The sequence below is a fragment of the Amblyomma maculatum genome, chromosome 9 (assembly GCF_055883805.1).
Source record: "Amblyomma maculatum isolate TAMU_Amacu chromosome 9, ASM5588380v1, whole genome shotgun sequence".
Taxonomy (NCBI): Eukaryota; Metazoa; Arthropoda; class Arachnida; order Ixodida; family Ixodidae; genus Amblyomma; species Amblyomma maculatum.
Genome location: NC_139352.1, coordinates 34826234 through 34970412, shown reverse-complemented (window position 1 = coordinate 34970412; position 144179 = coordinate 34826234). Strand labels below are relative to the sequence as shown.

The 144179-nt window shown below is 46.3% G+C and overlaps 4 protein-coding genes and 1 long non-coding RNA gene across 7 annotated transcripts; 1 reads left to right on the top strand and 4 right to left on the bottom strand.

The window, feature by feature from the left end:
* Nucleotides 1–1159: 1159 nt before the first annotated feature.
* Nucleotides 1160–4109, bottom strand: LOC146178819 (uncharacterized). Its single transcript, XR_014700658.1, has 2 exons — nt 3775–4109; nt 1160–1293 (listed from the first exon to the last, which is right to left on the bottom strand). It is a non-coding gene; the product is annotated as an uncharacterized LOC146178819 (long non-coding RNA).
* Nucleotides 4110–4477: 368 nt separating this feature from the next.
* On the top strand, nt 4478–8040 carry LOC146178818 (cholinesterase 1-like). The gene is made up of 2 exons (XM_084579802.1): nt 4478–5823; nt 7796–8040. The coding sequence occupies exons 1-2, from the start codon at nt 4622–4624 to the stop codon at nt 7968–7970; spliced, it is 1377 nt and encodes a 458-aa protein (XP_084435928.1). The 5' UTR covers nt 4478–4621; the 3' UTR covers nt 7971–8040.
* A 15460-nt stretch (nt 8041–23500) lies between these two features.
* On the bottom strand, nt 23501–53795 carry LOC146178817 (uncharacterized). Of its 3 annotated transcripts, none has more exons than XM_084578565.1 (7): nt 52927–53795; nt 50124–50280; nt 47847–48040; nt 44512–44955; nt 42318–42474; nt 33332–33528; nt 23501–25243 (listed from the first exon to the last, which is right to left on the bottom strand). In XM_084578565.1, the coding sequence occupies exons 1-7, from the start codon at nt 53578–53580 to the stop codon at nt 24989–24991; spliced, it is 2058 nt and encodes a 685-aa protein (XP_084434691.1). In that variant the 5' UTR covers nt 53581–53795; the 3' UTR covers nt 23501–24988. The 3 variants fall into 3 exon arrangements, with proteins under 3 accessions (XP_084434691.1, XP_084434693.1, XP_084434692.1); XM_084578567.1 differs by having other exon boundaries at nt 50124–50285; nt 52927–53067; XM_084578566.1 differs by lacking the exon at nt 33332–33528 and having other exon boundaries at nt 25100–25243.
* Nucleotides 53796–55249: 1454 nt separating this feature from the next.
* LOC146178816 (inhibitor of nuclear factor kappa-B kinase subunit epsilon-like) lies at nt 55250–106998 on the bottom strand. The gene is made up of 21 exons (XM_084578564.1): nt 106692–106998; nt 96980–97090; nt 95965–96105; nt 95358–95487; nt 94115–94205; nt 92341–92431; nt 90987–91144; nt 89604–89714; nt 87967–88146; nt 86454–86634; nt 85672–85853; nt 84376–84477; nt 82475–82583; nt 80521–80645; nt 77842–77918; nt 74759–74798; nt 73848–73949; nt 70222–70318; nt 66866–67062; nt 65504–65575; nt 55250–58809 (listed from the first exon to the last, which is right to left on the bottom strand). The coding sequence occupies exons 2-21, from the start codon at nt 97073–97075 to the stop codon at nt 58755–58757; spliced, it is 2337 nt and encodes a 778-aa protein (XP_084434690.1). The 5' UTR covers nt 97076–97090; nt 106692–106998; the 3' UTR covers nt 55250–58754.
* An 18509-nt stretch (nt 106999–125507) lies between these two features.
* LOC146178815 (uncharacterized) lies at nt 125508–129598 on the bottom strand. The gene is made up of 3 exons (XM_084579801.1): nt 129457–129598; nt 127288–127583; nt 125508–125780 (listed from the first exon to the last, which is right to left on the bottom strand). Exons 1-3 carry the CDS (start codon nt 129542–129544, stop codon nt 125544–125546), a joined length of 621 nt encoding a protein of 206 aa, XP_084435927.1. The 5' UTR covers nt 129545–129598; the 3' UTR covers nt 125508–125543.
* Nucleotides 129599–144179: the final 14581 nt, after the last annotated feature.

Here is a 144179-nt window from a genome sequence, read left to right as displayed (position 1 = left end):
AAATCTCATTTAATCGCATAGAGTCTCATACGGTGCACATCATTATCATACAATATCGCACATAATTTATGACAATGTACAAGAAACTGTGTGAGAAAATGTGAGGTTATTGCCCCTTACAGTTTTTTCAGTAGGGTAGAGATGATGGACGAGCTCCCAGAGCCGCTCGAGCTCGTAAAAGATGAGCTCGCGTCAAAAGGGCTCGGATCAGTGTATCGCGCGAACTTGACAAACGAGGCAGCCGTCAACGAATGGCTGGAAGCCTACAGCGTCGAAACCAACAAGTCTTGGATTGTGCAAAAGGTTCAAAAGGATGGAGAAAGATACGTACTTTGCCGATCAGCCAGTATTGCTCATAGCAGTATATTTTTAATCATTGTCAAATAATTTATACTCGGCTAGTGCTATATGTGGGTTGAATTTCAGTCAATTTAGCAAAACGTGGAGCTATATTTCTCACTTATACTGGAGTCGAAAGTACACGAGCGCAATATATTAGGCGATAGTTTCCATGCAGACCAATGCAGTTAGCTGGCAAGCGCGAGAGAAGAGACTTTTGAAGGAAGTCATCACCTCGAAGCTAAATGACTAATTGTAGAAATGATGACACAAAGTGCTAGTCACATGCCGTCAATCTGATAATTTTCCCTTGTAAACGTTCGTAAAATCAGTTTACAGAAAAAAAAAATCTTAGCCAAAGAACTTATACTGAGTGAACATCTAGTGAATATCTGCCGCAAATGCTAATAATATATCATTATAGTATACATTATAATGTCCACGTTGAAGAGAGTAGAAAGTGGACATGTACCGAATACCCACATATGCCCACACATCTCTTGATGAGATATTAAATGATATTCTGTAGATATGTAGCCAACATCTTTTTAGGGATCAGAGCAATTGCTGAAAAGTGCCAAAGAAGATAATTGTTTATCCAAGGTAAAAATTTCCTACTGGTTTCTTGCGGGGATCCTACTAGTTCCAGTAGTACTGGTTTATAAACACATTCCCCATAGCCACTGGAATCGGTAGCGGCTGGGTCTCCCTGCAGAAGGTCGGTTGGGTGCATTGGTTCTGGTGGGCCTGTTGACCTATGAAAATCTTGGTGCAGCAGCTGCCTAGGGCCGCACTATCAAAATGAAGACAAGGGCAAAGGTTTCATAAGTATGAATCATACTTTATTATTTTCCATGTCTACAAAAGTTCTGCAATCTGCGTGGACACTTTTGTCTTGCTGTGTGGTACTGCTGCAGGTGTTCCAGCTTCAATCAGATGTTGCAATGAAGTTAGCTGCACAGCAAGACTTTTTTCAGAAAAACATACAGCACCACACTACTTTAATCTAAATATCAACAATTTGGAAAGCAGCCATTCAAGAACAATGCATTTGGATTGTTTGTGTACTTGCATCACCAAGGGCTTAGATTACTTCCAACCAAAGCCATCATCTCAGCTTTTAGACATTAGTTGATGGCATGGTACCCTGCCAATTTAACAGTCAAACCATTCCATATGTGACACACCACAAATTGTTAGTGCTGTGCTTCGCATGCTATACAGCTGCTTACAGTGCGATCAATATTGTTTCTGTCTAGTTTGAGCTTTTTCAGAATCAGTGCGTGGCGAGCCTGTGTATGCATTTGGACCAGAATATGAGAGTGAAAGTGTGTGCAATGACAACTGGTGCATGTGGAGAATATGCACTTCATGTGTTATATGTCGACTATGCGAGACAAGTGCAATCTACTGTGTGCGTGGTCTTCTCTATAACTTGAACCAATTCACTGCACTACAACATTGTCATCAACCATTTGTATACTCATTCTCCTTTTATTTCCCTTTTCTCCCTTCTCTAGTGTGGAGCAGCACGCTAGGGTCATATTGCTGCTGGCTGAACTCTCCATCTTTCTTTTTGTTGAATTATTTTCATCGCTATCTTGCTTATTCACTGTGCTTTGGGCCTCCTTGCAAACACAAATGTGGCTATTTGCAATTCAAAGTAGGTTCTTTGATGGCTGCATGGCTGCCCAGTGTCATTTGTAGAACTGAAGTCACATCTGCCACTTTTTCCTGCCAAAAAGTTGAAGGCATTTGCCAGTAAAACAAACTGCTTCTGCATAAATGGTTTACAATGTATTGCTTGCCATGCATTTACTAAACAGCAAAGGCATTGTTTCACCTAAATTTAGAAGCAGCGTATTTCAGTTTTGTTTAGTATAGTGTCCCAAATTGACTTAGGCTTTGCAGGATTCTGTAGTGTAGGTCTCCGGCTCATTTTTGACCAATGATTTTTTTTTAACATGCACTGACATCACACAGTAAATGGGTGCCTTACATTTTTCTCTATCAAAACATGGTCACTATGGCTGGGATCGAACTCAGGTTCCTCAAATTTAAATGCCTAAAACTGGTTGTTTCATACTATTTCCTAGACGACTTTCATCGGGGTAGCCTTGTAGTACCTAATTTACTATAGCCACAAGTCCTTGTAGTACCTAATTTACTATAAACACACTTGTGGCACATGATGATGACATTAACAAGCGTTTCTTTGAAATGTTGGATTGCTAGCTGACCAGTGTGCAAACCATAAGGGAGTGACGTCAAAATACTCTGGTTCTCCCCTCTTCAAGTGTTGCTATAATTTGTGAGCTTAATCCTTTAATTTTGTAGCAATGATTCCTTCTTCAAAAAGATTGATAGGCATAATGGTGCATGTACAACATGTCACCTAATTCAGAAGCTTTTGAAGTGGCTGTAAGATAGTTTGGAATTCAAGTTAGCCAAGGTCACTTTGAGATGTATACAAGGAATAAACAGTTGTTGTGAAAACCAGCACTTATTTATTTGACTCAATATTGAACTGCACCATTCTGCGTAAGCATGTTATGGGGTGCCCACAACTTCAAAAATAAACACTGTTGTTTCTTCCTGCCATGACACTTGAGCAGAATACCAATCACATACACAAAGAGTTACAAAAAACAAATTACACAGCATGCTATGCCACTGCCTCTGCTTAACAGGTGCAGTTAAGTTAGCTATTGCGCTCAACAAATGCCTATTCAACACAGTGCTCTCAAACAAGCGTGAGTACTTTAAGAGGGTGGAAATTCTGGCTGGTTGGTGCATGATCTGTGGCTAAAAACAGCGCTAACACGAGACGAAGCAGACGAAACAGCGTCGTGTAACCTCTGCTTTGTCTTGTGTCAGCGCTGTTTTTAGCCACAGAAGCGTGAATACTTGGTTATCGAGTTCACCTAATATCCCACTACTTTCAGAATCAATAGTTTGACGTCGCCAGATTATGGGCTTCAGAAAAGGCCGGTTGCCGCTATGACCAGGGCGCCGTAATCATGCGTGCGTTCACAAAACGAGAGCATGTTTTCATTTCAAGGATTATTACCGCTAATTTCAGAAAACTGGCTTCGCTGTTCCAGCATGTTGCCATATAGAAACATTTCCGTATTTAAATGCCGGAAACTGGAAAAAAAAAAAATCCTGAGTGAAAACAGCTGCTCACAAGGTAGCATAAAATGAGAGACGGCCTTTGAGGTGTAATTTAGCATCTGTAGTAGTCTACATTTGCCCTTGGGTAGGCCAGCAGCTTTAGCATCCTTAGCGAAGACCCCCGAGCAGCGATGCAGCATCACAGCAAATGTTGCACAAATACACCACGTAACCACGTTTTTTTTTTTTCCTCTCTTTTTTCCCCCCTTTTTACCCCCCATATTCCAGCGGTGCTTATCTAAATATTGCAGTGCTACTAACCAAGGCACTTTCAACGATTAGTGGCTCCAAGGCGAGCGCCAACGGCGCTGCGCAGCTTTCTTGGAATCGACACACTTGCACATCCAGCACCAGCACAGTCGGCATCCAGCATGTTTAGGCAGCAAAAGTTCAGCAGTCGTGGCTTCACAAAATCGCTTGCTGTCAGAGTCAAACACCAGACTTCGAGATGACGGCCAAGACACTTGTTTCGAACTGCAAACATCACAGTATCCAGCATCCAAATGGCACGGCTTGGGCCACTGCATTTATAAAGCCTCAAAACTGCGGCCGCAGCACCCCTTAAGCCACAGGCACTACCACTAAGCCATGGTAGACGTTTGTGGTTAACCAACGCCCCAACGCCAGCGTCGGCGAAGCAACGGCGCGTGCTTGTGCGCCACCATCTTCCTTTTGCATAAAAAAAATAGAAACAAGCAAAAAACAACTTAAAGGAAGTGACGTCGTGTCACGATCTTGCGCGTCAGAGCATCGTCTGCTCGAGTGCTCCTACGGGATATGGTTTGTCAATACGCGACCCGGGAGGACCAAGTGATCCCGCGGTTTCTACCTGGAGCAGTAGAGGTATTGCTACAATACAAGAATTCCTACGTACAAAGTATGCAACCGGTCAAAGTACAAAACTACGCTTTTATAAATACATATTTAATTTTTCTCAAACCCGCATTTATTTTACTCGTGCAATTAGAAAATCATTTTCTCTTTCTTGAGGTGGACGATAAGGGTTGGGTATCGTTCTTAGGTGCCTTCAGAGCGCACTCTTGAGTTTCGTTCAACACCTGCAGCAGTCAACATCAATCTCCCTCCTCTGTTGGCTTTTTCCAGGGCCATGGTGGTGGTGCTCCACGGTGGAGGATTCCGATCAGGCTCGAACAGGCACTCGCTGTACGACGGACGATGGCTAGCGAGCGTTGCGGACGTGGTCGTGGCCGTTCCCAACTACAGACTCGGACCCCTTGGTTTCCTGCGCTCCGGAGACAAACCGGACGCACCGGGCAACCAGGGACTTTGGGATCAGCTGCTCGCGCTGCAGTGGGTGCGAAGCAACGCGGCTTCCTTCGGCGCCCGCCAAGACGTCACGTTACTGGGCGTGGACAGCGGTGCGGTTGCCGTCGGCCTCCACCTATTGTCGCCGCTGAGCCGGCAGTTCTTCGAGCGCGCCGTACTGTCGGGAGGCAGCCCGTTCATAATGAGTCGCTACAGCGCGTTCGCTGAAAGCGACGAGCTGCGTCAGCTGGCCACCACTGCGTGCGACGAACCGCAGCTGAACGTCGCAGTGGACAAAGACGAGCAGCCTCTCCGGCCGTCGGCGCTGTCTTGTCTCCGGTTCGCCACGGCCGAACACATTGTAAATAGTCTGGGCGAGTTCAATGGCGTCCACGCGCGTCCTTTCGGGCCGCTGTACGGGCCCAACGAGACTGAAGACGACTTCTTCCTGCCCACATCCGGCGAATCCATGCTGCCCGACGAGGAAGGAGTCGGTGGCGCTTTCTCGGGGAAGGCGTTGATAATCGGCTACGCTGTCAACGAGGGCGAGTACTTCCTTCGCCAGTTCGTCCAAGACTGGGACCTAGAGACTGCGGACTCGCTGCCAAAGCCTATGGTGCGAATACTCCTAGACCGACTGGTATTGCATTTTTTCGGCGCCGAGCAGCTGGCCGACATCCGGGGGCCTTACTTCGGCGACTTGGTCACAGACAACGCCTCGTGGTTCTCCTCTGCAACCGATGCCTACGTGCGAGCCGCAGCTTTCCTGGGCGACGTGCTCGTCAAGTGTCCGGCAAGGATGATGGCGGACCTCGTTTCGGAAGGCGGGGCCAGCGTGCACTTTTACGAGTTCGATTACAACCTGAACGAGCTCGCCTTGGACGAGGCCACCGACTTGCATGGCCGCTGGTCCGGTGCGACTCACTATACTGACGCGTTGTTCATGCTTGGTGTCTTTATGGGTAGACAGCTGCCAGACAACAGCCACGCGCTTGCCACGAGTCGCCGCATGATGGGCAAGCTGGGCGCCTTCGCCAGAACTGGGTATGCACATTTGTAAGCGGCCAACGTGCATGGCACTGCGCGTCTACTCGGTACATTGAGGCATGTATTATATGCGTACAGTTTTTTTTTCCAAAGTATGTGCACTTAAAACGAAGCCTAACGAAGCGCAAAAGTACCGTTTTCCGCCTGAAAGTGAGATCGCATATATGGCTTCCAGTTACACTTTCCATCGGACGATCAGCTTGCAGTGGCCTCAGGTAGAGCATACGCCTCCGCGTCGGGAAGAGGTGGGTTCGACTCCCACTGCCAGACCAATGTCAGTCGATTCCTTCAAAAATCTACAATTTTGTACACCAGTGTGGTGCTCGCTTTTCGGTGTGGACCGCTTGGAAAGGCAGCCTACGCTTTTAGGGTGGTGTGAGACTTAAAATGGTTTTCGAAGATTTCTTACAGAATAGCAGAAGCCCTTAAGTATGAAATTTGCTAATCTTCTAAAAGCATGCAGCTTGCACTGAAGCTCAAGCGCTGAATGAAATTTCGCCTAGTATTTTTCATATCAGTTTTCATCTGACGTCTTTTCTTTTCCTAAAAATTTACTATATGTAGAATTCTGAATTTTATGGGAGTATAAACAGTTACGTTGCACTAATGCCAATAGAATCATGCTTTTCCGCACCTCGGTGAGATAAAAACGGCACACGAATGTTTTTTTAGTCATAAATATACGAAATAACTTACGGTATTGTTCTAGTCTAGTCACGTCAAAAGTACTTACAAATATTTGTGAAAAATTCTGTTTCCCAAAAATATAGTTTCTAGAGAAATTTCGATAGAATGTCAGAGAACTCTCACATTTCCGTTTGAGTTGACTCCAAAGAGATTTTTAAAAAGTATTTTTGAACTCACTAATTTCCTATTGCAATATATTTTCTGAAAGCTAAAGAACGGTCTGGCAGAATGTTGCAAATTTTAACAATCGGTTATTTTATTTTCACAAAAAAGACCTCTCACCCCGCCTTCAATCCTATCCCTGAAGGTTTGCGCAGGCGCTTAAGAAGAAAGGTCAGTTGATATTTTCGCCACACAAGTGGATTTAATAATAGTAATAATTGGTTCAAAGGAAGGGAAATATGTCACACTTGTTTCTGTGTACACCTGAACCGCACCGTACGGGAAGGGAGGAAGGTGGGAGTGAAAGTGGGAAGAGATAAAGAGGGCCGTAGTGGAGGGCTCCGGAGTAATTTCGACCACCTGAGGATCCTTAACGGACTCTGACATCGCACAGCACACGGACGCCTCTTCGTTTCACCTCCATCGAAACGCAGCCGCCGAGGTCGGGATCGAACCCGAGTACTCAGGCACAGTAAAAGTGGGTGCCGGGCGTTCGATCCAGGCGTGAGGGGGCACTTTGGGCCACTATAGTGCGATGAGGCGAAAGCATCTGTTGCACGGTGGTCCGAAGCCCTCCACTACCAGCACTTCTTTCTCTCTTTTTTCACTTCCACCTTCCTCTTTTTTTGCCTACGGCTCGGTTAAGGTTTCCGCGAAGAATTGTGACGGATACTGCGCCTTTTCTTTCCTGTAGACCTATTTGAAACGCCGCTGATGGGCCCCGCCGGGGTGGTGCAGTGGCAAGACGCCCGACTGCGGTGCCGGAGCACCCGGGTTCGAACCCGACCTCGGCGGCTGCGTTTCGATGGAGGCGAAACGAAGAGGCGTCCGTGTGCGGTGCTATGTCAGCGCACGTTAAAGATCCCCAGGTGGTCGAAATTACTCCGGAGCCCTCCACTACGGCTCCTCTTTCTCTCTATCCACCCTCACTCCCACCTTCCTCCCTTCCCCTACGGCGCGGTTCAGGTGTCCACAGAAACACGTGCGACAGATACAGCGCCTTTCCCTTCCTGTGAACCAATATTATTATTAACGCCGCTGATAGCTGTTGTACTGCGACTGCTTCTATAAAGATGCACAAAGCACGGCGTACTCATAGTTACCCATACAATTCATACAGAATGCCGGACCGGACGCGAGATGTGCCTTGGCCCTTGTACAGACGGCCGAGGCGGGAGATGGCCGCCATCTCCCTGAACCGACTTCGCATCGAACGCCTCCCTGATGACGATCGGTGCAGGCGCCTGGCGAGGCACTCCCGCTGGAACAGGATGCGCGCCGCCTCATTCCCCTGACCCGCTTCACCAGTCGCTGGATGGTTGTGCAGCGGGAGTCACAATATGCTGCGTTTATTATAGAGATGAAACTAGATTTTTTTTTTTAAATAATCAAGTAAAACTCGAGATAAGCTCAAAATATTTTTTATTCTTTCCATTAATACATTTATTTTAAGACTTATTCTATGTCCAAAATGTTCAATTGCCAAAAATAAACATCACTTGCTCATTCGCCCAATAACTCGACATTTGTCATATCTTTAAATTTACCCGCACTTTCCCCTCCATTAATAATATAGGCATATTGCGAGCAAGTTTTACGAGAAACTACAGGCATAAACTATTTCTTCGTGGAAACACTTTTGTCACTGGTAACGTAAACATAATTCTGCTGAAAGAAATAAATTCCGATCACACAAAGACGTAGCATAATGCAAACATCAGCGCTTACTGACATGCGATAATGATTACGCACCTAAATCCCCGGCTGTTGCGCAATGCCCATGCGGAATTCCCTGCCTACCTCCCTTTAGCTCTGCCCTCGGTCGGCTGTATACACTGCGCTCCTTGGTTTCTTTGCCGGGAAATACGCTTTGTTCGGCGCAAACATTCCATACATTATATTTTAGGACGCTAGCATTGAGACAACTGTAAACTGTCACCCTTGTGTCAAACTCCTTTGCAGCGCAGAAAATTCCTCTCGTGACCCCTATATCATAATCAGCCGAACTATACCAACTGTGCAGCAAATGCGTTCCATATCCCATATCCTTCCAATTAGTATAGTCCTGTGCAAGCTGCACCCACATGAACCCGCAAACATTCGAATCTCATCCGCTCACGTAACTTTCTGTCTTCCCTTGGAATCCAATTCATTATCTTTAGCGACCATCAGTTATCCTCTTTTATATATTCTTTATTTCGACTGTAACATCATTAACTGTTCCCTGGCTCACTCTGCCATCATTTTCCATTTCATAGATCTGTATTTGTGCTCAATTTAAGGGCGACCTTTTGCATTAGCCGACACGTTTCTTCCCCATAGGTGAGTACCGGGCACATACAGCTGTATATATATATATATATATATATATGTGTGTGTGTGTGTGTGTGTGTGTGTGTGTGTGTGTGTGTGTGTGTGTGTGTGTGTGTGTGTGTGTGTGTGTGTGTGTGTGTGTGTGTGTGTGTGTGTGTGTGTGTGTGTGTGAAGGAAAGAAGCCAACAGTCGGCGTGGCCAAGGAAAGCATTGGGGATGGTACTTGATGTCTTTTCTTTTTTTTTTTACGTTTACATGGATAATCACAGAGATTAGTAATGTAGTCTGTTTATGGGAAAGATAATTAAACACAAAGTAGAAGAAAAAACAACGTGCCGATGGTGGGAACCGAACCCACGACCTCCGAATAACGCGTCCGGTGCTCTTCCAACTGAGCTACATCGGCCGCTGTCCCCCCTGCTACTTTCTTGGGTATTTACGTTGTCTGTATACGAACCTTGAGAGTGTTCACAAGCGCCACCCTCAGCCAAGGCGGTGGACGTGGAACGTCCTTTGTTACCGCCAGCGTCACGTAGAACCGGACGCGTTATTCGGAGGTCGTGGGTTCGGTTCCCACCATCGGCACGTTGTTTTTTCTTTTACTTTGTGTTTAATTATCTTTCCCATAAACAGACTACATTACTAATCTCTGTGATTATCCATGTAAACGTAAAAAAAAAAAAGACATCAAGTACCATCCCCAATGCTTTCCTTGGCCACGCCGACTGTTGGCTTCTTTCCTTCATCTATTATAACGAGTACCCTCATTTCCCCTTAATTGATCTGCTTGTAGCTTACGGGGGTCTCGGTTCTGACAGTCTTGAAGCCATAGGTAGCGTAAGAGGGTTCTAGCACAGCTTTCGCCCTCACTCTTGATCACGTTCTACGTGACGCTGGCGGTAACAAAGGACGTTCCACGTCCACCGCCTTGGCTGAGGGTGGCGCTTGTGAACACTCTCAAGGTTCGTATACAGACAACGTAAGTACCCAAGAAAGTAGCAGGGGGGACAGCGGCCGATGTAGCTCAGTTGGAAGAGCACCGGACGCGTTATTCGGAGGTCGTGGGTTCGGTTCCCACCATCGGCACGTTGTTTTTTCTTCTACTTTGCGTTTAATTATCTTTCCCATAAACAGACTACATTACTAATCTCTGTGATTATCCATGTAAACGTAAAAAAAAAAAAGACATCAAGTACCATCCCCAATGCTTTCCTTGGCCACGCCGACTGTTGGCTTCTTTCCTTCATCTATTATAACGAGTACCCTCATTTCCCCTTAATTGATCTGCTTGTAGCTTACGGGGGTCTCGGTTCTGACAGTCTTGAAGCCATAGGTAGCGTAAGAGGGTTCTAGCACAGCTTTCGCCCTCACTCTTGATCACGTTCTACGTGACGCTGGCGGTAACAAAGGACGTTCCACGTCCACCGCCTTGGCTGAGGGTGGCGCTTGTGAACACTCTCAAGGTTCGTATACAGACAACGTAAGTACCCAAGAAAGTAGCAGGGGGGACAGCGGCCGATGTAGCTCAGTTGGAAGAGCACCGGACGCGTTATTCGGAGGTCGTGGGTTCGGTTCCCACCATCGGCACGTTGTTTTTTCTTCTACTTTGTGTTTAATTATCTTTCCCATAAACAGACTACATTACTAATCTCTGTGATTATCCATGTAAACGTAAAAAAAAAAAGACATCAAGTACCATCCCCAATGCTTTCCTTGGCCACGCCGACTGTTGGCTTCTTTCCTTCATCTATTATAACGAGTACCCTCATTTCCCCTTAATTGATCTGCTTGTAGCTTACGGGGGTCTCGGTTCTGACAGTCTTGAAGCCATAGGTAGCGTAAGAGGGTTCTAGCACAGCTTTCGCCCTCACTCTTGATCACGTTCTACGTGACGCTGGCGGTAACAAAGGACGTTCCACGTCCACCGCCTTGGCTGAGGGTGGCGCTTGTGAACACTCTCAAGGTTCGTATACAGACAACGTAAGTACCCAAGAAAGTAGCAGGGGGGACAGCGGCCGATGTAGCTCAGTTGGAAGAGCACCGGACGCGTTATTCGGAGGTCGTGGGTTCGGTTCCCACCATCGGCACGTTGTTTTTTCTTCTACTTTGTGTTTAATTATCTTTCCCATAAACAGACTACATTACTAATCTCTGTGATTATCCATGTAAACGTAAAAAAAAAAGAAAGAAAAGACATCAAGTACCATCCCCAATGCTTTCCTTGGCCACGCCGACTGTTGGCTTCTTTCCTCCTTCATCTATTATAACGAGTACCCTCATTTCCCCTAATTGATCTGCTTATATATATATATATATATATATATATATATATATATATATATATATATATATATATATATATATATACTATATATATATATATATATATATATATATATATATATATATATATATATATATATATCCTCCGTGTGCCGTCCATCTCGTACTTAACAGGAATGAACTGTGTTCTGCGTTCTGGTTCATCACGTACGCCTGTCTGTCCGTGGGGAGGGGAAGCGTTTTGTACCAGGCGTTCTCGCCACACCCTGTTTCCAAGAGGTGTACCAGGATCGCCTCATGCGTCACATTGAAGGCCCCCTTCAGATCCAGGGCCAGCGTCATCTTACCCCCGCTCGGATGTTCTATCGGGTTTAATACCCCCCTGCTAAGCTGCAGACATACGTCCTGAGCCGATTTATTTGGCCTCAAGCCATACATCGAGTCGGCGATGACTCGCTTGTTTTCTAGATACTCGGATAAACTGTCTCCGTCCGTGGTTTTCATCAATTTGCCCGCGCACGACGTGAGAAATGGGTCTGAAGTTGTCCGTATCTAGGGATATGTGCCCGCCTTAGGGATAAAAGCTATCAGCGCCATCTTTCACTCCGTGGAAAGAGGAATTTCACCCATCCCGATCGAATTAAAGTGTTCCAGAAGGGATTGGTACATCAAGGCTAGAAGTTTTACCGTGATCCCGTCCCTTCTTCCTGGCGCGGTCCCGCGTTTCATACTCAGTAGGACCGCCTTGAGCTCATAGTCTGAAAGGTTCGTGCAGTCTAGCTCAGAGAGGGTAAGGAAAAGGGGGGGGGGGGGGAGAGATAAAGGGAGGTGAATGAGCACAAGTAATTTTAGTGGTCGCCATCCTGGCTGTGACGTCACAACGAGAGCCGCTATCTTATATTTGGGAAACAAGCTATGGCGTTATTTTGTCCTCTCATGTCATAATCACGTGGTTCCACTTCTATCTTCCATATTGGACCGAGACATTATTTGCACCCGCATTTGGCTGCCGTTCGTCGATTTGAGATTCGAAACTATGCCGCCATCTTTGATTATGACAGCATAATTACGTGGTTTCACTTCTATCTGCCATATTGGGCCATGATGTCATCATTGACCCCAAATTTGACCGCCATCTTTTATTTTAAATTACAAAGCTATGCTGCCATCTTTGATTGTGATTATGGTTTCACTCCTATCCACCATATTAGATTATGGCGTCATTATTGGCACCCAGATTTGACCACCATCTTTTATTATAACGTCATTGTCACGTGGCAGCCTAGGTCGGCCAAAATATTGGGTTCGTTAATATCGTCATCAATTACTTCCAATTATTGGCCGACATCTTGGATTTATAGTAATATCACCAATCAACCACCAGTTCGGTTGCTATTGAATTACTATTGGGTCGCCATCTTGTTTTATCGGTGACGTCATCAATTAGAGGCCATCTTGGATTTATCAGTGACATCACCAGTCAATCACCACTTGGGCTGCTATATCGATTTACTGTTGTGACCACCATGTAGAATTCCTCGGACATAGAAAATTTCACACCAAAGAGGTGGCAGCAGACCCCAAGAAATCGAGAAACGTGATGAATGAGACCGCTCTGATAAATAAGCTCAGAGCAGGTTACCAGCCGCACCACACAATTGACCCCAAACTCCTCCACATGTGGGAAGAGCATAGAAATCTACGCAAATGTACAGCCCAACTCGAGCGCCATAATTAATAGGGCCAAATCTGTGATAATATGAACGGGCAGCTTGGAAACAAAAATACGTGGTTCTTCCTCCGACACTTGCTAGATCCCACACGGATAAAATGCACACAGCGAGACCGCGGCTCACGAAATTAATTCACCAATACCAGTGTACGGACGCTGAGCTACTCGCCGAACTGCGAACACACTACCTGAAAACGTCCCAAACAGGCCCCCTACCCGCGTATGAGGGTCTCCCCAACGACACCCTGGATGCCGACATAGCAAATGCCGAGGTCTGGTGGTCGAAATTGCTCCGCAGCCCTTCACAGCGGCTCTTCTTCCTTTCTTTCAACTTTCACTTCCACCTTTCTACCTCCCCTTACGGCGCGGCTCAGGTGGCCACAGAAACAAGTGTGGCAGATACAGCGCCTTTCATTTCCTGTGAATCGATTATTATTATTATTATTATTATTATTATTATTATTATTATTATTATTATTATTATTATTATTATTATTATTATTATTATTATTATTATTATTATTATTATTATTATTATTGCAAAATTATAAATGTACATACGGAATGAAAAAGCGGACTTAAAGCTTCGCGTCAAGTATAAAGGGAAAGTTTGAGCGTCACCCTAATTTCTATCGCAAGGTTAAGATGCCACGAAAGTTTAGCCTAAAAGCCCTGTGCCGCTTTTGGAAATCTCAAAATTCGCGAAATTTAGCTGGTCTATGTTTGAAAGCATATGTGCTGCAATATAAATTGCCCAATGTTTCTTATATATCAAACTGTGTTGTGTGCGATCGCGTCTTGGGCGCTATTGATTGTTCTCCGGTTTTCAAATCATCTGTTTTCTAGGAGCGTAAGCTGTGGGGCGGTGCGGCGCTGGCACACGCGCTTTTAAGTTGTACAGGGGAGCAGACTTGAGATGCCTGTCTTATTTTATTAGACCCCCTCCCCACCCCCCCTTTTACTGTTTTCCCCTCTCTGGGGAATCATGTATTTCAGTTTATTATTTGGGTATAGTGTTTCGTATAGCGCTACTGATCTGCGAGTAATGTGCGTGTATGTATGTATGTATGTATGTATGTATGTATGTATGTATGTATGTATGTATGTATGTATGTATGTATGTATGTATGTATGTATGTATGTATGTATGTATGTATGTATGTATGTATGTATGTATGTATGTATGTATGTATGTATGTATGTATGTATGTATGTATGTATGTATGTATGTATGTATGTATGTATGTATGTATGTATGTATGTATGTATGTATGTATGTATGTATGTATGTACACAATAAATTCTCTTTATAGGCTCTACCAACAGCCGGCCGACTTGCGTCGTGGGGCATAGCCCCCTCCGCCGCATTCCCGCACTGCGGTCAAAAAGAGACTGAATCCTGTTTTGCATGACTGTTGTGTAGCACGCACGTTCCGGCGCCTAGTGACGCGCATGTTTCATGCCAGAATGTAGTGGAAAGGTCGCCACAGGGACAGTTCCATAGAGCTAATTATGTGCATAGGCATGTATGTACTTTGGAAGAGGTTTGGTTTGGTTTGGTTTGTGGGGTTTAACGTCCCCAAAGCGACTCAAGCTATGAGAGACGCCGTAGTGGAGGACTCCGGTAATTTCGACCACCTGGGGTTCTTTAACGTGCAGTGACATCGCACAGCAGGGCCTGACTGTTTTGCGGGGACGCCCGCAAGTAGTCATGTTTATCATGCTGTATAAGATAGGAACAATGCTCTACACACTTTTAAATGAAGAACTGGCAACACAGGTGAAGGAAGACGTCCTCTGACGATTTTCTACAAGATTTATCCTTGTAAACGGCAAAGTAACCCCATCTATCCTTCCATACTAGGAAGGGAGTCGAGTGTTTTTGACTGGCATGATGTCCGAATCCATGGAGTAAGAAGGCTACATAAGTGTTATTGTTGCAAAGAACCTGTATGCATGTATGAGATATATATTCAGTGTATGTACATCACTGAGTGCTTATTAGACCAATGTGTCCCGGAAAAATGTACTTAGGTTTTGTAGAAAAATATGGAAAATAAAATTATCTTAGTGTATGTACATCACTGAGTGCTTGTTAGACCAACAAGTGTCCCAGAAAAATGTACTTAAGTTTTGTAGAATAATATGGAAAATAAAATTCTCTTAAAAATCCATCGTAAGCCTTCATGTGGTTTTTAAGTTTTATTGCGATAGCAATACTGCGCCAGGTTTCGAGCGGTCGCGTGGTCCCGGCTGAGGCCAAACGAGGAGGAGAAGACTGGTAACTTATGCTCTCGCGTCATACTCTTAAAGGATGGGCTTAAGTGTCCCCCAATAATGTATCACGTTAGACTGAGCGTGATAGGGGAATAATGTAGCAGGCAAAAGAAGCTTCCGCCGTTGCTATCGCAATTCAGCTAGAGTTAACCAGAGTTAAACCACAACTATTTTTTTGGTGAACATTCAATACACTGTAATCCAATGGTTGAATAGCACATCATCTGCAGCTACCTTTCGGGCCAGCGCAGTGTTATGTCATCGTTCTGAAACCATTACTGCCTCACCCGTAATCTGGAGTAGCTATAAGCATGAAGTGGTTACGGGCGCCATGGCGGCCTTGTCGCCTTCGCGACGGGCCCCAAATAATCATAATCTTGACGGCAAGGACAAGCAGTCTTCTGCTATGGTGTATAATTCGCAAATTTGGAATCGCCTCTCTCAAGACGCATCACGCTCCTTGCTCGACTTAGGCAGCTGTGACTGTGATGCATTGACAAATGCAGAACGATGCAGAAGCCTACGCGGCCATGACGCGAAGCAATCCTAGCAAGAAGGTAGGAGCAGCGCGTCCGAGTGCTCCCCGAGAATATATGTCCGCCTGCCAAAATGGGAACAACCATGAGCGGAGCAGTTTGAATTTCTACCTCAATCCCGGGCGTCATGACGAACTTCTACGCGACTCAGTGCATCGGACTGTAGCACCCCCCATTGGGTCGGCGCGGAAGCCGTTGTTCCGCACAGCGCCCCTCTTACCATGGAGCGGCTTACTTTAAAAAAAACTCGCGGGTAGCCAACGGATGATGATGAAGTGTATGGTGCGACGTAGCTGCGGAGTGGCTGCTCCTGGCCCTTCAGGACTAGGAACCCAGAGGCCATCACCCTTTGCGGCGGATGCTCCTTTCCATGTATCTGTTGGCAATGCCGTCATTGAACTCGCTGCTGCTTCGGTGGTAGACTCTGGCTTATATGACGCGCGTCTCTCTCTCTTTTTAATTCTCTGTCCGCAGCGGAGGTGGCTCAGCTAGAACCAGTTGGCAGGTTCGTGCATCTTCTTTTCCTCCTTCCCACAGTCGCAGCAACAGTCTGCACGGCGTTACTAAAAATGACAAAATTCGGCGCATTTCAAATGTACAGCTTTAGCGACATCTTAACGGACTTGAGAACTCGGAAAAAATAATTTTTATATTTCGTGACAGCATGCCGGTACCATACAGTAGGTCGTGACCGGTACTGTATGAGTACAGAGATCACAAGTTACATTTCACGCCTCTACAGCAGTGGTCCTTAGCCTTGGATGTGTCGGGGACCCCTTATGGCCCAGTGGAAGTGGTGGGTACGGTGGTGGGGGAGCCCTGGAGACTTGGGGGAATAGGGAAGGAGAGAGGGGTGATTTTGTGCGGCAATCGTGCACACACTGCTGTCGAAGTTCCGAGACTGGGTCCCGATATTGGGATCAGTTAAGGCTAAATTGGCCTCTAAAAACCGCGCACTTGATAAGCCAGCGCTCCGCGGCCGCAAAGGATACTTTGAGAAGCTGAAGTATGCTTTGAACCTCCGTGATTTTAATTCCCTGCAAAACCGTGTCTTGATGGGCGAGAGCTATAGCGCCTTTTTTCAGTGGGCACAGGTTTCAGGAACACCGAAAATCGCTTAGTGGACCACCTGGGGTCCGCGGACTCTCATTTGATTGATTGATTGATTTATAGAAAGGGAAAGGCGTGATAACTGTCTCACTTGTTTTCTGTGGACACCTCAACCGCGCCGTAAGGGAAGGGATGAAGGTGGGATTGAAAGTGGAAAGAGAGAAAGAGGAGCCGTAGTGGAGGGCTACGGAGTAATTTCGACCACCTGGGGATCTTTAACGTGCGCTGACATCGCACAGCACACGGACGCCTCTTCGTTTCGCCTCCATCGAAACGCAGCCGCCGAGGTCGGGTTCGAACCCGGGTACTCCGGCACAGTGGTCGGGCGTCTTACCATTGCACCACCCCGGCGGGGCCCACTACACCAGAGCAAAAAAAAAAACGAATTTATAGTATGAGGGTTTAGAGAGCAGAGAACTCGCGTCTCGGATGACCCTGTTCCGGCCAGTTTCGGCTTCCAAATGAGAGGAAATCGGTGTCTGGATGTTAGCTGTCGGGTTTGGCTCTGTGTCAACCTAATATCACCGACAACAGAAGCAAAAAGTACTTCAAAGTTTGAAATAATTGACTACAGTGACGCTAAGCAGCGTTCGAAAAGGTGCGATGGTCGATGCATGCGCCTGATTCAAGCCGCGGTATGACGTGAAGTTAAGCAAGCCAAACTATGCCACTGAGCTGTGCTTTTAAAGCGAAGGACTCACATCGTCGTGCCTGCTACAACACGCACGAGTAACTGTACCACTGTTCCATTAAATTTAAATTCGGGAGGACTATATCAGTGATCCCTGGCTACGCATGCAGGTCGTACCTTGGAGCCTCTCCCTCCTGAATGACACCACGTTTTTCTACATGCATTGGCTACAGCGTTCAACACAACACCAGCCCAAACCTCACACCTGGCAATCATATCCACGACATCCGATCTGTGAACGTAACCCACTTTCTTGTAGTGTCCATTACATCATTTCTACAGAGATCAATACCTGTTCCATTACCCTGCCAAAACGATGAGGGGCTCTGGTGGTGGATTGGGACAAGTACCAGCAGATTCGGAGCCTAGCCTCAGACACCACCACTTACCTCTCTGAATGGACAGACACATTCACTCGCAATTTTGCCCACGCTACCTTCACCATTCGCGATCCTGACGACACGTAGGTTGATGAGAACCACCTCCTTCAGATGTCAATCTGCAACGGCGCTGGCTGTCAAAAGCACAATCGGGCACTCAAACTCATCTCATCACTCATTTCTTATGCGAGTTTAAACCGCCCACTTACCACTCACCACTCCAACCTTTCCACTAAAAATAGCATGTTCTAGCTCCTCAGAAGACATCTTCCACCCCAGCAACACGAAGCGCAAGCGAGCAGTGCTTGCCCTACCTGGAAAAGGCATTCGACAGTGCACACCATTCGGCCATCTTAGACGCTCTCTCGTCCCTACACGTAGGTACAGAATATTCTAGGCACTATAACGTAGGTCTTTTTATCCATCAGTACATCTCAGCCTTCGTTCTGAAACCTCATTTGGCTCCCTAGCTCCCCTGTCTTCACTTTCGTCAGCCAAGGTACCCCTTTATTATGAAACTCTTAAGACAAAAAATAAATGAATGAATCTGTGAGAAAGCCAGCGCCGCACCACACGGATCTGTACTCTTTCCGCTTCTGTTTAATATTACTCTGATCTCCGTAACATTCTCTCCGTAGCGAATGTTCTGTCAGCCATTCCCGCCCTCTCACTTATTTGTGTTGGCGACATCATCTTGTGACACGGTGCTGTCCTGGGACCTCCCCAAGTAAGGCAATGCGGGAACCATTGAGGAGACACTGCAAGCGAGCGCAGATGTGGCGACCGCTCATGTCCATCGGATCAGCCCTGCATATGGTCTCTCACCAGATCTGAACTTTGGTTTCCCCCTCCCCCTCGTGGAAGAAAAGACAAAGCTCCCCCTAGCATCGAGGTCACCACTGATGTCATTCATACCCCGGAGGCGGACAAAGTGTGCATCCTGGGGATGATTCTCCAGAACAACGGCAAGAACACTGTCACGATCCCCAAGTTCACTGTTCACATCAGCCCACCACATCAGACAAATCGCTAATATACACCGTGGCAGCGGGAACACAGCCTCCGTCGCCTGATCTAAGCTCTCGCCCTCAGCCGAGTAATATATTCTCTACCCTATCACTTCTCTCCGAGTACAGAATAACAAGGTCAGCTGCCTTATCCGACTCAAGTGTACCAGACGGCCCTCATCCCCGGCACACTCGGAATGAACGCATCTTAAGAACACTCGCCAAACTCACCGAGGTCTATCGATATGCCCAACTTGACCGGCTCTAGCCGGCCATTACATTCTTGTCGCTATGAATATTATTTCCACACTTTCTCCATCCCACCTCTCACACGTACGAGATCACGCCGTTCACCCCCTCCTCAAGAACATGCACCGCGGGCATCACGCGGCTGTTGCAGCTCAGGCTGCAGTCCTGCACAAACGCTATGGCACAAAGGAGACCGTCAACGTAGACGCGACGACGCAGCTAGTTTCTACACCTCGTCTTCCACCTTTGCCCTCGCGGTAGTGTACAATTCATCCACCCCTCTTATGGCAGATTGATTGATTTATAGGAATGGAAAGATGCGGTAACTGTCTCACTTCTTTTCTGTGGACACCTCAACCGCGCCGTAAGGGAAGGGGGGAAGGTGGGAGTGGAGGCAGTGTCATCGCCTTAAAAACTGATTTTTTTTTAAACTGATTTATTTATAGGAAGGGAAAAGCGCGGTAACTGTCTCACTTGATTTCTGTGGACACCGCAACCGCGCCGTAAGGGAAGGGAGGAAGGTGGGAGTGAAAGTGGAAAGAGAGAAAGAGGAGCCGTAGTGTAGGGCTACGGAGTAATTTCGACCACCTGGGGATCTTTAACGTGCGCTGACATCGCACAGCACACGACGCCTCTTCGTTCCGCCTCCATCGAAACGCAGCCGCCGAGGTCGGGTTCGAACCCGGGTGCTCCGGCACAGTAGTCGGGCGTCTTACCACTGCACCACCCCGGCGGGGCTGTCATCGGCTTCACTTCCCTGAAGACGAAATGAGAGGGGGGAGGAGCCGCCACTCTTATGCACGTTGTCTGAATGTTGCCTAATGTTGAGCTGCCATTAAAAAAATTTAGTAGAAGATTAAAAAATATATATATACTAATGCTGACGCTTGAGTGTTACATACTGTAATGTTAATGTTGTATTATGAACATTTTAATGTTGGAAAGAAATGTTTTAATATGTTCTAAACACTGAAATATTGTTTCATTCACAACTATAACAAGTGTCAAATATATTTCACGTAATGAGTCCCAGTACTCGAACTTTTTCTTCCATTAAACGCTGTTTTAAATAGCACTTCTCTGAGACTATCTTTGAAATAATGCCTGCCACAGAGTACATGCACGGACCCACAATTTTCTTAGGAAGCTTTGCTTAATGTTCGTCCGCCACTATCACTCATGGCAATGGATATAAAAGCTTGACTCCGCTATTTGTTCAGAGGTGAGTGTAGCAGTTGTGCTGTACTGTGGTCTTTGCAAAGCGTGCAAGCAGTTACAAGTGGCAGGCCTACATGCTAGTGCAAGGTTGCTTTATCATTTTCAAGAATGTTACATTGCATACATGCCAATTTATGCAGTAATGTTTACTGAAGCATTATACTAACATTTATATGTAACATCGCTAAAACATTAGAAAAAAAGAACATTAACATCAAAATATTGTCTGGCTGAAACAAAATGTAGCATTGCTGTAATGTTCCGGTGCTACTTGGGCCTGCACCTGGGTGCGACCTGGGCCTGTTGAAAAAAACTTCCGTAGTAGAATGCCACGAAAAACTTCCAAGAGCAGTGCAAAATCTCCACTGGAAAAATGTGAAAGCCTAAGTGTTGCTGCTGCACTCTGTGCATCGCGCAAGACCAGGGCTCGCACCATACAGTGGAAATTTCCTTTCCTCTACATGCGTTCGTTGCGGTGCTCCTGCAAGTGTGGGATTGCCGATACGGCATTGCTCCTGTCGCGTGGCGTTCTCATAGCCACCTGACATTCCCATGCAACTTGACTGTCACGCGACAAGGTCTTAGAACATGACATTTTCATGCAACTTCACTGTCATGACTGTCACGTGATATCCTTATAGTAACATTTTCACAAACTTAATTGTCGCTTGACTCATGACTTGAGATCATTATTGTCATTAATGACACAACTGATCATGACTTATGACTAATGACCATGACTATTAATCACTGCTGTTATATAATTCCCCACACTACTCTTCGGATCATGACTGGTGACATCACGAACTGATGACGTCACATCTGCGACATATTTAGCGGACAATTCATGCCGACATGGCCTAGTAAGACTTTTGCATTAAAAAGCACTTCCGCAATTTTAACAGAAGGGACAGCATCACTGAATTCACAGACCTCAACTTGCGATTATCTCCACTCAATGGTGGAGTACGTCATATGCAAGGTCATGGCCCTGCCTTGGCAGGTATTTTTTGCCTTTTGCCCCACAAGCATTTTTAGGAAGTGGCAAAAGGGGGACTCCCAGGCAACCTTTTGTTTACAAGTTGAGAAGGGAGTTTTTGGCAGCACGTTCGTTTGCCTCCTTATCGAGCTCCCCGAGCTCAATGGGTGGCTGAAGTGCAGACATGAGGTTCTTGCCACCATTTCGTAAAACAGGCTGGTGCACGTCTCTCTCTGTGTACTTCTGTGCATTTGTGTCTTTTCTGTGCTCGCAGTTGCATGAGCATTAAACGCCACAGCACACGGAATACTCTGAAGCATACATTGACTAGGACAAGGCAAGAAACTAAGGGCTTTTCCTTGGTGCGGTCGTAAGCGTGTGTGGAATTAAAGGTGCAACAGAAAAATCACACGCAAGTCGAATAGATGACAATGCGCTCCACCTGTGAAGTCAGCTAGACGGGCAATAAATGCCATACCTTTTAGTAAGTCATACCCAAGGTTCGACAAGCCAGCATATGGAATGAAGGTTGGCTCTCCAAAAGGAAGCATTTCGATTTCCAGTTTTGCTGCTTTCTGGCACTCACATCGCTGCAGCATTTTGCTAACACTATCTACGATACCTAACCAAAGCACTAGGCTTCTTTGTTTTGTGGGGTTCCGCAGCCCATATTAGCGTTTCAAACCGGGCGCGCTTTTTCCTATTTGTATCGATGTTTGCCAGGCAGCACAGGTGCACGTTAGTGAGCTGCCAATCATGGGGCGGTATGTGATCGGCGAGGCTAGCGAGGGGCGGCCAGTGGATGAGCACGGACGACAGCCTGCCAGACGGAGATGGAAGTAGTGCCTGCATGAACGGCTTAGGCATATTTGCGTGAGTTGCTGCTATGCAAGGAGCAATGTTTCTTGTACCATCGCTAGCACTTGCCGCGGTAAAGCCCTGACCCTCGTTCTGTCTTATTCTTGGTGGTCCATTGTCACGCGTCTCGACAGAATGTTTCCAGCGCAGTAGTGCCCGATGTTTTCTTTTTATTGAATGCTATTCCGTTTATACGAAATAAACAGATGTTTTTGAGAGAGACTGGATTTGTCACTCGTCGGGCGAGACCATAGCTCGCGGACCCGTTTTCTGGAAGGCGAGGCCTTCAGTTTAAAATGTAATGCATTGGTAGGTGTTCCTTAAGGATCCTTTTATGCCGCTTTGCAGTGCAATGATGACTCTCCCGACTGTCCCTGTTTCTAGGAATGCCTCCATTTCAAACACGTTTGAGAAACATAATTTTCTATATTTCCATACCTTGTTTTATCCCAATAGTTAAGACAAAATGCCTTAAGGACATTGTTGAACGACAATAAACAGACTTTCTGAAACCAACTTACTTCATCAGAAACAAGAAAGTAGTGCACAGGGCATTTTTCAAGGATTCAGTGGTGGATCTGGCAACTGGCTTCTTGCAGCAGCTTTTGTAGTAGAAGAAATCGCAGTTTGTACCAAAAATTTCAAGCTTTTTAGCAGGAAAATTGCCATTTTGTATTGTAGCAGAAAAAAAAAAATATTTTGTAGCAAAATTTAAATCTCGAGACGCTTAAATAAAGAAGGCTTGTTTTATTTCTGGAACACAATTGCTCAGGTGTTTATAACGACCATAGCCATGTGAAAACAAGCTTCAAGCTCAAATGCAGTCTAAAGTGCTGTTCTTTCCTTAAAAAGCCTCAAATTAAGCAAACAGGGGGTTTTGCTAAAAACAAAGCAGTTTTTATTCAGAGGGAAGGCACAACAAGATATCCAGCCACACAGTAAACACTGTAGCCATGGAAAGAAAGTAGCAAGATGTCTTAATATAAAAACTCTCTGTAGAAATTCAGAACTGTCGCTTCTTAAACCTGCAACTTTGGGGCATTATTTCTTCTCTTGCCTTGATGACTCCAGCTTGAACAGTGCCGCTGCAAGCCTTTCCTGTCCATTTTTCAGAAGGGCTTATCCACCCTCAACGTCTGCAAAATTTTTAGACGTGACACTTTTTGAGAAAAGCAGCTCAGCATTGGTGCTCTTATTCCTGGCCAGCCTGGTCTCTTCATGTACCATTTCCTGATTCTCATCTCTTTTCTGGATGTCCTTATCCGGTACATCAGGGTAACGTCTAGGCGCCTTTTTCCATTAAGACGCATGCTGATTGGAGGGAAAGGGGCAAGAATACTTTTGCAGGTCCTGGGTGGGTTTGCTCTCCCCAAAAGAGGTGCGCTGCTGCTGCTGCTCAGTCCAAAGGTGCAATGCGCGGGGATGTAGAGTGAACGCAGATTCTGTGCGTTTGCAATCTTTGCTTTCGTTCTTCTTCCGGTGGTTTGGCGGGGTGGCTGGTTAATCAAAGCGAAGCAGGGAATCGGAGTCGTGAGTCTGCTTCTTCGCAGCGCACTGCAGGGAATGTGCGTATGATTTCCTTATTGTAATGAAAGCATCCAAGGATACTTACTGACCATATGTGGAGCTGAAAATATATTGAGTACCTGTGCATGAGTTATTTGCACATGCGCGCACCTACACACATGCAGTTTTGCAGTGGCAGAAAAGAAATAACTCAAGACTGAGATAATCTTCTAAAGGGCGCATAAATGTTGACGTTTGGAATTAAGCTGTGAAATTATACAAGATGTTCCACATAAGCGGTTGAACTTAAGGTACAAAAGCGGTCAACAGAGTCCAGTGAACGCGCACAGAAGCAGTGAAATCCATAGCGCTCCCTCCACTGCTACTCAGCCGCCATCGCAGCCCATACCTCACTGGTACGAAAATAAAAGGAAGCAAGCGTGCATACGGCATCAGCTGTGCTCTGCCGAGGGCAGTTCCAAACCGTCACTCGTTTGAAACCGCACCGTCTGCGTTCGCCAGCCTGCTGGCACATCCTTTGCTCACACACATGCACACAAATTATGCGAGTGCCCAGGGCAGCTCGATGCCGTCACATGTTTGAACCTGCTTCAACCCTTTGATGGCCAGCTTGCCAGCCCCTCCTTTCATACTTCCCGCGCATTAGACTTTAGAGATATCTTGCAGCCCCCTCTCACTCCCTCCCAGTAGATAGAAAAAAAAAGAAGAAACACCATCGGCAGGAGATGCAGAAGTGACGTAGACAAACGCCAATTCTGTGTCACGCGATTGTCCACACAGGACCTGCAAAAATATTGTTCCGCCTTGCACAGTGTTGCCAGTAGATGTCAGTTTTGGTTTTGCGACCGTTCGGTTCCGCTGTCGGCAGAGATATTCAGCGACCTTTGGTGCAGGCGTGGCGCAGAAGTAGGCAAAAAATTGATTTTGTAGCAGCATACAGCAGGATTTCCGATTTGGCGCAGTTTGCTGCAATTGGCGCAGCAGTTCCACCACCGATGATTGCACCTGCAAAGAGTTAGTCTCACAGATGGCACAGACTTTATCGCTTGTCACGCACAGTGGTGGTGATAAGCAACAACGCACTTCAGTTCGTCACAGCTGACCGACAGCTATCAAAAGCAACTGCACACAAGCCCTCAGTCTGTGTCAGTAACTAAGGCAGAATGTGACCAGTAGGACTTGATTGGCTTCCTGATTCTTCGGCCTCTTGCATGCAGTCCACACACTCCTTCTTTACTTCTCTCGAGAGCCTTTCAGCCACCAGCATGTCCACCGGTTGAGTCGACTGCTGACTAGAAGCATCTCGCAAAGAACATCCGATGTCTAGTGGTTTCGGGGCTTCCAGTTCCAAGCTGCTCGCAGTTCCTGGGCTACCTCTCCCCAGCACATCAATGGCACTAATCTGTTTCTGAAATAAACATAAAACAAAGCATTTGAGCTGTCACTCATATCAGTCTCTTCCCTTTATGGCTAAACTTCTCTCACAGGGAAACACCTATAACCTTTCCTAACCATTAACTTATCAGTGAAAGTTTCCCTCGCGAATGATGCATCATCTGGCACAATGACCAACTTTGGCAAAGACATTTCCTCATGCGAACATAGCATGTTCACTCAAGATGCTTCTCCAAGCAGGTGTTTATGGCTGGCTAAAAGGAGACGCTAAGAATGAACTGTTCACAGTATGAGATGATTCTCTGGCTTTTGCTGGGTGTGCTCATATTAGTCTAGCAGCAAAGAATGCCTCTGCAGACGAGACAATTGAATATTCCAGCAATCAACTAAAACCTAAGATGCCAACACCAAGGAGTGGCTAGCACCGTTTTGAAGTGAATGGTGATGTAGCATAGCCTTTGCGGTGTGCCACAAAATCTGCTATCGACACATAATTTGCTAGCAAAACCAGCCAGTGACGACAATTCATTTTTTTTTCTCTTTTCTGGTATTTAGGTTTTGTTTTTGGTGAGAGCGGTCTATCTCGGAGAATCGTGACAGATACTGTGCCTTTTCCTTTCTGTAAACCAATTTGAAATGCCGCTGATGCCTGCTGCACTGCATCTGCTTCTGCATGCTGTGTGGTGCGGAGTTCGAGGAAGCGCCAAATGAAAGGCGCCACACAGGTGCCTGAATCAGAGGGCCGGCGGGGTCAGCTTCGTATATGCGTGAATCACCTGGTAACATCATGACCAGTCATAACGTCATGGTCGTATGTGACATCATCGTGATGTCAGTTCCGGTTATTAGACATGGCTGGAGACGACTTCTGGTGGATGTGACGGCACACCGTTCCCGTGACTATATCGACGTCCGCGCTATTTCGACGCAATTTTGACATTTTTACTATAATTAATTCAGTATTCTACAGTGGAGAGAATCAGGTAACTGTAGATTTGTTGAAGGACAGGAGGGATATCGTGCTAGGAAAACTAGCCACCCTGTATACGCAGTGCCTGGTGTCATCGACGGTTCGAGTCATGAAAGAACGCAAACATTATTTCTTAAGAAAGGGGATGCTAAGGACCTGAAAAATTAGACCAATCAGCTTACTGTCCGTAACGTATAAAGTAATTATTAAAGTAATCGCTAATAGAATCAGGACAACATTAGACTGCAATCAAGCAAAAGATCAAGAAGGTTTTCAGAAAGGGTACTCTAATAACGTTCACATCCATACCATAAACCAGGTGATAGAAAAAGCTTGGATTATACTCAGCCCTTATACATAGCATTCATTGATTACGAAAAAGAATTTGACTCAGTAGAAACCAAGGCAATCATGCAGGCATTGCAAAATCAGAGTGTAGATGAGCCGTACGTGAAAGTACTGGAACATATATATAGTGGCTGCACAGCAACCATAGTTCTGTACAGTAAAAGCTCGTTAATTCGAACTCGGTTAATTCGAACTGACTCTCGAGTCCCGGCACAACCCTATGCATTTCAACAGGAGCAAACACCCGATAATTCGAACATGCCAGTATCCACAACGGTTAATTCGAACTAGGAGTCTGTGGCATACACAGCTCCTCGCAGACAGAAGTCGTCCCATACCGTGTACAATGCGCAGAAAGATTACTAAAGACGCAAAACAACAAAAGCTTTCATATCTGCCCGCGCGCGAGACGAGGTGCGCACTCGACTGGCACAAGCACAGCGAGCATTCCGATGCATGCCGTAGCAGATTTTCGCTGCCGGGTGCCGCCAGGCTCCAGCACACCAATGGTCTGGCGCAAGCCGTTGCAGGTTTTGGCTGCACCACGGTTGCTGGGTGTGCCTTTGACAAGCTTTTTTCTTTTTTTGTCCTTCGGTCACGTGTGCAGAACGCAGCTGTCCAACTCGTGCATTTGTTCGTGCCGCGGCGGTCCATCAGGTTTTACTGTTTTCGTTGCCTCACCGCTTCGCCAGCGACGACTCATCGATCGTGACAGCCATGGCAAACCGCGGTAAATACCCAGCAAAGGACCTCAAGACGAAAACGAAGATTTTGAATGAGGTGGCACGTGGTGTCCTATCCAAGACGGATATAGCCAAAAAGTATGACATCAAGAAGAGCACGCTGTCAACGTATCTCAGGAACAAGGAATCGATCAATGCTGCCTTTCGTAAAGATGTTGTGGAGCCCTCTCACGAAAGGCTACGGACGTCAGCCCATCCCGAGGTGGAGAGTGCCGTAATGGCATGGATAAAGAAAGTTCGCAGCCGGAACATTCCGTCAAGCGAGCCCATAATTGCTGCGAAGGCTGCAGTCTTTGCCAGCCAAATGGGCATCAGCGAATTCGGCGCATCGGAAGGCTGGCTGTCGCAATTCAAGGCGTGTCACAGGCTGACATTTAGAAATGTATGTGGGGAGTCAGCTGAAGTCAACAAGGAAACGTGTGAACAGTGGGTCTCCAGCGAACTGAAAGAACTGCTCGCTGATTATGCGCTCAGCGATGTATTTAATGCTGACGAGATGGCGCTGTACTTCAAGTTGTCCCCAACAAGACAGTCACTTACAAAGGCGACACTTGTGCTGGCACAAAGAGCAGAAAAGAGAGAATCACAGTCATGATGTGCGCAAATGCGACAGGCACGGAACGGTGCCGCTTGCTGGTGATCGGCAAAGCAGAGGCCTCACTGTTTTCAAGGCATCAAGACGCTTCCTGTTGATTACACTGCAAACAAAAAGTCGTAGATGACATGAAAAATTTTCACCGACTGGCAGCGTAAGCTAGACAGGAAATTCTCTGCACAGAACAGGAATGTTCTCATGTTCGTGGACAACTGTTCAGCTCGTTGTGATGTGAGTGGACTGAAAGCAATCCGCTTGGCATTTTTGCCAAAAAACACGACATTTGTACTCCATTCTATGGATCTTGGAGTTATTCAGAACTTGGAAACGCTTTACAGGCACCACCTCCTAGAGAGACATCTTCTTTGTTTGGACAGTGGCAAGTCGTACGACATCGATTTGCTTGGAGCTGTCCACATGCTGGCATCATCGTGGAATACCGTCAAGCCGGAAACTACTAAAACTGTTTCTGCAAGTGTGGCTTCAGTGACGGCCTAGAAGCATGCAGCGCGGAGGTAGTGGAGATTTCATCTGATGACTCCGTCGTGCTCGACCGTGGCTACGCGGCTTTGTCGGAGGGTGTCCCCTATGAAGCCTACGTTGACGTTGACAACAGTGTGGAGACACCTGGGCCCTTGAGTGATGAGGATATAATCGCGGCTGCATATGCTCCACAGGGCTCACGGGTCGTGAACACGGCTGAAAGCGATGAAGAGTACTGACCAAGGCGACGATCCGGCGACATTCCCTAGTGCATGTGAAGTAGCGTCGATGCTCGATCTCGCAGCACGATACTTTTTCGCCGATGAGAATTCGGATCCTGCGCTGGAACTCTTGGGCAAGCTGCAGTCGATGCTTGTGGAGTCGCGGCAGAAAAAACGAAAGCAAACGCACATTACCGATTATTTTTCCGTGTAAATAAACATGTTTTGAAGCTCGCTGCTCACACGAATGCATTCCGGTTCTTGTTTGCGACGCATGGCCGACCGATTCGTCCCGTTCGTTTGCCGTTGCTGCTCTATTGAAAAAATTATCGGAATCGCCCTCCGTAAACGCGCAGTAGCGCCTAGCCCCCTTTACTCGTGGTAATGAGTCAACATGTGGGCTCGGCCAGCACGGTGGGCCAAGATGGCGCTCATTCCAGTGCCCGAATGTTAATTCGCACTCCGCTTAATTTGAACAATTTTCTTGGCCCCTTCGAGTTTGAATTAACGAGCTTTTACTGTATAAAGAAAGTAACAGAATTCCTATAAAGAAAAGTGTTAGGCAAGGAGACACCATCTCTCCAGTACTGTTCACAGCTTGCTTAGAGGAAGTATTGAGAGACTTGGAAGGGAGTAGTTAAGGATATGGGTAGTCGGAGAATACCTCAGTAATCTGAGATTTGCTGATGACATTGCCTTGCTAAGTAACTCGAGATGAACTGCAAAGGATGATTGATGACCTAGACAGGAAAAGTAGAAATGTAGGCTTGAAAATCATTACGCAAAAGACTAAGGTAGTGTTCAACAGCCTCGGGAAGGAACAGCAGTTTACATTAGGTAGCAAAGCACTGGAAGTAGTCGGCTAATATGTCTACTTAGGACAGGTAGTAACCGCAGATCCGGACTATGAAAGGGAAATAACAAGAAGAATAAGATTGGGATGGAGCGCATTTGGCAAGCACTCGCAGATTATGACTAGCAGCTTATCGGTATCGCTCAAGAGGGAAGTATACAACAGTTGCATCTTACCTGTACTCACCTATGGGGATAAAACGGAGGCTAACGAAGAGGGTTTTACTTAAGTTAAGGACCATGCAGAGGGCTATGGAACGAAAAATGGTAGGGGAAATGCTAAGGAATAGGAAGAGTGCACAGTGGGTCAAAGAAATAACTCAAATTACTGACATTCTAGTGGAAATCAAGAAAAAGAAATGGGCATAGGCAGGACATGTAGTGCGAAGAGAGGATAATCGATGGGTAACAAACTGGATTCCAAGGAAAGGATAGCGCAGCAGGGGGCGGCAGAAAGATGGGTGGGCAGATGAGGTTAAGAAGTTCACAGGGGTCAAGTGGATGCAGCTAGCACAGGACCGGGTTAATTGGAGGAATATGAGAGAGGCCTTCGCCCTGCACTGGGAATAGTCAGGCTGGTGATGACAATGATTATTCTACAGTCATCAAACTTGGCTTCAAAGTTCATTTCTTCCTCCTCTATCTGAAGCAACCATTCTTTTTCTCATATCCTTATTAGTTCCCACTTAACAAAAGTATTACAGAGAGACGAACACGATCGTAGCCGCGAGCATGAGCCATTAAAGGCTTTCGCCTTAATATATTTCTCATGTCTGGCTTTCCCATGACTGCAGCCAAAAATGCTACGTGCTTTGAATGCGTAGCATTAAGTGCCCTTTCACTTTTCCGGTGTGTTTTTGAAGTGTTAGACTCAGTTAATGCTTAATTATACATACTCTTTATGTGGTTTAGCGTTTGACTTTAGACCCTACCCGTCACAACCTTTTCAGCAATTTGGCTTGATGTCATACCATAATGTTCAAGTGTTAATCCCCCAATTAACAGTCAATAACTTAGACTGGCAATTGTACTCGAAATAAGCTATTCGACAAGAAATGACATGACGCTATAGCATAAAGCTCCATTTTTAATAACAACTAATTAAAAATAATTAGGACAAGTCCACAACAATTATACTTGACATAAGATATCAAATGCTATGATTTATATCTAGCATAAAGTTCAATTTTTAATCCCCATTACGTAATGGTAATTATTTCAGACATGCAATCAGTCAAGTGCAGTTACACTTGGCGTAGACTATACAACACACGACGACATTGCAGAGCAAAGTTAAATTTTTAACCACAATTAACTATAATTAAAGCTACAATTACTTCAGTGCAATTATACTCAACTTAAGCTATCCAATAATGTATAACTTCCATGTATTTTCTCTCATGTAAATACCCTATTCGAGGCCTTCAATAAGTAAATACATGATGCAGCATAAACGACAATCAAAATGACTAAATATAGCAATTAACTGAGCCCTATTATTTACATAAGCTATCGAACAATATAACACCTGTGGCTATTACACTCAACATAAGCTACACAGCCACGCAGACACACACTGGCGTCTCTCATAGCCTGAGTCACTTTGCGACGTTAAACCCCACAAACCAAACCAAACATTCAGTATGCACATTTCATACAAAATCCATCCACGCATTCCATACATGGCATGCATAAGCCAAGTAATGCTATGCAATAAAAACTCTGCGCCTGTGCTTGACAGTTCTTTTTCTATGATTTCTCCCCACACCACTCAGTGCATTGGGCTTCTAAGTCTTCAAAAAATGTGTGCAATATTTTTCAGAGTACCAGTCACAGTCCTTTTTTTTTCTGAATTTTTCTTTGCCGTACCTTATGCAACAATATAACTTATATACCGCAGAAAGTGAGGCATCAACATGCATGGCATCATTTGCCATGCCCGATAATAGCACAAAACTGAGGAACGAGCCAACTCAGGCCGATCGCGGGAAGGTGGTGTGCTTTCCAGAGGTCGAATACCATCTGCGCACAGCAGCTACCACAAGCATTTATTTTCCCCACACTCTGATCAAGGGACCTTCACTACGTTATGGCAGTTACAAGATGGACAGGTACGTCTTATACACCAATACGACTTAATGCGAAATTTATTTCAAAAAAACTGGTGTTTGTAGTAAAAGGAGGAATTAACTTTTAATTGTTCTGAGCAAACAATCATGATCTGCCAAGTGAAAATTGTAGAGGAAGTTTTAAATATTAAATATCACTCAAAATGTTTAGGTTGTACTTACGAGCTCCCGAAAGAAAACAGTTTGCAGTTTCTAAATACAGTAAAACATCGATAATTCGAAGTTGCGTAATTTGGAATCTCAGGATTTTTCTAGGTCCCAATGACATCAAATTAATGTGATGTTGCTGTCTGAAAAAAGGAATTGCCTCTCAATTAGATGCAGTAAAAAAAAATAATTTAAGTAACAAAACCATGCTAAAGCCAGTTCTAAAAAATATGTGGTTCAAGTGAACCCCCCCAACCCCTCCCCCTCACCTGGCCCCTCCAAACGCAACACATAAATCCGCCCATAGAATTAGTCACCTGTAGGTTTCTGCAAACAAAGAAAAAAATGCACAATATTTTTGCAACACGCAAGGCAAACTTGAATCAACTTTCCAAAGCAATCTAAGTAAGTTGTAGACTTAATTCAAAGCGTCTAATAAGGCTAGATTTCGCTTTACTTCCAGAACTCTTAATAAGGCACAGTAGCAACTGTACAAACAGGCAAGCAGCAATAGGGGGCTTTAATCACCTAACGCATATCTTCCGCCACTGTCCTCGAAGCAGCCAGACCGACACACACATCCTTCCATACAAGGTTTATGTTAGAACCACAGCTCAGTAAATAAGGTGCCCCGCCAAAGTGGCTCAGTGGTTAAAGCGCTCCAACTGCTGTACCTGAGAATGCAGCATCGAATCCGGCCGTCGGTGGCCGCTTTTCGATGGAAGCAAAAAAACAGCAAGGCACCCGTCTAATGTGTAATGTCAGTGCCAACTAAAGAATGCCAGGTGCTCAAAATTTCTGAAGACTTCCACTATGGCATCCTTAATAGCGTGAGTTGCTTTGGAACATTAAACCCCATAAAACAACCAGCAAACAAACCATGTGGCAGGTGGGTTACATTTTTCTCCCAATTATACACCGTATCCACTAGAAGTGGACCAGGGGTACCCCCTTCTGCACTTTCCACCTGTTAGCCAAGGCAGGGGCGTCACAACATGACATAAGACAACACCAGCTTGTTCGCCTGATGGGGACTACTAATGGCTATGCATTAAAAACGACCATATACTCTATATTGGGATCCGAACCCATGATACTTATGTTTAGTGTGATGGCCTACAACTGACCTACAGAAGCAGCTGTCTTAATTGCAATGGTGCCCTTGAAAGCACTGCCAGGAGATGCGTTGTGATTCCACCGATATCATGCAGTTGCCACACCATTTACTCAACATTAATTTATTTTTGACCGTATCTTTGACCTAATAAAATAATTACCTGATTTTCCACTGAAATCAGCACCACAAAAAAATAGAAATGCGTGAAAAATGTCTCCCCATAGTTTTGTTTAGTTTTATCATATGTACATCACAACTAGCCCTAATTACCTGCGCTATCTACATCTAGTACTTCTCACCGAGTCTCAGATATTTCACTCATGACATATGCTAAAACCGCTGTCAGCAAGCTCCATGCCATTTTCTGTCTCTGCATTTATCCCTCAAATTCTGTGCCTGATCTGCTTCAGTTCTCTAGTCACCTTCTAAACTGACTTTAACAGAATATGTAAGGTTTGTTTGTTATGTGTAACATCCAAACCGGGGCAGCACTTGCCTGATCTTCCAGCTTCACAAGAGTGGCAGCACTTTCTTCACTTTGATGCCCATCATCCAAGAACAGAAGCCGCTTGTAGTGAACCCAGGAAGACTCTGGGACAACTCCCGGACTTGCTTCCGAGAGAGCTGCAAGCTTTCGTTTCTCTGTCACGAACATGCTACGCAGAAGGTAGAACTTCCTCCGCACCTGCTCCACTGTAAATATTTTCAAAGGGATACTGTTCGCAAAAAGCAGGTTTTCAAAATAGCAAAGTCCATTTTATACGGTAAAATGCTATGAATGCGAGGCATCTAAGTGGTGCATTCATAGGGTCCCAAACGCTCCTACATAATGGACAGACAACTATGAGCTTTGATGCTGGATGAGGTCTAGGCATCTTGATCAGTGTACAGTGAAAGCTTGTTAATTCGAACCTCGATAATTCAAATTTTCGGATAATTCGAACTACACTACTTGGTCCGGCCAAGCTCCACAGAGATTTGTGTACAAAAAAGCCCGCTATTGAAACGCGAGTTGGTCCTGCAACAGATAATTCGAACTACACACCGCAGCGTATGGACGACTTGGCACACAGCACGTGGCAACAAACAAACAAAAAACGCCCTCAGCGAAAGAGCGGCATAGTTAGAGGCTACACGCGTCTAAAACGAAAGACAGAAGATGAAGCCAGATAGAATCATGGAAGAGTGGGTAAAACCTAAATGGCAGCAGTGCCGGAGAGTAGGGGTTAGTGGCCACGGCTACCTGCTCTCTCTTCCACGCAACCTCTGAAACTCGCAAATAAATACTCGTTAATTCGAGCCATTAATTTGGAAATACAGATAAGCACTGTTGGCGTGGTCCCAGCAAATGCCCATGAGAGGCTATGGCTTCGGATGACTGAAAGGCTATGACAGGTTGCGCGGGGATTTTTTTTTTTTGCGACAGTCGTCCACCCTTCCATCCATCGGCCGTCAACGAGAGCACGTGGTCGACCACAGTCGTGACACTGGCTTTTAGCATTGTTCGCTTCAAAAGGCACTTTTGCTGCTATCGCGCGTGGCAGTAGACGGCACCCGCTCCAATTGCCTACGGCATGATAAAGTGAACATACCGAAAACGAGGCTTGCAAAACCAGACAAGCACTGTGATAATGGCCGACGGCTTTTTTTTTTTTTTTTTTTTTCAAATTCTTAGGTTAAAACCGCGGATGGGTGGGTTCCTTATGTGAGTGGGTCCTTTACACAAGTAAATATGGTAAATTTACTGTAATGCAGATGGTCCTTGTCAGTTTTTTTTTGAAGCCATTCGATAATTCGAACATCGAATAATTCAAACTTTTTCCTGGTCCCATGCAGTTCGAATTAACGAGCTTTTACTGTAATATATGCACACTGATCAACTAAGATGACTCACAGTTTTAAGAAGTGATCTTCCCATAATTCAAGTCATTGATGCGTGTGAGCACAATAAATGGGCCTGTGTAGCGCGACAACAGCTTCTGCGACAAACCACACTTGCGGAGATGTCCAGAGCCATACTAAGTTGCCAGGAAGGTAGCAAACATTCTGATGCCGACGATCGTAGCACTGCTTAGAGCGATCCTGCAAGGCCAGAGTGCGTAACCGGGCTAGCCCACGAGCCTCTTCAACGCGGCAGAGTGTGCTCGAAACAGAAGGTTCGGTGTTGAAAGAGAACGGCAAAATGGTGTCGAGGGAACGTCGAGGCGGACGGGCATAGAAAAGGAAAAATGGACTATAAGCAGTTGTCTCATGCTTCGAGGTATTAGAGGCGTATGTAATGAAGGAAAGCATGCCATCCCTGTCCTTGTGTTGAGAGTCAGCATGCATACATTGCAAGCATGTTCGTCAGCATCCGGTTTGTACGTTCAACGAGGCCATTTGTCTGGGGGTGGTACGGTGTAGAGTGACACAACTGGCAAGTACAAAAGCACAGAAGCTGTTCCACATCTGCCGTAAACTGACGGCCACGCCCACTAATAATTACACGAGGAGGCAAATGACGGAGGATGACAGCATGAAGAAGAGAAGTCAGCGGCGGTGGCGGAAGGGATAGCGGCAGTTTCACAATAGCGCGTGAGATGGTCAAAGCATACGATGACCCAGCGATTGCCTTTGGACGAGCAGGGAAACGGGCCTATAAGGTCAACACCCACTAGCTCGTATGGTGTGGTCAGTGGTGTCACTGAATGTAAGCGGCCTGGCAGAGAAGTCCTGGGAACCTTGAACTGCTGGGTAAGGGTCCAAGCATACACCAAGTGCCTAGCTGAAACGTCATTGTGCATTGCATGTAGAACAGAGGAGTAGAGGCTAGCGAGAACGACGAGCAGAAAGCGTGCACCGCAAGATGAGTAAAATTTTCAGTAGAGCAAACCATGGCGAATGCAGAAAGGGTTAGCAGATACCGGATCACGAGCTTTTTCAAAAAGTGGTACCAAGTCTTGATCTTTTCGTTGTTCTCACTGGAATATGGCAAGATCCGGAAATTGTACGGAAACGACACCAAGATAGTCGTCAAAGTTGTCGTCATCGCAAAGAGTAGTCGCAAGAGGCAGTCAGCGTAGGTGTGTTGACGGCCACTTTCGTACGAAACCATAAAGTTGAACTCCTGAAGGCATAATGCCCAGCGAGCCAACTGACCGCAGATGATGATCAGTGATGACTGTAATGGCACGTCCATAAAGGTACGAGCGAAACCGCTGTACGCCAAAAACGACGGCAAGGCACTCTTACTCCGTCACGGTATACAGTAAAAGCTCGTTAATTCGGATTTCTAGGGACCGTAAAAGTATGTCCAAATTAACCGAATGTCCAAATTATCGAGAGAACAAAAAAAAAAAAAAAAACAAATTAACGATTGTCATCAACATACCTTTATTACATAATCACGAATGCTTGTCTGCTTTCCCGCAGAAACCCGCGTGGATACTATTTTTCTAAGTCCTTCCAGATGCTCAGCAGCTCCCATGCTGTCTGCAGTGCCCCAACAAAATTCCTCTAGCACAATGAGGGCCTCTGCTGCTTCCTTCACAGTACGAGGGCGCCGAGGCTGCTCCTATTGCGGCCCCTCTTCCTCTTCCGAATCTTCGCCGTGCAGTACGTTCCTGACAATTTCTTCATCAGTTAGAAAGCCGGCTGTAGCAACGCTGTCATCAATGCTGATGTAATCGGTGAGTGTCACCGCTTCCAGCAGAACACCTCCGAAATCCGAGCAGTCATCTCCATTGTCGTCTGGCGACACTTCGGCCACTGTGTCTTTGCAGGGCTCAGGCACAATGAAGCCATTGTGTCTAAAACAATTAGCAATGACGTGTGCAGGCGTGGTCTTCCAAACGCATGCAAGAATGTTGACAGCGCTCAAAAGATTCACGTCATACTGCTTGCCGACTTCATTGCACAGTAGCATACGTTCCAGCACGCACCTGCGGTATTTAGTCTTTCCATACTGAATTATTCCTTGGTCCATCGGTTGGAGGGCCGATGCAGTGTTGGGTGGCAAAAAAACAACTTCAATGTTGTTCAGTCCGGTGGCACTGTTATGTGCACTGCAGTTGTCTAGCACGAATAATACCTTGCGGTTTTTCGCGGAGAACTGTCTAACTTTTGCATCCAGCCGTGAAAAATTGACGACGTCATCCAGGCCTTTTTATTAGCCCAGTACTCCACCGGAAGAGCAGGCACATTCTTAAATCACCGTGGCTTTTGTGCCTTTCCAATGATGACAAGCGGCAAGCGCTCTTTCCCTGTCATGTTTGCGGCTTGCTCCTTTTCCCTCCGATGCATGGATTTCCTTTCATAGTCACAGTCTTGTCTGGCAATGCCTTAAAAAGAAGTGCTGCTTCATCAGCGTTAAAAATATCATTTGGATCATATGCAGAGATATGTTCCAGTAGCTGAGCGTTCTTCCAGTTGTTGGCAACATATTTGTCGACAGCACCTCTTTCGCCGCACAAAGTCTTGGAAACGAGACCATGTCTATCTTCGGACGCTTTAAATCCATCGATGTGCATCATCAGTTCAGACCTTTCGGCCTGAGCCATGATGAGGGATCCACTAAATGGCAGGTTTGCATCACGCGAGTTGATCAGCTACCGAAGCAAGGCTTCTTCCAACTCCGGATGAGCTGCTGCTTGCAGACACTTTTGTGACACTCAGAACTTCTCGCTTTCGAACGCCTGAAGAATCTGTTCATTTTTTACATACGTGCTTAGGGTACTCCTTTTAACGTTGTATTTCAGGAGAGTCCATCCTTAAGGGCCTGCAAAATTTCCACTTAAGTAGCCAAGTCCTTGGCCTCATAACTTTTCGGCCGTTTCACCGGTATTGCCATCAGTAGCAAGTGCGGTGACAACAGCGCACAACAGAGAAGCAATGAGCCATACTAAAGCCAACAGTCTTCGATACAACAGCGTGCAAAGATGTAGCGCACCAACAGCAGCAAAACGACAAAATGGCACCACCGATAACGTCGACAAGTGAACAAACAAGGGAAAGCGCTCATCCAGCCACAAGTCGAGCGAAGTTGATTAATTGATACCTATGGCGATGCTGCTTTAGGGGATCGCTATTGCGCCGCGTTCGCCTTATTTTTGTTTTCGAGCCTTGGTAGGTGCCTGAAGTTGTCCGAATTATCCGTTGTGCAGTCAAATCCATCCGAATTAATGAGTTTCGTCCCATTGACTCCTATACATAATTGTGGGGACCAGGCGCGAAGGTCGAGTTATTCGATTTTCCAAATTAACGAGCTGTCACTCTAATTGCGCTCAGACTTGCTGAGGGTGCAACTTGTGTAAGCGACAACGTGCTGATTCCTCTCGTCGTTGTATAAGCACAGTGCCCAAGCTGATGCCGCTTGCGTCAAAGTAGAGTTCAGTGGAAGCTGTCAGTCTGAAATGACGCATTATGGGCCGTGAGATAAGAAGAAACTTTGAGCTTGCAAAATGCAGAATCCCATTCAGGAGTCCATTAGAAAGGAATATCTTTCTCCAAGAGGCACGTGAGCGGGTAAGCTACGTCAGCAAACTTGAGAATGAAGCGCCGAAAGCAAGAGCAAAGTCCCAGGAAACTTCTGAGTTCTTTCACAGACTTGAGCTCCTTGACACAGCTGACAGCTTCAATCTTCTGTGGGTCAGGCCTAACAATGTCCTTGTCAACCAGATGCCCAAGCACAACAATCTGGCGTCCTCCAAAGCAGCACTTCTTAGAATTCAGCACGAGACCGGCTTTCTCCAAGCAGTTAAGGACAACAGCTAAACGGCTGTTATGCCCGGGGAAGGTCCTTCCGAAAATCACGTCATCTAGGCAACACATGCAAATTTGCTACTCAAGTCCACGTAAAAGAGTGTTCATAAATCTTTCAAAGGTAGCAGGAGCATTGCATAGGCCGAAAGGCATCACATTAAATACATATAACCCATTTGCAGTCACAAATGCAGTCTTCTTTTTGTCTTTTGGATGCATCGGGACCTGCCAGTAACCGGACCGTAAATCAACAGAGGAAAAGTAGGAAGCTGAATGGAGGCAGTCAATGGCATCATCAATGCGCGGAAGCGGGTAAATATCCTTCTTTGTGACAGTGTTGAGGTGGCGATAGTAGACACAAAATCGCTACATGTCACCTTTCTTTTTCACAAGAATCACAGGAGCGGCCCAGGGGCTAGATGACTCCTGAATAATTCCTCGTTGCATCATATCATGGACCTGTTCGTCAATTATCTTACGTTCTGAAGGTGAGATATGGTATGGTGTCTGTCTAATCAGTTGTTGGTTGGTTGGTTTGTGGGGTTTAACGTCCCAAAGCGACTTGGGCTATGAGAGACGCCGTAGTGGAGGACTCCAGAAATTTCGACCACCTGGGTTACCGTATTTACTCGCATAATCCTCGCACTTTTTTTCGCAGAAAATCGGTGCGAAGTTAGGGGGTGCGATAATTACGCGGGGAAAATTTTTGAGCAATGCTTTGGAGTGTTGAAAGCAAATGTAAATAGGCTGTGAACCGGGGTTCTCAAGCCAGCTATTGTAAATTTAACCAAAACTTCAATTGCAAGCAGGACTTACGTTTGTAATAAAACCACAGAGACGACAAACACTAGCTGCAGAAACACTTTATTTGCGAAGGCTGGCCGCCCGCAACATCACCATCACTCAGAGTCCGCGGAGTCCACGTCGACACTGCCATCGCTATCGCTGGTCGCTGCTTCGTCGGCTTCCTCGGCTTCACCCTCTTCATCTTCGTCCCACACCAAGTGGTCTTCTGTCGCGTCCAGGGCGTTGGAAATGCCAGTTTTCTTGAAACTCTTCACGACCACGTCAGCGCCAATCATGCTCCATGCATCTGCTACCCAGTTGCACAGCAGCTCCACAGATGGCCTCTTTATCTTGCCACCCGGCGTAAGAGCGTGTTGGCCTTCGGCCATCCATTCTGCATACAGCCTCCGAACGTTATCTTTGAACGGCTTGTTCAAAGACACGTCCAGAGGCTGCAGCATCGATGTGAGGTGACCTGGTATTACTGCGATGTCCGTACGCAATTCCGTCAACTTCGCGCGAACAGAGTCCATGAGGTGACCGCGGAAGCTATCAAGAACAAGAAGCGACGGACAAAGAAGTGCTCCCGGTCGCCGTGCCCACACCGTCTTCAACCAGTCGATCATCAATTCTGCCGTCATCCAACCTTTCTCTTGCACCCGCACGTGTATTCCGGAGGGCAGCTTTCCTTTTGGCAGGGTTTTCCGCTTAAAAATCACATATGGTGGCAGCTTCCGCCCGTCCGCAGTCACGCCTAGCATGACCGTGCATCGTTGTTTTTCGGCACCAGTCGTCCTTATGTGCACAGACCGCGCACCTGTCTGCTCCACTGTAGTGCTGCTCGGCATATCAAAATTGAGGGGCGTTTGGTCCGCGTTTCCGATCTGGGAGAGCAAGAAGTTTCTTTCCTGCCGAATTCGTATCATGAAGCGATGGAAGTCCACAATCTTGTCTTCATAGGCTGCAGGTAGCCGCTGGCAAAGCGTCGTCCGCCTCCTGAGCGAAAGTCCATTGCGCCGCATGAACCGCGTGGCCCACCCGTTACTTGCCTGGAAATCTTGCGCCGAGATGCCTTCTTTCCTTGCAATTACACGCGCCTGGTTCCGCATCAGCTCTACTGACACGGCGCAACCATCCGCCCGTAGAGCCTTAATGTAGTTCAGGAGTGCAGTTTCAACCCCAGGAAACTTTCCCGTCTTCGGACCACGGAAGGCACGCCGAGTCTTGCTGGTTGCCTTGAGCTTGTCGTGCTGCCGTCTCCAGTAGCGGACACAAAACTCGTTGACTCCGAAGTGTCTGCTGGCAGCGCGGTTGCCGTGCTCCAAAGCGTACTCGACAGCTTTTAGCTTAAAGGCAGCGGTGTAGCTTGCGTATCGCCCCATGGCGAAGCGGCACAGAGAGCACGGTGACAAAAGTAGCACGCACTGAGCGAGGCCTACGAAAGTCTTCGCAAAATGGCAGAACTATGCGCGGAACTCGGGAGAACGTGCGGCGGTACCAGCGGAACAAAACTGACGAAACACCTTGACGTTTCCTTCTCGAGGCGCTCGGAGTGGTCGGAGCTGGTGATGAGGTTGGGTCGGGTAGCGCCTCCTGGTAGCGCACGCACCTAACGGGGCCAGCTAGTTTCAGTAGCACTAGAAAGATGGCGCTCGCTACGCGTAGTCGACTGCCGCGGTGCAACATGTCGACTCTCGCGGCAGTGATGTTGGGGGTGCGATGATTATGCGAGGAAAAAAAAAATTCCAATTTTCGATAGGCAATGTGGGGGGTGCGAGCATTATGCGAGTAAATACGGTATTTAACGTGCACTGACATCGCACAGCACACGGGCGCCTTGCTTTTCGCCGCCATCGAAAAGCTGCCGCCGAGGCCGTGATTCGATCCCGCGTCCTTGGGAACAGTAGTCGAGCGCCGTAACCACTGCGCCACCCCGGCGGGGTGTCTAATCAGTTGTGCAGACCCAGTGTTGATCATGTAATGGGTGCGGGAAGATGGAATCATTGGTGGCTGATCTCGAGCAAAGCCGAACATGCCCACATTTTTCATAAGAACTTCCATCAATATTCGGCGGTTGTTGGTGGGTAGCGATTCCTATATCATAGACTGGAACTTGGAATCGGTAAGATCAGAACACCTAGTTGAACGAGCAATGTCGTTCTTCTTCAAAGTCGGCGAGTTTCAAACCACACGGCAATATGCAGGTTCATTGGAATGGCTGACAGTCCAAAGCGTGGCGTGGCCCTCGTTCACTCGAACAATGCTACGTGGCTCCAACACACTCTTTTTCACGCCGGAAAGGGAAGCGGGTTCCACTATGTTTTAGATTTTCTATGTTTTCAATGTAAAACTATTTCAGAACTAAGGATTTAAAAATAGCGTATATTTCAGAACAGCATATACTATATTTTATTTTTTCTTCTATAATCTAGGAACATCAGTATTATGAAGTCGGCTAAAATTAACAGCGCTGGAGCTCGCAACTCTCGCGTGAAACAGAAGCCGCTGTTTTTGAGTGTATGGTCCGTGGGCTGTAGCTATCATCAGCAGCATATCTAGTGCCAGCTCCTAGCACTACCACAAAGATTATGCAGTAGCTAGCAGGCATATCTGCCTGCCTTTTCTTTTCCTATCCTGTGTGTCGTTCGCCGATCAGTCATTCATGCCATTCGCACGTGCGGGACAGTATCTTTTTTATTTTCTGTTATGGATTGTCTTATTGTGAAGTTTGTGCGAGATCTGGCGATGATTGCAGCCAGCGAGGTGTCAAGAAGATAGAAGCGCAGCTTCCACTGCAAGAAATGAATGCAGGGAAAAAGCAAATCGGCATCTTCACACAGCTAGCATTACCCAGTCGACCGACGTGATCATTTTGAAAGACCGAGACGAGATTTCCAAACTTCAGGCAGCACTGAAGATGAGGTCACGCAACTCCCACCTTCCTCCATAGTACGCACCCATAAACTTCCCTTGAAATGCTGAGGCCACCTGTCCGTATGCGACTGCCTTCTGCTCCTTGTTGAAGTGATGCACGTGGTTCTTCTCCCATAGGAGAGGCCGTTCCTTGATCAGGCTGATGAGGTAGGCTTCTTCCTCTGTGGTGAATGCACCTCTCTGCATGAGGGCAAACAGAGAGAGATGCAAGTAAAGACAAAAGCCCCATTTATGGTGAGGTGGCGTCCCACCCATCTGTTAAGACAGAGTTCACACTGCTGTAAGGTCTAGACTATCAAAAAGTCAGTTCTATCACAATATGGATGCCAGCGGTCACTTCTTAGCCATTAAAGCGGAAGTGATGTGAGCACCCAGTGTGCAGTCTAAATCGGACACTATGCAACAGGGTGCAAGTTCTCAGGTGCAGAATCCTTTCATTAATCAGACATTAATGCCAAGTATGGACACACATTCAACAGGAGAAAGAAGAAACAGAGTGAAGTTTAGACAGAACGAGTTACATCGCCTATGCTCCACTGCTTTGCGTATCTGAACGCTCATCAATAATATGTGCCTTAGTTCCTAAAACAGCTTATGGATAAATTTCTTTCAAGGAACTCATCGTGCGCTTGACGCATTAACTTATGAAATGAGAGGTGTGCTATCTAATGTTACGCGATGACGAAGACGAAGTGTTTTCTTCTCTTGCCTCGCGAAATGGACAAGGTGATGACGAAGAAGTGGGACTGGTTTCGTGCTGCTGCTTGCTGCTATGCCAGTTGAGGCTGTTGTAAATATAGTGTAAATACATCGAGTTTCCACATAACATCTTGGTGGAGGTGCGGTTGTTGATTCCGGATTCAGCCTCCGCACGACGGAACTCCGCAGCGGTCGCCTGCTTTCCTGCCCAACGATGCCTCAAGATACCGTCCTCACACCAACGGGGGCCTTGCCATCGGTCATCCTCACCCACCCGCGCGATCCTGGCAGTTTCACTGGTACCAGCACTACAGACGTAGACAAACGGATACGCAAGTACGAACGTGTGAGCACCCATAATCGCTGGGACCCGACCCTCATGCTAGTGAATGCTGTTTTTTACCTCGAGGGCACTGCGCTAGCCTGGTATAAGGCTCATGAAGACCAGCTGACCAAAATAACAGCTTGAGGGGCAAGTTGGCGCTGCATAGTACCCAGAAATGTGGCGCAACAAACACAATCACATGCAAAGAAACACAACACAGGCGCACACTACTAACTGTAATATGGATCTGAACACACACTTCCTCTTCACCACTCCTCCTCTTCTACACCCAAGTACATCTTCTCGTCATCCTCTTCTTTGCCAAGGAGATAGTAGCACTTTCTTCCCCGCAGAACATAAACATCGTCCACGCATGACAGTCACCAATTCTACACTCACGTACATCTCCACACACCTCTTCTTTGCCCAGCAGCTAATACCACAATCGTCCCAGTGTACTGCAACCATCATGCAAGCTGGACAGTCACGAAGTCCACCACATAGTCACACACTAGCAAACAACTACTACACATGTGCAGTCTGTTCAACTGCGTAACATTATAAACAAAATCAGAATTTGTAAATGGCGTTAAAGTTGCTTTTCCCCTTCATTTGCTGAATGAATGTCTCCTGTACCATTACCTATTCTGCAACCTATACAAGAAATGGCAGCCACTCCATACTCTGCGACAATTTTGTCTAGCAATGGAGCAAAATCTACAAAGCTAAAGCACAACCTTCTGTCGCATAGAAAGAAATGTAGTCCCTGCTCACAGCTACCAGTTCCCTTTTAAAACATGATATAATGTAATTATTTGTCATTTACGGTGGCCTATGTTAGTGTAAATTCCAAAATTCAACGTTGAAAGTCAAGAAAAAACACAAGTTTTCCGGATTACAAAAACTATGGTTGAAATGACTCGCTATAAGAAACACCAGCAGATGTCACTAGCTGCTCGAGCAAAGGAACAAGGCTAGTGTAAGTACGCAATGTGCCACACATCCAAAAGCACAGTCATGCACGACTGTTAGGCAGAATGACACACTAATAGATGATCTGCCTCTGAAGCCTTCTTTTCATTGCCAAGAAAAGCGGTTACCGAACGTTGCGCCCATTGTTCAGTGAAGATCTGTGTCCTGTCACAGCACCTAAACACGAGCCTCTGTGAGGCTAAATAGTAGCACATACTCACCATCACTATCTTCTGGCTGTCGTCTGTCGGTCCCCCATCGATCCCAGACTCGCCCGAAGATGACGCACCTCCAACACTGACGACGGAGGCTTTCGGGTAGATCGAAGGCACGGCCCCTGGTTTCAGGCTTTTCTTGTAGGCCGGAATGCCGCAGCGTTCCGTCATTTTCATTGAACTAAAACAGCGTGACACAAAGTGCAGAGAGCACACGTAGTTGGGCTTGCAGTTCGACGGCGTCCAGTCACACAAGTCCCGGTAAGGGCTGCGCCGCACGAAGTCTATCCATGCCTGACGTTCAGGCTGCCCAGAGGCGGGCAGTGGGTGTAGCACCGCATTTGCCGCCCATCCGAGGCCGCACACGGCACAGTGCGGCCGCCACGGGTGAACCGGTTCTTGACCGATGACTGGAGCTTGACACACCGGCACAGCTGCGTTGATGCAGCCCTGTGGGTCCATTATTCCAAAGCGTTCAAATCTTTGACCCTCTACACAATAACAGCCACAGTTTATATGTCTCACCACATCAAGTGTATAGGGTCTCAAACTCTTAAGGTGAACATGCAAGTGCGTGGCTATTGCGTCCAATCCAGCCAGGAAGTGCCAGGCCATGTGAGGCATTACATTTACATCCCTCAGTGGTTATGCCACTTTGCTTTGATGTGCGGACACGTCAGGTGCAATGGCACTTCGAAGAGGGTGACCCCTGGCTCGCATTTCCAGCCCAAGAGTGGACGACCCTGTAACTTTTCAGCTGGTAACCAAGCATCTATCACAAGCCATGCACAGCTGCACCTTCATACCTGCATCCCTTACACACTGTCACACTACAGTCTTAGAGTGCTACTCCACTTGTTCAAAACAGATATTCAGACAGAGCAAACAATGAAGCCAAACATAGTTCATGATGAGCATTCATAATTCAACTATAAAGGCTATTGAAAACATTGCCAATATTAACTTATACTAAGAAATACAGTACTTCTATAACCTTTACCTCTTAAGTGCCAGCTGCCGGCAATGGTGCTAGGTGCAAAACACTTGCAGCTCTGATCTGGAGATGTGAAGCGTGCAGGTGCTAATATATGGCTAAGTTAGTCTGTCGGTTGGTTGGTTAGTGAGCGGTTAGACATGCTAACACTTCAAAAACCTGAAGCCATATGAGTGGTCCCTCCCCAACCGCACCAAGATTCTTTTAGAGAGGCATTGACTATAATGACTATTGAATCAATTGACTATATTCACCAAAAGGTTATGGCTCATATCAGATTCATGAAAAGCACTTGAATTCTAAGACGCATCAATTTAAAAACCAGTGCAGCTGAGCTAAATAGAGACACTTTGGTTCTTGGTAAAAAATTTCCATATGGCAAGTAGTCTATAATAATCAACCATAAATGAAAATGTTAGAAATGTGGGGCACCTTTAGGCTCTGCCCTTGAGAACATGATGTGACAGCATTTATGGTCCATGCCTGTGGCTCCCATTGCCGTTACTAGTTCGCATATGTACAGTCAGGGTCAAAGGTTTGCGGAACGCAGATTTGTGGACAAACGTTTATTTCTTCGTTACCTTGTTAACTTGTCGTCTGATATTTTTTTTCTGTGAATGTGGTGAGCATGTCCCCTCATGATTCAGCACATTTCATTCTCCATACTAGTCCGACCACACAGAAATAAATATTTTTCCACAAACTCTCGTCCCGCAAACTTTTGTCGCTGGCTGTACATGCATTTTTGTACTTGCTTAACCAATAATCCCTCAACCTGTGCCTCTATTATCTCATGCATATCATTAGCATACCTTCATAATCACCACGATAAGTGAAGGACCAACTGATATAGACACAGAGCTCCGCTTTAAGCCATACGTATGTGCCTGCACGGGCCCAGGGGCAGCATGTCTGACTAGCGATCCAGGATTTCCCCAAGGGTTTGAATCCCACCTCACCCTCCCACCTCGAAGGGCCTACCCAAGCTGGCAGCTCTTACCAACCCGGCCATTGCGACATTGCACAACCCACCAACCAATAAGTGTCCGGCCATGTTATCTGCCTGAGGGATGCTAACAATGTTAATGCCAGATTTTATGGTTTATGACCTTTAACACTTTCATGTTAAAAGCATTATAGGTACATTATATTCAGTTCAGTTCAGTCGTGTCCGACTCTTCGTGACCCTATGAACCATATCACGCCACGCTTTCCGGTCTCTCACTATCTTCCTAACATCACATAACTTCATTTGCAGCGCCTCGAGGATGCCATCTAACCATCGCGTTCGCTGCCTACCCCTTCTCCGGTACCCTCAACCTTTCCCAACATCAAATCTTTCTCCAGCGACTCCTCTCTTCTCATCAGATGACCAAAGTAGCTGAGCTTTAACTTTAGAATTTGACCCTCCAATGAGCAGTCAGGGTTTATGGTCGGCAATCTGCATTATATGAGAAGCCTCCATGTGGTTCAGATAAATTACCCAGGAAATAAAAAATTAACCAAGCTGTTTATGCTTTGGTAGTCATTTTTTTTTTCACAAATTCAAGCGAAATTGCTGTTTTGAAAAAGAATTATTTCCATATTGCTTGAATGTTTAGTTCATCAGTAGCAGCATTTATATCTTGCTGTTTCTTCAGCTGAGAAACTTTCTTTTACAAACTTTTTGCCAATCCCTGGAAAAGATCAACTGCTAGTATTCTGAGCTGAAAACTAACAAACCAGCTTTCTTAAGGGTTGAATATATACCATCATCGTCATCAGCAGCAGTAGCAGCCCGACCAGACCCACCCACTGCAGGGCAAAGGCCTATCCGATATCCTTCTAATTAACCTGGTCATGTGCGAGCTGCAACCATTTCATCCCAGCAAATTTCTTAATCACATCCGACCACCTCAGTTTCAGCTGCCCCCAATGCGCTTGCCTCCCCTTCGAATCCACTCTGTCACCCTCAGATACCCGGTTATCTAATCTTGCTTCTGCATTAAATTCCCAGCCCATGTCCCATGAATCCAATATCTAGGCAAAAAAAAAATATTTCTTTACAACTGACTAAAAATGATGCCCAAAAGGGTTCAAGACAGACGGCATTAACACAATCCATAAAAATGTGCTGGCATGATGAGAATGGTTTAAAGTCAACTCGTACATGACCCATCTACACTTCCCGGCGTGCCGTCCCAGTGCTGTAGATAAATGTGCGGAATCATTATAAACAGCCCATATCCCTAGCCCTGTGCGTTCTTTACATCTGGTACTTCTCAACCAGTCCCCACCCCCAGTGACTTTACAGAATTTGCAAGAATCATTTGGTATGCGCGACACCCAAACAAAGGCAAACACTTGCCTGATCTTCCTTCTCCGCAGGCTCGCCACTTTCTTCACCATGATGCCCATCGACCACAAACATAAGCCGCTTGAAGTGGACCCAGGAAGACTCTGGGGAAAGTGGCGGGCTTTTCTGTGTGCGAGATTCAAGCTTTCGCTTCTCCTCCGTGAACTGGCCGCGCAAGATGTTGAACTTCTTCCGCAGCTGATCAGCTGTAAACGATTTCAATGACAAGGCATTGCAAGTAGATAGCATGCAACAATGGGCTATAAATGGCTATAAATGTGAGACATTTAAGCACAGCATCCGCAGGGATCCCACAGGCTCTTAGATAACAGACTTCTACAACTATGTACATGCTTTGATGATAAATAAAGTCTAGACATATAGATCAGTGTGCTAGCCCATTCCAGTGGTCAACCAGCCTGATGTGTACCTGAGTAAGATGTGGGCGTGGCACTCAGAAGTGAATCAAAAGTTTCTACCTGGCCTGGACCCCTTTCCTTTTTTTATTGAAGTGATACGAGATCTTTCTGAAAACATATTCAATATTTTTTATATCATGTATACTGCTTAGGCATTTAAATTTTTTTTGCGGGTGAAAGCCATTAATTAAGCTGCAGCATGATATATGTTAGAGCAAGGCGGTACAAAAACATAAGATCTGAAAGAATATTTTCTAGCACCTATCATAATTGCCCGTTTTTTCCGCAGCTCCGAAAGCGTTTTGATGCGGAAAAAAAGCCCTATAGATAGGCGTCCTCAATTTCCACAACTAGGAAAAGAGCCAAGGTAACATATTATGTACATTATGAATTATTTTACTGTTCTTTTTTATATATATGTATGCCTTTTTTTTATTTTTGTTTTGTTTCTTCGGTAAATTTGCACTGACATTTTTTTTTCCAGTTCTGTATAATGTGGTATGTAAAATAATATTTACATCTGTGAAAGATGTTTAAAAGGCTACATACTGAAGTATGCTATGCTAGATGATAGAAATGCTTAATTTGATAAAAAAAATTTCTTAAGATCCCACAGACTTGCCTGTTTTTTTCCCTAATTCTGGAACGATATCTTGTGCTTCCACGTGACAGCAGTGTCAACATCGGAGAACAAAATCTGCTTTTCTCTGAAGCGCACTCCATAATGGGGGCTTTGAGTGCACACTACACAAGATAGGAGTGACTATATCGTCATGTGACAGCTTTCTCTGAAGGCTAATAATTATAAGGCTAGGCAAAGACGCCTTGCTATCTACAATGCAAAGATAAAATTCCTAACTTCTTGTGTACCTGTTCCCAGGCAGACTACACCTTTTAGCTAGCAAATCAAGCTGTACAAGACCTGCCTCTCAGAATAAAATTTACATTTATTTCATTTTGATTCATACATTTAGATGTCGTAAGATTTGCATGGCATTCTTTATGTACAAAGTGCACCTAATGTAACCTTTCCTTGTAACCTTGTTCAATTCTCTTCTTCAACCCTTACCAATAATGTTACCAAATGATTACTATTCCATCTCATTTTTCAGCACACTGCATGACTTTTCTTTGGAATATGTAACAAGAGTATGTTCATAAGCATCTATTTCTGTGCTTGCGGTGTACTGTGTGTGCAGTAGTGTTGCAAAATTTTAGAAATGATTTCTCAAGTTTAAAAAAAATAATACTCTTTAGAAATATTTCCTTACAGGGCCCAAGGTTGGTAAAGGTGACAGTGATGGGTATTTTAGCTAAAACCTGCAAGAGGATTATTTTGCTACTCAAAAGTGATGTTTCTACTGAAGCTAGATTAATTAGCATTCTTTTCCTCACGACCACGTTGATTATTTTTGTCCAGAAATATTCTTTTCTGTGTTTCAGTTTTTGTGCAGATCTGTATCCACTGTAAAAAATTTGCCTCTCTCCTTTGCAACATTTTTAACAAAAAAATTCAAATTCTCTAATTTTTTTCGTCTTTTCCTTATGCTATATTTTATTTTGGTGAATCCTAAATATGCTTTTCTATAGCCTCTGCAGCCCTCTTGCTTTCCATAAGGTGAGTTAAGCGTGTACATCAATTTAAAATACAACTACAAATACAATGCACCCTGCAACCTCTGCCGGCCATATCGAAAAATAAAAGTGCCGCTAAGACATGAAAATATTTTTAAATAAACATAAGGTCGCATGCATAACCCTTAAATGTGGGGAATATGCGAGATATTTTTTCCCCTACAAAATGCACGGTCATCGAGATAATGCTGGATCACTTGGCGTGGAGAAATAATACAGCAAAGGTATTTATTACCTGTGAACTTCCCTCGGAATGCTGAGGCTATCTGCTCGTACGCGATTCCCTTCATCTCCTTGTTGTAATGGTGCACGTGAGTCTTATTCCACAGGAGAGGCCGTGCCTTGACCAGGCTGATGAGGTAGGCTTCTTCCTCTGCGGTGAATGCGCCCCTCTACACTAGGGCAAAGAGATAAAACGCAAGTAAAGACAAAAGTCCCAGTTATGGCGAGAGTGGTCTCAGCCACTGAAATGTCATTGACAGCGAACTTTCTCCACAGTGTCTCTTTAATGGTGCCACTGAAGAATGAGAATGCATAAACGAGTTCATATGTAATGAAGCTTCAATTTTCAATGCAAAAAAAGACAAATAAGGTGTGCTACAGTGGACTTTTGAAGTGTTGCGTCCACAATCATGAACACGGCACCTTAATGGCCAAAATTCTCTATGTGTCGTTTTCTTGTCTCAGCGTTTTGCTTTATAGAGTACTATTACAAAATGTTGTTATTAAGTGCGGATGTCTAAAATTGTGCACCTCAAAGGAGAAAGCTGGATCATCCGAACGCTGAAGCACTGTTCATGAAGATCACCAATGAAAATGCCTATGACAGTGACTCTGTCAATGATGAGACGAATGAGAATTCTAACCAGTGGCATTATCTCTGTGAAGTGCTTGCATGGTTGTTCAGTGAAGAAGGAAAAAGATCTGGAGAGTGAGCTGCTAGCTAGGGACCCAAATACTTTGTCCAAAAGATGTTTGCATTCATTTGGACTGATGTTTTATGAATGAATGAGAATGACTGAATGAATCAATCAGTCAATCAATCAGTGCAGTGAAGCAGATAAGGGAAAAAATGAAGCTATGCACAAATATAATAAGCCCACATAAAGAAACATTTTATTTTAGTAGTACTTTCATGCCTGCAAAAACAATTTAGGAACCATTACACTAAGAACACAGAAGGACTGATATTTTTGGAACAAGCGGAGTTTTGTGTATCATCACACAATGTGCATGCCATTGAATGAGAGCAACGAAAGTATTCCATAGTTGTTGCTCATGTTAAAAGTAAGGATCGCTGGCTAAAAAAAGGTTGAAGTAAAAAAAAACAGATGTTTCCACATCCACATCAAAGCCTTCTTCACTGAATGGAAAATTCAAAGCGCGAAGCTTAAGTGCACCGAAGTAATCACCCCAGGCATCTCGCGTATGTAGGCTGAAGATTACTTCGACGCACTTAAGCTTCGTGCTTTGATTTTTCCATTGAGTGAACAAGGCTTCTGTGTGGAAGCCGAAACACGTTTTTTGACTTCAATCGTTTTGGTCAGCGATCCTCACTTTTAACGAGTTTACCTGACCAAACAAGTTTTCATCAAACCTTAGATTAAGACTGTCACCCTTATTGAGTTGCGCAACCCTGAATGGTATGTAGTGTCACGGTCCTCTCAGGGCTTCAGTAAAGTAACATAGTGTTCTGCAACTGTATCGAACCTCCGTTTGAAAAATTCTCCCACCTCAACCGAAGGCTCATTTGCGCTGAAACTGCGCACAAAGCTTGCGAGTTGTTGTCCATTTCTTTACGAGGTAAGTTTGACCCCGGTGCTTACTTGGTTTGGTTGGTTGGTTTGTGGGGTTTAACGTCCCAAAGCAACTCAGGCTATGAGAGACGCCGTAGTGGAGGACTCCGGAAATTTCGACCACCTGGGGTTCTTTAACGTGCACTGACATCGCACAGCACACGGACGCCTTGCTTTTCGCCTCCACCGAAAAGCTGCCGCCGAGGCCGGGATTCGATCCCGCGTCCTTGGGAACAGTAGTCGAGCGCCGTAACCACTGCGCCACCCCGGCGGGGTGCTTACTTGGTTTGGCCGCGCATGATGAGAAACCAGAACCATCTGTGACGAGACTAAGGAGCAAAAAACTTCTGCACAGAGCTTCAAGCAAAAGACAGCTGTGCCATCATCTGGCGTCGCTGGAGGAAAGCGCTGCAGTTCAAAAGCGCCGAGGCAAGCATGGCACGTTCCTTTAATGGTGCTAGATGGCGCCACTGCTGCCCTCCAACGAAAAATTTACGTTTGCGTCTTTTGCTCCTCAGTCTCGTCGCCGACAGTTGTGGTTTCTCATCATGTGCGGCCAAATCAAGCAAGCACCATGGTCAAACTTACCTGTAAAGAAGGGGACAACAACGCGTAAGCTTTCAGTGAAGTTTCAGCACAAATGAGCCTCCGGTTGAGGCGGGAGAATTTTTCAAACGGGGGTTCGATAAAGTTGCAGAACACTGTATAAACCAGGAGTAAAGCAGTAAATGCTACTGAAACCTGGCTCAATAACAAATAGATTAGAGCATCTGCCATCATAACCGGGTCAACCACCTTGAATTTGTGAGCACACTGCTTTTTAAAATTAAACAACCATGGTGCAATGTATCACAACTATAAGTTGCCAATGTGATATGATGATGGAATTCGCAAGTTTTCCTATCACTGATGCTTTCTGTTTTTTGAAGCTATACATACTGATATACTTTCTGGCTTCGCTGGCGTCACTGCACTCCACACACATTTTTACATGTTACCTTAACTTTCACGTATGCCTGTGTCTAGATAGCCTGTTATGTTGTGAAACATTTTGAAGAAAACAACAAATAGGTAAACGACGTTCTTGTTGTTTTCCACTTTATCTGCGCAGGGAATGCTTTTTGTGTCATTGCCTGGACTAACAGCCTTTCCAGCACCATCTGTCCAGTGGAAACTTTGTGCCCTGTACATACTTCCCGGAGACCGAAGGCATGTCTATGCAAAACAGTAGCACGTTCTCACCGTTAGTTTCTTCTGGCTATCGCTTAAAATGTTCGGTCCTGCATCGATCCCACGCTCGCCCGAAGGCGACGGCACGACCGGGACAGTTGATGCCGCACCTCCGACATCGACGTTGGAAGTTTTCGGGTAGATCGTAGGCACGGCCCTCGGTTTCAGGCTCTTCTCGTAGGCCAGGATGCCGCCACGTTCGGTCATTTTCATTGAAAGAAAGCATCGTGACGAAAAGTGCAGAGAGCATACGTAGCTGGGCTTGCACTTTGACGGCTTCCAGTCTTGCAAGTCGCGACCGGGGCTGCTCCGCACGAAGTCGATCCATGCCTCGCGTTCACGTCGTCTGGTGCTGGCGGGCAGCGGGTGCAGAACCACATTCGCCGCCCATTCGAGGCCGCACACAATACAGCACGGCCGCCACGAATGCACCTGTCTTCGGGGGGTGACTGGTGTCCGGCACCGTAGCACTGGCGCGGCAGCGCAGCCAACGCAGTCCTGTTGGTCGGTTATTTCGATGCGTTCAGATCTCGAGTCCATGACACATTGTGTGGGCCCTGTACATGGCAGCAGCGACATTTGAAATGTCGCACAGCGCTGATCACTGCTTAAAATCGAGCACAGTGGCGCAAAACAAAACAGCCCACCTACACGAATCCATAGCATCCATAGTTTTTGAATAGGATAGATAGATGAATGGACGATAAACAAGATAAATGAGGCAAAGTGAGGTAAGGCTCCTAAAGGAATGGATGGAAGTCATAAGCATGTTTGAAATGGGATGGTGACTGACACAATCATGCCAGTTCTTTTTTTATATATTTTGACTACTCTGACATCATGTATCGGGGCGATATGGCACACGGCGACGCTGCAGATAGCACTGGCTTTCGCTGTGAAGCCGGAACAGTTCGTTACGTTGCGGCCAGTGCGACACCGCAAGCATCATCATCATCATGAAAAAAAAAAAAAGCGTCCAGTTTTTTTAGGTCACTCACTGAGGGGCGGCAAAAATTTGCTGCTGGTTGAAAACGTTGGAACAAACACACGTGTTCGAAAGTACAATTGTCCTGCAAAATGCGTGCGCGCATACGTGCGTGTTTGGTTTATGGCGTTTGTTTACGTCCCGAAAGAGACTCTTTGAGGAAGGCCTTGGGAGGGGTCCGGAAATGGTCCTTAACCGTGCACCGACACCGCACAGCACACAGGCGCCTTGTTTTCTGCCTCCATCTAAAAGAGGCCTGTAGACGATTCGTTTTCAACTAGAATAACAGGACTAAGATTTATGAATGAATTAATAGCAGCTAGGACAGGTGAGCGTGTGTAGGGCGGCCATGTGAAAAATGAGGATTTCCTCCTTTCCAGCGTTCCCAAAGCAAAGCATTGTACTGAAGACCATATATATTTGGTGGTCAAGGTCTCTGCTAAACAAGATATGCGTTGAAAGACAAGACCGTATGATCAGTTTTCATAAGAGTAGAATGTAACAATGGATAACATTACCACGTGGATCGAAACGCACAGCTCTGCAAAGCAGAGGCACTCCATGGAGCTATGATTCCTGGTGGCAATGATTTGCTTAGCGTATACGTTTCCGCTTTGCTGTTTATTCCAAAAAGATATGCGTTGACGTTCCAACTGCTAAGGATGCATTTGCGCAAACATTTTCGCATCTCGTCGACACATTTTCGGCCGAGCCGCAATGCATAGCTGCCTATGTTTGCCACTGCGAACTGCCTGCCTAAAAGTTGTAATTGTACATACATGCCTTGCTTGAATTCTTTGCCTCAATCTATCGAAAAGCTGAAACAAACAGCTAAAGATATGTGCTCAAATTTCACATCAGGAAGTAACGTAATCATCAATTTTTTTTGTTTGCTTTTTACGTCCTCTGTACCAGCGTCTTTTCCCCTTTTTTTCTCCTTCAAATCATTCACTCGAGATGGCAGGGCATGCATGAAACGTGACTACCAGATTTGGAGTGTTGGGGCAAAACCTTGGTGGGGGCAAAAGGTGCCAAGCTTTCTGCAGAGAAGGCGTGCCTGTGTACATTAAGAGGATAATGCAACCGTGATTGACCTCCAGTATCAATCCCCTTGATCACCTAGAACACTCTACGACAAAATGGGGGAAAGAACAGCAATATGGCCTAAACGATCAATAAAATTATACCTCTGGGTCATTCAAACCCATACTCCGTATCCAAGTAGGGAATACAGTGCAAGTATGCAGTCAGACAAAACATAACTGGTCGAGTGTCATGATATAACAGCCATCATCATGCAACATTGCACGAATTTAGAACTAAGCGCAGCTTTAAATGTTTGCAGAAAATACACCCAACACTTTCACAGCGTGTACAAAAACTCTATATGAATCAAAATTGTGCCCTAGAAAAAGGGAGAAAACGTAGCGGATGAAATTTAAATAGCTTAAGAAGAAAGGGGAAAAAATGTGAATGAAATTTCAATAGCTGGCTTAATTTTATTTTATTTTTTTCCGGAGACTAAGAGCGACATGATTAAATGTGCCTATTGATGTCAACAAATAGATAGAAAGATTGGACATTTCGGATCGTTTACAGAAAGCCAGGAGCACAGAGAAAAACATGAAGCACACCTGTGTATGCACAAGCATTGAAATTAAAAAAAGTCAAGAAAGGGAAATTCTGGCGCTCTTGCCGGTACACAGTGATGTGTGGACAACGAATGGTGAACGTTGGCTCCTAAGGGCTTATTTTAAACTGTTGCACCCTGAAAATAAACTAGGGCCTCACAAGAAGCTTTGAAACTAGTCTTTCATTGCTTGTTTTTTTAAAAAGATCTAGTCACAAATAAACTATTCATTTCATGTCAAGCTTCAAGTATAACTTCAGCAAGTATGACTGATGCAAAGCTTTAGTGACTATGAGCTTTATTTTCTAACATCGTTATTAACATAGAAAAATTCAAACTCTGATTGACCAGTGAAATCAAGAAAAGTAGCGGAAACTACTGCTCACCTTCACACACTGTTCTTTTTGCAGGAATCGTTGACACACAGAAAAGCAATTACTGAGCCCCTCGTTCTAATATTTCTAATACCACAACAGAATACAAATCAACAAAGATTTTATGAAATGATTGTCACCACAAGTAACTGCAGCCAGATAATTGCAGGTGCATAAATGAAAAATGTTGTATAATTTGTTGCACATTGTTTCAAAATTGAATTGCTTGCATGAGCAAACTGTCACTAAAACTGAGCAATCAAATGATTGTCGCCACATGTAATTGCAGCCAGATAACTGAAGGTGCATAAATAAACAAAGCTGTATAATTTGTTGCATGTTATCTCAAAACTGAATTGCTCGTATGAGCAAACTGTCACTAACAGTTAAAAATTTGCTTTCCTAGGTCACCTGCCCCTCTTCAGATACATAAACTATAAACCACAAGCCCTCATCTCCACAATTTAAACAGTACACAAACTAAAAGCATTGCATTGTAATTCACAACAACGGGAGTACACAATGGAACTCCTGATACTGGAATGCCTCACATATGTAGACATGCACAACAAAGTGCAACTTTCCCAACCAGGAGCGACTCACACGAATAAGTTGTCACATAATATAACACTGTGGACTGAACACAAAATTAATATGGGGAACTAACCATGCAACAAAGCTCTGATGCATCAGCATCTGCTGAACAGAGAATTGCACAGTAATGTCTCCTTATATTGCAAGAAAGAAGCAAGGCGTTTTCTGATTTAACAATAAAATTGCCACGCGAGCACCATGCCTCTGTACGATGAATACTAGTAAAGTCCTCACCTTAAGCTGCTTTTAAACACAGCTTGGGGACCACAACTATAATATTCTTGCAGACGCCATAACCAACTATACAGAGAGCTAGGTGCAAGCTGAGAGTGCAAAGGCAAAGCTGGCAGTGATGCATGACATCTTGGAGAAAGCATGCATCCACATGTCCGAAACACGTCCGAAACACATCCGAAATGAAATCCATCCTTCAACGACATCACTCAGTTCATTGTCAGACCAGACTCGGAACACAGTCGCTGTCTCTTCTCATCCCAACAGCCTTAACTATACAGAGAGCTAGGTGCAAGCTGAGAGTGCAAAGGCAAAGCTGGCAGTGATGCATGACATCTTGGAGAAAGCATGCATCCACATGTCCGAAACACATCCGAAATGAAATCCATCCTTCAACGACATCACTCAGTTCATTGTCAGACCAGACTCGGAACACAGTCGCTGTCTCTTCTCATCCCAACAACAGCCTTAGAGCTGCACAGCAGTTGATATTCCTTATTCAGTCTGGCTTCCTTTTCCACCGACATATTGTCTCTCAGCTTGGTCCCAAAAATGTGAACGGTCCTGCTGCCGGCTCTGTTTTCAATTCACTGAAGGCTCCTCTTCGCTCCCATACCATGCCATGACACCACGACTCCTTAGGACATTTATGACAGGATTTGAGCTTGAGATACAAATGCAACAGCTTCAGTAACAATAATGATTATACCTCGAAGCCAATCCCATGCACTGCTTCAGATGAACTTTACACAGGATACTAACAGTGCGAGAGTAAAACAAACAGCTTACAGGACAAGGAAAAGGAAGCAAAGGCAGTGAGTTTTTACGTGCAGTGATTTCACGAGGCAAATCAAGTAATAATCACTAATCAAGTTCCTAAAGAGCGTTTTTCTGCCACTTGAAGAACTAAGCCTAGGTTCATGCAAAAATTATCAACATCCTGTTATGTCTATATCTCCAAGTCAAACAAAAAAAAAAAGATGTGAAAGGAGCACTGCAGCGTAGAATTAGATGCAAACAATTCTGTGAGCACATCTTGTAAAACAGAATCATGGCTTTGAGTAGCACTGCTAGACCACTTTAGTAATCATAGCATAGCAAATGCAGTGCACACATCAAATGATCTCTTCACGCCTCTATGTCGCTGATTTGTCAACAACATAAATGCAGAGTAGCGTGACATGACTAAGTTTAAGGAATTAGGTGAAGAACATTAATCCCTTACACACATGTACAGTGCAGTCCACTGTTAAAGAGAACATGAGATGGCACAAGGTGCATGCACTGTAAGCACCGCTGGCTGTTTATCCTAAGCATGCACATAGTGCCATCCATTCTCACCAGGTGTGAGTGGCAGCAGCTTGAGGAATGTGTAGGACATACAATTGCACGTTCCCTTTAACAGTCAAACCGTATTGTACATGAGCACAAACTGTACTCATCCGGTCTGTATTGAGTGCAGTGCCAGACTGCATGAGTAAAGTTCATGACAGCTGCTGTAAACAGCAGAAATACAGCTTTCTTGCCGTTGCCTACTTAGGCAGGGAAGGGCGCCCAATCTTCACGCCACAGACTGCACCTGTTACACAGAGATGAACCCCGGGTACATCAGAATGCATCACAACAGTATGTCGCGAACTGTGGCACTAGTGTGACCATATACATGCCCGTGCTTTTCAGAAACAGCATGGCAGCTTGATTTATGAGCTTGAAAACCTCCCGAACAAGACTTCTCGGTGGTCCCATCCATTTATGCCACGAGAACATTGTTTACTCAGGGAGTGACAGCCATTTCCAAAAGTTAACAAGCCTATGCACATATTTATACAAGTGAGTGACAACTCCAACAAGCGCGCTCTTCAGGACTTAGTCCATGCACTAAAAAGGGCGAAGCAACAGAGTTGAAATGCCAGGTCTAGGAGATTGCTGCCCCAATGCAACAACTGCAACTGTGATGATGGAAGAATACTGCTTAAGGCCCCCGGTCAGAAGTCATCATGCACGTCAACAGGAGGTTGGCACATCATGCTTCGTCGCCAGCTGGTGCTTGAGGTGGTGGTATTGACAGCTCGAAGAGCCTGGAAAGGAGCAATGCACAAGACAAAACTTGTACACACTACAGATCAACCTGAATGTTATTCGATTGAAGTGTGCAGTAAAAAAAAAAATGTTAATTCATCATCATCAGACTGTACCCGCTGCAGGGCGAAGGTCTCTCCCTTACTACTCCAATTACCGTATATTGCCGATTATAAGTAGACTGCGATTATAAGTCGATCCCCCAACTCGCGACCTCCTTTGGGCAAAAAAAGTTAGACTTCGAATTTAGGTCGAAGCTGCCGCACCCTGCGGTCCTAGCTCGCCCAAAAAGTATTTCAGACGGCCAAGTCATAAAGAAACATTTATTCGTTCACGAGACATCTGTCGTCGCTTGTGAGGACACAGTTGCGATCATCATCTTATGAGCCACTGCTGCCGCTGGTCGTCGGAAGCGGTGCTGAGATGCCGCACGTGGAGAACGCCGCAGAGACCATGTCTGCTGGTAGTCCATACCAGGCATCGTTGACCCATTGAGCCACTTCACCCAAAGAAGCTCGCTTTAGCCTCCCTGTTGGTGTCTTTGGGTTTTCTTGCTGGAGCCACTCGTTGTAGAATGCACCGATGCGGTCTTTAAATGGCTTGTTCAGAGCCACATCCAGTGGCTGAAGAATAGGTGTCAGTCCGCCCGGAATGATGACCAGGTCGTATCCCGCGTCCGCTACCACTTTTTTTCACACGGTCGGTTATGTGGCCGCGGAATGAGTCCAGGATGAGCATGCTGCGGGGCTTCAGCAGTGCCCCCAGACGCCTGCACCACGCGAGACGAAGCCATTCGAGGACCATTTCATCATTAAAAAATCCCTCCTCATTCACCCGCACAATAACTTTTGGCAGGAACTTTTCCATTGTTGGGATCGCTTTCCTCTTGAAGAGAAGGAATGGCGGCAACTTGTGCTTATATCTGCCGTACAGCATAACAAGACCGTGAAACGGTTGTGCGTGTTGCCCATTGTCAGCAGGCGGACCTGGCGTTCCCCTTTTGCGGACACGGTCCTATTGCTAAGCATATCATACCAGACTGGAGTCTGGTCACCATTGCCTATTTGACCAAGCAGGAATGAATTTGTTGCCCGCAGGTCATTCACACAGCGCAGAAAGGCGCTCCGTTTTTCTTCGTAGGCTTCGGGCAACCGTTGGCATACGGTCGTTCGTCGCCTCAGGCTTAGGCCGTTCCTCTTCATAAAATTCGTCACCGACTTCTTAGACACTTTAAACTCGGTACGCGGGATGCACATCTCCGCGACAGCGCGTGCCTTTGTTTCAATGTCATTGTAGCAAACACTCAGGCTCTTGCTTCTCTGGTCGTGAACCCAATCTCGAACCGCCTCCTCAACGGCAGGGTATTGTCCGGACTTCGGCCCGCGATAGAAACGGCGTGTAGCAGCACACGCAAAAAGATCACTTCTTTGTTTTCTCCAGCCTCTCACGCTTTTTTCTGAGACGTCGAACTTCTGCCCTGCTTCGACATTGTTTTCCGACTCGGCGTAAAGGATGACTTGCCGCTTGAAAGCAGCGCTGTACTGTTGCCGAGGTTGCGGCGGCATCTTGCAAGGTGTCCGTCGAGTGACACAAACCACATACACCGCTGTTAGCTGTCACGTCGGCTAGAGTCCAGGCGGTGCGACGAGAAGAAATGGCAGAAGGCACACAATGTTGCACAACACGCGAAAATGGGCCTTGGAAAATGCTTCTCGGCTTATGTGAATGGTCACGTGTGGCAGTTTTGGATTGAATTGAATTTGTAGCTGTACCATTTGTATCAAACATTGCCAGCCCGTCTGGCTACGGCCGTTTTTTCGTGGAACGCCCACAGTTTGTCGATAACAAGTTGCTATCGTATTAAAGCAAACTTTTGGTGCATATCTCAATTAAATTCGTTTTTTTTTAAAGCAGATCCACTTTCGCATTGTGTCTGACAACTTTTATGAAATTACGAGCGCACGGGGCGTGATATTATCCGCGACTCGGTCGAAATTACTTTTGACCCCGCATATAAGCCGACTTTAAGACTCCGCATATACGTCGACCCCCCCCAACTTTTGGAAGGACATTAAAAAAACAAAGGTCGACTTATACGCGGCAATATATGGTAACCCCTTCTTCTGCTAGCTACATCCACTTAACCTCTGCAAACTTATAACCCAACCACCCAACTGAATTCCTGCCGTCCCACCCGCTCCACTTTCTTTCCCTTGGAATCCAAATTGTTACCCTTAGAGATTACTGTTTATCCTCTCTTAGCACTACATGCCCTGCCCATGCCCATTTGTTTTTCTTTAATAACAATGTTTATTGCCTCAAGGCATAAAATAAAGGGAGTTAAGAAAGTGAAAAGGGGGGGGGGGGGGGGTTAAATATATGAGAAAAGGCTAGCCGATTGAATGAAGTTGAAAATTGAGCAGTGATGACGCCCATGCTTCCAGGCAGTATATGAGGATAGGTTGTTTGGCGGGAGGCCTTCAACTGCCAGGTGCCGAATTCTTGTTGGCCTTGCGCCGGGCAAACCCACAACTTCTCGTGTTCCCCTAGAATGCAGTGAGGTCAAGTTATTGCTGGGACCCACTCTGCACGCTTCCTGCCTCTTTACGTTACACTAACCACCTTTCGTTTTAAAGCTCACTGCGAGCAAACTTCATTTTTTTTACTTAGAGGGATGAAATAGCATCATCAACAGAAAGCCATAAAGTTTCAAAATGATAGCTTCAGTAGTTTTTATCATTGTTTATATGTTGGTCACATGTTGCTTGCTCGTGGAAAGCCTAGCATGACAGTAAAATGGGCTATGGGTCTGCAAATGTTCTTAATACTTACTAAAAAGTACGGTCTAAATCAAGATTCCCCTAAGACTTAGTATGTACCTTCTCTTTGTGTTTAGAAGGTATCATGCACTAATTACCGTGTAAAAAAAATGGTAAGCCTAAATGGCAAATCTCAGACTGTCTTGATGTAAAGCACATTTCAGCAACAAGATAAAAATCCATGCATCCATTGCAATGCTAAGCTTTCCACAAGCAAGGTGGTAAGCTCAAAAATGAACTTTCTAGAAAACAAGCTTGAAAGTTCCAAACTGGCACGCACTGCCTAAAATGCTCCTGCACTGTAGTATTTGGTGTTTCTGGCAGCAGGCGATTTCTTAGCCCTTTGTCCTTTCAAGAGATGGTCCTTGTGCGCTGCCTTAATTAATTTGCTTAATTCACTGTTCTGGAGGCACGGAAATGGTATCTTCCTGCGAGTCAGACAGTGTGAACTTGCGCTCTGTTGCTAAAACCGTGCGAAGCGATTCGCAAACACTCGATGCTTGCACCTTTACAGTTTCTGCGGGCACAAATCGTGTTCTGAGGAAAGCTTTAATAGTGCGACGTTCACTGGTTGAATATTCGGCACTACAATGATCGGCCGCCGGCGAGTGCGAGGAAGCGAGCGTGCGCCCGCGAGGGCTGTAACTCGTCTATGGCATAGGATTGCCTTCACTCGCGTTTGTCGGCTGTGGGCAAATCTCAGAGTTGAAAGACGCACCGCGGAAATGTGTCTCCGCTGCTCGGCAGTTGCGCAACGATGACTGTTGCAAGACCACTTTTCCGTTGAACGAACTTGCGACGGGACGCTCGTATATGGCAACACTCACTGGAGTGTCGATCCTCAGTGATGAAGCAACGTTGCACCCGCGGCTCGACGGCGAGAGATCGTGACCCGTCTCACGTTCGCTGGCTAGCGTGCAACTCGACGAACTTGCAGTGACACGTCCGCATGCGGCGAGACGCTCGTGCGCGCCGATGCTTACTGGCAAGTCGATCGTCACCAGTGAGGAGGAGGAAAGAATTTAACGCATTACCAAGCGTCAAGAATGTCCTGGGCCAGGGTCATCAAGGCCAACTGATCTTTCAGCTGGTGATGAAGTAACCCTGCACCTGTGCCTCGAGAACGAAAAATCTTGGTTCTTCTCACAATCACTGGCTGGTGTCGGACTCGGCACGAGTCCGACAAAACGGACGCTGAATCGCTGCTTCTTCCTTGCTATGACAGGCTTGAATTTTCGCTTCCCGCAGTCATGCTTCGTCCAGAACTTCTTCTCGAACATGCAATGATCCACTGCACATAGTCGAAGCCTCGGAACACAAGAAAATGAATTGCTTTTCCGAGGCGGACAAAACAGACGCTTCCTCTGATGGTTGCCATTATGCCTGGTGATGAAGTATCGCTGCACCTGTGCCTCGAGAATGAAAAATCTTGGTTCTTCTCACAATCACTGGCTGGTGTCGGACTCAGCACGAGATTGCACTGCACATTGGGAGCGAGATTGCACAGCACGTTGGGCACGTACTCTGCCGATTCTGAACGGACGCTCGGCTCGGCAGAACCACCTGCTGATAATCGCCGCTTCTTCCTTGCTATGACAGGCTTGAATTTTTGCTTCCTGCAGTCATGCTTTGTCCAGAACTTCTTCTCGAACATGCAATGATCCATTGCACGTGGTCGAAGCCTCGGAACACAAGAAAATGAATTGCTTTTCCGCGACGGACAAAGCAGACACTTCCTCTGATGACTACCATTATGCCGCAGCGTCAGCCAATGAGGAGGCGTCTTGCAACGCGCCGCGACGCAGAGCCAATCGGAACACGACAATCATTGGCTGCGTCGTGCTGCCATCCAGTGGATTTTTTTTTGTGCGTTTGCCAGCTGGCGGAGAAGGAAGGGAAGGGCTGGGACAAAGAGTCGAAGAGTCGGGCTTTCTAACAATACCAGAATGGCGGCGCGGCGCTCCGTGGCGGGAAAGACGAGCAGTCACGCCGTGAACTTGGCAGCTTTTTCGCGGTTTGGGGTGGATATCTCGACGCCGGCACCGACAAAAATATTTATTTAGAGTACTTAAAGTTTGTTTTTTGATGAAATATTTCAAGACAACATAGAAATAATGTTGTAAATTCCAAAAAGCGTACTTTTCAGAAATAGATTTTTTTCTGTGATTTCTTCCCCCCCTTAAGTAGAACCCTTTTCATTATCCTCCACATTTCAGCCCCATAGGTGAGCACCGGTAAGATGCAACTGTTAAAAACATTCCTGCTGAGCGATACCGGTAAGCTGCTAGCTACTTGCTAATTCAACCCCCATTAATTAATAATTCAGACTATGCTCCATGGCCGATGAACGAAATTCGGCCAGAGTCCGAGTGATTCTGTGTCATGGCATGGCCTGCTCCGCAAATTAGAGTGCTTCCCTCACTTTCTGCCTGCATTGAATTTCTATTCTTCCTGTGTGCTGAAACTCCACGTGTCACTTGGTGTTCGTCGGTTGTGCAGTACTTTACCATTCTGCTTCAGACACACCTCAACAGATAACAGTGCACGAATTCGAGCATTTGATGGAGCATAACAGCTGATAGGGATGAGCAAATATTTGAAATTTTGAACCGTTTTCATATAGTATTTGCCATTTGATTTCATCCAACCCTCCATTCTCACTAATCGAACTACTCGTGCATACAGTTCCAATAGCGAATGTGAGATTCGCGAACCTCCTAAAAATTCATAAATTACAAGTTTCCAGCTCATTAACACTGGCAGCGAAACACAGCTACATTACCGCATGACTTAGCTTGCTCTCCCCTAATAAGAAATGACTGTAGCACATGGTAAAAGCCTGCCTGGTAATGCATTGATGGCCTGAGAGCCACAGGTTGGAAAGCCAGAGCAGTGCCATTTGACATGTCAATGTACCGCACCTTCTCACGTACAGCCCCCCCTTACAGCCCAAACTGAGAAGAAGTTCTGGGGTGGTTAGAATCAGGTGCTGCACAATTACATAGGCATCCCAGCGGTACCCATCTAATTTCTTAGCACATCAGATTATGTCATTGAACTTAGTGCTACAAAACTGAACATCGGCTTATTTGCGATGGCTATCTAAATTTCTCATGCAGCACTCACCAAAGATATCGTAAGCTCTCGCCACATCCCATTAACTAGATCCTCACCAACGTTAGTTTAGTGGTTGCGGAGTTTAAACAGAGCAAATATACAAGAATACCTCTCAAACACAAGAGCACCATGTATACCTCTCACTGCTATAACGACGCCCCGAAACACATGCGAAGACATTGTATATTTCAGAATCATACACCTATATTAAACTCGCATACATCTGCCATTTCTCAGATCGCAAGGCATCCTTCACAACTGTCAAACACTGGCACAGAATTGCTACTGGAAGAGAGAGAGTATATATTCATCACCATCATCAGCCTGATTATGCCCACTGCAGGGCAAAGGCCTCTCCCATATTAACAAAATACAATAACTTTTGTATAACTGTATACTTACATACTTCTCTCATGCATATTATAGTTTGATCAATGCCCGATCAAGTAGTGGGCACAAGTGCCCTTAAGCCTAAGCTTTCCTACTGTCCCCAAAGCCCTTGCAGCCAGTACTGTGGGAAGAATGCTACTGGAAATAATCTACGAACTTTGCAGCAGCTGCCTTTATGTTGTCTGTAGAGCGACGAAAAAGGCCACCGGCGTATCTAAAGGAATGATCGCCTCCTGCTCTGGCCTAAACTACTAAAGCTATGCGCTGGACAATGAAATGGCACCCGTGACCACAAATGTAGTACTGCTTCTAGAGGCAGGGACCCTGTGACCCCTTCCCGAGGGGACTCTCCAAACTGCACACTTACTTCATCGTGACAGCGTAGTTGTCATCCATGAGGCGAAGCAGCTCAGCCGTGCTGACTTCCAGGTTCTGAAGGCTGCAAAAGCCGAAATGAAGGAGAAATGGGTCACTGGCATAACAAACTAAGAAACGTAAGAAACCAGGTGCCAACACAATATGCTACAGATACGGCCAGGCTGCATTTGGCATCAAGACAGAGACAGATGCTATTGACGCGGCCAACTGAGCTTCAGGGAGAGAAACCGAAGGAACACTTTCTTAGGAGAACACTAGGCCTTCAAACTGAAAAGAATGCGGCTGCATAAAATAGCAGCCCCGCCGTGGTTCCATCGAAACGGAGAGGCGTCCGTGTGCTCCGCTACAGCTCCTCTTTCTCTCTGTCCATCTTCACTCCTACTTTTCCCACTTCCCTTACGACATGATTCAGGTGTCCACAGAACAAGTATGACAAATACTGCGCTTTTCCTTTCCTGTGAACTAATTACTATTATTAATGCAACAACATCAGAAAGTGCATGTGCCGGGCATCGCAAAAAAATAAATGCTCCCAGTTCTTGGGCATGCTAAATTTAGACGTAACAGTGAACTTTCCAGACAGGCTGTGCAAACAGTTGATAATAACCATGAATGGTGTATATATATACAGAGCCTGACCCAGAAAAGCAAATTTTGTTATCTCAGACATGACTCGAGGCTTTAAAGTGACGTGACGCAGCAGTCACGAGGAAGTTTTTTTTGTTTCTTGTTTTTTGCTCCAGGCGTCGTTTTCGGCAGGTAAAAATATCCCTTTGCGTAAATACTAGTTAGATGAAAACAACTTAGATATCCACTTTTCGAGAAGACCTACAACTTTGCCTTGGCACTTTTTCTCTTAAGCCAATAACTACAACAATAGCTAATTAGTCTTCACTAATTAACTAACTTTAGTGAACAAAAAAGTACAGGAGGTTAGCATAGGCGACTCTGAACAGCTCTGAATTGGTTTCCCTGTGCTAGGGCTAACCGTATTTTTAATATCTTGGTCCAAGTTAGCTGAGACACCTATATATATAGATACATACACACAAGTGTGGCCACTGTAGTTGCACAATGCTCCGATTTCATTCTACGCAGCAAAAAAAAAAAAGAAAGTCCTTCCGGTGTTTATAAGATGCACATGCAATGTTTTGTAGCCCCATTCATGATGGCACTTTTGCGAAATTACTGAGCATTTGCAAAAATGGTCCTCTATATCACAGGAGTGCCAATATTAATGCATAGCTCCTCCTTCGCTCGTGTTATCTGTTTTCTGCACTGCCAAAACACCTTCTACAGCAATTCCCACTGAAAAAAGGAAAGTGCTGAGCAGCTAAGCAACAATGCATACCCTCGGGTGAGCGGCCGAGGAAGGCGTTCCTTCTTGCGGCTGTTCTTCAGTGACACGTCACTGACGGACAGCGTTGAGTTGTTTTCAGAGACCAGTGATATCGAGGGTTGCACTGAGGCCGGATCGTGTGACCTCTGGCAATGGGCCTTCAAGTCGGACACCAGGTCACAGGCTGCTGATTCATACACCTCCCCAGCCTAAAAAAAGGCAGCAAACAACAGGAGGCATTGCCTTCAACAAACAGGTGTGACATTTTATTAACGCAAAAGTACTATCAGAGGCCCCACTCGCCAGAAAATCTGGCATCGGCACCCCTCATTTGGAACAGAGCAAGACAGAGAAGGGACCAATGAAAGAAGCATCACCGCTACCCAACAGTTTCAGACTGCCCTAGAAATTCAAGCTGTGCTCAAGTGATATATTTGTGAAAACTATAGGCGTGCGATTATTCAAAACTTCGAATAAGAATTGAATATGTTTGTTTTATTTGTATTCGTATCCTAAAAACTAATACTCAAAACTTTTGAATATTCAAAAATTTCTGAACGCATAGAAAATTTGTGTAATCACCGTAGTTAGTCGCAATGCGCGCTTCACCACAATGCTTGTCCGCATGGGCTATGCAGTGAAGCATCCTCAAAATGAAATTGTAAAGAGGGCTTCCCCGACAGCATGCGCAAATCGAAGCTCTTGACTAAGCCGGATTAAAACGTCATTCTCACTTGGCTTCCATCACAAATGCAGAAAACTATCATGCAGTCATTCATGAGATGAAATTACTGCAATGCAAACAGTTTTCGGCAGTTTTTTTCTGGTGAGCTTTCGGTTAATTCGGACATTTTTTTTTGGTCCCTCGAAGCCCAACTTAACAAGAGTTTATTATATTCGGCTGCAATAAAACAGCTCCACCTGTTTTCATGTAGGTCCATCCTGTAGAAAAAAAACAGTATACAGAATACTGTAACAAATGCATATAGAATTTTTCAATAAGGTATACAGTCACCGAACAATTTTTCAGACGCCAGATTTTCCGCACCTGCCTGATTATTCGAATTCTGCCATGGCACCATCACGCGCTTAGAGTAAATAAACGTGTAACGCCCTCCAAAATGTTGGACGTTTGAAACTTTTATTGTTGAACTATCCGGACTTTGTCTCTCGATCGCAACTGTAAGCGAGGAGGCCAGCAGCACAAATCCTTGCGGGTGGCGTATGAGCGAGCACCGACGGGAAAAAAAATTGCGCGCCTGTCTAGTGCATCACACAGTGCCCGCTGCCAACTAACAACAGACGGCAGTTTTACTTCCTTTTGCAGTACACCCTCCCGACTAAACAAGACTTCGGATGCAACTGAAACTCTAACTCAAGACGGTTGCTGGAACTCGCAAGATGTTTTTGTTTTTTTAAAGGTAACGTGCGCAGCAGACAATTTTCCATCGCTCTCGTGGAGACAGCCACCCCTGCCACTTTCTTTCTTTCCATGTGGGAGGAAAGAAAAGTGCCGACATCGAGTCATGTGGGAGCAGCGATTTGCCGATGTCCGGCACCTCTTCGAATATCACCTCGCTCTGACCATTGCACGGTTTACCGGCAGAAACAGATTGACCAGTTTTTCAAGCCGCTCGATAAATGAAGCGGTGTTTTTAAGTGTGAATTCGTTTTTTCGAACTGCCTGGTTTTGCAGGTGCTTGGTGGCCCCTTGATGGTCAAAAAAATTGGTCGGCAACTGTACATTTTAGTGCAATTTTAGTTTAATTTCACTGCAAATACCACATGAATTCAATTTAAAATAAAGAAGATGAGCGAAGTTTGTCATTTTGTATCTGATACTCGAAGGCATTTCCCCTCATATTCGTATTCGATAATTTCAATATTCACCCACCCTTAGTGAAAACAGAAATAAATATGCCTGGAAAAAGATTTTGGCTTCTCAATCTTGGTGATGCCAACCAAGGTTGCGCTCCTCTACCCCCCACAGGGAAACACCCACTCCACAGTCTAAAAGATACAAACACTGCAAAGTAGAGCTACGAATTAAATTAAATTCAGGTCTAGGTAAAGTAACTTGTAATTTGTCAAGTAACCTGTAAAGTACCTTTGTCTCTCAAGGCTTCCTGGAACTGTTTTCATGAGTGGCAAAAACAATTACTCGTGCAAGACCATTTCAGGTTTCAGATTCAAGTATATTGTATAACGCTAGGTCATTCATATTGTTACGAAGAAGATCGGCAGTGGCGCGAGAGGAGCTCTCGCGCTAGGCCAGCCATTCAAATCATCCTTCACTGTGTCACCATGTTGTGCTGTCTTCTCGCTTGTCACGACGTAACATTTTGGTTGGAGGTGCAGCGTGCATTATCCCCATCCTCACCTTGGAGCATCGGCGCCATCTGTAAGCCGTGACCATCGACCGAGAGCCCTGGAATATCGCCGCACAGCTCTGCTCCAGCCCTTCCTGCCCAAAACCGACCAGTCGCCACTACCGCCACTACCGCCACCCAGCCCCCAGCCCGGATCTGAAGACAAAGCGCACATACGAGCTGACCAGAGGCCAGATCAAAGCAATGACCCGACGGATTCGAAGAACCGAAAGGCACGAACACACAACCCCCACCCCGCCCAGCCGCTTGACGCGCCCTCGAGCCATCGGTCCCGTGGATGCTTTGATGGCGGAAGACTGAAGAGCTCCAGGGGAGGCGGATCGCCCAAGCATCATCGTGGTCATCGTCATCGTGGTGGCAAGCGCATAATTCTCTTCTATCTTTTCTTGAACATCCTCACCATCACGTCATCATCAACTTCAAGAGAACCAATCGGGACGATCTCTCGGTGGCCCCGGGAAGTGTTACAAAGAAGATCGGCAGTGGCGTGAGAGGAGACCACGCGCTAGGCCAGCCATTAAAATCATACTTCACCATGTTGTGCCGTCTTCTCGCTTGTCAACACGTAACAATATTTTGTGCGTATGAAAGCCCAGTCATGGTTATAACCAAATAGTGCAAAATCTTAATTTATTAAAAAATTCTTTTTAAAAACTATCAGAATTGCTCTTTACTTTTTCTGCAGTCCAGAAAGGATAAAGGTGTACTTAGAAATTAAAGGAGTTTCAAAGGTCCTTGAAACAGTTCTTCAGAAATCAAGGACATTCAAGGATTCGAAAGGCCCTTGAGGTATATAACATTCAGTTGTCGGCCCCCTTTTAATTTCCTTTTGTGCGCTTAGCTCTTTTATCTGCAACTGGCTTCAAGCCTGGTTGAGCTATGGCTGATCCACGCTTCCTTTTCCATTTAGGTCTTCTCGATTCCTTTGAGAGGACCATTCAAAAGGGTTAAAAAAAAAAGAAACGGGGGAATGCTTACCTTGCTAACAGCAGCCTTATATGACGATAGCATGTCTTCACAGCCATCCAATTCCGTGAACAGGCGCCGGCTTTGAGCATATATGTCCAGCGCCTCCCTGCACCATTCAACCGCAGCTCAGATATGCGCCAAGTAACCTCCCCCAACAACACTCGTATTTGCTGCATTATCGCACAAATATCTTATCAAAAAGCCTGCTTACAGGAGCGCAATCTCACAATATTTGACAGCTGCTACCACATAAAGGCTTCTTTTGCTTGTCTTTAGAGTTGCTGTTCATTTTCTTTTTTTTTTCTACTTGGAGAGACCTGAAAAATGGTGTCAATAACTGAACAACCGAATCGACAGCTTAAAAAGAATTGCTTCTGGACATTAAAAAGAATAAGTCTAGCACAAAATGACAGTGAGAAAGTTGAACTGGGGAGTAGTTTACGTCTCTTATCAGAGAGGTCCCTTATAAGCAGGGTACCACGTTCACATTTTCTAACCAGGCATTTCGGCGTAGGCATCCTCCGGCTACAGTACGCAAAAAATAAGGCTATATCCTGTCGCAAAAGGGTATTATTATAGCTTTCATTTACATATTGCATTTTCTTGGTGGACCACCGCATACTGACCGCACCTTGCAATTTTCTTACGTTTACTGCTGAAATAGCTGTAAATCTTGGCCTGCTTCGTGGCTGTATTGATGCTGTTTAACACAGCCTCTTCCGGCTTGAAAATCAGGCCAAGAGCCTCATGGCCACCGGGCCAAAACTGTAAACGCTAGTGAATTGCTTTTGCAGTGATTGCAAAGTGCAATCACGATGTGACGAGGCACCGCAACTAGCGATTAGCAACTAAGCTATGTGTCTGGTAATACTACAAGAGCTCAAGCAAAAAGAGTGCCACAAAAGTAGCGAAAACTATAAACATAAACAGCAGAAATATCACTCAAAAATTTGTGCCTGTCTGACAAAGAACAGCAGCCACTGTAAGTAACAAGTCTGTGAATGTCGCTACTCAGACAAATAATAAATGAAAAGCAAACGTTAAATAGCAAACAGAGCAGTTTATTTGTCCTTGCCAGAGCAGAACCACTTCTGTTCTTATGTCATTTGTTTTGGTCTTGGCTATGTCTCTCATTCTAGGCACAATGGCTTGTATAATATAATTTTCTTTATTATTGGTCCAATCTAAATAATACTTTTCAGATTTAATCAGTTTTTCATGCCGATTTCAAATCTTTACTCAAATTTTCGATAGCCACACTGGTTCAGGGACTGCTGAAGATTTAAAAAAAAATCAGAGTGCTTCTTACGGGGATTTTGGCAATTTCACCTCACCAAACACAAAAAGTAGGTGCATAGACTCAATGCCAAAGGGGGTGATGGGGGTGATGCTAGGGGGTGATGCTAATTTTATTAATTAGAAGGCAACTTATAGGCAAGAAAATGGAACTTTTACTTCATACACTTTTCTCTAATTAGCTCTCATTAACATGCTAATTTGCAATTAGCACAAAAGCACCAGTGTGGTATGAATAGCATCACCTCCTAGATCTTTTCAGTATGATTACAATGGTACCTAATTTGTCAATGTCACTTAAAAACAACATTAGTAAAAAGCCCTGTAAGGGTGAGTGCAGTGCCCAAAACACCGAAATGACGAAAACGCATTTTAAGTTTCAGACAACTGTAACTTTTTCTAGAATGCAGCTACAGCAATGTGAATGACATCAGTGTAGCTCTGCTCTTCAAAAGAAAGTCTATACTAAATATCTAACAGTACCATCCCTCCAAAACAGCGAAAGCTTGTCATAAAGCAATGTACTACCCCTAGAATCAGCGTGAGAAACTACATTTATTCCTTCACATGCCTGTTCCAATGCCTTACAAAGTAAACAAATACTTGAAATTGTGCAATAGCATAGTATCACCCATTAATAAACCTGCACAAGGTTTAAAGGCAAACACAGTGGCATATATTTCTCAAATTGACCCAATAAATTGATCACTGTCCCATAATGAAACTTTACTGTGTAGGAGATGCAGAGCCGCACGCAGGGTCCTTTAGTGGAGCAAAAGGTTCTATTTGCACTCCATTGTGTACTGCGGTGCGAAATTTCTTGTTTACCACACTTATCATGCGCAATGCGCAATGCGAAAAGAAAAATTAAACGATATCGCCTAAGGGCCACGGCTGAGGAACGTGCACAACGGCGCACTGTCAGGATCACTTGTCAGAAGTGATGTGATGAAAAAGCTGCAAACGGCGACATCGATAGAGTTGATAAGTAGGTATCAACTGGACAGTACAACATGTTCATGCTGTCTTTAATGTCTCTGGAAGTGCTAGGTGACGATTCTATGCCGCTGGACGTGCTGCAGCTAGGCTGAGAACACTCTGCATAGGACCCAACATGCGACCCTGGCAGAGCGTGGTTGTCCTCGTTCGTCAGCGGCGCATTCCCCGGACGCTTTAGTATTTCTTTTTCTTATACGCTCTTGGCACGCGTACGTCCAAAAAAGGTCAGTGCCGACTGCGAGAGCGATTGATGCAATCGCAAGAGCAGGAAAGAAACGTGCACAGCGGCCGCCACAGTGGTGAACTAAACACGCGGGACTCGCCTCGCGAGAATGCGTGCCAGGCAATCAGCGGCTGAGAACGGCTTTCCAAAAACCTGCAATGGCAGTAGTTCTGCTTGAGTGACGCCATTTTGACAAACTACAAAATGCGCACAAAAAAACAAGCTTCAAGATGAGCCCAAGATGGCGGCAATCGGCTGGCTGCTTTGTGGAATTTTGAACAAATTTTCCTACCTTTTGGGCCATTTTGTGGCTCCCATGGCGTTTTAAAAGTCAGTTTTATCGTATTTCTTGATCGAATTCATCGTTAATATTTTTAGGACACCTACTTGAAGGTACAAACATTCCGAAAATGCGTTTTTTCAAAACCGATTTTTTGTCCATTTTTTACTTTTCAAATACCCGCATACCCCCTTGAAACATGCACATTACTAAAATGTCACCGAACAAGGGCTCCAAGCAATTAAGGTTTCTATGTTGGAAACGTTCATGAGCACTGCATGGCATCAGGCTAACAGCATATCCAGCTCTTGTAGAACCAATCCTCAAAATATATTAGCCCCTGTTTGGAATCTTACCAGGCTTATCTCACTGCAAAATCTGAAAAAAGAAAAAAAGAAAGAACCTTCTAGGATGTCAAAAAAGCGGCTTGAATGAAGTGCCCGAAGTTACTAGATGCATCTGTTATGGTTTGGTTTGGTTTGTAGGGTTTAACGTCCCAAAGTGACTTGGACTATGAGAGATGCCGTAGTGGAGGGCTCCGGAAATTTCGACCGCCTGGGGTTCTTTAACGTGCACTGACATCGCACAGCACATGGGCACCTTGCTTTTCGCTTCCACCGAAAAGCGGCCGCTGACCCCGGGATTCGATTCCGCATCCTTGGGCACAGCATTTGAGAGCCCTAACCGCTGCACCACTGGCACATTCGTTATGTGTCAACCATTTCTGTTACCAGTGGAGTTTCCTCCTCCCAGGTGAGCTATTACAGGCAAGGTCCAACTTTAAAGTGCTATTCTCAACTTTCACAATCAGCAAGAACAGGGAGAGAGTCCACTAACTTGATCCATTCCTCCAGTGCTTTCGCCATCTTGTGGCAAGCCTGCAGGCAGCGCTCTTGCAGCAGCGTCAGCAGCTTCTGGCATGTCTGCCGGATCTTGTTCCTGCACATGCAAATAACGCACGGGTGTTTCTTGACCAGCCAGCACACAATAGCATGCCCCCCCAAAAAAAGAAGTTCAAGCGTGCAGAAACAGTGCAGAACGAGCCCACTAGAGCAATCTCACAGACATGCCTGTTCTGGACCAATTGTCACTTTCTGCACAGATGTGGGCACATCAAAGCACGGTTTAAAGTTAGCAAAATCAACGAGAAACAAAACAATTACGGCCAGTCAAATATATTTCAACAGGCAGACGTTTGAATCTGTGAGAGCTGTCTGGTAGTCTAATCAAAGCACGCTGCACCTACGAATTGAAATTTAAAAGGCAGCTGCAGGATATGAATTAAAACCTTCAAGATGATGAAGAGAACCCAACCAGGTCTGGAGATTATCGATGTTTTCTCCTTCAACTTTTATCCCCAGCTTTTCCTCATCCAGAAGAGAGATAGCGTCTCACTGCCCGACTGCCTTGTTTGTCTCCTTTATCCCTGGCCAGGGCCAGGGGCAAGATTCTGCTGCATTCATGCACACTAAAGCACATCTACACAGCTCTAGTCACGTGCATTTGTGCATCGTTCCACACTTTTGTCAGTCAGTGCACTCACTATGAACAACTCTCCGCAACAAATTCTTGTTCCCCTAACCAGCTGCGAGTTACTGCAAGTTGAGTACACAGTTTGCGCATACAATCTCCCCAACTAGGTCATGCCAGGTCATATGTAGGTCACGTATATGCAGGCAGCACTCCCCAGCCCACGTAGACACGACCTGTGTTCAGAAGCGCGGGAGGGGGGTGGTCGTCACACTTACTTTTCCAGGGTGTGGAACTGCTTGTCGTGGAACGAGAGCTCTGGAAAAAGGCCGAGAAAGAGCAACAGGTGAGAAGATGCAGAGCAACGCGGGCGCCAATGGAAACCAACGGAAGCACAACAGAAAGCACCACCAAAGGACTGCATTAGCGAATCACTTGCACACGTTCAATAACAATGCACATTCGCACACGACGTGTACATGTGAGAGAACAACAGAATGGTGCTTCTGCTTTCCTCTCCCGTTTATTTTGCCAGTCTAGCGCTACCCCAGTTCTAGTTGCCTTGATCATATGACCTTGCAAGCAACACGGGCAGACAACTGCAGTTGATGGACAGGACAAGGACAAGGCACTTATTTGAGAACCCATTGTCTTTCACTTGATCGGCGCGATTATTTTGTCTCTTCCATTACAATGACTGACCAAAGGAGATTCCACGGGAGTTCTGAATCAATAAGCTGATCCATCAATAATCTCCGATCCCACCCTTGACGCTATGAGGCAGTTTTCCTTGATTCCGGCCTGTTGAGGTAACAGCGGACCTGCTGAAGGACACAAGAGGTACTGCAAATAGGAAACGATTTGACCGTACCCCAAGAATGACTCACGGTGTCAAGTAAAGACGCTAGTACAGCAACAAAGTGGCCAGGCTAACAGTTTGACACCTACCTCCCACCCGTGCAAATAAATTCTGATGCCTTCGATAATCACAACAATTTGTAGGTATATTTTATAATGTTTGATTCCTTCCTCAAGGTCCATAAAAAAATGAAAGATGGCTTAGCTCTGCTATGCCTGGATATATGCAGCGAAAAGCAGTGACTACCTCGGGATCAGAAGTTAATTTCTCCAGTCTTCTACGCCGTTCGCTAGTAGCTAAACTCTCCTTGGCTTCCGTGTCGAGCACGTCTAAGTTCACCGGCGTTCTATAATTCGTTTACAGGAAAGGAAAGGCACAGCATCTGTCACTTGCGGAAGGCAAGAAGCGCCGCCCGGCACACTGGTTGGAGCGCGCTCGTTCCCACTTGGTCCTCATAGCTGACAGCAGAGGGCTGACGTCACATCCTTGACGTCACCTTAATTGAGTGACTTAACATTTTTGTCTTTGGTACATTCAAATTGCGTGCCAATCGCGGTATCTGTCACTCGCTGAATCCAGCTATCATCCTCATAGTAGACAAGCAGAATTATGAAGAGTATTTCCCAACCAGAGGCGTGGCACAGCGGTAAAGAGCTCGGCTGAGGATCAAAGGGATGCAGGTTCGATTCCCGGATGGAGACTAACTTTTTTTTTTAATGAGGAGAAGTCGCACACCTATTAAGCGTTGCTAGGCAATGCCGGCAGAGCTTGGCGATGGGGCTGCGCAGCAGGTGTTGGCTGTGACGTCACTCGATCGCGGCATACAGCATAGTAGCGGCATACGCGAAGCTTGGCTCCGACCCTCGTAGTAAAGCTTTTCGCTTAAAAAAAGATAAAAACTATTTCTATACACTGCGCGTAAAAAGAAGAAAGGGTCGCAAATTGAACCCACCGGCAAAAGCTGGTAAGCCAAAAATTTCAACAACCATTTTGCTGACGGACAAAATAAAAATGACAATAGTCAAACTCAACAACTGAAGTCTGCAGTGATGCTGCACAGAATCTCTCTGCTGTTAGAGCTAATCTTGTTTGTTACTCCTCTCTACCCCTCCCCTCCCTCCCATCTCCCGCACTAAAAAAGAAAAAGATGTAGTCAGTAGAAGAAATTACAAGCTGAAGAATTTTGCACATCAAAATGCTTATTTCGCTGGCTGTTGTGACAGGTCAATGCAGTGCCCTTACATGACTGTGTTGATCATGGCCCATTGTTACCAATGCTCTTCTTTAATAAGCTGCTTCGCTTACTTCTAGGTAAATTACATCACCTTGTGGAAATTTTTTTGTCGGTTTCATATAAACCATTCATTTTTCTTTAAATGAATCAGTTTCCAATTTATGAAATTTTAATGAGTAATCAATGAATACCTTGGTGCAAAGAAAATGGCTCAGTACAATACATTTTTATACCATGGCTATATAGCCCAATGTGTAAAGAATAAAATGAACAAAGAAGCTTCTGCATTTTACCCATACAAGTAATTAAATCAAACTTTTAATAGTATCAACATTCAAAATGTGCACGGCAATTATTCAGAACCTTGCATAAACATTAATATTTGAACCTCGATTTGGAAATTCTGCGGATATCATTGCATTCTGTGCTCCTTTCTTTAGCAAAAGAACAAAAAGTTACACCTTATCTGTTCTAGGTGCCGAGACATCAACATACTAGAACAGCTAGGTGTTGCAACACTGAACACCATTGGCTGCACAGTTATCGGGCCATCACGAAGCGTTGGCGCTTCACACTGATTGCAGATGTGGCACCGTGACGCCACATTCCCGGCATGCTTTTGGTTTCTACCTTTCACATCCTTTTAGGCTAGTAATGATGCTCGAATCTAGATGCTCTGCATTTCATGGCACAGTCGTGAAGGAGCAGCACTAGGCCAGCTGGGCCTTATTGGCGTGATCAGCTAAAAACGATGCCAGGCACCAGGTCGCAAATAATCGACATCGACAAGTGACCAAAAATTGCCATTTTGGTAGCACGTTTTCGAAGCTCAATAGCGATGCATGTTTCTCGCAATCTTGTTCCTTTGTTTCTTATTTTGAGGGCTTGCTCATGGCTGCCAACCGAAATACAAAACAGCTATAATTGTGACGCTTACAAAACAAGGCCAACATGATGCCTGCAGATCGTGTATTTCTCGGAATGCAGACAATCAACTTTCGGTGTGCACATAGATTTTAGTCTTTAGAAGAACACTATAACTTAGAAACTGGGCCATATTTTTCGGTGTCGTCCCTCATGAAGTTTTATCCTACTACGGAACTTTCTGCAAGAGAAATACTTACTGCTGTTGCAGACCCCCTCCCCCTCCCCTCCCTCCCCCCCCTCCCCTCCCCTCCCCCCCCCCCCAAAAAAAAAGTGACAAAAACGACAAAAAGAAAAAAATGTCAAACACCCCAGTTCAGGGTCACAAGTAGAGCACAACTTGCCTCTAGCTGCTTTGTCCCTTGCCAAGGCTTGCCAGCTCTCGCGGATCTTTTGCACGTACGTGGACGCCGTCTCAGAACTGGACATGGCGGCAGAATGGAAACAAAATCCCACCTCTGCGTCAGACATTGAGTATCATAACACTAACTCTTGTCCTTTGTAATGGTGGGCGAGACATACCGTAAAAACCCGCGTATAATACGAGTTTTTTTTCCAACTTTCAGCGTTCCAAATTTCCGCCTCGTATTATTTGCGGATCCCAACCAAAATGTCAAAGTTTTGCGAGAAGTTTTGGTTTCGTTGTTGCCGCGTGGCTACGGCTTGGCTTTGTTATCGATGTGCGGCTACGGCTTGGCTTCGTTGCCCTAACGTGGCCGCACCCCGCAGTGGCCACGACGTCGAGGTGTCGTCTCTTTGTTGTTGAGTCGTCGAGTGCGCACAGCATCAGCGCATGTGCTCTCGTGCAAACCACGGTTCGCGAAAAAGTGCACGCTTTTTTCTTTAAGTGAACGAGCAGGATGCCAGGGTCTCGGAAACAGTACTCGGCTGCTTTTAAGAGAAAGGTGATTTTAGTTGCTGAAAACATCGGCAACAGTGCGGCCGGGAGGCAGTTTGGCGTCACCGAGGGAAGCATTCGCGGATGGCGACGACAGAAAGAAGCCCTTTTCGCGTGCAAGGGAATGCGAAGAAGCTTTCGCGGGCCAAAGAATGGCGCATTCCCGGAAATTGAACTCGCTCTGACGGAGTTCGTACGAGAACAGCGAGCATCGCATCTAGCTGTGAGCGTAGAGCTTATGCAAGCAAAAGCTAGGGAGCTTGCAAGGGAAAAGGGAATTCCGAGCTCCGCCTTCAAAGCAAGCAAGCACTGGATACATCGCTATATGTGCCGTGCTGGATTCTCGCTACGCCGGCGAACCTCGATTTCACAAAAGCTGCCCGAATCCTTCGAAGAGCTGCTGGTGGCTTTTCAGCGCCACGTGATTTCTTTGCGAAAGACCAAAAACTTTCAGCTGGGGCAAATAGGCAATGCTGACCAGACGCCGGTTTACCTGGACATGCCATCGCCCCTCACCGTCCATGAGAAAGGCTCTAAACAAGTTTGTATCCGGTCTACTGGAAACGAGAAGACGCGGGTTACAGTCATGCTATCGTGCACGGCAGACGGCCGCAAGCTCCCGCCCTATGTCATCTTCAAGCGCAAGACAATGCCGAAAGGTGAGGAGCTGCCGAAGAATGTCATCGTGAGATGCCACGAAAAAGGTTGGATGAACGAGGATCTTGTCCTCGACTGGGTGAAGTCAGTGTGGTGCAAACGGCCCGGTGCACTGTTGTCCTTTCCATCCATCCTCGTGCTGGACGCGTTTCGTTGCCATTTGGCCGACTCGGTGAAAAGGCTGCTAAGCGACTGCCGCACAGAACTTGTTGTGATTCCGGGTGGGATGACCTCACAACTTCAGCCTCTCGACGTTTGTGTCAACAAACCCTTCAAGGACGCAGTCAAGCGATGCTACGCGGAATGGATGCGGTCAGGTGAGCCTGCAGTGACGCCGGCCGGGCGGCTGAAGCGAGCATCGCCAGCCACGCTGTGCAAATGGATTGTGGACGCGTGGGCAAGCATCCCAGAGGAGCTTGTGCGCCGTTCGTTTAAGAAGTGCGGCATCTCAAACGCCCTCGATGGCACAGAAGATGAGTACCTGTGGGATGATTTGTCCGACAAAGAAATTTCCGAGGAAAGCGCTGCTGAAGATGAAAGTGATTGAAGTGTGAGGTCCGATTTCAATAAATGTCTTGTTTTTTCTCTCTCGTATTATATGCGGTAAAAACTTTTTTTTTCCATTTCGCGTCTCCAGAATTTCACCTCGTATTATATTCGGGTTCGTATTATACGCGGGTTTTTACGGTAAGTCACCACTAGGAATGATTTATTAATCTTCTTATTTTATGCAGTTTCAGTTGCCAAACAGTGGCTATTACACAAAACAGTGGCTGTTACACCAATCTTTGGGTCATGCGAGGCATCATTTGCCGTGATTTCGGCTCCCCTGTTACTGAACAGGGAGGGCAGGAACAGTGCAAGAACCCTCTGCTCTCCTTGCTCAATCATGTTCCACATGACAACTCGTGGCCACACAGAAAGTACTATGTCTGCCACTGATAAGGGAAGTGCTCGTCAACACCCTCAAGGTTACACGCAACAAAAAGTAAAAGAGTGCATATAAACTTTGAAGGTCATGGGTTTCGATCCTATAAGTGGCATGCGCTTCTTTTTTCTTCAGCATTACCTTTAAGCCATCAATTGATTACACTATAAATTCCACTCAACATCCCAAAGTAATAAAAAAAAATGAAAACAGACCCTTATGCTTGCCTTTGTTTTGCCGACTGTTTACTTTCACAATATGCAGCTCTGCGATTAGGTTGGCATAAGAGTTAAAGCAAACCACAGCACCAAAACAGCTGTAACTTTTTTAAGCCTCACATGACTCGAATAACATATTTCATCATTACCATCACTTGACTGCTTAGGCAGAAACTGGAGCAACTTGAGAGAAATAGTACAATTGTCTTGTGCACTACCGCTAAGAAAAAACATGACTGAAAATTCAGCCACTATACTCCTCCCGGATTTCTGTGCGTTTTTGGACATTGGTGACGGGAGAGACAAAGGGCAGCACACCCACCATCCCTGCAGGTCTGGCACATCGGAGCACAGGGTGTCCCACAGCTGCCGGAGAGGTCGGTTCTTGAGCACACGCTGCTCCAGGTGACCCAAGTCCGCCGTCAGCTTGGACAGCTGCTCAGTGATCTGCATCCGACAACAAGAATCACAGAACGACGACAAAAAGCAAGTTGGGAGGCTGGAACTTTAAAAACAATGCTAACACTAGCAGCACAGTTCAGAAATTAGGCCCGCGTTAAACCTCATGTGGCAAACAGGCTAAGAAAAACAGTTCAGCGTACATAACAGAGATTAGCAACGAAAATTCCATCAAAAATGCAGGCAAGAGCTGCGGAATTCAATCAGCAAATAGATGGCGACCAAGTGGTCACAACATCAGATGGTTTGGTTTTGGGTCTTGGGGTTTAGACGCCGTAGTAGAAGGCTCTGGAAATTTCGACCACCTGCTAGACTCAGATTCCCCCCTGCAGACAAAACGGTCTTCAAACACCAGGCCAAAGCATCCCCAATTATGCTGCCTATATTTGGATGGACTCTATTCAGACAAATGCAACAATTGTGATGTCAAAGCCGATCTAAATCATATGATCTGGAAATGCCCACAGTTTCTACCTGCGAGCCACTTCATATGCGATCACTGGAAGGCTCTACTGCTCAGCCCCAACCTGGCGACACAGATAAAGCTCATCCAGCTGGCTGAAAATGCTGCCACTGCCCGAGGGATAGCAGCAGTCGTTTAAGCGGGGGGTGGCCATTCAGGTCGCTCGTTTGTATCCGCTGGAAATAGTTTCCCACCTCCACCACTTTGGGTTCTGTAACATGCACTAACATTGCACAGCACATGGACGCCTAGCTTTTCTGCTCCATTGAACTACATTAGATAAAATTAATTGCTCATCTGCAAGAAAAGAACAGTGCTAGTGGGAAGTATAACTGGGATGTGCTGCAGCCTTATCTGGACAATCGCTAAGTTTACGGGCCATACCTCAGCGTGATTCCCTGTCCGAATTCACTGATGCGAGACCACCCAGGGCATAATCAACAAGCATTCGTTGCCACAGACTTATCCGAGCTCCTAGTTCAAAAAATTCAAAATTCAGAGTTACCGGGTGCCGAGTTGAGATTTCGCTGTATAAGAAAGTTCCAATTATCAAATTACCAATAAAAACTGCCAAGAACTGCTCGAATCATGATAAATTTGCTTGGTGAGATAATGGGGAAGAGTTGATTGATTTTAAGTAAGATGATGATTCTAAAATGACTAATTCTAAGATGACTAATTCTAAGATGACGCTCATTGATTCGGCCATGGGTGGGCTCGCATTGGTCAATTCGGCCAACAGCCATGCTGAGTACTACCCTCGAAGCCAGCATTCGTCCAAAAAGACCTCCCCAAACCTGAATTGCATGAAATGGTGGTGCAGGCGTGCATGCTATGGCATGCGTGGACAAATGGAAGTCCGCTATTGACGAAATACAGCCCAGCAGCAACAGTTTCAGTTTCACTTCTGTTAAATTCACACACTAATCTGCCCTGCCATTGGGTGTGTGTATCAGCCAGTCGCGCCAATTCAGACATAGCTTTCTGCATCACTGGTCTCTTACATTTTATTTTCGGATGGCATCATGCTGTTCTAATGCCAACACATATTTCTCTCCCTTTCGCATCCATGCGCTTTCCCCACTCTTCAGAGTGTGCAGAACAGTTGCGTTCTGAGGATGATTCATCATATAAATCCTGCACTGAAGCATCCTTAACGTACAATCCTGCTGCAATAATCTATGAATGTCAAACATTTTTTATATTGCAGCAAACCACATTGAGTGTACACTATCATATTTGCTCCCAGTGACATCATATCTTCTAGCGAGAGAGGGGGTATAAGTTTGAAGGCATGATTCCTGCATGACATTGCTCACTTTGTGGAACACACATTAGCGTCCCCGCCACTTACGGCAGCCTGGCTCTCCTGCTTGTCAGACAGTGTCCGTGCTAGCCGCTGCAATTCAGCCGGCTGTGTCCGTGGCTCAACGAGGTCCACCATGTCAGAAAGGTTCGACTGGCTGCAAGAGCAAGGGAAAGTCAATTACAGTTTACTGACGTCCTGAGCTTCTCCACAAAACAATTAATGTGGTCGCACGATCACGCGTACAATGAGAAAAAAGGGCACCACCCGCTCATTTCAAACACATGCATGCATGCGACAGGCATCCCATTAATGAGAACCCTGACGCACGTTCCACAACGCGTACGCAACAAAAAACAATTGGACGAGTGCTGCAAGAAAAGAAAAACACGCTGTTACAAGTTTCTTATTGATGATACAGTGATGAGTATGGTACCTTTACATCCGAGTTGAAAACCAACACCACTCATGCTGTAGTGATCAGACATCCGAGTCACTCATTTACCATCACCAACATCTGATCTACATTGCCACGAGAACATGCAGGCCCCATTGCCTCAAGTGCAGCCAAATTCCTTCAAACTCCTTCAAACTCCTTCAAAAGACAACAGACCAAAACGTGTCACAGTGGGAATTAAAAGGTCTTGCCACATAGTGTAAAAATTGAGCACTGCAATATCAAAGAAACGAGAACTTATCTTAATTTGACTAAAAAAAATTGCATAAAACTAACTGAGGTGCCCTCTTGCGGTGAAACCTTGATATTATCAGTGCATCTCACCACGTGACCCCATCACAGTAAATATTACCTTTGTTGTTAAGAGCACAGTATTATTTTTTTCGCCTTTAACAATTCTTCTTCCTATATTATTCTAGTACACACTCTCTCTAAACTACTCTTTGGTGAAAAGAAACGCGCCCTTCAAAACAAAATTTATTCGTTGGTACCTAACACTTGGGTCAAAAACCGAGAGATGCTCCGCACCGAACTTCAAAGTTTAAAGCTGTCACATTGCCGACAGAATCGAGACTTGCTCCAAGAACGTACGCACTTATTCCCAACATCATACACACTGGCCAAACGCCGCGGCAGCACTCTCATCTGTTTGCTGTCTGCACTCTGTCAGCCTGTCGGAGCTCTTAGCATGGGATTGCGACGCCGTCTCCAGTGCCCATACACAAAACACTGCTGGCTGCCACACCGTTGCATGCATGGTTGCGAACAAGAGCAGTGCCATGCAAACGGTATTACATGAATAAGGTCTATATATCCAAAGTGTGATGGAGCGCATTTGGCAAGCACTCGTAGGTTACTAGCAGCTTACCAGTATCTACGTAACAGTTGTGTCTTGTCTGTACTCACCTACGGGACTGAAACGTGGAGGCTAACGAAAAGGGTTGTACTTAAGTTGAGGACAATGCAGAGGGCTATCGAACGAAAAATGGTAGGGTTAGCATTAAGAGATAGGAAGCGTGCAGAGTGGGTCAGAGAAATAACTCAAGTTACTGACATTCTAGTGGAAATCAAGAAGAAGAAATGGGCAGGGGCAGGACATGTAGTGCGAAGAGAGAATAACCAACGGTCGCTTAGGTTAACAAACTGGATTCCAAAGGAAGGAAATCGTAGCAGGGGGCGGCAGAAAGTTAGGTGGGTGGATGAGGTTAAGAAGTTCGCAGGGGTCAAGTGGATGCAGCTAGCACGAGACTGGGTTAATTGGAGCGATATCGAAGAGGCCTTCGCCCTGCGGTGGGTATAGTCTGGCTGATGATGATGTTGATCCAAAGTTTGAATATGTATGTTCGATTGGACAAGACAGGGTGTCCAAACTATCCAATTTCCAAAATTTACAGCAGTCAGATTAATGCAGTTTTCTGCTGTAATGTGAGGCATCAAGAGCTCAAGTGCCCAAAATGTCCATGCGCTCGGGAGAGTGGACAACCAGGCTCACCTGGACACAAGTATCCTGAGCAGCTGGTCCAGTCCGCTGCTGATGGCCTTCGCTTGGCTCAGTCTGGCGAGCTGCTTTTCCGTCATTTCTTCTAGTACACAACTGCAGAAAAAGGTGGTGCACGGAACAGCATCCTCAGCACAGCCCCCAAACGGTATTTTCTTGTCAGTGACGCATAAGTCGTTACTATACATGGATCACCACGTGGTACTCGCCTACGATCACTGAATAATTTGTAACAGAATTTCTCCCATCGCCTCTTTTGGTCTTAAGCCCCCTACAAGCATCAAAACTGGTCTAACCCTGCTTATCGCCCAGCGTCAACTTTCGTACTCAATATTTTTTGCTGTTTTGCTGCTGGTTTTTCCGGTTTGTTGGAACCCGAAATATTCCCCCATAATAAAACGACCAACAAAATTTGCGGATTTAGATCCGTCACGTTCCACCCACAAGCAACATCGGCCGATAGCTGAGCCCGAATCAAGCTTCTGTTATGTCCAGACCCCACATTTCAGTGCCACCTCGCACGTTATTGAGAGCGCTTGCACAGCCCGCGGGTCCCACCATGAGCAGATGAGCTTTTCCATGCTACCACACATTATGTGCGGCAATGCACTACTGGTAAAGCGCTATCACTGCAGCATAAAGCACACTAACGATCTGCAAATACTACCCTTTGTTGTAATCTCAGCCCACGCCGCACGAGGCAAAAACAAGCTCGTCTCCGCAGCAGTGACGGATCAAAGGAACACGAGGGGAACGTTAGGCCCCACCAACTGCACCCGAGCACAATGCCAGCACAAAAATTCTAGGAGGCACTTTCTTAAATTTCTTAAAAGCCCTTCCTAAAACTTTTGTTCATTATTTATATTTACTTTTGTTATTTTTCTTTATTTTTGTGTTCATATTTTTGTTTTGCATGGCTTTTGGCTATTGATTACTTTATGTTTAGATATTTTAGCCAAGTTAACCAATGTTGGCTTGCTATGTGGTTACTGGATTGGATTCTAGACTTCTGGATTGATTTAAGACTTTTCCATTGGCTTATGGCTATTGATTAGCTAATGTTTAGATACTTTAGCCAATTTAGCAAATGTTGGCTTGTTATGTGGCTACTCATGGATTGGATATGGATCTGTCTCATTTGACACGTTCCTTCGGACGCCCCTTGTGAGCCAAGAAAGGCTTTCCCTTAATACTCATTGGTAAATCGTACCCCGGCTGAAAGCAACTCTGTGAACACCTGCGTACAAACTGAGCATCGCACGCTCTTGAAGCGTGTCCCACTGTGCTCACCTGAATGCATGGGGCGCTCTGGCCAGTTGGCGATGGCAGCGGCAAAGCCGGTCGAGCAGCCGCTGCATGGCGTGTGCCACACTGCAACAAGTCTTCGCCTGGGACGCATCATGCTCCAGGGTGGACGCGGGCGAGGGGAACACTGGAAACCTGGCCGTTTGTGCACCCGCACCAGGCTGTACCTGCACATGCCCAGGTGAAGAGAAAAACCCTTTCTGACTGCAGAAGTGACTCCCTAGGCAGCACATTGTTGCCTGCACTTGTGGACATCTTGAAGGCGGAGTGATAACATAGGCAGCTAGACTCGTGAAGGTTTGTTTGCTTCATGGAGTTTAACGTCCCGAACCAACTCGGGGTATGAGAGATGCCATAGTGGAGGGCTCCGAAAATTTTGACCGCCTGGGGTTGTTTAACGTGCACTGACAAAGTTCGCAGGGTCAAGTGGATGCAGCTAGCACAGAACCGGGTTAAGTGGAGAAATATGGGAGAGGCCTTCGCCCTGCAGTGGGTATATTCAGGCTGATGATGATGATGATGACATCGCACAGCACACAGTCACTTTGCTTTTCGCCTCTATCGAAAAGCGGCTGCTGCGGCCAGGACTCGATACCGCATCCTTGAGCACATTAGTCGAGCGCCCTAACCACTGCACCTCCGCGGCAAGAAGACGCGTGAAGGCTATTCTCCAATATGATAAACAACAATGCGGCATAAACAACAACAAAAAAATGTGTCCTTCACAAGCTGCCACTGTAAACAACCTTCCAGAAGGGGGCACTTGCCTGCACACAGGCACTGCCAGTGTCCAGCAGCAAGTAAGGACTGTCTAACGTGGTGGGAGGCAGCTCAGAGACACCACAGGACTGGGCGTTCTCCAGGAGGCCCCCGCCAGGCAGAAGCAGCAGCTGCGAGGACGCGGGCAGATTCGTCTGCTGGTACACTTCAGCCTGCAGGTCCGAGAACCTGCAACAACCGAGGGGCACAAGGTTTAAGAGCGTGACAAAGCATTGCACCACCCGACATGGAAACTTTGTAAACAAGTCACACACAATAACAGCTTAAGACTAGGACACCATGCGATGTTTGCAGGGCAACGTACAAAACTTTCACCACTGCAACATCAGCACAATGAATGGTGCGCAGTTGTGCACTCCATTAGAAGCTGTGTACACATAACCCCGTCATCGTCTGCTGCGAGAAAATTGTGCTGGAAACTAATGCTCCCTCAAAACAGTCATTACATGTCCAACTTACTCGGAAGGGCTGGAAACTGCTTTAATGGATGTGCCCGTGCTGCCACACGGTGACATCTTCGGATCATGGTGACTGTGTCATGCACAGACGGCGCAGAAGCTGCTTTCCCGCATGCAATGTATGTTGCTGCCCCCACCATTCAACAAGTGCCAGCCTACACATGACAGAAAGTCAAAGTGCGGAAACAAAACAAGATGTGGCCAAAAAGCGCGCCACTCTCACCGCACACAGGGACCAAAATGAGAAGACAAAGAGAGTGAACAATGCACAGCAACTAAATGTTCAAAGCCGATACTTTGTTAGCACTAGCTTTACGCACCTACCCTGGGACAGCTTTCTTGCTACTGCAGCCATATCTAGAAGACCAAAGTACCAATTTCCCCGCACGGTGGACACCTTGTTCAGCCATAAAGGACCATAAAAGCAGGCTCACAGCATAAGAACTGAACAAAAATGAAACACATCCGCACTGATGCACTTCAAGCAGTACGGTTACTCCGTGTCAGCCGTTACCCCCAAATTCCGTCAAGACATCCACCAGCTTGCGGTACGCATCCCGCAGTCAGTAGGTATCGAGTGGGCCCCATGGGACCTTCTCCCTTCCTAAAGAAACATAGATTTAGCGACCCGCCTCGTGACCCAAGACTCATCATTGCCACGGCTCCTTGATGTGGACGATGCTACCCTCCTTTCGTCAAGAAAGGAACACCTCTGGCACCGCACACGTGCTCTTATCTCTCTATCCCTCCGTGTGCGGTAACCCTCCCTTGCAATCTCACCCACACCAGCTGTCGCTCGGACATGGCCTCACTTCCAACACTTATATCCCCGCCCAGGGTGTCCGACATGTAAAGACGAAAATGTTGAAGCTGACATTCACCACTTGCTGTGGGACTTCCCAGCACTGAAACTGACACGAATCCGGCACTTGACGATAGCTGGCCTATCAGCAAGCAATTCTGCCTTGTATATCGCCTGGACGCAGGGAACACATCATCCAGGATGCCACAACAAATAATAATGACAAATGCCTGAACTCACGTTCCCTGTGCAGGCAGGTAGGCGTGTATCTCGTGGCCCTCGTTGAGGTAGAGTACGTGGTAGAGGCGGCAGCGGAGCACCTCTGTGACAGACTCAAAGAACTGCTCAAAGGTCCACATCTTGGAGTCGTCACACTCCAGCAGCCCAGCCAGCAGGGGAACCACTTTCTCTCGCAATCCCCTGCACAGAGAGCAGGGAAAAAGGAAAGAAAAATCTAACACAGTCGAAAATGTTAGTTGTCACTGTTTGATTACACTTAACTGTGGGACGACGAGTCCTTGTTATACCAAAGTAATGGTACTGCGAAAAATATTTGAATAAACTGAGTTTTCCAATTAACTGAGCACAGAAAAAAATGGAACCCAGGCAAAATTTCACAGCAGGAACGGGTTACCTTTAATAGATGAAGTTGTTAAGAGTCATTATGTTGCTGCGTAAAAGCGTGACCACCCAATTTTTAGCTGTTGCTGGCCATCGCCGCCACATTTTCTTATGTGATTTTTCAGTATGACGCACTTATATAAAGCAAGAACGCAATCACACACACACAAAGCAGTAAATGCAATAACGAGGAAATCATAAGGACAGTACTTGGAACTCTATGGAGATCAAGAGTGGAAACACGGCGCTCCATTATCGCTTCCGAAAGCGTGTGTGGCCCGACATCCCAAGTAGCGTCAAACCAAACTCCAGCTGGTTTTATAGTTTCAGATTCTCACGAGTGCACGCCCCCACGACCCAGAGATTGCTCTTGTGTTGACCACCACTAATCCGAGCAGGCGACCGCCAGTGTGAATGAAATGGCTGAAGCTCTCTTCAGTAGTACCAATGTGGATAAAAAGCGGTTTTAGACGCATGCAGTCCTGCCACGAACAGCCAGTCACAGAGCACATACTAGCGGCCAGTGCAAGCCAATGTGACGCACAGCCAACACTTGGACACAAAGCGAGAATGGTCACGTCACAGAACACGCACAGATGAAGTGACTCAGGCTATGCCAGATGCCTCAGTGGAGGGCTCCATACATTTTAACCACTTGGGCTTCTTAAACGTACACACTGGCATCAAGCAGTACACCGGCGTCTTGATTTTCACCTCCATCGAAAACTGAGCGCCGTAGGTTGGATCGGATCCTGCATCTCTGGGTTTGGCAATCGAGCACCGTAACTACTGAGCCGCAGTGGCAGGGGTTTCTTGCCAAAATGGTTTGGTTCGGTTTGGTTCGTGGGGTTTAACGTCCCAAAGCGACTCAGGCTATGAGAGACGCCATAACGGAGGGCTCCGGAAATTTCGACCACCTGGGGCTCTTTATCGTGCACTGACATATCACACAGCACACGGGCACCTTGCTCTTCACCTCCATCAAAAAGCGGCTGCCGCGACTGGAATTCGATCTCACACCCTTGGGCAAAATAGTCGAATGCCCTAACCTCTGCACCACCATGGCGGGACTCGCCAATGGTTCAGCCAACCCAAACGCTGGCAAGCAAACCTACTCGGCCACACCAAAGCGATTGTCACTTTCATTATCTTGTAAATGTCAATTTCAGCAATGAGCAGTTTGCTCCGAAATTCCCAGTGCCACTAGCCGCCGCCGCCCCACACCCACTGTCATGCGTTGCAAGGAAGTCCCTCACGGTGAGAGGAGGCAGGTACGGGGCAGCTCCCGGCTCCACTCGATGGGGCCGTTCTCCGTGTGCTGGACGCCCGAGATGACACCCGACTCCTTCTTAGATGTGATGCAGAACCTGCAACCAAGCCAAAGAACAGCAGGTTAATGGGTGGCTTGCAAAGGGCGGGCCGTCCCATTTCTGAAATATGTTTCATTTTTTTCTTTCTCAAAAAAAAAAAAAAAAAAAAATGGAGGGGGGGGGGGGGGGGGTGTCTTCCAAATAAAATAAAGCTGTTAATATTAATGGTTCCCCACTGAGCTCAGAGTTTGAATAACAACCCAATCAAATTTGCTGCCAGCTGCAAAGGTTCTAAAAGGCATCAGCAGCTGGAAGCAAATGCCTCAAGGTTCATCTGCCTGGGACACAAAAATCTGTAAACAAATCTACACACAAGCGACGGCCAATTTTCCTAACCCTCTAAAGAATGTGCGAACATCCAAAATATCAGATTTCACAAACAAAAAAATCCCTGTATACAAACTTCCAATTGCCAGTATGGTGGAGAAAGGGGTCAGCAGTTTTATCTATTCTAATGCTTCACATGATTATCTCGTAGCGTGCTGCACACAGAAATGACCAGCGGCGATCTGCATTATTGGCAGATTCAACGATGGCACCGTCTTCGGCAAATGAAAGAACACAATGACTTGGACAGAGCCAAGACATGTAAATAAGCCTGCCGCTGTGGGAACGGCAGACGGAGGGAGTGACACAAAAGGGTGAAGATGGTGAGAGGGATGAGAAACAATTATTAAAGGACAAGCTCTCTGTTGGCATTGGCTTTTATAGTTAAACCTAGCTACGACTGACAATACCTAGTCTCGAAATTGACAGTGTTATTTTATGCACTCTGTGACGGTTTGCAAATACAATAAGAGGTGTTTTTTTCCGTCATAAAAATTAAACTTTTCACAGTTCTTCGACTGAACTGTGGGGGCTACAGTGCATTATCTTCCCAGTACCAATTCCATGCTTTGAAAAGCACTGCCATTCTTTTTGCATTTTTTGTGCACAATGCCACGTGTCTTTCGGGGCAAGTAGTGTTGAAAAGGGTAACAAATTGGGTACCAAGGGAACGAAATCGCAGCGGGGGGCGGCAGAAGGTTAGGTGGGCGGATGAGGTTAAGATGTTCGCAGGGGTCAAGGGGATGCAGCTAGCACAGGACCCGGTTAATTGGAGGAATATGAGACGGGCCTTCAGCCCTGTAGTGGGTATAGTCTGGATGATGATCATCATCATCAGAAATGAGATGCTAGCTGCCCTTCACAAGTGCCCCAGTTGGTCGAATGTCAGTGGCATAAAGTCTACAGCAAGGGCCTTGGCTCAGACATGTCCAGTGTTCGTACATGGTGTCCTTGTTGCGCCGTCCCCCGTAGGGTCTGAAAGGCAGCACCCCCGTGGCCACATGGTACAGGGTCACCCCGATACTCCACAGGTCCACCGTGGCCCCAAAGGACTTGCCCGCACTCTTCTTCAGCACCGCCCGCTCGTACATGTCTGGGTGCTGCAATGTAATAGCACGTCGGCAGTGTTACAGGTTATGACTGCTACTGCACACAGTAATGCGCAGCAGGTCACCCTTACAAGCGTGCAGAAAGTAGCTCTGGTGAACATTTTCAACAGGTACTTCATACCTACTATTACGAAAAAGTTGCGCAGTCTTCTCGCACCAGTTTATGGCATGTGCATGCAACAAGAAACGTTGCAGGTTGCATTTAACATACTGCACTCTCAATAAAGCGCTCGCAACATTTACATTATGCCCCCACCGCTAAAAATATCCAAAATTATTTATGCAAACTATGCGCGATTGCAAGTCAAAGAGGAAACTAAGCCACAGCGGACGCCTGCATATTCCAAAAAGAAACTTCTTTTTTTCCTCATACGCAGTGCATATGCAGTCTCATTTTGCAATTCCTATTTCAGTGTTTAGAGATAAGGGACTTGTCTGAAGCATGAAAGAGCACTGAGCAAGGGTTAAAGGGGAGCCACAGTTTGCAAGCCGAGACAATGTTTCGACAAGGGCACTTGTCTTCGTCTAGGCCCAGAGGAAGACAAGTGCCTTTGTGGAAACGTTGGCTCGTCCTGCAAACTGAGGCTTTCCCCCTCTACTCTAGTTCAGTGCTCTTTCATACTGTGCAGCCATCTTCTTTCTCTCGTTCCACCCTTGTCTCTTATCCCTCATGAGCAAGAAGGAAGCAGAAAATTTAGTGCAGCTTAGGCAGAAACCACAAACTAATAAAAATCCACAATTGTGCAAATAAAGACCATTACCATGAAATAAAATGGCAGGTTTATGGGGTTTCAGCAACTGAAAGTGATTCAGGCTACGAGAGATGCCAAGTGGAGGGCTCTGAAAATTTCGACTACCCGTGTGCTGTGCAATGTTCACTGACATTGCACAGCACACGAACACAGCCTTGTGCTTTGCACTACATTCAAAAGTGGCCACCACGACCAGAAGCATCTGCTTTTCTTGTGGCAAGCCCGTGGAAAAAGTAACTAACGGTCACATCTCCTTTGGCTTTCCTTCCCCCTCATATGTCTTCCAAGAAACCAGAAAGATGCAGTAAATTAAAGCTGATTGGTAGGCTAGTTGGTGCATTGTAGCCCCCTGTCCTGTGTGTCTATTTGTGCCTATTTGTGAGTGTCGTTTTGTTGCACTGTTAATCTATCCTTTCAGAAAGATGCATCTCTCACCAGGTACTCCTCCGTTCCATACAACGACATGAACTGCTGGTCATCCTGAAGCTCCCGGGCAGCACCAAAGTCAGCAAGCTTGTACACGTACCTACCCATGTGGAGAAGAAAACGACAGAGTTGAAGACACTTTCTTAATTTCTGTACCATATATACTCGCGTAATGAACCCACTTTTCTTTTTTTAAGAAAAATTGACATCAGTTTCAGGGAAGGGCTCATTACGTGGAGAAAAATAAGTTGACCGAGTCTATTCGAGGCAAGCCAAATAAATATAAATTTCACTTGAGCAGTGACTGCTAGAAGATTCACGGTCACGCAGTTGCCATCGCTCGGCCCCATAATCATAACAAAAAGTCCAGAGTAGAGGAACTTTAGGTACCAGCCTCATCGACCCAGCCTTGTCCAAAGCCAACCGAGACCTTCTGGTACATCGGCCACCGCGATGACGTGAACTTGTGACGTGGCGATTCATAGACACACATGCCAACAGACTTCCTGGGAGTGTTAACTTCAGGTTCAGTGACAGCTTGCTTGTGAAATTCAGTCTACCAAAACCTTGCCCTAGTACAGTACCTTAACATTTGTTCTGCTAATGCCACATCTGACCAGAGAGCCTGACAACAAATGGCATCAGTGCAGTTCAGAGCTGTAGACAAAAAGAGGTACCAAGACGCTGCTGCGCTTGCTAAAAAGGACGCTATGCATACAAGGGCCAATTCATTAGGTGAGAGGCAGGGAACGAAGAGGAGAAAAAATTACAGGATGCACTTACGTCTTCTTAGGTGTGGAAATGTGAAAGCATTGAGAGTTCTGCCAAGCCACCTGGTGCATTCACTCAACACTTATGTTAATGAACCTCGGCTGCACTCAGCCAGGTGGTGTATGTGTACGGGGTATTTACCTCGGTTAAATGAGGGAGAGGCACGGGTGGAACTTCATGAAGACAATGACGTTCACCGTACAGTTTGATAGTGTGTTGCAGTTTTACACGAGGCGTCATTAGCTGTGGCGATCGGATAGTGCTCTCAAGCCTTGTTCTGGGAAGCTTATCTGCTTGTTCTCGCACTGGTTCGAAGCCCAGTCGCAGCTATGCTTTTTTTCTCTACTGACCGGTCATGCAGACCTACTCTGTCCACAATTCATGTCCATGCCACTCGTGAGAGAGGAAATGCCTTTGCATTAAAATGGCCACTGCTCATCAGCCGAGTTCCAAGTAAAGCCAAGCACTCAAGGAGAATGGGAGAGCGTAGCGGAAATGAGAGGAGATATAATATTAAAGACCCCCATTTAAGCGTGTCTCCAGCAGCCATTCACAGTCTGTCTCACCAGCCTAAATGGACAAACACTTTTCACTGCAGCTACTTTTCCTGCATTCCAGAGGGCTCTGGATTTTCGATTGAGAAGCTTCAACCCTCAAAGCGACATGTAGGTTATGAGGCAGACCTTTAATGGAGGGCTTCAGATTAATTGCAACCACCTGGGGGTTATTAACATGCACTGGCTTTGCACAGCGCATAGGTGCCTGTAAGGCCTCTGAAGCTTCAGATGCCCGGCTAGTCACAAGTTAGCACGCTGCATATTTCTTTCCTTTTCTTAGAAACCACACCTATTGTGACATAAAAGGTCACAATATCTAGGCAGTTTCATTTCCCTGATAAACCACCCAGGCACTACGAAAGCTAGGAAGGATGATGAGAGACTGCGAACAACGAAGCGACCAATATTACTGACCACTAATCGTTAATTTGAGGCACTAATGACATCTATCTCACCTGCCATCTTCGGCGACATACTTCATGATGTTTCCCGGCTTGAGGTCTCGGTGAATAATGTTGTTGTCCCGCAAGTGTTTCATTCCAGCACCTAAAAGGAAGAAGGAACACAACCAAAAGGAACACATGCCCACTTATTTTGCCCCAAATGCTTCCAAAAGGTTACACGAGCGCTACTGTTTGGAAAATGACAGAAAAGTGGCAGCTTAGGGCAGTGCAAAGAAGGCTGCTTGCGTGTCAAGCAAACTTCAAGGCAAATTCAATCCACCAATCTATTATTCTTTTGATCCGGACAGGTAAATAATTGATCATATAGTTAATTACAAAGCTGTCAATGAATTCGTAATGAAACCACAGGTTAAATGTTTAGTACAGGACAACCTGCTAACTAAGCAGGTGAACACAGACAATTAGCACTGTGGCTTCCCATTAATTTGAAATTCCAGTTTATTCACAAACTCTTTGGTCTTAGGAACATGCATACAGTGTATTAAAAGGAGCAAATAGGTTTCAATTCTGTACAGATTAGCAAGTTCTAATCCCCATCCAGTTCAAAATTAACAAAATTCAATCGTATTACTAATCAACGAAACCACACGTGGCTTGGAATTTAGGTAACATTCCACTAAAACCTTCATATTCCTTTTACTGCAGATATAAAAAACAAGAGGCGGTGGCCACATGTCTGCAACCTGTCTTTCTTTTTCTTCTAGAGCCAGCACACCATAAAAAAAGGGAATCAAATTTTTCGTTAAGCATATCTTTTGTCATCAACTAGCTTTTTCAGCATAAAGCTGAGCTACAAAGAAACTGGGTACACAAAATCTATTTAACGACGGTAAAAAGAAAAAAAAAAAGAGGACACAGAAGCTCTGCCTTTGAGGGTGTAACACGACAGCATTAGTTCCACCCATGTACAGCTTCGTCTCCTCGTGGATCCTAGTTCATTTTGCTACTCGTTTAGTCACTAATCCCTTAACTTGTTTCTCTATTGTATCACCAATTTTTTTACTCGCAATGCTAACAACAACGAAAAAGCTGAGAACAGCCTTTCAGAAAAGGGCCTTTAAAACAGTCATGTTAATACCATCTCTGCGACTTGGCCAGCGACAACACACAAGTGAGAAAACAAGTAATCTGGTAGCTACACAAACATGAGCAGAAGCAAGTCGACTGAAAAATATCTGCAAACATGAGGCACGCACACAAATACCAACTGGCCTGAGAGAGTGGCAGCACTCACTGAGGTCGCGGAGGACGCAGAGAAAGTCCTGCTCTTCCAGCCCATAGCTGTTGGCCGGGTCATCCAGAATGGTGAAGAGGCTACCCCCCGTGCACAGCTCCATCACCAGCACCTTGCTGCGACTCTCCACCTGGTGAACAACAAACACCACCAGTGGGGTGAACTTAGCTACACTCATCAACAAGATTCCACGCACAGCAACCCAGAGTGAGTGGACTAGTTGGGCAAGTGAAACGGTACAAAAGCTCGTAGCACGCACGCAAACAATCAGCCATACCCAAATCCCTCTCCACATGTAGCTTGCAAACAACTTCAGTGATCATCAGAAACAAATGCCACGTGTCTATGCACGGAGAAAGACTAGCACTCTGGAAAATGCGCTCTTAGGCCAGAAAACTTTCCAACATAGGTTTGCCTTCATCTTCATTTGAAAAGAATTTTGTAAGACCACAATGTACCAACAGCGGTGAAGCTGCCAAACATCACACACATGGCTCATGGAAAACAATGGAATGATCGCAGACAAGTTTAGCTCATTCTTGCAAAATCGTGAGCGAAGCCCAAAGGAAAGCTGGCCAGATAAGAAAATAAGTGCAGAAGGACTCACATCCTCTTCGACAGCCAGCAGTCGCACAATGTTCTCGTGGTTGACTTTCTTCAGCACCTCAAATTCTCGCATCTGCACCTCAAGCGGCCGCAGCTGGCTGACTTGGTTGAAGGTTTTCACCGCCACTGGCTCGCCCGTTTGCTGCATCAATGACAATGGGAGACAGCAAGGTATCAAACAACACATAGTTCGCGCAGCATTTCTCTGAAAACAAAGACAAACAATTTCTTCTTAACAGCGCCCCCCACCCCCTCGCCACTCAGAAAGAAAGGGTGATGACTGTAAGTATTCTGCAAGATACCACAAGGGAATTCTCACATAACAGTATTGCAGTCTTCTTTGCGCTTTGCATATGTTTCAAATTTAGGCAAGCCATATCAACAAGACCAAGCACAACGACTGTTCAAAAAAGAAAGGAAAAGGTGTTGTCAGGGCCAGGAAGCATAAGTGCCCGAACCAACACAGATGCACCATTACAGGCAAATGATCGTTAATGGGACAATAAAAGCAAAACAAAAAAAATACAAGGTACTCTACCGATGGACATCAAACAATGAGGCAGCCCTCGCAAACAACATGCAGTAACAGTATGTCAGAAGTGTGAACTACCCCATTAATATTTAACCTTTACAAAGCCAAAATCTGCAAATCACACAGTTTGAGAATCTGCTAGACCATTTACATTTCCCTTGTCCATAAAATATATTTGTAGAAAAACAATGGTGCAAAAATGTGCAATAGATGGATGGAACGACCATTACAGTGGCGACTGTGATCACAACAATCCGAATAAAAAATGTGAGAAACTAAAGAGCCATGGACATAGACGGGCACAACAAACATCAAGAAATAGAGTTAATTGAATGAGAAAAGAAACGCAATTTAAGGCACCCAAACAAATTATCAACAACAAACATTACAGCCATCATGGGACGCCAGTACGAAACAGGAGAACCCTAGCCACTCACTCAAGAGATGCAGAATTTGTACCAATGACACTGCATTCAGCACAAACCTTGTGGACTCCCCGGTAGACCGCCCCCGTGGCGCCCTTGCCAAGGACAGCCGTGGTGCTCCACACATAGTTTGGCGAGCCCCGTAGATGAGACATGACCACTCTTCCTCCCTGCACAAAGGAGCGCGCACTGCTGACCAACAAACTTTCTGGCCAAACCAAACCAGGAGGTCACTCAAGTCACGGCATGTCGCCACATTTGTCGTGGCATGCCACCACACGCACGCAACTGCTAACAATAGGCGCTGCCTGAAAATAGTGCATGCACGCAAGTGCCTGCTGCTTGCTCTTCAATGCAAATGCATGAACACTCTAATATTATGCATGCTCATGTTTGATCAGGTATGACATACTGAGTAATTCCTTGAGTGATACATCTATTGAGGACACTTGATGTGTGCCATAAATAAACAAGTAAATATGACGAAAACCAATAACAGAAGTATGTCACAAAAATTTCAGCTTAGCCGTGCAACCATCGAATATAGCATATGCTTACTGTGTCAACCGCTTCTAAATTAGTAAAAGTAGGTCTATCATTGTTTTATATATACATATATATTGTTACGGACCAGGAAGGAGAAAGAAGCGAGCAGTGGCGCGGGCAGGAGCGCTCGCGCTAGGCCCGTAACATTTCATTAAATGTCATCTCACAGTCATCAAACATCTTCTCTCTGTCCTCTGTTCTCCTGTTTTCATCGGCTTGCCGCCCCGTAACATTTGTTTGGAGGTGCGCCCCGTAACATTTGTTTGGCGAAGCCAACTGCCTTGTTCTTGACAATGACGTTGCTGAATTCTTAAACTTTACTTTCTCTGCAGCAATAACTGAAGAACCAAGGTGTACTTGATACCAGTTCCCCCAGCAACCCCACTATGAAGGACATTACATTTGGACTCCGCAGCATTATGAAGCCTACTGAATCACTATGACTCGCATAACCAGTTGGAATCGATGGCACTAATATAGAAATAAAAAAAAATAGAAAAACAATCTCTAACATTCATTTCAACAGTCTCTTCCTTCTAAGGTGGTACTGATTGACCAAAAGGAAAGTGCCTAAGACCATTATAGATCAAAAAAAAAAAAGGTCAGTAAACTTTCTATAAGTAACCTTTAAATTAATGGAAGATTTAACCTACTCAAACATAATTAAATTATAGACTTCCATCAATTTCTTTGACCCTGCCGCCACGGTTTTCCAGAAATGACTATTTTTCAAAACCTAACAACCATTATTTAATTTAGACCCACATCCTGGCATACCTGTGAACTCTGTCTTTATTCATTTCAAATGAGCATTTGATAATGTTCATCGTAGATGTCTTTTTTTTCTCCAGAACTTTCATCCCTAAATATTTATTCTTTAGTTTTGAATTGCCTATATTCCTTTCACACTAAATGGTAGCAATTCATACATGTTAACAAGTGTTCTCCCCAGTAGTTCCCCGTCATCTGCATAGCACCTTGCGGCATTGGTCTTGGACATTTACTTTTATTAATTTATATTAATGACCTGTAAAAAAACACATCTTTTAACATTTGTTTATTTGCAGAGATTGGTGTAATCGATCACCCTGTCTGCAGCAGTAACGATGCTACCACATTGTGAAATGATCTAAACCACAATGAATCACGCTACAATATGTGTAATGCCTGCGAAAACTAGCAAAACATCTTTAGTATCTTTGCACCAAAGCCACTCTTAGCCATTTCCTAAACTACATTAGTTTCTGCTCAGCTGTCTCCTCACTTTCCTCACTCAAATATTTAGGCACTAACATAACTCAAAACCTTAGTTGGATCTCATATCTGAAGACACTAACGACACCCACCAATACCTTGGCTTTCTACACCATCATTTAAAAACAGCCTCCCCCTCAGTAAAACCTAGTGTTTATTCAGCTCCCATCCAGCCAAAATTAGAATATGCATTCATAATATGGGACCCACACTGGTCATCCCTTTCTAATATCCTTGAATTGATACAGAAAACAGCTGCCAAGTTTATTTAATGCAACTACGGCTAGTACACAAGTGTATCTAACCTGATGTCTCAAGTTAATGTTCCTGGCTCTTGTTCCTCAGCATAAAATTTTATCACTGTCAGCTATTCAGCTCCCTCATCCCTTTCCTCCTACTAGAAGCCACTCAATGATACTGCTTTCAGAATATAAACAAGCATCGTTGACAATTGTTCTTCAGTGTCAGTCATCCTTAATGCCTCGTGTTACATCAAAAGAAAATCCACTAGATACTCGCGTAATGGACCAAAAATTAAATACATGGCAAAGACCCAGCAGTACTGGCAAAAGTCAACAGCCAGTGTGACAAACAATATAATTACCGAGGTCCCAGCAATTTTTTCCTTACACACCTTTGCGTCAAGTACCCATATGCTTCGCTGAAGCCTTATTCTACTCAGGCATCCACTTAGGACACAAACTCGCATGAACATCCTCCAGAAAACAATTTGGATACTTAGCACTTACCCATCAAATAGTACACAGGCACCATTTAGGACTCCCATCATTCAAAACTTTATTACATAACATGAATGTGCTCAAAAACGCAATACCAGGACCATCTAACTCTAGCTAATACAGCCCCATTACCGACCACAAATCCAAATCAAACCTCACAATGGTTAAATAACATCCCAATCTTGCCTTCCCAGTCTTTTTTGTTAATTTACATCACGTTAATTAATAACCTTTTCACCATTCATGCCCTCTTGCAGTACCCTTGCCTACTTTTTTTATTTCATAAGCCCCTAAAAATTATTATTTATTCAAACAACCAAAGCCAGGGACGGCTCACCTACTGATGACATTCTCCACCTGCCAGCTCCACCTGTCTCAAGTGAACTGAACAAACCAACCATTGTCAGAGCAATGCAAATACTCTTGTGGAGTACCCCAAGAGCAACATTTGAGGTGCTAAGAAACAAACATCAGCCACTGCTACCGGCTTCACCGATTTGCTACTACCCTCCAGGACAAATATTTACGAAGTGGTTCTACCTCCATAAACACCTTTCATGTGCGACGGCTTCATGCATGAAAAATGCAAGAGATAGGGCAATGCTTAAACTAAGCTAAGCTTCCTGAATCCATATGCAGAGCACACAACAGTGTATGGCAAGAATTAACAACAGGTGCAGTAGATTATACAAGACTAGTGCTTAGCTTTGCCCTGGTCAAGGTGGCACAACTGCATGGAGGCGTAAGCATCTTCCTGGAAGACTTATAGTTTTGGGAAATTGGAAATGTCGTCACAGGACTTTGTGCTTCTTTCTCATTGCTCTTCCGCATGCAGTTCAGTTATTATTACTATTATAGCTAGCGTTCTCTCACTACTTTTTCAGCTTGCTTGTGTCCTCACCCACATGAGCTATTCTTTATCTGGTCCATCAAATAAAGGCAAAAAAGATGGAGAATCCCGTATGAAATAAGTTACAACACTGGATGAAAATGTGACACATGAGTGAACGCAGTATGCAGCAGGGCTCTCGCATAACTCTCAATCCTCAGCAGCATTTACTGACAAGAAAGCTCAATTGTGTGAGCTCAGGTGTGGCATTTGCCTCCAGAAACTAGTTCAAATCAGTGCTCTAAAATTGATTTAAAAAATGACAAAAATTATTGGCATTAGGACCCCGCATCTCCTAGTCTAAATGACAAAACGCAAGCATATTTGGCACATTTATGTAAACAACATTTATGTATCATTTTGCATGCGAAAAATCTCCGAGCCATAATCAGCAGTTCTTTAGTGTTTGACGTCAAAAGTTACCCGCCAACAAGGAGAGGTGGTCCAGAGAGGTGGTCTGGGCACTCGGCACTCAGGGTCACATTTTTATCCCTTTCTGTAAACAGCGGTACGGTCACAGTGATTGAAAAAAATGCTGTTAAAAATGCAGCACCCACCAAACTGGTAGCAGTTGTTGAGGTGCATTGTAACAGTTCCGGAGCACAATGATAACAAATGGAGAATAGACAAGGGACAGGCCGCACAGATCTGGAAATGAGCTACGCTGCAAAGCACGAAATCCTTCGGTATGGCAGCCCGAGAAGCTTTTGGAGACGATATGGGGTGCGAAAGTGGAGATTTTCGTAGCAGGAGAAATGTTGCTGGTCTTCTAGATTCTAGACGCCGGCTTCTAGATTTCTGCACGCTATCTAGGTACAGGCAGTGCCAACTGATGTTTTGAGTAAAAACATAAGTTCACACAAGAGGAAGATAGGTGACCACATTATGATACTTAATTCCGCCCAATCATCCTGAAAAAAATAAAAATAAATAAAGGCCTTAAAATGTTTATTTAAGTTGCTGAGTTAACAATTAAGCAAATACTCCTTGCAAAATTAAAAAAAAAAAACGTAGGAGTGTATGATCGCCCTTCAACGAAAGATGAGCCCTCTTCAAATCAGGCTTTCACCTTCAAACGCACTGATAACAGAAGGTGTGCTGAAGATAAAGGCAAGTTGTTTGCATGTGTGCGACAAGAGGCGTTTCGCATTTCCATGGAAGTTATCTGGTTTGGTTTCGTTTGTGGGGTTTAACGTCCCAAAGCGACTCGGGCTATGAGAGACGTCATAGTGGAGGACTCTGGAAATTTCGATCACCTGGGGTTCTTTAACATGCACTGGCATCGTACAGCAGCACGTGGTGTAGTTTGTTACTCGAAATGCTGTCTCTTTTGCACTTTTTTTTTTTTTCCTGTTTTACGCTATGTTCATATTTGGAACATTATATTTTGAGCAGAAAACACAAAATTACTGCTCAGAGATCATATATTTGCATGAAAGGAAACTGGTGATATCAAGAAATGTGATCCCTAGGCATGAGGTGTGCAAAGACCATTATACACATGCAACGAATTAGGGAGAACAGCGCTCACACAAGAGTGAAAGAAGTGAGGGGAGAACAGCATGAAACTGGGAATTTGTATAAGAGTGCAAATTCGCACGTAAGTTCCTGCTAACAATTTAAAATATCAGCCAAGCGTGTACAGTACGTTAACAGGAAAACTAATCTCTTAAATGTTTCATGTATGCACGAGCCTGCCTGCAATGCCATATTTGAAATACCATAGCTACAGTCACTGGAAAACTTCAAAGCATCGCAATCCTTTTCCACAAGCCGCCGTCCTGACAACTGGCTACTGTGAGTCAGGTAACCGCCTTGCCATAACCCATCCAAATGCGTGAGGAGTATGTGCCTTCTGCAGGAGTCCCTCTTTTTTTTTTTTTTTTTTTTTTTTTCAAGTGTTTGTGGAAGTGTCAACATGAGAAGTTTCAAGACAGAATGCCTGACTGCTGTGCCTTTGGGAGATATGCTGGCTCATAGGCTTCACATTTTGCTTGCTGAGCCGTAAAACTAGCGCAGAAAAATATGTGATGTGCAGATACTTAGAACGGATGCTTAAATCCAACACAGCGTATGTACCGCACTCATACAGAAACATGCCATGTCCATTTTGTTTGAAGAATCTGCAAATGTCAGCTTGGTAATGGGTATGTCTCTATACAGACCTGCAAAAATACTTTACACTCTGCTCGTGCATGTGTGCGAGCATACCCGCGCGTGCGGACTTGCACCTGCATGTTTTCCTTGTTGAATTTCTGTTGTTACTGTGGATGCTCCTGAAATATTCCTGCAGAGAATTATAGTTATTTATTCCCATGGAGGTGTCTGGTGCTCTAATTCAGGACGAAGGGAAGCTTTTCTTGCTCTGTTTGTCTGTCTTTGGGCAGTTAATTCTGCCAAAGTGTTAAGGTGGGCGTACTCCTGGAGTAGATGGATAGGAGTTGATCGAGGCAGTCCAGTAATGACTCGCATAGCCTCGTGGTTGAGTGCCTCGAGTGTGGATCATTGCCGTTTTGTCAGTTTCTCAAACTGTGCCTGGTATATAAGTCCCGGTTGAAAGACACCACGAACAAGTCGGCAAATGGTATCTGATCGGGCACCACCAGAACCATTTGCTATTCTTTGAATTAGTCCGAGTGTGTTCATGGCTCTTCTGCGCACATCTGATAATCAATTTGTGCCTTTTCCTGAAGAATGTACATGGAGGCCCAACACCTTGGTATATTCCACATCAGGGAGGGGCGTATTGTCAATTGTCAACGTGAATGGATTAGCTTTGAAAGTTCTGCGGCCGGCCTTATTGCCCACATGGACATAGCATGTTTTGGTGAGGTTGAGGGAGTGATAGGCCTGTGTTGTTGATAAATTCTTGAAGAATATTTATGGCATTTTGCAGGGAGTCTTACTGCACCTGGACTGAGCGGTTTGTAGACCTCATAGTAATATCATCTACATAGGCTAGCACTTTAATATTAGGAAGTAAGGAAAGTGCATGTATGAGAGGAATAAATGCAATAATAAACAAAGTTGGGGCTAAAACTGAGCCCTGTGGTACTCCACGATTAGAAATGAAATGTCCTGTTGGCTTTCCACATGGATAGCAAACATTCGCTGGGAGAGGAATGAGTGTATTGCACGACAAAGCTGTAATGACATTCCAAGTGATGACATAGTATTGAGGATGGCTATGTGGAGGGTGTTGTCGTAGGCTCTCGTGATATCTGTAGATACTACTGTGCAGACGAGACGGCTGTGAGATGAACAATATATTACTTCATTGGCAAAAAGTTGAGGACCATCTTCAGATCTGTACCCAGGCTGAAAGCCAAAGTAGCTTTTCGTACAGCTTACAGATAGTTGGGGTAAGAGAAATCGGGCGTTAGAGCACCAAAAGTTGTGGGTGGTTTTCCGAGCTTTGGTATGGGAACTACTACAGAATGTTTCCAATCTGGTGGCATTTCACTGGAAATCCAGTTTTCATTGAAAATTCTGAGAAGTGAGGTCAATCATTCACTTTCCAGATTGTGGAATAGTGTATAAGGCACACCATCATGACCGGGTGTGGTGTTTGGGAGGATGTCTTCAATCGCAGCGATCAGCTCAGCCATGGTGAAAGGGCTCATGATCTTATCTTCTGAGTGATGTTTGGCGAGACTGAATGGAACCGGTGCAGGTTGACAGTCATAATTGGGGAAGAACTGAAAAGCTGCTTGCTTGGCAAATTCTTGCAGTTATTCGAATACTCTCGGCGTAGTCTTTAACTGAGGGTTTTCGTTCCATTGAATGAAACACACGCCATAGGTGGCGGTTTCCGATCGGAGTACTTATGTGAGAACACCAGTCTGTCCAACATTTGTGTAAAAGGTGCTTAGAATACCGACGGGCTTTAGCCGTTAGTTTATGAAGTTCTGCTAAGGCAATATTATTAGACGGATGCTGACTGATGTATATGTCCATTTGCTTGCGCCGTGCCCAGAGGTTAAGGAGGTGAAGGTCAGGATTTGGTTGGTCTTCGTTGATGGTTGAAGACACAGTGTGCTGATTTAGAACTTGCATGAAAGTAGAAAGTGCCGAATCAGGAGTTATTGAGATGAGGCGAGCATCTGTACGTAGAGTATCCCAAGAAGTAACGTGAATTTTGCGGCGAATTTTACGCAGTGTGCTTGAGGTAAAACAGATTAGAATTAGACAATTATCTCTAGTTAACCACTGCTGCAGTTATCAGGAGACTAGTGCAGATTGGTACATGGCATTATATCAACTCAAATAAGTGTCCCCGATTGATCTGTTATGCATTCGCAGCAGGCTACTTCTGGCATCCCCACAAACCATAAATGAATGCAATGTGCTATGTTGATATCATCCCGCTTTTTGATGGCAGATAACGAGCGAGGTACTAGCATATGATAGGCGCAAGGGGAATGGCGATAGAACTACAGCACTATCTAACCAACGAAAAGTGCAATTTCCACAATCGTGTGATAACAGATATACAACAAACCCCATGTTTCTTTTTGATGATAAAAACGGGTGATACCAACCTGTTACCTTTCCTTCGCATAATGACAGCTCTGTAAATGAATCAAGCTCATGCAAACGAATGTGCTTCAGCAAGGCAGCCCATTAGGCTGTCTCAGCACAGCAACAATGATGTCAATGATACTTTGAACACTGCTTTAGTACACAGTATGTTGGCTTCTTTGTTTATGCTGTCTTGGCAAACCAGCCGCTGTAGTTTGTGTTGCTTATACAAAACAAGTCATCATTTCAAAGTATAATCTTGCTCCCCACCCATTCTCCATTACTGGCACAGTGGTGCAGACGTACGGTGTTCACTCTACATTACAGAACCATGTTCAGTCTTCTTGGAATCTTCACAAACATGCTGTTTCATACCAGGTCAGGTTATAATGGTTTATAATGCGCTGGATGTAAAAAACTAGGTGATCGAAACAGCCACGAATTTACAGTGTAGGTGCCTTGCAGTTTTCAACAATCCACCCACGCATTTCTTCATTTTCCGATCTACTGCTGACTACAGCAATAAAGGTAGCAATCACACAATAACTGTTGGTACGGTTCCAAATAAACAAGCCAAAATCTTCCAGCTTTGTAGAGTTTAAAACATGTTTCAAGCTGACAAGGGCGGACACTCGTCATTCATGGCTGCGGAGTCCTGGAGGTATGGAAGGGAACTGATACCTGCGAGCACCTGTGCGGTACGCTAACAATTTTCAGGCTCTAACTGAGGTCTTTCAGTCCAAAGTGACAGGCTGGCAACACAAAAGTACCCTCTAAACGAACAAGATAACTGAACAACATTACAACACAGAAGCGTACACTGACGGCTCGTAAGAAAAAAAAAAAAAAAAACGTACTCACACACTACACTTGAAAGCTGCACTCAGTGTTTACCATGTGAAAAAGACAATACTAGCAGTTATTATTAAAAATTAGTTATAACTACGATTTCAACAGCGGGATTATAGCTAATGCAACATTTTATGCCAGCCATAACCACAAGTTTGGCTCGCGAAAAGTGATTTTCAGACAGAAGTAGGGTTTGACCTCATTTTTAATCCGTTGAGGGTGCAGCGATAAAGTAAAATGCAATTTACATTTTAAAAAATGGCCGCAAGCGTGCAAGATTCCCAACTGTTTTGCATACAAACCAACTCCAAGTGCAACAAAGGCATCCATCCCCTCTATTTAATAACATGACTGAGCATTAAGAAACCCACGAATACTACATACACATCATTACTGCTTAGGAATCGTAGATTCGCGCGAAAGAGGACTGGCAATATCAAAACGATGCCTAACCATTAGGTTTGCACGGATCACTACACTCATGCAAAGAATTAGTGAAGTGTAACTAGCAGCCGCCGCCTGCACACGTTTTACATGCAAAATACTGAGACTTTGTTCGTGTGAGAGCTGTCAAATAGCCATCGGCTTTTAATACTTTTACACGAGGGTAGTGATGCTCTGTGGAGCAGAATTAAAGTTCAGGCGCGGCGATTCGCAACCAAGGGATGAGTCACCGCGCATATCAGCACGGCGCATACTTCGATGCCGCCGGTGAACTAAATACGAAACCACAGCGAAACCTAATGCGCGGACGACGCCGCGAGAGCAGTCAGTTCTTTGTCATGCGACCGCACGCGACGAACGTGAACCAGGATGCCTCCGGGGCGTCTGAACGTGGACACATGACAATACGCGACGATTGACAATAAATCACGGTTAGCCGTTGACACAGAAGCCGATCATGCAAGCACAGTGAACACATTGCACCACATTCTGCAAGACAACGCCGTCGTACTTCCGCCAGCCACTCACCCAGCAAAGACGGGCCCAAAAGTCGTGTCGGTGTCACTCGGCAGAAGCTGCACGGTCGTGCAGTCACATCAGCTGCGCGCAGGTATTTTAACTCCTTCAGCGCTGGCAAAGTTGATAAAGCACAGAAAACCCACGCACACAGCACCGCTGATTCGCCGAAGTAGCAAAAGTTGCTTATTATCAACAACCAACAAAACAAGTTTACAAAAACAAAACTTGATGACCCACAGTAGCCAGACGGTTTATGAGAAGACGTCAGAATTTGGAGATTTTGGTCAACGATGGTTCTTTTGAATTTAAACTTCTCACGAGCTTTGACAACGCAAACGGTGACTGAATTTTTCATTGAATGTCGTACCAACCTTACTAGAACACACTCAGCTTCACAGCTCCACCCGGTGAGGTGTACCCATGAGGTGTACCCGGCGGCGGTCGCGTGAGCTAACGGCGCTGCCGCTGACTTGCTTCTTGCCGGGCGCGTCGTCTGCTACACGCGGCGCGGAAATGGGACCGACCGGCATACACGTAGCTGTTACGTGCTGCCGTTGCACTCTGCACGGCTGCAGTGGAGTTATGACTACATTATGACAGTTTTGGCTTCGAAGGCATGTATTACCTCAGCGAACTCGTTTGTGTGATGTGAAACTTAATGTCGTAAAACAAGTGTGACAGCGTTGTCAACTTGCTCGCCAGAACCATGCGTTCTAGTAACGTTGTCTACTCTTCGGTTTCATTTCTTTTTATTACGCGATATCGTGACGAGCAAGTCCTTTCGCATTAAATTCTGATGTAGCCGTTCATTGTGTAGCTGTCAGGGTGCTGTCATGCATTTTTTCGCTTCTTATTTCCACCTTCTTTTCCAGTTTCAGTCCAATTTGTAACATGTGTACCTTCAATTCTATGCCGTTCACTATAAACGTAAGGTGTGCACCGAGAAGATGCTGCGTCTTTACCCTAAAATAAAAAAGAAATAGACGTACGCTTTGCCAACTACGTGCTAGCCTCTAGATGCCTAAAATTGGCGGAATGAAGAGACGGCGTTAAAGGCGATATCGCGTCCTCCCTAAGTTAAGACGAAGCATTCTGCTATATATATATATATATATATATATATATATATATATATATATATATATATATATATATATATATATATATATATATATATATATATATATATATATATATATATTTTTAACATCACACCTCTTCATGCTGGCCTGCGTGCTGGCTTGCATGCTTTTCACCGGGGGAAACGAATTGGAAGTCCGTACGTCATTTGTTCGTGTCGCTGATAGACTTCCTCGAGATTAAAATGTGGGCACAAGCTCTGCACATAAGAGATAACTCACTTTGATGCGAACAATTTCTGATCTTCATTTAGAAAAGGAACTATATTCAAGTACTCTCGTTATGTATATTTCGTGTAGCAAGCCTTTTTTTTTTTTTTTTTTTTTTTTTTGCTAGCGCATATTTCGAACGCAAAAGGCATTATATACTGAAGAGAAAGCATCCTAATAATCGCGCTGCCCCGTGTGTTTCGACAGCAATGCCAGCAGAAAACTTGCAAGATTCCAAGAGCCCATCAGTGTACACAGCGCAAATCGGACAGTTAATTCAGCTGCACGAACGAATTTTGGTCATTTTGAGGTCGTTGCAGTACCAGCAATCCTAAGAAATTTGAATATTTTCGCGACTAGGAAATAGACGAGCCATGAGGGTGAGGAATTTTGCTTGTTGAGAGGACTTTTGTAATTGAGCGGTTAATTGTCACGGCAATGATATGTTGCGCATAAAGTTCTCATATTATATGAATTGAGCGTTGATTACGTAGAAGCTCTTCTGAAGCATGTAAATGAAACGAAATTGTGCACGGGCTTCCGACTCAGAGCTAATGCGAAGAGAGGAGACATCATAAGAACTGCAGAAAAATTCGACAAGCAAGATGATCACAAAAAATAAAGCATCTTCAAAATAACTGAGAATTCAGCGCAGAAAACGCAGCGAGCTGCGGCAGCGAACGCGAAGAAGAAAACAAATAATGAATAAAGCCTTTATTTGACTGAAGGGATGACTCTCGGCCGCTCTTTGGGTAATTAGGGAGTTAGGAGGGATGGGAGTGTAGCTTATCGCTTCTTCACGACTCTTCAAGCTGTTTCTGGTTGTAAACAGGTAAGCATCTAAAAAGCTCAGAAGCGGATCTAGATCGGCATCTACAGGGTTTTGAATATTTGGGGGCTGGGATTTAAAACATTCCTATGCAAAATCTACTACGCCATTCGAGCTGAAATAACGTTCACAAAGTAGCAAAATATCGTCTACGTTATCTGATAAGTGGTTCAACATCTTTACTTGCCTAGATTTTCTGATATCGAGAAAAAACTGCCCTTGGTGGCGTGCACAATTTTCGCAGAAGATAGTCGAAATGCTATTTTAACATGGTGCGTCATCTGTCGGGCAGCGAGGCAAGCGCGCCAACGACCGGGATGGAGCTTTCCTCACTGCTCGACAGATGACGCACCATGTTAAACTAGCTTTTCGACTCTCTTCTGCGAAGATTGTGCACGCCACAGAGAGCAGTTTTTTCTCGATTTCGAGAAATCTAGGTAAGTACCGATGTTGAATCACTTATCTGATAACGTAGACGATATTTTGCTACTTTGTGAACGTTATTTCAGCTCGAATGGGTTAGCAGATTTTGCATAGGAATTTTTTAAATCCCAGCCCCCAAATATTCAAGTCCCTGTACAAGCTAGGCCTTCCAGACTAGCAATGACCGGTACGTCAAGCTCCTGCCTGGACTGAGGTATGATGTGTCGAACGGCTTCGTAGCTGCATTTTGTGAGGCGAGCAAGCACAAAAGCTTATAAGCTTCTGAATGAGCTCAAGATATGCTACCAAGCATATGAGCTCCTTAATACATGCATTGAAGCGAATTCGCTGCAAATATGGTTTCTACCGTTGAAGCAATACAAAATCACATGAAAAAAAAAAAAAAAAAAAAAGATGGTCAGGGGAAGTTAGGGATGCTAACGCTCATTTCCCACTAGACACACACGCAAAAAAAGAATTATGCTGCCCACTCAAATATTTCCCCAAAAAAGTATAATCTTCTCTTAATTGCTTGTAACCTTTCAATGTTTGTCTCTGTTGATGAAGTCAAGTTCCGGTTGTTTACTGCATTTCATTAGCATTCGACATTAGTGTTGTTAACAATATTGAATTTTTACTCAGTTTTTTCTTGTTACGCTAATAAATGACTTAGCTTCATGCAATTCACTTCTAAAGCCCTTTCCGGCGCTGCATATGTATACCTTGAATATCGTGTTTTAAAACTGTGCACAGTCCAGTGCTAGTTTGAAATTACATTAACTTCTCCTACAAGCAATAAAATTATGTAGAGCTTCTTTTCTGTATGTGTAAAGGAGGAGGGGAATCTATCAAGGGCGCTTCTTGATTACTCGCAATATAATTTTTTTTAATTGACTCATGCGCTTGTTCAGTCATTTCCTTTCACAGTGCACACGCCCATTCTCATTGATGCCTCTTGTAGTAAACACATTAAAAAACTCTTCACATCTGACGTTGTTTTAGACGACAAAGAAATATATAGTGCCGATCCGGAGCTATGTTCCACGTCCTACATCAAAGTTGAGACATTAAGAAAAGCCTTTCTGATTAGGCGGCGACGGAGGCCGTTTATTCGTAATCCGTATTCACTATATCGTTTGACGCCAGTAGCCAGACTTTATACACTGCATGAACAGACTGCCCAGGCTTGCAGGTTTCTGCGTGTAATTAAGGCAATCTGCGCAGCGCAGTAGTAAACGTGACATCCAATGCGTTACCTTCTAAGGTTAGAGTGCTCCTGTGGACTAAAAATTTGACTAATTTGTTTGCATGACAGGATCTATGCCCTGAAAGAACATACTAAAAACACAGGCCAAGAAGTAAAGCAAGAAACAGTGCTTATGAGCAAGCCGACGGCGCTCACACTTGTTTTACAGCATTAACAAGTGAATTTCGCATAACACAAACGCGTTCTCTAAGGTAACGCGTCCGTTCTAATCTAAAGCAGTCGTAATGCAGTTATAATTATACTGCAGCCATGTGCAGTACAACGGCAGCACGCAAAAGCTACGTGCGTGCTGGCCGCTCCATGCTTTCGCGCCACGTGTAGCAGACGACGCACCCGGAAAGGAGCAAGAGTGGGGAAACAGGCGCAAGCGCGCGCCTCTCCCCGGTCGCGACGATGAGGTCGCGCGTCTACCAGTCGCGCGACCAGAGAAGAGGAGCTCGCCACTACCTATGTTCACTCTTGCGACTCTCTCCTTCTCGTTCGTCAGGCACAGTTGGGAGCGATGACAGCGAACGTCGGTAGCGGCCGCTTGCCAGACACTTCAGCTTTTTCAGGCGAGCCCGCGCGCATGCCGGGCTCTCGTGTTTCCAGGAGAACGCAAACGCCGAATAGACTGTGTCAATCACCGTGGTGTCAATATAAAATGTTGCGCCAGCTGCTTACCGGGTAGTCCGAATATCTTTCCAATCTCCTCCCAGGCCATATCCTTCTCCCTACCTTTGAATTTCCGGGTGCCGTTATTCTTTAATTGCATTGAGAAGGTGCTCGATCGAGTACTCCGGAACCTCGCTTATTGGTGTGGAATGGTTTGCGACTAGCAGTCGCGCGACTGAAAATTCGAGCAGTGCCCGATCGGCCCGCGGCAGTCGCTTTTCGACCGATGCGACCATTTGCGACTGCCGCTTTTCGACCGAAACGGTCGCGCGACCGCTGCTAGTCGCAAGTGTGAACGGGCCTTTAGCCCGGCCATGGGCCAATCATGGCTCCGAGGGTGATCTCGGAGGCCATGCTGCAGCGCCGCTAATTCTCGCGACCGCCACTTGGGAAACTGAGCTTTTCTAGTAACGTTGTGTCGTACAACGGACATGGTTCTCATCAGAGAAACGAGGAAGCAGAGTCCAAGCAAGCTCAAGTAGTGCACGCTAACGATAGCAGCGCTACATTCTTTTAAGGTAGCGAACTGTGAAACGTAGGGCAATCTTGGCACCGTGGAGCAGACGTAGTGCACTGTAGCAGACGCTCGTCTTGCTCGGCTAGCCGTCGAAGTGATTGACCTGCACACACTTCTTTCATACGAACGCTTTCGATCCTCATTTAACTCGACCTGCATTGAGGTTTTTAAGAAGGATTGAAGCAGCCGGTGCTACACAGGCGTTTTGAATGACAATTGGGAAGTTTTATTCGTGCGTGTTTAGGCGGTGTCGAGATTATAAACAAGCATAATGCTCTAACGATTATGATGTATTTACGTAAATGTCTGTGTTTATATTTGAGTTTTCCTTTTAGAGCGCGCTGATGACGAGCATGTCGACGCCCGCTCTCGAATATGCTTGAAAACTCAAAAGCGCTTGAGGAAGCGGCATATCAAGCCAAGCAGGCTCGGACTCAGATGCACTTGTAAGTTGCCGTGTGTCACAAACCCTCGCCTTCACGGTCAAAAGAGGTGCGGGATCCCCTTTACGGTTACCCGTCATCCCTCCATGAGGTTTGAGAACACATTTAAAAGTTAGGCCGGTCAACCCGTTAAGTACGTGTATCGGTGTGTGATTGAGGAATAAGTTCAAAAAGGTCCCTTTCTTTTACAAACAATTGAATCTTTATAAATAGTAGTCCAAATTACAGTGCATAATAATAGAGTACAATGAAAAAAAAAGATAATAAAACGCCATGACAAGATATTGATAAAAGACGACTAGTTAAGTGACAAGAGGAAAACCCGACAATGAACAAAACGCCGCGATAAACAAGGATATAAATATATCAAAGCAAGTGTTCTAGATATTATAAGTATGGGCAAGGGTTACATAAAAAACACAGAGTAAAAATATTACTAAGTACGGTAAAGGTTAACAAAAGCGAAAATATTGCCCGATGAAACACAATACGCCTCCCGGAGCGCCCGCGAGAGTGGCCCGGAAGTCTGAATTCTCCCAGAGCGCACTGGCGCGGGAGTGCTGCTGTATGCGTTTTTATGCTCTCGGCTGTCTAGGCAGCGCCTGCGTCAAGGACGTGCGTTCGCTGCCCCATCGGCGTGTTGGATCTTGCTCAGAGGAGCGGCGGGGTCCCGTGAGTTTCGCTCTATATCTGAGGCAGAAGCTCCCGCAACTTCCGCTGTATAATAGGTGAGGCAGCTTGTAACACTTGCTCTCACCCCCCCCCCCCCCCCTCCTGAAGAATATTGCCTCGAAATATTCTAGACATCCACAAGCGCCGAGTAGATTGGGTCCATTCGGTACACTGAAGAGCGTTCGTCACTACGGTTCATGACGCGCACCATATATGCACTGAACAGAACCCGCACAGCACCACAACACTGTAGTTCGTCAGTCATGTCTTGAGCACATATCACAAGTCACGAATCACTGATAACAATCACGTGAGCACAAATAGACAGGCACATCATGTATGATTTTCATTACACAATCTACACAATGCAGCTAGGTAGTAGTGGAAGCTGAACCACTATTCCAGCCGGCTCATATAATCTGCTCCCACATTCTCGCTGTCTTTAATATATTCGACACGGAAGTTGTATGGCTTAATACTGCAGCGAAGAATGCGGCTGTTCGCAGATTTTGTTTCTTTTATGAGCTTCAAAGGCTGGCGGTCTGTTTGAACGAGAAACCTTCTCCCGTAAAATAAGACTTGAAATTTCTCGATTCCCCAAATGAGTGCTAAAGCCTCTTTCTCAGTGGTTGAATAGGCTACCTCTCGAGAAAGCAACTTGCGACTCGCATAGGCAACTGGGTGCAGGATTTCGTCATGCGATTGAAGCATCCGTTAGCAGGACGAATTCCATGTCAAAATCTGGAAGTTTCAGAAATGGTGCCTCAGCCAGTTTTTCCTGCAAGTTTTGAAAGGCCGTTCTTGCTCGGGGGCCCAGCTCACGACCGAAGGTTGACCCTTCCGTGTTAGATCTGACAGAGGACAGGTCAGGTCAGCATAGTTCGGAATGAAATCACGGTAGTAACCGGTGAGTCCCAAGAAGGATCGGGCCTGCTTCTTTGTTGTCGGCCGTGAAGCTTCTTGTATCATCTGTACAGTCTTGGTGAGGGGCGACAACTCTCCGGACGCGATTGGTGGCCCAGGAATGCGACGGTTTCCATTCCGATCTCGCATTTGAGCGGTTTGATGGTGAGACCAGCCGCCTCAATCCGAGCAAGGACCTCGTACAATGTTTGGCGATGCTGTTCCCACGCCGCAATTGCAATGAGTACATCGTCGAAGTAATACGCCGCGTCGGGAATATCGGCCAAGATGCTCCGCATCAGCTTTGTAAAAATGGCTGGCGCCGCCTTAATACCGAAGGGCATATATCGGAACTAAAAGCGCCCCGTTCCAACCGTGAAAGCAGTCATCGCTTTTGAATCGGGTGACACCGGTACTTGCCAATATCCCTTAGATAAGTCCAGCTTGGAAAAGAATTTCTTGCGGCCTACCGAGGCGTTAAGATCGCCCGCACGTGGTAAGGGCTCAGCGTCATCTGCGATGACTTCGTTTAGCTTCCGAAAGTCAATGCATAGCCGATGCGTCCCGTCAGGCTTGCGTACGGCGATTACAGGGGAATTGTAGGACGACTCCGATGGCTCAATGATGTCTAATCGGAGCAAGTCGTCCACTTCTGATACAATTGCCTGTCTTAAAGCGCACCGTAGCGGATATTGTTTTACATTTATCGGCCTGTCGCTCTGTAACTTCAGTTGGCACTCGATCAGCGTGGTCTTTCCCGGAAGGTCCGAAAATATACCTTCGTACTGTTGCATAAGTTTCTTGGCTTCGTTCTGCTCTACGTTGGTCAGTCTCTCGGAAATGTGTACATCCCTGATAGACGTCGTCTGGGAGGGCTTCAGAAGCTCTATCTCTGCAGCGTTCTGCCGATATTACTGCACCGACAGCTGCCACGATTGTGTCGTCTTTTCTTTGCTGGTATTTCTTCAGCATATTGATATGGAATATTTTTGTGGCATGGCCCAAATCCACTTCATAGTTGACATCGCACCTGCGGCTGATGACCGAAAAAGGACCCTTCCATTGCATGACCAGCTTATTGTGCTCTGTGGGAAGAAGAATAAGAACCTTCTCTCCCGGTTTGAGTGAGCGCTTTGCGGCTGTTGATGTCGTAGTAGCGGCTGTAACGCTCTCCTGCGCGCTCCAGCTCTTCGTGGGCAAGTTCACAGGTATTTTCCAATCTGTCCCGTAGAGCAAGCACGTAATCATACGTAGTTCGCAACTCTTCAGGGATGGTTGCATTAGTCCAAAGCTCTCTAAGCACAGCCAGGGATCCGCGCACGTTTCGCCCATATAACAGTTCGAATGGGGAAAAGCCGAGGCTTTCTTGGGGTATACTTCCGTGTATGCGAACAGGAGTAGAGCCAGGTAGCGATCCCAATCGGTCGGTCTCTCTTCTGTTCGCTATGGGGTGGTAGGGAAAGGTATGCAGCTGTTTTACTGACAACAGACGGCTAATCTATTTCATTACTTCCGACGTAAAATTAGTGCCCCTGTCACTGAGGACCTCTCTAGGCACTCCTACACGGGAAAGTATTTCGAAAGGAGCTTCGGCTACCCTTTCGGTCTCGATGCTAGGAGGTGCGACTGCATCAGGATACCGAGTGGCATAGTCCACCATGGTCAGGACGCACCGATTGCCTTGAGCGGACTTCGGGTTGAGTAGGCCAACGATGTCGGTCGTCAACCTCTGAAACGGGGTCTTAATGACGGGCGCACTCGGACCAAAGGCACTCATGGGGTGTGACCCTTCAGCGTTGACATAGACCGCAAGAGGCAACGAACCATGCACTTAGCGTCAGCCTACATTGCAGGCCAGAAGAATTCTGTTTGAAGCTTCAGTAGGGTTTTCTTCGCGCGCCTTGGTGGCCTCCCATCAACCCATCATGTACCAGCTTGAGAATAGCTGATCTGTACTTTTGGAGCACAACAACTTGAGTGTACTCCCCGCCGGGCTCGGCGACGTATTTCCTTTGAAGGACGCCATTAGCAATGAAAAATTGGTGGCTACCATTTCCCTTGTTCGCTTGCGGCGGGCCCACGGGATCGAAGCACGAGCGTAGGGTCGTGTCATTCCCTTGCTCTTGAACCAACTCTTCGCGGCATACACTAGGGACGCCTTGCAGGACTTTAAGCTTTTTCAGCGTTTTATCCTTGCACGCCTGCGCTCTACTCACTACCCGGCAAGCTTCAGTGGCATCCGAAATGGATGCGGTGCTCTCGGTGTCGGGCGCTAACTCTTCAACCTTTACTTCAGTGGACTTCGCAGTCTTGCTTTCTGTTGTTTTCTGCCAGTTTGGATCGGGGTCGTCTGCTGGCCTAGCACCTTCCACATTTTCCAGCACCAAATCGTACAAGGGATTCTGCATACACTTAGCGAGAAGTCGTCCCTTAAAGTACGGGGTGTCGACATCGACCCCATAAAACCAACCAACATCGACCCAAGCTTCTGGGAGCATTAGGACTAAGCGGTCAAGTAGGTAAACTGGAGACTTCGTATCGGTGATATCTTCCTTCCGTACTAAGTCCTTCCTTACCACCACCTTGTTGCAGCCTGTGTCTCTCAGGACTCGGACTGTCCGGCCCCCAATCATGCCGGCTATGACAGGTAAGCATTCCTTGACTGCGCATTCTTGACTGGTGAAACCAGCGTTGATAACGGGGATCCCTCCGTCCTTAAGTTCGAGGTATCCGTTCTCAACGCATACTGCAGCGGACACCCGGTTTTCTTCTCTCTGTTTTGGTGCCCCATTTGCCCCGCATCTCCAGCTTCGATGACCTGGCTTGTCGCATTTGTGGCATTTCTTGGGCGGTAACGATCCGTCGGAGGTGGCGCCCGGCAATTTTCGGTTCGGTGTCCCGTGCGTGAACAAATAAAACATTTCTTTTCATCGCTGCACTTCGCATCCGATGATTGAAGCAAATTTTCCTTTATCTCGGTAGTCTTGGAGGCGACGTTTTCTGCCTTATTCTTCGTGATGCTTCGCTTTCCGAAGTTTGACCAGCCATGGGCCTCCACATACTTTTCTGCCCTTGCTATCGTTTCCGAAAATGATGTGTCCTTCTTTACTTTCAAAAACATTTGTAGCGGAGTGGCGCAGTTCGAAAGGAACTGTTCCTTTAGAATCAGGTCAAAGAGATCTGCGTACTCTTTCTTTGTGTCCGACCGCTGTATCCATCTGTCTATAAAGTTCTGTAGACGCGTCACGAACTGTGAACACGTTTCCTCGTTCCGGGGAACCAGCAGATCTGAATTTTTCTTTGAATCCTTCCTCCGTCATACGGAAGCGAATCATGAGTGCCTGCCTTTTCTTTTTCCATTTCCGCCATCCGGAGTTTAGATTCTAGTTCTGCCTCCTCTTTCCGCCGCGCACGTTCCTCATTGCGTTCCTCTCTGCGATCAGCTTGCTCTTGGTCTACCCATTTGAACAGCCCTTTACCGTCAAAGCGAAACTTCGGCCATACTCAACAAGTCGTTCTAACTCTGCATCAGTCATCTAGGAGTGAAGCATTATGCAGTGCAGTTACACAACACTAGAAAAAAAAGTTGCGCCTACTCATCTCTCTCTCGCACCGACACTTGGTTGACCAGTCCTGTCGCGGACGCCAATTATGTCGCAAACCCTCGCCTTTACGGTCAAAAGAGGCGCGGGATCCCCTTTACGGTTACCCGTCATCCCTCCATGAGGATTGAGAACACATTTAAAAGTTAGGCCGGTCAACCCGTGAAGTACGTGTGTCGATGTGTGATTGAGGAATAAGTTCAAAAAGGTCACTTTCTTTTACAAACAATTGAATGTTTATAAATAGTAGTCCACATTACACTGCATAATAATCGAGTACAATGAAAAAAAAAAGTAAAACGCTACGACAAGATATTGATAAAAGACGACTAGTTAAATGACAAGAGGAAAACCCGACAATGAACAAAACGCTGCGTTAAAAGAAGATATAAAGAGAACAAAGCAAGTATCCTAGATATAATAAGTATAGGCAAGGGCTACATAGAAAACACAGCGTAAAAATATTACTAAGTACGATAAAGGTTAACAAAAGCGAAAATAATGTTCGATTGAACAACACTCTGTAGCGAAATGGAATTCTCACGGCTTTCTTACTAGTTCAGGCGTCGAAGGCTGGGTTGTTATGTAGCGGCGGCCGTACAGGTGAGGAGAACGATGCGTCGATCGCGGGCCCGATGAAACACAATACGCTTTCCCGGAGCGCCCTCGAGAGTGACCCGGAAGTCTGAATCTTCCCAGAGCGCACTGGCGTGGGCGTGCTGCTGTATGCGTTTTTATGCTCTCGGCTGCCTACGCAGCACCCGCGTGAGCCAGCTCGTGACACCCTGTGACAACCCCCATCTGTATTGAGTTGAATGCAGATAGAGTTCAATGATGATATAAAGTGTTCGTGTAAGAGAGGTACTACAGCTTTGGGCTTTCTTATAGCTCTGCTCGTCCAAAATTAAGCTGTTCAAGCAAACTCCGGATTGTCTCCCTTCTTTCTCCTGCATGGCGGCGAGCCTTCGTCTCTGCTCGACTGTCCTACTTTCTGACATCTCGGAACACACTTTGTTTTCGGAAGCTGTCAAGCAAGCTGAAGAATACCGCAAGCTGGCACGTTCGCTGACCCTAATCCCATAGGTTGCGTACACTCGAAACTTTAGGAGTTAATCAATCCTGACACTAAAAATCCGGTTTGGTGACTGCCGTGGCGACCATCGAATTAGGTGTTGTACTTCGTCTCACAAGATATCCACCGCACTGCGAAAAGCAGAGACACCCCGGTCCAATCAGGATCACGCACACCACAATAGGCAATGTGCTCCTACGCGCCTCTCGCCCCCCAAATTGGCGAGGATAACAGTAGGAACACAATTCTCCATTATAGTGCGCAGGGGCGATAGGGCTCCACTGCCTTTCGCAGTGCTGCAGATATCTTGTGAGACGAAGTATAGATGGGTAAATAGGGATATCTCTATAGGGCTTTATGTTTAGGGCGCATGCCTTCAGTTTCGGTGATTACTCCGCAAGTAGATATATTCCGCAGCCCATCCGTGCCTCCCGCCGCGGTAGCCACAGTCGGCGAGTGATGCAACATCCACTAGGCGGCGCTAGCAGTTCGTGCAAAAAGCGGAAATCGAAACAGCTCCTCAGACTTGAGAACGAGATACTTTAGCGGGAAGCTCAAGCTCAGGTTTCTTATAGTTGGAACTGCTCGGAACGCGGCGCCTTTCAACCCCAGTCTAAGGCAGTGTGCCTTGTTGCAACTGCAACCTACTTAATTGTGCGTAGCTGCAAATTGTGCCTGCGAGTCATCCGCGTCTGGTTTCTTTCTTCAAACAGCTCATTAAGTCAACACTTGTGGGCGATTCCTCTGCCCGAGGGATGCGCACGACAAACACACAGTGGGCCGTATAACAAACATATTTAATCTCACAGGGATCTTGTCGTCCGGGTGGCTGCGGGTCGTTTCCGTGGAGAGCCTGGAGGGAAGCGGGAGCGACGAGCCAGGGACCAGGAAGCGCCAGGGACCAAGAAGAGAGCGAGGCGGCGGCGCGTGCCTTCTTTTATAGCCCCCTCGCGCGGGACCGGTTATCCCCGCGCGAGCGGGGAGAGGGAAACAGGCACGCGCGCAGGGAGCATTGGGAAGTGGCGCGGCCTTCGAAAGCGCGGCGCGCCACGAGCCCTACATCTTCCCCCCCCTCAGCGTCCGACCCGGGCTCCGCCAACAGCCTGGCCATGTCCATGTCCGAGCCCGGGTCGGCGTAAAATATGAAGCCTTGTCGCCAGGCTCTGGCGGGATGCCATGCCATCTCAGCTGGTCCGTGGAAGCAGCAGGCATGGCGGGACTGTCCCGGCTGGTCCCTCTCCGGCAGCGGCCACATCCTCGGGGTCACAGCGCAGCTGGACTCGGCCACGGATACGCCTGGCAGCGGCCCTGAGCTGCTATTCTACATCGCTGACCCCTCTCCACGTGGCGCCTTGCTGGATGTACATTGCAGCAGGCGTTTCCGCCACGGGCACACCTGGCTTCCTGAGGCCTGTACTCCAGGCCTGGGCAGCGGGCTCCAATCCAACTCGTTGAAGACGGCCAGCATGGCCGCTCTGGTCACGATGATGGGCCACCAACCACTACAAACTAGGGGGGTACCCCCTGTTTAAGTGGCCCCTCCTTGAACCATGCGCTGGGTGCGGTTTCCCGCCCCAGCGACGGTAGTTCATCTGGCTGCTGCAAAATCTTATCAGAATGCATTCTGAAAGAAGCAAAGACGTTAGACAAAGTAGTGCACTACCTTGGCCTTAGGTTATAGCGTCGGTTGCGAACCGGGTTGCTACCTGTACGCCTTACTTTGGGGGAGATCGCTGCATCACTTTGAGCTTCCCCCGCTTCGCAGTTATCGTCCTTGCGAAGGTGGTAAGCTTTCAAGTCTGCGACGTGCGCCGGACCAGCGGTTTCACCGCTCGCCAACAACCGCAGCTGGTAGGTGAGTGGCGTAGTCCGTGCCGTAACTTCGAACGGTCCAACCCACTTGTGCGCTAGCGACGCGGCGAAACCACGCGCTGCGTTACTAAGCGGGTGCGTTCTTTTCAGTACCAAGTCGCCCGTGTTGAAAACGACGTGACGACGACCTTTGTTGTACTGATCCGCTTGCTCCATGCGCGCGACATCGAGGTTTTCACGAGCCGCGCGCTGCGCTGCCTCAAGGCGCTCGCGGAGCTTTGCCGCGTACTGTGTAAGCGGAGGGGGCGGGGGCCCCGCCGCGTCAAGTAGGGCGTTCTCTAGCGGAAAAGCGATCTCTTTCCCAAAATTCAAGTAAGCAGGTGTCATACCTACCGACCTGTTCACGGTTGTTCTAGTGGCGAAAGCCAGTTCGGACAGCCGTGCGTCCCAATCTCTGTGCTGCTCGGTCGTCGCGACCAGCATACTCTTAACATTCCGATTCACTCTCTCGGTTATGTTGCTCTGAGCGTGGTAGGGACTCGTTTTCCTGTGGTGGATTTGAAGCGCCCGACAGGAATCAGCAAAGACTTTGCTTGTGAAATACGAAGCATTGTCTGTAATGAGGTCGGAAGGGAAACCGAAACGAGTGAATGTCTCCAACAGTTTCTCCCAAATCCGTTCTGACACAAGCTTCCTAAGGGGGAAAACCTCAACCCACTTGGAATAGTGGTCCGTTATTACCAGGATATATTGGTGTCCGCGCGCGGAGCGAGGGAGGGGTCCCATGATATCGCACGCGACCACTTGCCACGGATAGTTGCTAACTACCGGCTTCATCATGCCAGCGGGTTTCCCCGCCCGAGGCTTGGCTACCTGGCAAACAGGACATGTACGGGCGTAACCCAGCACATCCTTTCTCATACCTGGCCAGGTCGCGACACGGCATAACTTGTCGTAAGTCTTACTGCCGCTGCCATGGCCTGCCAGCGCTGAGTCATGGAAGTACTGGAGGAATCGTTTCCGCAACTTCCTCGGGACCACGACTCGGAAGGGGGATGCAATCGCCTCTTCCTCGTCAAGTTGGGGGATGTAGCGGAGCAGTAAGCCATCCTCGCCCAGCAGATACGCGTCGTACTTGCCCTCAGCGTTCCCGGTGCAAGCTGCACTACTCGCAAGCTCTGTCAGCACCCGCTGGCATAGACCATCTGCTTTCTGGGCCTCAATTAGCTCTTCCCTACTGACCGCTACTCCCCATGACAGATTTCTCTCTGCCTCGCTTCTTGGCAGGCGAGTAGTCGCCGCCACCAGCTGCTGCGCCTTCTCTCTCTCGCAGCACCGCGCGGCAACTCTGTCCGCCTCCTTTCTCTTTTTACCTACGCAGGGCGCGACACTCGCGTCCGCCCTCTCCTCCTCTCCACTGGCGGCGACGCCGCTTTCAGCAATGCTGGTCTGCGCCTCTTCTGCGCATCTGCCTGCCTTCAACGGTGCGCGCGATAAAGCATCGGCCACCTTATTCATGCTGCCCCGGCGGTACTCAATGGCGTACGCGTAACGTTGCAACGTCAGCGCCCATCTCGCGAGTCTGCCTGCGGGGTTTTTCAGCCTCTTTAACCACGAAAGTGCCTGGTGATCTGTCTGCACGGTGAAAACCGCTCCGTCTAGGTACATGTCGAACTTTGACAATGCGAACATTATCGCCAGGCATTCCTTTTCGGTCACGGAGTAATTCCGCTCCGCTGATGTGAGCGTGCGGCTAGCGAACGCGACAGGGCGCAGTTTGCCCTCGTGTTCCTGCAACAAAACAGCTCCTACACCGGCATCACTAGCATCTGTCTGCAAGACAAACGGCTTGTTCAGGTCGGGGAGGCGCAAACTAGCGGTGTTCGCTATCGCGCGAGCCAAGGCAACAAAAGCGTCGTTCTGTTCCTTGCCCCAGACCCACTTCGAGCCTTTTCGCAACAGCTGGTTCAACGGCCTAGCGAGCTCTGAACAACTAGGGATGAATTGTCTGTAGAAGGCAACCATTCCCAAAAACCTCTGCAAGCTTTTCACGTCCGTCGGGCAGGGGTAAGAATTGCCTGCAGTTTGTCATCATTCGGTCTCAAAGTGCCATCATCAACCACAAATCCCAAGAGGTTCACTCTCTTTGATGCCAACTGCACTTTCTTTGGGTTGATCGTTATACCCGAACGTCTCATTCTTTCAAGAACGGAATTCAAGTGAATGAGATGTTCTTCGAACGACTGTGAGAATATCACGACGTCGTCGAGGTACGCCATCGCGTAGTTGAACCTTGCATCGCCCAGCACGATGTCCATCAATCGCATGAACGTGCTCGGTGCATTAGACAAGCCAAACGGGAGTCGAGTAAATTCGAAGAGCCCGCGGTGACAGGTGAATGCGGTTTTCTGAATGTCACCTTCCGCCACCTCAATCTGCAGGTACCCTCTGCTTGCATCCAGGACTGTGAAGAACCTTGCGTTCCCTAACGCGTACATCACAGCCTCGATCGACTGGAAAGGGTACGCAACCGTAGGCGTCAGTGAGTTGAGCTTTCGATAATCAACACACAGCCTGACCGAACCATCTTTCTTTGGCGCTAGAACCACTGGGGACGCCCAGGGACTTTGTGAGGGTCTCACCGCGCCGGTATCTATCATCTCGTCAAGGGCGCTGTCGAGAAGCTGTCTCTTATGCGCGCTTAACGGCCGCGGGTTACATCTGAAAGGGCGCGCATCACCCGTTTCGATCTCGTGCTGAAGCAAGTCGGTCCTGCCTGGTTTCTCTGTGAAACAATCCGAAAACGGGAGTAAAGTTTCTACGAGCCTTCGGCGCTGACTACCGGTTCCCGAGAAGGACGCGATAATTGCTTCTAATGGGCTACCATTCAGTGTCGCGGGGGAGCCCTCTGCGACAAAAGCGTGAACGCTCGCTCGCTCAGCGACGCATTCCTGCTTGGGTGCGCTAACAAAGGGAATGAGGGGGGTGAAGGGGCTGTAGCGATAGCCGTTCTCCCCCATGTCAAGCACAATGCCTTCGCTCGAAAGAAAATCTCTTCCCAGAATAACTGGTATGGTTAAGCCGGGCAGATAGACGAAGCGATGCCTCCGCTTCCTGCCGTCAAAACGCAGGACCAGACGCACCGCTCCTTCCGCTTTTGTCGTCCCTGCTGCTAAGCTCAAAGGGGTTTCTGCTGGCCTGACACGGATGTTACATCTACGGCAGGCCTCGAACACATCATCACCGACCAGTGACAGAGTTGAGCCCGTGTCAATGAGTGCCGAGTAGCTTTGACCAGCTAACCGCACTAGCATAAAAGGGCTCGAGCGCGACAACATTCCTTGCGCTCTACAGGCGAGGGGGACAAAAGCCTCAGCGCCCGGTGACGCGGCGTGGGAGTACATTTCCCATTTTCCGCCGTGGCTACCACGAAATTCTCCCGCCGACGGCGACAGGCTGGTGTTACCAATTATGGCCGCCGGCGGTCCGCGTTTCCCTGCATACGCCTTGCTTGACACTCTCGTGCCACGTGGCCCGGCTGGTTGCAATTCCAGCAAAGCCGGTCGTTCACCTGCCGCGCGGACGGGGGATGCCGCGTTCCACGAAGCTGTTGGGGACGTCTTTCCCCTCTCTCCGCGCCTGTGCGTACGTCGCTGGCGAGCCCAGCTCGACGCCGCTGCTCGAACGCGTACGGGTCAAGAGCGCGAGGAATATCGGAGCCTTCCGCTGGCCTTTCCTGCCCTACCGTCATTACGTCTGCGCCCCTGGCGCGCGGCGCGGATTCATGGCCTCCGGCCCAGGCGCATTGCGGCTCTAGCGATTCGGCTGGCCTGGGGGGTGGCTGGTAGCGCAATTCAGCGAGTAAATCCGCCTGTACTACCTTCGCTTCCTGTGCTAGGGCCTCGAGGTTTGCAAAACCACGTCCCCGCAAATACGGCTTGAAGCGCGGATGGCATTGCCTCATCACGCGCGCGACCTGTTCAAGATCGGTTGCCGTGGGATCTGCCCTCTTGTAGAGCTCCTGCATTGCGCGTACATACTCGAGGAGGCTCTCCTCTGGGTGCTGTGTGCGCAACGCTAGCTCCTCAAGCATCCGGCGTTCGTAATCGGGCGGCAAGAACTCGGCGCGGAAGCGATCTGTGAAGTCTGCCATCGACTGGAAGGCCGGCTGGCAGCGTCTCCACCGCGCCGCGCTCTCAACAAGTGCCACGGGGATTACCTGCGCTAGCACCACGTCGTCTGGGGAACCCAGTGCCGTCTGATAATCCTCGAGTTCTTGCAGGAACTCGTGGACTGACTTTACGTCCGTATAACCGGAGAAGGAGGGAACCTCTACATTTATCCGCGGACGCGAGACTGCCGCCGCAGCTGTGGCTTGGTTGGCGCTAGCCACCGAACCGAGCTGAAGGGCGAACACCGACAACACCTCGTTCATCTGCCTCATCAAGGCGGCCGCATCGGTAACCTGCACAGACTCTACCGCGTCCTTTACCTCACTTCCGGACGCACTGGCGTCCGAAGCGGCGGCCCTATCTGGCACGTCTTTTCTCGGAGGCATTTCACTCAACAACTAAGGCCGGTCGGGAGCCTAAACGCGCACGACTACCACCTAGCCCGCATCAAGAGGCTAGTCACAAAGGCTAAACACTTCATAAAACTAACATATGCACACAAAAAAATTAAAACACAAACCGCCCGACACTAACAAACACGCACATAACCCAAAACAAAATAAAACACTGTACAAACACTACTATACTACACTCCGTGTCATCTGTACACACGATAGCCCTAAACTCAAAATGGCGTCGCGCCTAACATACAAAGGACCGGCCCGTCGTGTTGCCGTGCGCTGCCACGTTGGCAGAAAAATCGTCCACATGGGTGCTAATTCAGCCCCAGTTGGGTGCCAGTTGTGGGCGATTCCTCTGCCCGAGGGATGCGCACGACAAACACACAGTGGGCCGTATAACAAACATATTTAATCTCACAGGGATCTTGTCGTCCGGGTGGCTGCGGGTCGTTTCCGTGGAGAGCCTGGAGGGAAGCGGGAGCGACGAGCCAGGGACCAGGAAGCGCCAGGGACCAAGAAGAGAGCGAGGCGGCGGCGCGTGCCTTCTTTTATAGCCCCCTCGCGCGGGACCGGTTATCCCCGCGCGAGCGGGGAGAGGGAAACAGGCACGCGCGCAGGGAGCATTGGGAAGTGGCGCGGCCTTCGAAAGCGCGGCGCGCCACGAGCCCTACACACTAACCACTGGCACGCAGGAAATTGCGCTGCCCGCAGCGTTGATTTCAGAGACCAAATTTTATTATCGACATTATTTCGGCAAGAACTGCGCACCGTTATTGAGCACCCAGTTCCACAGCTTGTGAGCATAGGGGTTCAACAGCACATTGGCGCCCTTCACGGCGCCCGTTACACCATCGCTCACCCCCGAAACAAAGACCTCGACGTTTTCGAGGTCTCGAGGAAACATCTTCGCCAACTTTATCCTCGTAGGATCGCCTCTCGTGGGATGAGCTTTGAACCCGAGGCGCATCTTGGGGCTTGAAACCTTAAACGGAAAACACCAAGACAATGTAAAACTACCAAAGCTAGCTCATGTAGCAGGCAAACGAAAGAACATTTTAAAATGAAGGCGAAGGTTTCAAAAACCGTCATCCATGCAGTTTAGGAATAATGCCGTTGGATTACCTCCCTTTTCAGTTATGAAGGGCACTGTCGCAAACATTCTGATATCGCGACCAAGTTTCGCATGAAGTTTTACGGAAAACTTTCTCACTGCATGTTGCAGCCGCACATCCTGGAACGTTTTACTATCATCTCATCTGATCATGTGTTTAGACTGTTATTTTAATTTCTCAAAACATTCTCATTCCAAGTAGATTACAGGCCACTATCATTTACACTGTCATTATCAAATGTTGTATCTATAGAATTAAAAAAAAATAAAGAAAACATACGCAAAGAAATCGGAAGAAAAGAAAACCTGACAGACAGTACCAATTTGAACTCTAACATTTAAGTGTGTGCACGGTCCGAAGAGCATGAAAACGCTCAACGGGAACGAATACGAAGTATCTCTTCGAAGATGCAGGCGCGTGATCAAGTAAACTATTTTATATTTCATTCTTACTTTCAATGCGTATACAAAACAAATCCTTTTTCAATTACCTTGCCGTATCAGTTAATATTTATACTGGTAAACTAATGCCGAGCTAGTTGTTACATGAATCCTGGCAAAACAGCGTGCCCGATAGCAGGACACAACCAAGAAGGCAAGGAGACTGCTGATCAGCGCAGTGCCTCTCTATTCCATTATATGTCGATCCTTCTACACTGGGCGCTGTTTTTCCAAGAAAAGCCAATGCCACATCCTCTATTTTAGCCATGAATTTCTCTTTAAAAAGCAGAAAAAGCACCCTTAAGACCTATTCGCTCCTTTTTCGTCTCCTACCCTAGTGAAAAAATCACTATGAGTCACAATAACCTCATACAAATTCTCATACTAAACTCGTACTAATCTCATACAAATCTCATATAATCTCATACTAAGCTCATTCATCATATGAGAAATATATAAGAATTAATGAGATTTGTATGAGTTTAGTATGAGAAATCTGTATGAGGCTGTTGTGACTCATACGGTTTTTTTTTTTTTTTTTTTACTAGGGTATAGTTATCCATTTCCAAGGGACGAGGTAATCGCTACGCCAGGTCAGACGAAACGTACGTTCTAAGGGTTATGCTGTGATAGAAAATTCAAGGTTTCAAAGGAACAAAAATGTCAAATATTATTCTCCTATTTTCGAGGCTTTAAATGCGTATTCGCAACTCCTCTCACTGAGTGTGTTAGAGATAGCAGGAATTTCTTTCAGACGGTTTTAGCAACCTTCATATCCCATTGGGGCGCCTTGTCAAGGAGCAGGGCGACAGTCGCAATGAATAATCGTCTTCAGAACATTGAGCTTTGTTGCAAAATCATCTCGGCATGCAAAACGTATCTTTTTTTGTTAATTCCTCTTTTCTCTCTGTTAACTTCGTTCAAAAGCAAAATGTACCTGCGTCCCAATTCTTCCAGACAGCCCGGAACACATGACCCAGTCCACGCTGACGGTCAGAGGGTCTTCGGCAGCCACATCGGCGAAGACGTAGGTGCTGCCGTCCACGCACGCTGTACGGTAGGGTAGCTTGAGTTGCATTTTCCCGAGCCCCGATAGTGTGGGAGCCGAAACGTTGACATCTAATATGCGGTCGATATCGAGGAAGCGTGGGAGGGTGATGTTGTTTGGTATCTTTCTAATCTGGGATTCGATGCTCTGGGTCCAGTCAACGTCTTCATCCTTGGCGCACGCTCCTGAAAGTATTGAGGTATAATCATTCACCAGTTCGCAGCATTGTTTGCCAGGCAATAAATTTGGTGCTTCTTGCCACAACATTCATTGCAAGTGAACTCAATTCAAGTGCTATATTTGACAAGAGGCCGAACTTATAGCTCTCCGTATGCGAGTTCGACCAGCGATTCGCTGACAACTTGCTTCCTTGCCAAATAGCTAGTGAGACGATAGTGCGCCATATAGGCTCTGGCCGACTGTTCCAAAGGTTTACATACTGACTGCTGCTGACGCTCTCTCGCTTTAATATAGGTGGCGGTTGTTTAGCTAGAACATTTAAAAGTTGTCTGAAGCGGCACTAATTCGAACAGATACACGCTACAAGGTCTCTTTCCCTTCTAGATTCTGAATGGTTCTGCATGGTTGTATACAGCTTCGCGGTTGGCAGTTATATTTAATCAGCGTATACGAACACAGCAATGTTTTCTTTTTTTAAACTCTGCAATTTCGCTACTATAGCGCGTAGTTCTCAAGGCAATCAACTTAAATAAAGTAAGCAAGAAACATAGCGATTGGATGGTAGCAGGCGACTCAGTTGTCATACCTCTTCACCAGCTGTCATCAATGCGCACCAACATACGGTCATGTATCAATAAAATCTGGTTACGAAGTTACATACCGGATTCCGTCGACGACCATTAATAATGTAAGCAACAACAGAGGGCAAAATACGTGGCTTCAATAAGGCAAATGAAGAACAAATTTATCGCTTCCTTTGGAACTATATGCATTCCCTACTGAAAAACCAAAAGTTCTACCGGGCCATAACCTTACAAAATCTCACCTAATCGCATAGACTCTTATATGGTGGACATAATTATCATCAAATATTTCGCATAGTTTATGATGATGTACAAGAAACTATGAGATATTATGCAGTTATGTGCGATTTGTATGTGATTTCTTACGCGAATTGAGTGAGATTGTGTGAGAAAATGTGAGGTTATTGCCTCATAAAATTTTTTCACTAGGGTTGTGCACTGTTTTGTCTCAGACTGTATAGCGGTCCCACGCTTCGTATTGTCTCGGAAATGCTGGAACCCTCTGTGCAAGCCTCAAAGAGTCGTGGTTGCTAAAGAGAGAAGAGAAGTTCGTCGACTGTAGTTTACAAAGCAAATCTCGTAAGTTAACGCATCGTAATGATGGGGATTCTGCCTGCAGGCAACCCAAGGACCACCGTCCTGTTATACGTTCAAACTAAAGAGCAAAGTCATAAACTTTTCTCGTCATTACTGTTCTTGATCGTGGTTCCTTTCTACTTTGAGTTACCCGCTAAGTGCATGCATCAAAAGAGCTTCATCATATAGTTAAGTATCGTTGCTGTAAGCACTCTATGTCAGCGGCACATCCGGAGCACGGCCGCTCAATGGAGGTGCGCCTCCATTGAGCGGCCGTGTCCGGAGTGAGCGGTGACAAAAGCACTTCTGCAGACAATGTTAGGAGTATACCCGTCTCATCTCCACAGCTCTTACCATGCACGGGCGATCCACAGAAGGATAATCGCGCGGTGTCAAACTGAAACACGGAGCCTATTTCATAGCGCCGTTCTTAAGGCGTGGTTTGATGAGAAATTTGGGGAAAAGACTGGGGATCTGGCCAGTCCTTGCATGCGTCTGATATTTCTCACGTTTGGGTCATTTTATTTGGATATTTTATATATTACCCAGTGGAAATCGATTGCGCACCTTGATTTGATTTCCTATGTTACAGATACCTCGGGGAAAACATTTTTAAGGCATGCAAGTCGTTGGCTTTTGCAATGACACCAGCGTAGCCGATGTGCAAGTTCGTATTTTACTATAATATCCCTACCAATCCGAGCCAGGAGTCACTCACCTTTCGACACGGCGTACCCCGAGGGGCTATCGGCACTGATCCCTTGGAGAATGGCGAAGGTGGCAAGCAATGCGAACATACTTTCCATATCGACAACTGGCGCTTTCTTCGAGCACGTCTCTCTCTCTCTCTCTGTTCAGGGGGACACCTGGATGCAAATGCAGGGTTCAAGGTGCGTCAACAGAGCGAAAGGCGATACACATCTGTCCTTCCAGAAAACGTGCACAGAACGTTGTGGTGTGGAAAGGCTCAGTAAATGTTTATGAAGAGCTCGTCGTAACTGACGTTAGTAAAACTGAAAAGTATCACGTTTCTCTTTAGGCTCATAATAACGGTGTTGCCGAGACGAGCATATCATTTACTTCTTTTCACCGCATAACTTCAAACGGCCCATAATAACGGCGTTGCCGAGACGAGCATATCATTTACTTCTTTCCACCGCATAACTTCAAACGACGATCCATATATAGTCAATGATTGAACGCTACTGCAGACACTCGGAGAAAATAGCGTATAACTCTGGCGGCACACCAACGCCGCTTACGGATGTAAGAGTTGGTGAGAAGAAAATGTGCTCAAATCGGAGTGTGAGAGCTTTGTAAAGCCGCGAGCTAAGAACCGTCGCTTTCTCGCCTTGCTGACTCCTTAAAGTTCACTTCGCAGTTCATTGTCAACGCAAACGAACGACACAATCTTGCGAAAGTATGGAAAAGTTCCTTACCTGTGCACTCAAAGTCAAATCGAAGAGATCAGGAGCATGCAACTCTCTACTGTCGTCCATACCAAGCGCCCCGCTTATAAATGCGGTGTATCCATGACGCCGCGCGAGGTTGCACTTGCCGCCGCACGGCGAAATGGACATCGAAGAGGAAAGACGAGAACAGCGCGCGCCTTTCAATATACCATTCAATCTCCTTTCAATTTCCAAGTGCAACGTCCGTTCATGGGCACCGGCTAAATCGGAGGAGTTGCTTTGACACGCGCACGACTATAGGCATCGTATTGGTGGCCGCTCTTGACCTCCGCTTGGAATCTTAACCGGTAAAACGAGCGCTCGTGGTGCAATATCCATTGCTTATGAGAAACAAAGCGATTACCTCGGTTGATGCCGCTATTTGACCTTGATGTCCCATCTCTTGTCTCCTCATTAAGGGACAAGCTGGGCACGCGCTGAAAAAGAAGAAAATATATGCATTTGCTGGTCATTCTAGTGTGTGCCTGTTTCGTGCATTTTCCTTTCAGATGCCTTCTTCGGTCTTCGTACGCAGCAGTCACGAAAACCGGGGCAAGAGACCGAATTCCTTTGTTTCGATGAAGGCGCGTTCCCAAAGAACAGAATCCCCTGAAGATACGAAAGCGCATCCGAACCCCTTTTTTTACCAAGCAATATATTTAAAAAATTGGCAGACGATCAATCAGATTCATGTGGCATATAGACGCGAGCGTCGTGTTTTTTTTTTTTTTTTTGTTCTTTTTTTTAGCATATATGCTGCGTGATTACGTTATCTCCTATGTAAAAAAGTTACAGAAACAGTAATGATTGTTTCTGAATCATTTCTTGTGGTGTAGAAGTAATTTTATATTGAAGGAAATAGAGCGCTTGGGATCCAGTAGCTCTCGACTCTTCTTTCAGCTGAATATTTCGAGCTCAATGGGATGGTTATTAGAAGTGTCGTCAGAAGAAGGGGGCACTTCCATGCCACCTGACATCAAAGGCATATACTAGTGATTTTACAATGCTTCAAACTGGAGGTGCAAGTGTCCCAGTGTGTTCGACTCCCTCCCCACCCTTCCATCCCAGCAGAGAAAAGCTACAGAACCGTGTCAAAAGTACAACGAAACATTCTGTAGCTGTGTTGTATCCTCAGACTTTTTATTGCTGTGTTGTGCATTTTTGTATTTCTGTAGCTTTTTTTTTTTTTTGTAGTACTTTTCTGTTGTTTTTAGTTGTGCAATACCTTTCTGTTGTAAGTACATAAAATTCTCGTGTTACTACAAAAATCTATGCTGTGAAAATAAACGCTGTCCGAAACGGCACAGAAACTCTGCAGTGACAATTATCTAGAAATTATCCAGTGGCCCCAACCAATCAACGCTTATTGGCCATGTGTCCTGTCAGTTACCACCATCCATTTAAAAAGGGATGCTCGAAATTTTTATTTAGGTTGCAAGCTGGGAGTAAAAGGGTCCTGGAGTCTGTCATCTGTCAGCCCTGTTTGTCCTGTGCTAGCTGCGTCCACTTCACCCCTGCGAACTTCTTAACCTCATCCGCCCACCTAACTTTTTGTCGCCCCCTGCTACGCTTTCCTTCCCATGGAATCAAGTTTGTTACCCTAAGCGACCATCAGTTATCCTCTCTTCGCACTATATGTCCCACCCATGCCCATTTCTTCTTTATCTCCACTAGAATGTCAGTAACTTGAGTTATTTCTCTGGCCCACTCTGCATGCTTCCTAACTCTTAATGTTGAACCCAGTATCTCCCATTCCATAGCCCTCTGCGTTGTCCTTAAAATAAGTAGAACGCTTTTCGTTAGCCTCCAAGTTTCATCACCATACGTAAGTACAGGTAATAAGATGCAACTGTTGCATAATTTCCTCCTGAGTGATACTGGTAAGCTGCTATAGTCATAATGCGCGAGTACCTTTTAAATATGCTCCATCACAACCTTATTATCCTTGTTATTTGCCTTTCGTGGTCCGGATCTGCGGTTGCTACCTGTCCTAAGTAGATATATTCGCCTACTACTTCCAGTGCTTCGCTACCTAACGTGAACTGCTGTTCCTTCCCGAGGCTGTTGAACATTACTTTAGTCTCCTGCATATTTATTTTCAAGCCTACTTTTCTACTTTTGCTCTCTAGGTCATCAAACATTATTTGCAGTTCATCCCCCGAGTTACTTAGCAAGGCAATTTCATCAGCAAATCGCAGATTACTGAGGTATTCTCCATCTACCCTTATCCCTAACTGCTCCCATTCCAAGTCTCTAAATACTTCCTCTAAGCAAGCTGTGAATAGTACTGGGGAGATCGTGTCTCTTTGCCTAACACCTTTCTTTATGGGAATTTTGTTACTTTCTTTACGCAGAGCTATAGTTGCTGTGCAGCCACTGTATATATCTTCCAGCACTTTCACGTACGGCTCGTCTACCCCTGATTTCGCAATGTCTGTATCGCCTCCGATGTTTCTACCGAGTCAAATGCTTTTTTGTAGCCAATGAATGCTTGAATGCTATGTATAAAGGACGGTTATATTCCGAGCACTCATCTATTACCTGGTTGGTGGTATGGATATGATTGATAGTAGAGTACCCTTTCCGAAAACCTGCTTGATCATTTGCTTGATTAGAGTCTAAAGTTGTCCTAATCCTATTAGCGATTAACTTAATAAATACATTGTACGTAACGGATAGTAAGCTAATTGGTATGTTATTTTTCAAGTCCTTAGCATCCCCTTTCTTATGAATTAAGATAATGTTAGCTTTCTTCCATGATTTCGGTGCCATCGATGTCATGAGGCTGTGCATACAGGGTGGCCAGTTTTTCTAGTACGATACCCCCCCGTCCTTCAACAAATCTGTAGCAGCTCCTCTTCCCCTTTTCATAGCTTCTAAGGCTTCCTTAACCTCATCCTTCGTTACTGGCGAAACGTCTGATTACTCTTCATTACAGCCAATTCATTCTTGTCCTGGCTACTATGGCTACTGTAGAGGTCCGTATAGAACTCCTCGGCTACCTTGATTATCTTATCCATATTAGTAACGTCATTGCTCGCCTTGTCCCTCAGTGCGTACATCTGATTTCCGCCTATGCTTAATTTCCTCTCTACCGCTTTCAGGCTGCGACCCTTTAGAGCGTGCTGAATGTTCCCCGAGTGGTACTTCTTTTTGTAGGCCATCTTGGGCCTATTGATTCGCTTTGATATCTCTGTCAGTTCTATCCTATCTGTTGGGTTGGAGGCTTTCGTACTTTGGCGTTTCTTAGACAAACCTTTCGTCACCTTAGATAGTTTACTGGTATCCTCTCTAACATTTATGCCGCCTACTTCCAACGCGCACTGAGTAATGATATCTCTGAAATTGTTCATTACTTCGGGGCTAAGGTCGGCTTGCACTGAATATCTATTCTGCAGCAGGAGCCTGGATTTTTCTACTACAGATTAGTGAGAACTAATCTGTCCTTTTTTCTCTTCAAATCCTGATTAATTTGAAACCTTACCATCCTGCGGTCACTGCATGGAACCTCTCCGCTTACCTCTACATCCTGCAGAATTCCAGGGTTCAAACACAGTATGAAGTCAATTTCATTCTTTGCGTCTCCCCGTTAGGGTTTTTCCATGTTCACTTCCAGTTCTTCCGTTTTCTGAAGGTGGGTTCATGATTCGTCAGTTGTTGCGTTCAGCAAACTCAACTAATACCTCCACCCTGCTATTCCTTAATTCAACGTAATAGTTACCCAGTGCCTGCTCTCCAGCTTGCCTTCTGTCTACTTGGCATTGAAGTGGTCCATTAGTGCAGTATACTGTGTTTTTACTTTCCCCATTGCCGATTCTATAGCATCTTCGTAGAAGTTTTCGACTACCTGGTCATCATGACTACATGTAGGCGCGTATGCTTGTACAACGTTCAGTTTATACCGCTTATTAAGCTTAATTACGATGCCTGCCACCCTCTTATCACTGGTATAGAATTCATCTATATTACCCGCTATGTCCTTATTGAAAAGGGTACCTACCCCTAGTTCTCGACTCTCCAATAAACCTCGATAACAGACTACATGCCCGCCTGAACTCACTACCTGTGACATCTAACTGCATACCCTTTAGTACCTCTAACAGCACTGCTAAACTAGCCTCACTAGCTAGGGTTCTCGCATTAAATGTTATCAGGGTGAGTTTCCAATGGCGGCCCGTCCGGAACCAGAAATTCGTAGCACCCTCCGCTACGTGGCAGGTCTGACCGCCACCGTAATCAGTTGCTCTGCAGCCGCTGGTGACTGAGGGCCAGGGGTTTATTCATTAGATATTGGCCAAATACTGCACCAGGGTGGTCAACTCTTGTTCTGGTGAGAAAGTGCATTGCCGGAGGTGTTCACCGGCATCAGGTCACGCCCCAACCCAGTGTATGCAATTCCGTCGACATGTGGATTTTTTTTTTCCTTTCTTTTAAAGAATCCAGTGGAGAATTGCAAGGTGCCGGGAATCAATCCACGGTCCTTTTGCATGTGAGGTGGATGTTCTACATCTACGCCACCGCTGCATTCCAGTGTTTATCACCTGCCAATTACCACCTCCCAGAGACATGCGAGGCTGATAAGCTTCAAACGGTTGGCGCCGCCGCCGCAGAGTTCTTTTATTGCGAAAGAAATACTGTTAGCACTTCGAGCCTTCGGCGTGTCGTGGTGCCCCCATACATTAGCTTTCACGTGACTGTGTGACGTCACGCCAGACCGAGAGACGGGGCCCCAGCTTGCGCCATCGGATGGTGGCGGCGAGTCCATAGTGCTCTAATTTTGTTTTTTTTTCATATCAGATAATAACGATCTCGTCTTAAATCCCATGAAGCGACTGAAGAAAAAGCGGCATTTGGGCTTCAAAGGACCCACTTGCAGCGATGGCGTCGACTGATGCTCACGACCTCGTGGGTGTACTTGAAGGCTACATTTTCGCCTATTTCCGTCCGTGCGCACCGCGAGGATAATTTCAACAGGGCGATTTCACTGCCCCATGCACGCACGAGGAACTGGAAAGAAATATATGCGAAACAAAGTATTGCAGAAAAGGCGTGCGCTTCACAGCAGTGATGTCCGCGCATACTATTGCTGCAGCGACACATACCTCCGAACACTCTACGCAACCAAGCGACTGATGCAAAAACAGATGCCTTCGAAAGTAATCCGTGCACACGTAATAGCTTTCATATAGTGTGGTGCTACATGGGCTTTGCAAGAACTGGCGCTACACTGTGTGCAGCGAAGCACCAGGGCGGAAGCAAAAACAATAAAGAACTTAGAAGAAATTTTCAAGCTCATTATTGATGTAATCTTCATGGGGGAAGCCAAGAACAGGCTTCTTGACAACGCCACAGCTCATGAAACAAGTGTCCGATGACAGCGAGCCCACATGTCGGCGATGAAATTGGCATCAGGAGCAGGTCACGAGTCACCTGATTGGAGCAGAGCTACTCGTGCTAGGCGGTATAGCTACACGGGATCGGTGGATGAATGCGTCTTAAAACTACCCCAAGCTTTAAAGCGAATTCCGAAGAACTGTCGATGTATAGGATCACTGAGATCAATGCCGAAGAGTGGCCACAAACACAGCCGAGGCGGAGTGTCGTTGCCGAAACGTATGACACACATGAGGGAAGCCAGAGCAGCGTACGCCCTAACCGTCCTGCAACACGATTTATGTGTAGCGCAAGGAAACACTGACACAAGAAGACACGTAAAAACAGGACTAGCGCAGACTACCAACTGAATTTTATTGAAAAACAGGCAGCATTTATACTTCAAATCACACAAGACCAGAAATCGGGAAACACGAAGCACAACCACAATCATTGCCAGCACGACAGTAAACCAGAACATGGCATTGATTGCCGCTGGCACCAGCTTCCTTTTGAGCTGATATGTGGAAGAACTCTTGATTTACAGGTTGTGATGGCGATGGAGTTCACACTCAAAACGGCTGCAATGCCAGTCATAAAATTTGTTTTGACCGAGTCATCGACCGTGCTTACTGCGGCCATGTTGGCAATAAGCTATTGCATGGAGGAAACAGCAAGAGCCAATACATCTGCACTAACGTAAAGATAACTGTCTGTGAAAGAAGACATAAAACAAAATTCAAAATCAAAGCGATGACAATTAAATACTCGATAGGTTCGCTAAATCAAGACTGAGAATGTCAGAAATGTCATTACGAACTGCTTTATATATTTGTTATTTTCTCACAGGATTTCGTGCTAATGGCTAGTATGAACACTGATGTCAGAAAATTTTTAATCATGCTCCATACCTAACTTAGTAGCTTTTGATGCATCCATTCAAGTCTCCGAAGATGCACTGAATTACGCCAGTCAGAAAGTCAATTGCGGACATGGCCTTTACACTATTTCCCTCTAGCCCTAAGTTTCAAGCCGAGGCTTCAGGAAAAGATTGGAAAACTTTTTTGAGTGGGGAGCTGAGTGGTCATCATCATCATCAGCTGGGCTATACCAATTGCAGAGCGAAGGCGTCTCCCATATTTCTCCAATTAGTCCAATTAGCACATGACCTGTGCTAGCTGCATCAACTTGACCCCTGCGAGCTTCTTAACCTCATCCACCCAACTAATTTTCTCTCCCCCCCCCCCCCCTTAATCAAACTGGTTACCTAAGCGACCGTCGGCTGTCCTCTCTTCGCACTACATGCCCTGCCCATGCTCAATTCTTCTTCTTCATTTCCACTAAAATGCTAGTAACCTGAGTTATTTCACTTTATTATTTCACCCACTCTGCATGCTTCTATCTCTTAATGTCACCCCTACCATTTTTCGTTCCATATATCCATCTTCATTATCCTCAACTTAAGTAGAACCCTTTTCTTTAGCCTCCACGTTTCAGCCGCATAGCTAGTGGTAGCGCAGTATAAATTTATAGGACCGTATACCTATGGTAGTTTAACGCACCTTCATCGGGCGATGCGAAGGGACGCACAACTTCATTGTGGAAAGTGAAAGTGAAGGTAGGGAAGGGTCAGCACGTGCCTCCGAGGCCGTGAAGATTGCGGTCAACACAGGCCCACGGCACGGATTGGAATTGGATGTCCGGATTGTCGCTGGCCTCTCTTCATTCCACGTGTCAAGGGCATGAGCTCTGTGGGATGCATATATGAGCACAACAATCCCAAATTAAATGATTTAATGATGCATTTTGTCATCGCGTTGTTGACAACCTCAACCGCAAGCTCTAATTCAGTGATGCCGCGCCTGAATTGCATTTCTAAAGCTTTGGCTGATCCGGAATTAACCCGTGTTTTTATACAGATTCTGGACTTATCGCTCATGGCTCACGAACCCGGTTGCTAAGAAGGTCAGGCCTTCAATATATGAGTAGCGTTTACTTATTTAAACATTGCAGGAACGCTTAATCCTCTTTACGCGATGACAATGGTTTAGCAACAGGGGATCTTGCTTTTAATCACCTCCTCCCTCAATATGCCTCTTACCCTCATAGTTTATAGTATTATATGTTTTCCATGTGTCGCTTTTGTTGTTTTGACATTGAAGGCTCCTTCTTTAACTTTTCTGAGTCATTCGTACTTATTCATTTTTTTTTCTGCGTCACTGTCACCATTATTCGTTACCACTTTTACAAAATAATTTTCTGTACCACATTTTCTTCTCTCTTGTTTCTTTCTTTTCTTTCTTTGGTGGGGCGCACCTTTTGGCCTTTCCTTCTCGCTCTAGACAAGAGGAGAGCGAAATTTGCATCGCTCCACTGCGTCATCTGCCGAACGCGGACAAAAATGTCCCCAACCATACGCTGAGATGATATTTTCGATGAGATTTGTAATGTTAATGCTGTGAAATCCATTTGTTCACGTCTGTTCTTTCGGAACATGGCGCTGTAAAGCCACTTTCTAAGCTACTTAGGGCCGTCATGTGGTCCTGGCCGATACCTTGCCGCGGACGAACCACTTAAAGTGACGGGATGATTGCGATAGCTTTTTTAGGACTTCACGGCTACTGGTGGAATGTCGGTATTCTTGTGTTCGACCTTCTCAAAGTTAGCGCATGCGCACGATAAAAGCAGTCTGCGATGTGCCACTACCTGAATGGAGCAGCAGCACAGAAAATGGATAGCCGAGTGGGCTGGTCGTGGCCGGGTGGGCAAGCAAGGCATACCACACGACCGGTATTGAAATTCCTCAGATCGCTGTAAATCTTTGATATTCGGTCATGCGATGTAGTTTCACTTTGAAAGTTTCCTCTGTCTCGCACCACACTATAGCACACTGAATTCACATTAGCTCAGCCGACTCACATGCACGTGTATAGACATCAGCCTGTCGAGGCTCTCGTGGCTGGCGGTTAAAAGCAGTTTCCATATGGCCGTCCATTAACTTTTCGGGAGCTGGACTCTTTCTGTGGAGGGATTGCGAGACCTTAGAGACGATCTTCTCTCACCACGTTGACGAGAAATGCATGTTCTTCTAGGCTGTGAGCTCGTTTACAGCCCCTACTCGTTCGTTATAGCCGAGTGGTGCTGTCATGGCTGTTCGTTATATATAAACCATAGTCCTTCATCTAATCGAAATTTTGACTGTAACTTCACCGTTTCCATCATAAACGAGCATCACTTATAACTGCGGCCTTTATAAGCGGGCAAGGCTCTATTTGTGCTTGGCGGAATTAAAATTTGTGTTGTTATTTTTGGTTTGAAATACCTCGTTTATAATTGAAACGTCACGGGAACTCTTGTGCTTGTTGCTAAATGTAATTTGTTGTGTATGTAGTGTTATGTAGGACGTCCTCTTCGTTTTGAAGCCTGTACCATCCTCTTGTGATCATTTCCATACCAGGCATGAACAAGGCCGATTACTCGCCGTCATAATCAGAACAAATCACTGGAATAATTGCATCATAAGCACGCGGACATCGGCTGCTGGTCTACACCGACGGCTCAGTGAACCCCAACAGTCCTGCGGCTCCGCGGTCATCCACAAAGCTACGAGTTAAGAATTCTAGCAAAGCTTAGCGACGAGTACAGAACTTACCTCTATTCTTGCCACCATTCATTACAATCATCATGAACGTATCCTCAAAAGAATCTAAAGCAGCGCTCCAGGGCTTACGAAATGCTCTTCGTTGTGCCTGAAATGAACGACTGGTGGCGGAAATCTGTCAGCTACATCGTTCCGCCATCAATGAAGGCCACGACACTATCATATATATGGATGGCTGCCTGGACTCAGCGCCATCAGGAACGATCACCGACGGACGAGGCCACGCGACCGTGCCCAACACGAGGGCGTTAGTGTGTCAAAAGCAGCGCTGCGAGCTTCGAACGCTGGTGCCGGAGATCACGATTTCCTCGTTGAATGCCGGCCAGTCTTCGAACGAAGGTCTACATTTCATCGTAATAACCTGTTAGAATAACTTGTTTTTTTTTTTTTTTTTTTAAGTCGATATTTATTGCCTCAGGGCATCAGTAGGTTATGAGATGAAGGATGAATAAATGATTAAATGAATGGAAATAGGTTGGCTGATTTTATGAAGTCCAGAAGTGAGCGATGATGAGGTCCCTGCGTCCAAGTGACGTATGAGGCAGGATTGGTTGCTGAAAGGCCAGCTATTCTCAGGTGCCGGATTCGTGTTGGCTTGAGTGCTGGGCAGTCCCACAGCAAGTGGTGGATGTCGGCCTTGACATCTTCGTTGTTACAGATCGGGCATCCTGGGCGAGGATATAAGTGTTGGAAGTATGACCACGTCCTAGTTACAGCTGGTGTAAGGGCAACACCGACCCGGATCCTCCTAAGCGCAACCTCCTCTGCACGGGTGAGACCGCGGGGAAGGGATATCGCACACGGAGGGATAAGTGCACGTGTGCGGCGCCGGAGGTGCTCCTTTCTTGACAAAAGGAGGGTAGCGTCGTCGACTTCGAGAAGCCGTGGGATTGATGCGTCTTGGTTCACGAGGCGGGTTGCAAAATCAGCTTGACTTTGGGGAGGCAGCAGATCCCGTGGGACCCACTCAATGCGTATTGACTGTGGGATGCGCGCCGCAAGCTGGTGGATGTCCTGGCAAATTTTAGGGCAGCGGCTGACACGTCGGAGCTGACGTACTGCATGTAGTGCGTCAGTGCGGATGACAATGTGGGCTGTAGGGAGCATGGTTATAGAAGTCACGGAGCAGAGTGCCTCTTGAACTGCCACAAGCTCAACGCAGAAAGATGTAAGTGGTTCTGAAAGCTGAAACGTAGTTGTCTGATTCAGGCTAGGTCTCCGTGGACAGTGGATTGCCGTTTTGGCTTCACAGCCTTGCAGGCTTCCATCTACGTACACTACTATGGAATCTTGAGGCAGGTTAGTATCTTGCTCTTCAAATCTCTGGCGTAGCAACGATGCAGAGTTGGCAGACGTCGGTCTGCGGATGTCAGTTGGCTTGTTGTCTCCTAACTGTATAAATTTCCAGGGAGGGAGAACTGGCGCAGGTGGCTGAAGAATAATGTGTGACGTTGCATACGCCCTCAGTGCTTGCGTTGAATGTGACAAAGTGGCCTTGAGTCTGCGAGCATCTCGGCGCTGCTGCACCAGTTCATCGATGGTGTTGAGCTGCGCATTCTCCTGTAAAGCTACGACCGGTGTGATTCGTGGAAGGCATGTTATGGTCCTCATAGCTTCTCGATTTACGGCTTCAAGGCGATCCCATTGTGCCCTTGTAAGATGCTGGAACTGGGCCTGATAAACAATACGGGGCTGCAGAACCGCCCTCACTAACTGGCGTGCAACAGACGAGCCAGCGCCACCCGTTTTAGGTGCAATTCTTCTTATTAAACTTATAGTTTGAAGTGCTTGCTTTTTTGCCTGAGAGAGCCAAGCAGTCGCTGATCCTGATTGGTGAATTGTTAAGCCCAGAATTTTCAGGCTCGAACTTTCTTGTATTGGGGTGCCTGATAGAGAGAGACGAATTGGATTTGAGGCAAGTTTACGGCGTCCCCAGCGGTTGGCGACTGACGTGTATGAAGTTTTACACACAGAAAGTTGAAGGCCAATGGAGGATGCGTAATCAGAGGTTACGTCTAATGCTGACTGAAGGGCGGCCTCTTGAGTGAGAAGATCATGGTGAGTGCTCCATACCGTGATATCATCTGCGTACTGCAAAAACTTGATTTCAGGGATATCATGTAAGCGCCACGCCAATGGGATGAAAGTAATATTGAATAACGTCGGAGACAATACTGATCCCTGGGGCACGCCACGTAGTGAAACGAATGAACCAACAGTGTCACCGCTGAGGCGTATTGCAAATTTTCGTCCGTCCAAAAATGATGCGACAAAAGTGCGTACTCTCGGAGGGAGATGGAGCACGTCAATGGCATTCAGGATTGCAACATGACTGATGTTGTCATATGCCTTTTCAACATCCATTGCTAATATGGTACGTACATCGCGGCTGCGGGTAGATGACAGAACTGCTGAGGCCAAGACAGCCAACCCGTCCTCTGTACCTATGTATGGACGAAATCCAATTTGAGCAGGGTGATAAAAACCGTGCTGTTCAAGCCACCAAGAAAGTCGTGTGGCTAGCATTTTCTCTGCGAGCTTGCAAAGCGTTGATGTTAAGGAGATTGGTCGCAAGTTGGCGAGGTCCGTTGGAGGCTTCCCAGGTTTGGGAATAGGGATCACGACAGTGGTTTTCCAGCTCTCGGGTACGACACCATCAAGCCACACTTTGTTTATGGTGTCTAGTAGTTGAGGAAGTGCAGCAGTACTGAGGTTTTTGTAAACCTCATACTGAATTTTGTCCAGGCCGGGCGCTGTTTTCCGTTTCGCATCATCAATTGCAGCCAGCAGCTCGCACATCGAAAAGGGGCTCGCAATTCCATCTGCGTCGGCAGCAGATGGTAGTTTCCATGCGTCTGCAGGGATACCTGCCAAATTAAGGTTTACAGCTGAAGGAGGCAGTATATCGTATTTTGGGAAAAATTTTCGAGCAGCTTCTTTGGCGAAATCACCCGGCGACAGATTAGCCGCAAAGCATGCTGTTGCTGCTGCGTCAGTAGAACGACGACCATGTTCCATTGCACGAAACGTTCGCCATAGTGAGGCATTCGATGATTTATCAGAAAATTGTTCACACCATGCATGCCACTGGCGTCGCGATAGATCGCGTTCATATCTCCGAGCCTTCGCGGTAAGATAATTCAGTCGTGTACGTGCCTGCCCCGAAGTAGGGTCTCGCGTAGCAGCCAGCTCAGCTTGACGGCGGGCTGCCCACAAGTTAAGCAGGCCGAGATCTGGTGCCGGTCGACCTACATCAATCCAGGTAGTAGTCGTAGCGCTGTTTAGTGCTCTCTGTATACGGTCAACAAGGAGTGACGGCGAATCTGAAGACATACTGTCGAGACATGAGCGAAAGCTGTCCCAGTTTATCACAGAACATTTGCGGCGTAAAGGGCGGAGGCGGGAGGGATGGAGACCGATGAGGATAGGGTGGTGATCACTTCCCCAGCAGTCCGGCTCCATGTGCCATGAGGGAGTTCCTGCGCCCAACCACCACGTCAAGTCTGGAGCATAGGCAGCACTATGTATGTGACGCACAGGCCGTGTTGCTGTCCCAGGGTGATTAAGCAGAACAAACAGGGCATCAGTGAAGGCGTCCCGCACACGCCTACCACGAGGGCTTGCAGTCGGATACCCCCAATCTGGGTGAGGGGCGTTAAAGTCGCCTCCGACTAAAATTGGACACCCGGGGTATTGCCGACGAACACTTAATAACCAGCCAAGATTAATACGGGAAGAAGCGCCTCCAGCTGGTCTAACGTAATAAGAAACAAGAACAACGGTTCCTTTCAGAAATTTCGCAGCAACTGCTACTACCTCTTGGTATGATGTGCACCAGTTTTCGAGAGAAAGGCGTACATGAGGAATACTCGTTTCAACATATATCGCCGCCTTTCCCGGGGGAGAAGCAGTCTGCACGCGACGGTCGGTCATTGAAGGAGACACGTAGCCGCTGAAGCCAGGAATAGATGGTAAGGCGTTCGTTTCCTGAAGTAACATAGCCCATACCCGAAGCTTGTTAAATCGCAGTCGGGTCCTGAGCTCGGCAACCTTCGTGGAAATGCCTCTACAGTTCCACTGTAGTACACCAGGACGACCGGATTTCGCCATTTTTGTGTGCTAGTCCAAGCGCTGTAGTATCACAGATGTCAGGTTGGATAACTGGTTGACCATATAGCGGAGCAGCGATGTTGCAGAGTTATCATTGGGCGTTGTGGTACACTGGGAAGAGGCAGCAAATGGCCCTGTTGTGCGGAATGAAGGCGGTTGTGTTGGGCAATTACTAAATTTGGCGGTTACTTCTGCAACTCGCCGACGTCGAGCAAGCATTTCGCGGTGTTGTCGGAGCTTTGAGACCTCTGCTAAGAGACGATTGATTTGCTCATCCACTACAGCCATATCGTCGTCTGGTAGATCAGTACACTGCTGTATTGGCTGTTGTCGACGGCGTTTCTTGAGCACCGTATCATTAGACTTTGTCTTAGCTGGAGGTGCATTCGAAGCGGGCTCAGGAAGCTCTGGCCACTCGTCATCATTCCACTGAAGAGCTGCAAAGCGATTGGATGTCTGCACCGGTGTCATGTCCTCTATTGGCCAACGCTTAGTGTTCCGAAGACGAGCCTTCTGCGTTGCCTTTTGCTTTGTCGGACAACTTGGAGATGTTATCTCGTGGTCATCCGATTTGCAGAGGCCGCATCGGTACGTAACTTTTCCTTCAGACGCACCTTCATCAGCAGTAGCAAAGGGGCAAGATTTGCGCATGTGCCCTGCCCGAAAACAGTTATAACAGTAAACCACACTCGGTTTATACGGCCGTGGCCTTAATATGCAGCCGTAGTAGTACAGACAAGCTGGGAGTGTCGGAGGGCCTTGCAAGGTGATCATGCAGGAACGCCCCTTTCCTATGTGTCGGGCCTGTATGACTCGGTGCGTTGGGCAGTACAGCTCACGTTGAAG

What these genes read in the sequence shown, in the direction of transcription:
- LOC146178818 (XM_084579802.1), top strand. Translation starts at nt 4,622, where the DNA reads ATGGTGGTGGTGCTCCACGGTGGAGGATTCCGATCAGGCTCGAACAGG. An exon ending in GGCGCCTTCGCCAGAACTGG is followed by an intron (nt 5,824 to 7,795) that starts GTATGCACATTT and finishes CAATTCATACAG; the next exon opens with AATGCCGGACCGGACGCGAG.
- LOC146178817 (XM_084578565.1), bottom strand. Translation starts at nt 53,580, where the DNA reads ATGCTATGGATTCGTGTAGGTGGGCTGTTTTGTTTTGCGCCACTGTGC. An exon ending in ATTCCGAGGGAAGTTCACAG is followed by an intron (nt 48,041 to 50,123) that starts GTAATAAATACC and finishes AATCGTTTACAG; the next exon opens with CTGATCAGCTGCGGAAGAAG. An exon ending in ACAGCCAGAAGATAGTGATG is followed by an intron (nt 42,475 to 44,511) that starts GTGAGTATGTGC and finishes GCCCTCATGCAG; the next exon opens with AGAGGTGCATTCACCACAGA.
- LOC146178816 (XM_084578564.1), bottom strand. Translation starts at nt 97,075, where the DNA reads ATGTCTCATCTACGGGGCTCGCCAAACTATGTGTGGAGCACCACGGCT. An exon ending in TACCTGCCTGCACAGGGAAC is followed by an intron (nt 86,635 to 87,966) that starts GTGAGTTCAGGC and finishes CGGTTGTTGCAG; the next exon opens with GTTCTCGGACCTGCAGGCTG. An exon ending in CAGTTCCACACCCTGGAAAA is followed by an intron (nt 73,950 to 74,758) that starts GTAAGTGTGACG and finishes TTGCATGTGCAG; the next exon opens with GAACAAGATCCGGCAGACAT.
- LOC146178815 (XM_084579801.1), bottom strand. Translation starts at nt 129,544, where the DNA reads ATGGAAAGTATGTTCGCATTGCTTGCCACCTTCGCCATTCTCCAAGGG. An exon ending in GGGGTACGCCGTGTCGAAAG is followed by an intron (nt 127,584 to 129,456) that starts GTGAGTGACTCC and finishes CAATACTTTCAG; the next exon opens with GAGCGTGCGCCAAGGATGAA. An exon ending in CTGGAAGAATTGGGACGCAG is followed by an intron (nt 125,781 to 127,287) that starts GTACATTTTGCT and finishes TTTCCGTTTAAG; the next exon opens with GTTTCAAGCCCCAAGATGCG.